This window comes from Durio zibethinus, chromosome 4 (genome assembly GCF_047325235.1).
Source record: "Durio zibethinus cultivar Kanyao isolate XHJ-2024 chromosome 4, ASM4732523v1, whole genome shotgun sequence".
NCBI classification, from domain to species: domain Eukaryota; kingdom Viridiplantae; phylum Streptophyta; class Magnoliopsida; order Malvales; family Malvaceae; genus Durio; species Durio zibethinus.
This window is the reverse complement of record NC_143165.1, coordinates 21099888-21244066: the sequence shown is the minus strand read 5'-3', so window position 1 is coordinate 21244066 and position 144179 is coordinate 21099888.

Here is a 144179-nt window from a genome sequence, read left to right as displayed (position 1 = left end):
TGGCATTGGCATGGTAGAAATATGAAGATGTGCTTGAACCCACCTACCACCCGTTCGGTCCCCGGCTTACGCATCCTGCCTATCTGGTCGGCTGAGCGCCCGCACACTCGTTTCGTGGGTTGACTTAGGCATAAGGAGTTCATCCCCAGTCTAAGCATACAGAGTTCATTCCCAATCTAAGATCGGATCAGATTGAGGGTTGCGATAGCAGGATCGACAGCACACAAGGGGGACCGAGCCGATCTCTGGCTTGTGCATTCTGTCTCTCTGACCGACTGAGTGCCTGCATGCTCATTTCATGGGTTGGCTTAGGCATACGGAGTACATTCCATGTCTAAGCCTCAGTCGGACAGAGTGTTGTGGTAGCAGGACCGACAGTGGGATCGACAGCACGCAAAGGGGGACCAGGCTGATCCCCAGCGTACGTATTATGCCTCTCTGGCCTGCCTCTCCATCTGGCTGAGCACCCACACGCTCGTTTCGTGGGTTGACTTAGGCATACGAAGTTCCTCCCCAGTCTAAGCATATAGAGTTCATTCTCAGTCTAAAATCGAACCGCACTGAGGGTTGCGACAGCAGGTTCGGTAGCACATAGGGGGGACCGAGCTGATCCCCAGCTTGCACATTCTACCTCATCGGCTGGCTAAATGCCCGTACACCCGTTTCGTGGGTTGGCTTAGGCATAGGGAGCTCATTCCTTGTCTATGCCCTAGCCAAACTGAGGGTTGTGGCAGTGCGATCGACAGCACCCAGAGGGGGATCGGGTCGATCCTCGGCTTACGCATTATGCCTCTTCAATCGGCTCGGTGCCCGCACGCTCTTTTCGTGGTTTGACTTAATCATACGGAGTTCATTCCTAGTCTAAGATCGGATCGGACCGAGGATTGTGGCAGTAGGATCGACAGCACGAAGGGGGGGATCGGGTCGATCCCCGGCTTGTGCATTCTGCCTCTCGGTCGATTGAGCGCCTGTATGCTCATTTCGTGGGTTGGCTTAGGCATACAGAGTTCATTCCATGTCTAAGCATACGGAGCTCATTCCCAATCTAAGATTTTGAGCCACGGTGCACATGTTGGGCTTGGGCATGTGTTGGTGTCACATTTTTTTCGCCCGGGGCACCATCGTCGGAGCATCATCGTAGATCCTAACCGGTGACATTGGGGGTTCCGACGATTGGGCGGCCCGGGGGGTGTGCGCACATGATGTGCGATGGGTGCTGTTACTTGGCCCTTATATTGGCCCCCTATCCCTCATCAAACCTCGAGAACTCACACCCCCTTAAAGAGCATTTGAGATTTATAGGTTTGCTGCCAGTAGTTATTAAAGTGTCTGAAATGAGGACACTTTTTTCAAACGGTCACAAAATCTTCTCCACTTCGAGTTTTTACCTAAATTGTTTTGTGCATGCCAACAAAAATACAAGGATCACCTCTACCAAATTTGGGGACAAAACTCTTTCTAAAAAAATTTTAAAAAATCCCGAACCACAAAAAGTTTCGAAAATCATGAAAAATAGAAAATGGGTCGTCTTGCTACGAAACTTCACATGAAGGCTTAGGGGACTATTGTATGATTTTACAAGCCATAGAAATGGCATTGGCATGGCAGAAATATGAAGATGTGCTTGAACCCACCTGCCACCCATTCGATCCCCGGTTTGCGCATCCTGCCTCTCTGGTCGGCTGAGCGCCCGCACGCTCGTTTTGTGGGTTGACTTAGGCATACGGAGTTCATCGCCAGTCTAAGCATACGAAGTTCATTCCTAGTCTAAGATCGGATCGGATTGAGGGTTGCGGTAGTAGGACCGGCAGTACGTATGGGGGAAAGGGTCGATCCCCGGCCTCTTCGTCCGGCTGAACGCCCACACGCTCGTTTCGTGGGTTGACTTAGGCATACAGAGTTCATCCCTAGTCTAAGCATACCGAGTTCATTCCCATTCTAAGATCAAACCAGATCGAGGGTTGCGGTAGCAGGATCAATAGCACGTAGAGGGGACCGGGCCGATCCTCGGCTTGCGCATTCTGCCTCTCCGGTTGAGTGCCCGCACGCCTGTTTCATTGGTTGGCTTAGGCATAGGGAGCTCATTCCATGCCTAAGCCCCAGCCGAACCAAGGGTTGTGGCAGCGGGACCGGTAGCAAGCAGAGGAGGATCGGGCTGATCCCTGACTTGCGCATTATGCCTCTTCGGTCGACTCAGCACCCGCACACTCGTTTCGTTGGTTGACTTATGCATATGAAGTTCATTTCCAGTCTATGATCGGACCAAACCGAGGGTTGCGAAAGTAGGATCGACAGCACGTAGGGCAGACCGGGTCGATCCCCGACTTATGCATTTTGCCTCTCCAGCCGACTGAGCGCCCGCACGCTCGTTTCGTGGGTTGGCTTAGGCATATGGAGTTAATTCCATGTCTAAGCATATGGAGCTCATTCCCAGTCTAAGATTTTGGGCCACGGTGCACATGGTGGGCTCGAGCATGTGCTGGTGCCACATTTTTTTCGCCTGGGGCACCATCGTCGGAGCATTGTCGGAGCATCACCGGAGCATCTTTGAAGAGCCTAACCGACGGCATTGGGGTTTCCGACGATTGGGGGGGCAGGGGGTGTGCACACATGATGTGCAATGGGTGCTGGCACTTGGCCCTTATATTGGTCCCCTATCCCTCATCAAACATCGAGAACTCACACCCCCTTAAAGAGCATTTGAGATTTTATAGGTTTGCTGCCAGTAGCCATTAAAGTATCTGAAATGGGGACACTTCAAGTTTTTAGCTGAATTTTTTTGTGCCTGCAAACAAAAATACAAGGATCACCTCTACGAAATTTAGGGACAAAACTCTTTCTAAAAAAATTTTAAAAAAATCCTGATCCGTAAAAAGTTTCAAAAATCGTGAAAATGGGTCGTCTTGCCACGAAACTTCACATGAAGGCTTAGGGGACCATTGTATGAATTTACAAGCCATAAAAATGGCATTGGCATGGCAGAAATATGAAGATGTGCTTGAACCCACCTACCACCCGTTCGATCCCCGATTTACGCATCCTGCCTCTCTCGTCGGATAAGCGCCCGCACGCTCGTTTCGTGGGTTGACTAAGGCATACGGAGTTCATCCCCAGTCTAAGCATACGAAGTTCATTCTCAGTCTAAGATAAGACCGAATCGAGGGTTACGGTAGCAGGATCGACAGCACGCAGAAGGGACCGGATCGATCCCCAGCTTGCATTTTTTTGCCTCTCTAGCCGGTTGAGTGCCCGTACGCTCATTTTGTGGGTTGGCTTAGGCATACGGAGTACATTCCATGTCTAAGCCTCAGTCAGACTGTGGGTTGTGGTAGCAGGATCGGTAGCGAGATCGGCAACACGCAAAGGGGGATCAGGCTGATCCCCCTTTGCGCATTATGCCTCTTTAGTCGGCCTCTCCAACCGGCTGAGCGTCCGCACGATCATTTCGTGGGTTGACTTAGGCATATGGAGTTCATCCCCAGTCTAAGCATACAGAGTTCATTCCCACTCTAAGATCAAATCGGACCGAGGGTTGCGCCAGCAGGATCGGCAGCACTTAGGGGGGATCGGATCGATCCTCGGCTTAGGCATTCTGCCTCTTCGGCCGGCTGAGTGCCTGCACGCCCGTTTCTTGGGTTGGCTTAGGCATAGAGAGCTCATTCCATGTCAAACTGAGGGTTGTGGCAGCGGGATTGTCAGCACGCAGAGGGGGACTAGGTCGATCCTCGACTTGCGCACTATGCCTTTTCGGTCGGCTCAGCGCCCGCACGCTCGTTTCGTGGGTTGACTTATGCATACGGAGTTTATTTCGAGTCTAAGAATGGACCGGATCAAGTGTTGCAGCAGCAGGATCGACAGCACACAAGGGGGACCGAGCCAATCCCTGGCTTGCACATTCTGCCTCTCCGGTCGGCTGAGCGCCCGCACGCTCGTTTTGTGGGTTGGCTTAGGCATACGGAGTACATTCCATGTCTAAGCCCCAATCGGACCGAGGTTGTGATAGCAGGATCGATAGCGAGATCGACAGCACGCAGAGGGGGATCGGGCTGATCCCTGGCTTACGCATTATGCCTCTCCGGCCGACTGATCGCCCGTACGCTCGTTTCATGGGTTGGCTTAGGCATACGGAGTACATTCCACGTCTAAGCCCTAGCCGGACCGAGGGTTGTGGCAGCAGGACCGACAGCGGGATCGACAGTATACAGAGAGGGATCGAGTTGATCCCCAGCTTGCGCATTATGCCTCTCCGACCGGCCTCTCCGGTCGGCTGAGCGCCCGCATGCTCGTTTCGTGGGTGACCTAGGCATATGTAGTTCATCCCCAGTCTAAGCATACGAGTTCATTCCCAGTCTAAGATCGGATCGGATCGAGGGTTGCGACAGTAGGATCGATGGCACGCAGGGGGGATCGGACCGATCGCCGGCTTGCGCATTCTGCCTCTTCGATCGATTGAGCACCTGCACGCCCGTTTTGTTGGTTGGCTTAGGCATACGGAGTACATTCCACGTCTAAGCCCCAGCCGGACTGAGGGTTGTGGCAGCAGGATCGACAATGGGATCGATAGCACGCAGAAGGGGACCGGGTTAATTCCCGGCTTGTGCATTATGCCTCTCCGGTCGATCTCTCCGATCGATTGAGTGCCCGCACGCTCGTTTCATGGGTTGACTTAGGCATACGGAGTTCATCCCCAGTCTAAGCACACGGAGTTCATTCCCAGTCCAAGATCAGCCGGACCGAGGGTTATGGCAATAGGATCGATAGCACGCAGGTGGGACCGGGCCGATCCTCGACTTACGCATTCTGCCTCTCCGGCTGGTTGAGTGCCCGCACGCCCGTTTCATGGGTTGGCTTAGGCATAGGGAGCTCATTCCATGTCTAAGCCCCAGTCGGACAGAGGGTTGTGGCAGCGAGACCGACAGCATGTAGAGGGGGACCGGGCTGATCCCCGGCTTGCGCATTATGCCTCTTCGGTGGGCGTAATGCCCGCACGCTCATTTCCCAGTCTAAGATCTAACCAAATCGAGGGTTGTGACAGCAGGAATGACAGCACGTAGGGGAGACCGGATCGATCCTCGGCTTGCGCATTCTGCCTCTCCAGTCGATTGAGCGCCTGCATGCTCATTTTGTGGGTTGGCTTAGGCATACGGAGTTCATTCCATGTCTAAGCACACGGAGCTCATTCCCAGTCTAAGATTTTGAGCCATGGTGCACATGCTGAGCTCGGGCATGTGCTGGTACCGCATTTTTTTCGCCCGAGGCACCATCACTGGAGCATCGCCGGAGAGCCTAACCAGCGGCATTAAGGGTTTCGGTGATTGGGGGGCTACGGGGTGTGCGCACATGATGTGCGATGGGTGCTGGTACTTGGCCCTTATATTGGCCCCCTATCCCTCATCAAACCTCGAGAACTCACACCCCCTTAAAGAGCATTTGAGATTTTATAGGTTTGCTGCCAGAAGCCATTAAAGTGTCTGAAATGGGGACACTTTTTTCAAACGGTCACAAAATCTTCTCCACTTCGAGTTTTTAGCTGAATTTTTTTGTGCATGCCAAAAAAAAATAAGACAAGGATCACCTCTACCAAGGTTGGGTAGAAAACTCTTTCAAAAAAATTTTAAAAAATCCTGAACCAGAAAAAGTTTCAAAAATCGTGAAAAATAGAAAATGGGTCGTCTTCTCACGAAACTTCACATGAAGGCTTAGGGGACCATTGTCTGAATTTACAAGCCACAAAAATGGCATTGGCATGGCAAAAATATGAAGATGTGCTTGAACCTACCTACCACCCATTCGATCTCCGGCTTGCGTATGTTGCCTCTCTGGTTGGCTGAGCGCCCGAACGTTCATTTCATGGGTTAACTTAGGCATACGGAGTTAATCCCCAGTCTAAGCATATGGAGTTCATTCCCAGTCTAAAATCAAACCGGATCGAGGGTTGCGGCAGCAGGATCGAAAGCATGCAGGGGGGACCGGGCCGATCCCCGGCTTACGCATTTTGCCTCCCCGACCGGCTGAGCGCCCGCATGCTCATTTTGTGGGTTGGCTTAGGCATACAAGTACATTCCATGTCTAAGCCTCAGCCGGACCAAGGGTTGTGGCAACAGGACCGGCAGCGAGATTGACAGCACGCAGAGGGGGACTGGGCTGATCCCTGGCTTGCGCATTATGCCTCTCCAGTGGGCTGAGCGCCCGCACGCTCATTTCATTGGTTGACTTAGGCATACGGAGTTCATCCCCAGTCTAAGCATACGGAGTTCATTCCCAGTCTAAGATCAGACCGGATCGAGGGTTGCGACAACATGTAGGGGGGACCGGGTCGATCCCCTGCTTGCGCATTCTGCCTCTCCAGTCGACTGAGCGCCCGCACGCTTGTTTCATGGGTTGGCTTAGGCATAGGGAGCTTATTCCTTGTCTAAGCCCCAACCGGATCGAGGGTTGTGGCAGCAGGACCGGTAGCACGCAGAGGGGGATCGAGCCGATCCCCGGCTTGCGCATTATGCCTCTCCGGCCGGTTCAGTGCCCGCACGCTCGTTTCATGGGTTTACTTATGCATACAGAGTTCATTCCCATTCTAAGATGAAATCGGACCGAGGGTTACGGCAGCAGGATCGATAGCACGCAGGGGGGGACCGGGTCAATCCTCGGCTTGCGTATTCTGCCTCTCCAACCAGCTGAGCGCCTGCAAACTCGTTTCGTGCGCACATGATGTGCGATGGTGCTGGTACTTGGCCTTTATATTGGCCCCCTATTCCTCATCAAACCTCGAGAACTCACACCCCCTTAAAGAGCATTTGAGATTTTAGAGGTTTGCTGCCTGTAGCCATTAAAGTGTCTGAAATGGGGACACTTTTTTCAAACGGTCACAAAATCTTCTCCACTTCGAGTTTGTAGCTGAATTTTTTTGTGCCTGGCAAAAAAAATACATTAATCACCTTTACCAAATTTGGGGACAAAAATCTTTCTAAAAAAATTTTAAAAAATCCCAAACCACAAAAAGTTTCAAAATTTGTGAAAAATAGAAAATGGGTCGTCTTGCCACGAAACTTCACATGAAGGCTTAGGGGACCATTGTATGAATTTACAAGCCATAAAAATGGCATTGGCATGGTAGAAATATGAAGATGTGCTTGAACCCACCTACCACACGTTCGATCCCCGGCTTGCGTATCCTGCCTCTCTGGTCGGTTGAGCGCCCGCATGCTCGTTTCGTGGGTTGACTTAGGCATACAGAGTTCATCCCCAGTCTAAGCATACAGAGTTCATTCCCAGTCTAAGATCGGACTGGATCGAGGGTTGCGACAGCAGGATCGACAGCATGCAGGGGGACCGAGCTGATCCCTGGCTTGCGCATTCTGCCTCTCCGGCCGACTGAGTGCCCGCATGCTCGTTTTGTGGGTTGGCTTAGGCATACAGAGTACATTCCACGTCTAAGCCCCAGTCAGACCAAGGGTTGTGGCAGTAGGATCGGCATCGAGATTGGCAGCACGCAGAGAGGGACCGGGCTGATCCCCGGCTTGCACATTATGCCTCTCCGACCGACCTCTCCGATCGGTTGAGTGCCCGCACGCTCGTTTCGTGGGTTCACTTAAGCATACGGAGTTCATTCCCAGTCTAAGATCGTACCAGATCAAGGGTTGCGACAGCATGATCGGCAGCACGCAGGGGGGACTGGGTCGATCCTTGACATGCGCATTCTGCCTTTTCGATCGATTGAGCACCCGTACGCTCGTTTCGTGGGTTGGTTTAGGCATACGGAGTACATTCCACATCTAAGCCCCAGTTGGATCGGGGGTTGTGGCAGTAGGACTAGTAGCGGGATTGACAGCACGCAAAGGGGGACTGGGCTGATCCCTGACTTGCGCATTATGCCTCTTCGGCTGGCTGAGCGCTCGCACACTCGTTTCTTAGGTTGGCTTAGGCATACGGAGTTCATCCCTTGTCTAAGTATATGGAGTTCATTCCCAGTCTAAGATTCGATCGGACCGAAGGTTGTGGCAGTAGGATCGGCAGCACGCAGGGGCACCGAGCCGATCCCCGGCTTACGCATTCTGCCTCTCTGGTCGACTGAGCGTCCGCACACCCGTTTCATGGGTTAGCTTAGGCATAGGGAGCTCATTCCATGTCTAAGCCCCAGTCGGATCGAGGGTTGTGGCAGCGGGACCGGCAGCACGCAGAGGGAGACCGGGCCGATCCCCGACTTGCGCATTAGGCCTCTTCGGTCGGCTCAGCACCCGCACGCTCGTTTCATGGGTTGAGTTATGCATACAGAGTTCATTCCTAGTCTAAGATCAGATCGAACCGAGGTTGCAACCGTAGGATCGACAGTACACAGGGGGGGACTGGGTCGATCCCCGGCTTACGCATTCTGCCTCTCCGGTCGACTGAGCGCCCGCACGCTCGTTTCATGGGTTGACTTAGGCATACGGAGTTCATTCCATGTCTAAGCATACGGAGCTCATTCCTAATCTAAGATTTTGAGCCACGGTGCACATGCTGGGCTCAGGAATGTGCTGGTGCCACATTTTTTTCGCCCAGGGCACCATCGCCGGAGCATCATCGGAGCATCGTCAGAGAGCTTAACCGGTGGCATTAGGGGTACCAACGATTGGGGAGGCCGGGGGGATGCGCACATGATGTGCGATGGGTGCTGGTACTTGGCCCTTGTATTGGCCCCCTATCCCTCATCAAACCTTGGGAACTCACACCCCCTTAAAGAGCGTTTGAGATTTTATAGGTTTGCTACCAGTCGGCATTAAAGTGTCTGAAATGGGGACACCTTTTTCAAACGGTCACAAAATCTTCTCCACTTCGATTTTTTAGCTGAATTTTTTTGTGCATGCCAAAAAAATAGAAGGATCACCTCTACCAAATTTGGGGACAAAACTCTTTCTAAAAAATTTTTAAAAAATCGAGAACCGCAAAAAGTTTTGAAAATTATGAAAAATAGAAAACAGGTCGTCTTGCCACGAAACTTCACATGAAGGCTTAGGGGACCATTGTATGAATTTACAACCCATAAAAATGGCATTGGCATGACAAAAATATGAAGATGTGCCTGAACCCACCTACCACCCGTTCGATCCCTGGCTTGCGCATCCTGCCTCTCTGGTCGACTGAACGCCCGTATGCTCATTTCATGGGTTGACTTAGGCATACAGAGTTCATCCCCAGTCTAAACATAAGGAGTTCATTCCCAGTCTAAGATCGAACCAGATCGAGGGTTGCGGTAGCAGGATCGACAGCACACAGGGGGGATCGAGCCGATCCCCGGCTTGTGCATTCTGCCTCTTCGGTTGGCTGAGCGCTTGCACTTTCGTTTCGTGCGTTGACTTGGCATACAAAGTTCATCCCCAGTCTAAGCATATGGAGTTCATTCCTAGTCTAAGATTAGACCGGATCAAGGGTTACGGTAGTAGGATCGACAGCACGCAAGAGGGACCGGACCGATCCCTGACTTGCGCATTCTGCCTCTCCGGTCGGCTGAACGCCCGCACGCTCGTTTCGTGGATTGGCTTAGGCATACGGAGTACATTCCACATCTAAGCCCCAGCCAGACCGAGGGTTGTGGCAGCAAGACCGGTAGCAGGATCGGTAGCACGTAGAGGGGGATCGAGCTAATCCCTGGCTTGCGAATTATGCCTTCCGATCGGTCTCTCTGACCGGCTGAGCACCCGCACACTCATTTCGTGGGTTGACTTAGGCATACGAAGTTCATCCCCAGTCTAAGCATACTGAGTTCATTCCCAGTCTAAGATCGGATCAGACTGAGGGTTACGACAGCCGGATCGATAGCACGTAGAGGGGATCAGGTCGATCCTTGGCTTGCGCATTCTGCCTCTTCGACTAGCTGAGCACCCGCACGCCCGTTTCGTGGGTTGGCTTAGGCATAGGGAGCTCATTCCATGTCTAAGCCCCAGCCAGACCGAGGGTTATGGTAGTGGGACCAACAGCACGCAGAGGGGGATCGGGCTGATCTTCGGCTTGCGCATTATACCTCTTCGACCAGCTCAGCGCCCGCACGATTGTTTCATGGGTTGACTTATGCATACGGAGTTCATTCCCAGTCTAAGATCGAATCGAACCGAGGGTTGCGGTAGCAGGATCGATAGCACGCAGGGGGGATCGGGTCGATCCTCGATTTGCACATTCTGCCTCTCCAGTTGGTTGAGTGCCCGCACACTTGTTTCGTGGGTTAGCTTAAGCATACGTTGTTCATTCCATGTCTAAGCATACGGAGCTCATTCTCAATGTAAAATCTTCTCCACTTCGAGTTTTTAGCTGAATTTTTTTATGCATGCCAAAAAAAATACAAGGATCACCTCTACCAAATTTGAGGACAAAACTCTTTCTAAAAAAATTTAAAAAAATCCAACCGCAAAAAGTTTCAAAAATCATGAAAAAAAAATGGGTCATCTTGCCACGAAACTTCACATGAAGGCTTAGGGGACCATTGTATGAATTTACAAGCCATAAAAATGGCATTGGCACGGTAAAAATATAAAGATGTGCTTGAACCCACCTACCACCCGTTCGATCCCCGGCTTGTGCATCCTGTCTCTCTGGTTGGCTAAGTGCCCGTGCGCTCGTTTCATGGGTTGACTTAGGCTTAAGGAGTTCATCCCCAGTCTAAGCGTACGGAGTTCATTCCCAGTTTAAGATCGGACCGAATTGAGATTATGACAGCAGGATCGACAGCACAAAGGAGGGATCGGGTCGATCCCTGGCTTGTGCATTCTGCCTCTCCGATCGGCTGAGCGCCCACACGCTCGTTTCGTGGGTTGACTTTGGCATACAGAGTTCATCCCCAATCTAACCATACGAAGTTCATTCCCAGTCTAAGATCGGACCGGATCGAGGGTTGTGACAACAGGATCGGCAGCACATAAGGGGGACCAGGCCGAGCCCCAACTTACGCATTTTGCTCTCCAACCAGGTAAGTGCCCGCACGCTCATTTCGTAGGTTGGCTTAGACATACGGAGTACATTCCACGTCTAAGCCCCAACTGGACCGAGGGTTGTGGCAGTAGGATCGGCAGCGGGATCGATAGCATGCAGAGGGGGACCAGGTTGATCCCCGACTTAAGCATTATGCCTTTCTGCTCGGCCTCTTCGACCGACTGAGTGCTCGTACGCTCGTTTCATGGGTTGAGTTAGGCCTACGAAGTTCATCCCCAGTCTAAGCATATGCAGTTCATTCCTAATCTAAGAATGAACCAGATTGAGGATTACGATAGCAGGATTGATAGCGCATAGGGGGTACCGGGCTGATCCCCGACTTACGCATTCTGCCTCTCGGTCGGTTGAGCGCCCGTATGCTCGTTTCACGGGTTGGCTTAGGCATACGGAGTATATTCCACGTCTGAGCCCCAGCTAGACCGAGGGTTGTGGTAGCTAGACCGACAACGAGATCGACAGCATGCAGATGGGGAATGGGCTGATCCCTAAGTTATGCATTATGCCTCTCCGGTCGGCCTCTCCGACCGGCTGAGCGCCCGCATGCTCGTTTTGTGGGTTGACTTAGGCATACGGAGTTCATCCCCAGTCTAAGCATACGGAGTTCATTCCAAGTCTAAGATCGAATTAGACTGAGGGTTGCGGCAGCAGGATTGATAGCACACAGGGAGGGATCGGGTCGATCCCCGGCTTGCACATTCTGCCTCTCTGACTGGCTGAGCGCCCGCACGCTCGTTTCGTGGGTTGGCTTAGGCATACAGAGTTCATTCCATGTCTAAGCATACAAAGCTCATTCCCAATCTAAGATTTTGAGCCACGATGCACATGCTGGGCTCGGGCATGTGCTGGTGCCATATTTTTTTCGCTCGCGGCAGCATCACCGGAGCATCGCCAGAGAGCCTAACCGGCGGCATTGGGGGTCCGACGACTGGGGGGGCCGGGGGGTTTGCGCACATGATGTGCGATGGGTGATGGTACTTGGCCCTTATATTGGCCTTCTATCCCTCATCAAACCTCGAGAACTCACACCCCCTTAAAGAGCATTTGACATTTTATAAGTTTGCTGCTAGTAGCCATTAAAGTGTCTGAAATGGGGACACTTTTTTCAAACGATCACAAAATCTTCTTCACTTCGAGTTTTTAGCTGAATTTTTTTGAGCATGCCACCAAAAATACAAGGATCATGTCTACCAAATTTGGGGACAAAAATCTTTCTAGAAAAATTGAAAAAAAATCCCGAACCGTAAAAAGTTTTGAAAATCGTGAAAAATAGAAAACGGGTCGTCTTGCCACCAAACTTCACATGAAGGCTTAGGGGACCATTGTATGAATTTACAAGCCATAAAAATGGCATTGGAAAGGTAGAAATATGAAGATGTGCTTGAACCCACCTACCACCTGTTTGATCCCCGGCTTGCACATCCTGCCTCTCTGGTCGGTTGAGCGCCTGTACGCACGTTTCGTGGGTTGACTTAGGCATATGGAGTTCATCCCCAGTCTAATCATACGGAGTTCATTCCTAGTCTATGATCAGACCGAATTGACGGTTGCCGTAGCAGGATCGGCAGCACGCAGGGGGGACCAGGCCAATCCCCAGCTTACGCATTCCGCCTTTCCGGTCGACTGAGCACCCGTATGCTCATTTTGTGGGTTGGCTTAGGCATACGGAGTACATTCCACGTCTAAGCCCTAGCCGCACCAAGGGTTGTGGCAGCAGGACCGATAGCGGGATCGACAGTACGCAGAAGGGGACCGGGCTAATCCCCAATGGCGCTTTATGCCTCTCCGACCGACTGAGCGCCCGCACGCTCGTTTCGTGGGTTGACTTAGGCATACGAAGTTCATTCCTAGTCTAAGATCGAATCAAATTGAGGGTTGCGGTAGCAGGATCGGCAGCACGCAGGGGGGATCAGGCCGATCCTCAGCTTGTGCATTCTGCCTGTCCGATCGGCTGAGCGCCCGCACACTTGTTTCGTGGGTTGGCTTAGGCATACAGAGTACATTCCACATCTAAGCCTCAGTCGGACCGAGGGTTGTGGCAGCAGGACTGGCAACAGGATCGACAGCACGCAGAGGGGGATCGGGCTTATCCTCGACTTGCGCATTATGCCTCTCCGACCGGCCTCTCCGGCCGACTGAGCGCCTGTACGCTCGTTTCGTGGGTTCATTCCCAGTCTAAGCATACGGGGTTCATTCCCAGTCTAAGCATACGGAGTTCATTCCCAGTCTACCAAATTTGTTGACAAAACTTTTTCTAAAAAAATTTAAAAAAATCTCGAACCGTAAAAAGTTTCAAAAATTGTGAAAAATAGAAAATGGGTTGTCTTGCCACGAAACTTCACATGAAGGCTTAGGGGGACCATTGTATGAATTTACAAGCCATAAAAATGGCATTGGCACGGCAGAAATATGAAGATGTGCTTGAACCCACCTACCACCCGTTCAATCCCCGGCTTGCGCATCCTGCCTCTCTGGTTGGCTGAGCATCCGCACGCTCATTTCATGGGTTGACTTAGGCATACAGAGTTCATTCACAGTTTAAGATCAGATTGGATCGAGTTGATTCTCGACTTGCCCATTCTACCTCTTCAGCCGACTGTGCGCCCGCACGCTCATTTCGTGGGTTGGCTTAGGAGTTCATTCCATGTCTAAGCATACGGAGCTCATTCCCAATCTAAGATTTTGAGCCACGGTGCACATGCTAGCCTTGAGCATGTCCTGGTGCCACATTTTTTTCGCTCGGGCCACCATCATCGAAGCATCGCCGGAGAGCCTAACCGACAGTATTGAGGGTTCCGGTGATTGGGGGGCTGGGGAGTGTTCGCACATGATGTGCGATGGGTGCTGGTACTTGGCCCTTATATTGGCCCCCTATCACTCATCAAACCTCAAGAACTGACACCCGCTTAAAGAGCATTTGAGATTTTATAGGTTTGCTGCCAGTAGCCATTAAAGTGTCTAAAAATGGGGACACTTTTTCAAACGGTCACAAAATCTTCTCCACTTCGATTTTTTAGCTGAATTATTTTGTGCATGCCAAAAAAAATGCAAGGATCACCTCTACCAAATTTGGGGACAAAAATCTTTCTAAAAAAATTTGAAAAAATCCCGAACCGTAAAAAGTTTCAAAAATCGTGAAAAATAGAAAACGGGTCGTCTTGCCACGAAACTTCACATGAAGGCTTAGGGGACAATTATATGAATTTACAAGCCATAAAAATGGCATTGGCATGACAAAAATATAAAGATGTGCTTGAACCCACCTACCACCCGTTCGATCCCCGGCTTGCACAACTTGCCTCTCTGGTCAACTGAGCCCCCGCACGCTCGTTTCGTGGGTTGACTTAGGCATACGGAGTTCATCCCCAGTCTAAGCATACGGAGTTCATTCCCAGTCTAAGATCAGATCAGATCGGATCGAGGGTTGCGGTTGCAGGATCGGTAGCACGCAGGGGGGATCGGGCCGATCCCCGGCTTGCGCATTCTACCTGTCCAGTCAGCTGAGCGCCCGTACGCTCATTTCGTGGGTTGGCTTAGGCATACGGAGTACATTCCACGTCTAAGCCCCAGTCGAACCGAGAGTTATGGCAGCAGGATCGACAGCGGGATTGACAGCTCATAAAGGGGGACCGAGCTTAACCCCGGCTTACGCATTATGCCTCTCCGACCGGCCTCTCTGGTCGGCTGAACGCCTGTACGCCCATTTCATGGGTTGACTTAGGCATACGAAGTTCATTCCCAGTCTAAGATTGGACCGGATCGAGGGTTGTGGTAGCAGGATCGACAGCACGTAGAGGGGACCGAGCCAATCCCCGACTTGCGCATTCTGCCTCTCCGACCAGCTGAGCGCCCGCATGCTCATTTCGTGGGTTGGCTTAGGCATACGGAGTTCATTCCACGTCTAAGCTACAACTGGATCGAGGGTTGTGGCAGTAGGACCGACAGCGGGATCGACAGCACGCAGAGGGGGATCGGGCTAATCCCCGACTTGCGCATTATGCCCCTCCGACTGGCTGAGCGCGCATATGCTCGTTTCATGGGTTGACTTAGGCATACGAAGTTCATCCCCAGTCTAAGCATACGGAGTTCATTCCCAGTCTAAGATTGGATCGGACTGAGGGTTGCGACAGTAGGATCGGTAGCACACAGGGGGGACTAGGTCGATCCCCGACTTGTGCATTCTGCCTCTCTGGTCAGCTGAGTGCCCACACGCCCGTTTCGTGGGTTGGCTTAGACGTATGGAGCTCATTCCATGTCTAAGCCCCACCCGAACCGATGGTTGTGGCAGCGGGATCGACAGCACGTAGAGGGGGATCGGGCTAATCCCCGGCTTGTGCATTATGCCTTTTCGACCAGCTCAACGCCCACACGCTCGTTTCATGGGTTGACTTATGCATACGGAGTTTATTCTAGTCTAAGATTAGACCGGATCGAGGGTTGCACCGGCAGGATTGGCAGCATGCAGGGGGGACTAGGCTGATCCCTGGCTTGCGTATTCTGCCTCTCCGGTCGGCTGAGCGCTCGCACGTTCGTTTCGTGGGTTGGCTTAGGCATACGGAGTACATTCCACGTCTAAGCCCCACTCGGACCGAGGGTTGTGGCAGCAGGACCGGTAGCGGGATCGACAGCACGTAGAGGGGGACCGGGTTGATCCTCGGCTTACGCATTATGCCTCTTCAGCCGACTGAGTGCACGCACGCTCGTTTCATGGGTTGACTTAGGCATACAGAGTTCATACCCAGTCTAAGCATACGGAGTTCATTCCCAATCTAAGATCAGACAGGATTGAGGGTTGTGGCAGCAGGATCGATAGCACGCAGGGGGGACCGGGCCGATCCCTAGCTTGCGCATTCTGCCTCTCTGGCCGACTGAGCGCTCGCACGCTCATTTCGTGGGTTGGCTTAGGCATACGGAGTACATTCCACGTCTAAGCCCCAGTCGGATCGAGGGTTGTGGCAGCAGGACCGGTAAGGGGATCGATAGCACGTAGAGGGGGATCGAACTTATCCCCGGCTTGCACATTATGCCTTTCCGACTGGCCCCTCCGGCCGACTGAGCGCCGTACGCTCATTTCATGGGTTGACTTAGGCATACGGAGTTCATCCGCAGTCTAAGAATACGAAGTTCATTCCCAGTCTAAGATTGGACTAGATCGAGGGTTGTGGTAGCAGGATCGACAGCATGTAAGGAGGACCGAGCCGATCCCTGGCTTGCGCATTCTACCTCTCCGGCCAGCTGAGCGCCCGCACGCTTGTTTCGTGGGTTGGCTTAGGCATACGGAGTACATTCCACGTCTAAGCTGTAGTCGGATCGAGGGTTGTGGTAGCAGGACTGATAGCGGGATCGGCAGCACGCAGAGAGGGATCAGGCTAATCCCCGACTTACGCATTATGCCTCTCCGGTCGGCCTCTTCGACTGGCTGAGCTCACATGTGCTCGTTTCATGGGTTGACTTAGGCATACGGAGTTCATCCCCAGTCTAAGCGTACGGAGTTTATTCCCAGTCTAAGATCAAACCAGACCGAGGGTTACGGCAGCATGCAGGGGGGACTAGGCCGATCCCCGGCTTGTGCATTCTGCCTCTCCAATCAGCTGAGTGCCCACACGCCTGTTTCATGGGACTGGGCTGATCCCCGACTTGTGCATTATGCCTTTTCGGCTAGCTCAAAGCTCGCACGCTCATTTCATGGGTTGACTTATGCATACAGAGTTCATTCCAATCTAAGATCAGATCGGATCAAGGGTTGTGATGGTAGGATCGACAGCATGCGGGGGGGACCAGGCCGATCCCAAGCTTGCATATTCTGCCTCTCTGGCCGGCTGAGCGCCCGCACACTCGTTTCGTGGGTTGGGTTAGGCATACGGAGTACATTCCACATCTAAGCCCCGGTCAGACTGAGGGTTGTGGTAGCAGGATCGGCAGCACGTAGAGGGGGACCAGGCTGATCCCCAACTTACGCATTATGCCTCTTCAGTCGGCTGAGCGCACGCACGCTTGTTTCATGGGTTGACTTAGGCATACGGAGTTCATACCCAGTCTAAGCATACGGAGTTCATTCCCAGTCTAAGATCGAACCGGATCGAGGGTTGTGGCAACAGGATCGACAGCACGCAGGGGGGATCGAGCCGAACCCCGGCTTGCGCAATATGCCTCTTCGATCGGCTTAGCGCCCGTACACTCATTTCGTGGGTTGACTTATGCATATAGAGTTCATTCCCAGTCTAAGATGAGATCAGACCAAGGGTTGTGGCAGCAGGATCGATAGCACACAGGGCGGGACCGGGTCAATCCCCAGCTTGCGCATTCTGCCTCTCCGACCGGCTGAGCGCCCGCACGCTCGTTTTATGGGTTGACTTAGGCATACGGAGTTCATCCCCAGTCTAAGCATACAAAGTTCATTCCCAGTCTAAGATCGGACCAGACTGAGGGTTGCGATGGTAGGATCAATAGCATGCGGGGGGGATCGAGCTGATCCTCGGCTTACGCATTCTGCCTCTCTGACCGGCTGAGCGCCCATACGCCCGTTTCGTTGGTTGGCTTAGGCATAGGGAGCACATTCCATGTTTAAGCCCCAACCAGACCGAGGGTTGTGACAGCGGAATCGATAGCTCGCAAAGGGGGACCGGGTCGATCCCTGGCTTGCGCATTATGCCTCTTCGACCGGTTCAGCGCCCGTACACTCGTTTTATGGGTTGACTTATGCATACGGGGTTCATTCCCAGTCTAAGCATACGGAGTTCATTCCCAATCTAAGATTAGACAGGATTGAGGGTTGTGGCAGCAAGATCGACAGTACGCAGGGGGGACCGAGTCGATCTCCAGCTTGCGAATTCTGCCTCTCCGACCGGCTGAGCGCCCGCACGCTCGTTTCGTGGGTTGGCTTAAGCATACGGAGTTCATTCCATGTCTAAGCATATGGAGCCCATTCCCAATCTAAGATTTTGAGCCACGGTGCACATGCTGGGCTCAGGCATGTGATGGTGCCGCATTTTTTTCACCCGGGGCACCATCGTCGGAGCATCACTGGAGAGCCTAACCGGCGACATTGGAGGTTCCGACGATTGGGGGGCCGGGGGTGTGCGCACATGATGTGCGATGGGTGCTGGTAGTTGGCCCTTATATTGGTCCCCTATCCCTCATCAAACCTCGAGAACTCACACCCCTTTAAAGAGCATCTGAGATTTTATAGGTTTGTTGCCAATAGCCATTAAAGTGTCTGAAATAGGGACACTTTTTTCCAACGGTCACAAAATCTTCTCCACTTTGAGTTTTTGGATGAATTTTTTGTGCATGCCAACAATTTTTTTGTGCATGCCAACAAAACCTTTTCTAAAAAAATTAAAAAAAATCCTGAACCGTAAAAAGTTTTGAAAATCGTGAAAAATAGAAAACGGGTCGTCTTGCCACGAAACTTCACATGAAGGCTTAGGGGACAATTGTATGAATTTACAAGCCATAAAAATGGCATTGGCACGACAAAAATATGAAGATGTGCTCGAACCCACCTACCACCCGTTCGATCCCCGGCTTGCACATCTTGCCTCTCTAGTCGATTGAGCCCCCGCACGCTCGTTTCGTGGGTTGACCTAGGCATACGGAGTTCATCCCCAATCTAAGCATACGAAGTTCATTCCCAGTCTAAGATCGAATCGGATCGAGGGTTGCGGTAGTAGGATCGGTAGCACACAGGGGGGATCGGATCGATCCCTGGCTTGCACATTCTACCTATCTGGTCGGCTGAGCGCCTGCACGCTCGTTTCGTGGGTTGGCTTAGGCATACAGAGTACATTCCATGTATAAGCCCCAGCCGAACTGATCCCTGGCTTGCGCATTATGCCTCTCCAGCCAGCTGAACGCCCGTACGCTCATTTCGTGTGTTGACTTAGGCATACGGAGTTCATCCCCAGTCTAAGCATACGGAGTTAATTCACAGTTTAAGATCGGATCGGATTGAAAGTTACGGTAGCAGGATCGACAGCACGCAGGGGGGACTGGGCCGATCCCTGACTTGCCCATTCTGCCTCTCTGGCCGGTTGAGTGCCCGCACGCTCGTTTCGGTGGTTGGCTTAGGCATACAAAGTACATTCGACGTCGAAGCCCCAGCCGAACTGAGGGTTGTGGCAGTAGGACCGGCAACGGGATCGACAGCATGCAGAAGGGGACCAGGCTTATCCCCGGCTTGTGCATTATGCCTCTCCGACCGACTGAGTGCCTGTACGCTCGTTTCATGGGTTGACTTAGGCATACGGAGTTCATCCCCAGTCTAAGCAACAGAGTTCATTCCCAGTCTAAGATCGGATCGGACTGAGGGTTGCGACAGTAGGATCGACAGCATGTAGGGGGGACCAAGTTGATCTCTGGCTTGTGCATTTTGCCTCTCCGATCGATTGAGCACCCGTACGCCTATTTCATGGGTTGGCTTAGGCATAGGGAGCTCATTCCATGTCTAAGCCCCAGCCGGACTGAGGGTTGTGGTAGCGGGACTGGCAGCACACAGAAGGGGACGGGCCGATCCCCGGATTGCGCATTATGCCTCTTCGGCTGGCTCAGCTCCAGCACGCTCATTTCATGCGTTGACTTATGCATACAGAGTTCATTCCCAGTCTAAGATCAGACCAGACTGAGGGTTGCGGCAGTAGGATCGACAGCACGTAACGGGGGACTGGGTCAATCCCCGGCTTGTGCATTCTGCCTCTCCGACCTGCTGAGTGCCCGCACGCTCATTTCGTGGGTTGACTTAGGCATACGGAGTTCATTCCATGTCTAAGCATACGGAGCTCATTCCCAATTTAAGATTTTGAGCCACGGTGCACATGCTTTGCTCGGGCATGTGCTGGTACCGCATTTTTTTTGCCCGAGGCACCATCGTCGGAGCATCGCCGGAGAGCCTAACTTGCGGCATTGGGGGTTCCGACGATTGAGGGGCCGGGGGGTGTGTGCACATGATGTGCGATGGGTACTGGTACTTGGCCCTTATATTGGCCGCTTATCCCTCATCAAACCTCGAGAACTCACACCCCCTTAAAGAGCATTTCAGATTTTATAGGTTTGCTGCCAATAGCCATTAAAGTGTCTGAAATGGGGGCACTATTTTCTAACGATCAGAAAAGCTTCTCCACTTCGATTTTTTAGCTGAATTTTTTTGTGCATGCCAAAAAAAATACAAGGATCACCTCTACCAAATTTCGGGACAAAACTCTTTCTAAAAAAATTTTAAAAAATCCCGAACCGTAAAAAGTTTTGAAAATCGTGAAAAATAGAAAACGGGTCGTCTTGCCATGAAACTTCACATGAAGGCTTAGGGGACCGTTGTATGAATTTGCAAGCCATAAAAATGGCATTGGCATCACAGAAATATGAAGATGTGCTTGAACCCACCCACCTCCCGTTCGATCCCCGGCTTGCGCATCCTGCCTTTCTGGTTGACTAAGCGCCCGCACGCTCGTTTCGTGGGTTGACTTTCGTATACGAAATTCATCCCCAGTCTAATCATACAGAGTTTATTCCCAGTCTAAGATCGGATCGGATCGAGGGTTGCGATAGCAGGATCGACAGCACGCAGGGGGGACCGGGTCGATCCCTGGCTTGCGCATTCTGCCTTTCCAACTGGGTAAGCGCCCGAACGCTCGTTTCGTGGGTTGGCTGAGGCATGCGGAGTACTTTCCACGTCTAAGCCCTAGCGGATCGAGGGTTGTGGCAGCAGGATCGGCAGCGGGATCGGTAGCACGCAGAGGAGGACCGTGCTGATCCCCGGCTGGAGCATTATGCCTCTCCAACCGACCTCTCCGGTCGGCTGAGCACCCGCACGCTCGTTTCATGGGTTGACTTAGGAATACGGAGTTAATCCCCAGTCTAAGCATACAAAGTTCATTCCCAGTCTAAGATCAGATCGGATCGAGGGTTACGGTAGTAGGATCGGCAGCACGCATGGGGGATCGAGCTGATCCCCGACTTGCGCATTCTGCCTCTCCGATCGACTAAGCGCCCGCATGCTCGTTTCGTGGGTTGGCTTAGGCATACGAAGTACATTCCTCGTCTAAGCCCTAGCCGAACTAAGGGTTGTGGCAGTAAGACCGACAGCGAGATCGGTAGCACACAGAGGGGGACCGGGCTAATCCCCAGCTTGCGCATTATGCCTCTCCGGGCGGCTGAATGCCCGCACGCTCGTTTTGTGGGTTGACTTAGACATACAGAGTTCATCCCCAATCTAAGATTGGACCGGATCGAGGGTTGCGACAGCAGGATCGACAGCACACAGGGAGAATCGGGCCGATCCCCGACTTGCGCATTCTGCCTCTTCGACTGGTTGAATGCCTGCACGCTCATTTCATGGGTTGGCTTAGGCATACGGAGTACATTCCACGTCTAAGCCCCAGCCGAACTAAGGGTTGTGGCAGCAAGATCGGTAGCGGGATCGGCAGCACGCAGAGGGGGATCGGGTTGATCCTTGGCTTATGCATTATGCCTCTCCGACCTGCCTCTCCAGCCGACTGAGCGCCCGCACGCTCGTTTCATGGGTTGACTTAGGCATACGGAGTTCATCCCTAGTCTAAGCATACGGAGTTCATTTCTAGTCTAAGATCAGATCAGACCAGACCGAGGGTTCCAACAGCAGGATCGACAGCACACAGGGGGGACCGAGCCGATCCCCGACTTCCGCATTCTGGCTCTCTGGCCGACTGAGCGCCTGCACGCCCGTTTCGTGGGATGGCTTAGGCATAGGGAGCTCATTGCATGTCTAAGCCCTAGCCAGACTGAGGGTTGTGGCAGCGGGACCGGCAACACACAGAGGGGGATCGGGTCGATCCCCAGCTTGCGCATTATGCCTCTTCGGTCAGCTCAACGCCCACACGCTTGTTTCGTGTGTTGGCTTAGGCATACAGAGTTCATTCCATGTCTAAGCATACGGAACTCATTCCCAATCTAAGATTTTGAGCCACGGTACACATGCTGGGCTCGGGCATGTGTTGGTGCCGCATTTTTTTTGCTCGGGGCACCATCGTCGGAGCATCGCCAGAGAGCCTAACCGGTGGCATTAGGGGTTTCGACGATTGGGGGCGCCGGGGGTGTGCACACATGATGTGCGATTGGTGCTGGTACTTGGCCCTTATATTGGCCCCCTATCCCTCATCAAACTTCGAGAACTCACACCCCCTTAAAGAGCATTTGAGATTTTATAGGTTTGCTGCCAGTAGCCATTAAAGTGTCTGAAATGGGGACACGTTTTTCAAACGATCACAAAATCTTCTCCACTTCGAGTTTTTAGCTGAATTTTTTTTTGCATGCCAAAAACAATACAAGGATCACCTCTACCAAATTTGGGGACAAAAATCTTTCTAAAAAAAGTTTAAAAAATCCCAAACTGCAAAAAGTTTTGAAAATCGTGAAAAATAGAAAACGGGTCGTCTTGCCATGAAACGTCACATGAAGACTTAAGGGACCATTGTATGAATTTACAAGCCATAAAAATGGCATTGGCAAGGCAAAAATATGAAGATGTGCTTGAACCCACCTACCACCCGTTCGATCCTCGACTTACGCATCCTGCCTCTCTGGTCGGCTGAACGCCTGTACGCTCATTTCGTGGGTTGACTTAGGCATACGAAGTTCATCACCAGCCTAAGCATATGGAGTTCATTCCCAGTCTAAGATCAGACCGGATCGAGGGTTACGATAGTAGGATCGGTAGCATGTTAGGGGGATCGGGCCGATCCTCGGCTTGCGCATTCTGCCTTTCTGGCCGGTTGAGCACCCGCACACTTGTTTCATGGGTTACCTTAGGCAGACGGAGTACATTCCACATCTAAGCCCCAGTCAGACCGAGGGTTGTGGTAGCAGGACTGACAGCGAGATCGCCAGCACGCAGAGGGGGATCGGGCTGATCCCCGGCTTGCGCATTATGCCTCTTCGACCGACCTCTCCGGCCAACTGAGCATTCGCACGCTCATTTCATGGGTTGACTTAGTCATACAGAGTTCATCCCCAATCTAAGCATACGGAGTTCATTCCCAGTCTAATATCAGATCGAATCAAGGGTTACGACAGTAGGATCAGGAGCACACAGAAGGGACCGAGTCGATCCCCGGCTTGTGCATTCTACCTCTTTGGCCAGTTGAGCGCCCACAAGCTTGTTTCATGGGTTGGCTTAGGCATACGGAGTACATTCCACATCTAAGCCCTAGTCGGACCAAGGGTTGTGGCAGCAGGACTGGCAGCGGGATCGACAGCACACAGAGGGGGACCGTGCTGATCCCTGGCTTATGCATTATGCCTATCCGACCGGCTGAGCACCTGCACGCTCGTTTCATGAGTTGACTTAGGCATACGGAGTTCACCCCCAGTCTAAGCATACAGAGTTCATTCCTAGTCTAAGATCAGACAGGACCGAGGTTTGCGGCAGCAGGATCGACAGCATGCAGGGGGAATCGGGCCGATCCTCGGCTTACACATTTTGCCTCTTCGGCCGGCTGAGCGCCCGTACGCCCGTTTCATGGGTTGGCTTAGGCATAGGGAGCTCATTCCATGTCTAAGCCCTTCCGGATCGAGGATTGTGGCAGTGGGACCGGTAGCACTCAGAGGGGGACCGAACCGATCCTCAGCTTGCGCATTATGCCTCTTCGATCGGCTCAGCACCCGCACGCTCGTTTCGTGGGTTGACTTATGCATACGGAGTTCATTCTCAGTCTAAGATCGGATCTGACCGAGGGTTGTGGCAGCAGGATCGACAGTACGTAGAGGGGATCGGGTCGATCCCCGCCTTGTGTATTTTACCTCTCCGATCGGCTGAGTGCCCGTACGCTCATTTCGTGGGTTGGCTTAGACATACGGAGTTCATTCCATGTCTAAGCATACAGAGCTCATTCCCAATCTAAGATTTTGAGCCACGGTGCACATGCTAGGCTCAAGCATGTACAGGTGCCGCATTTTTTTCGCCAGGATCACCATCACTGGAGCATCGTCAGAGAGCCTAACCAACGGCATTGAGGGTTTTACAAGCCATAAAAATGGCATTGGCACGATAGAAATATGAAGATTTGCTTGAACCCACCTACTACCCGTTCGATCCCCGACTTGCGCATCCTGCCTCTCTAGCCGGCTGAGCGCCCGCATGCTCGTTTCATGGGTTGACTTTGGCATACGAAGTTCATCCCCAGTCTAAGCATACGGAGTTCATTCCCAGTCTAAGATGGGACCAGATTGAGGGTTGCGACTGCAGGATCAGTAGAACGCAAGAGGGATCAGGCCGATCCCCGGCTTGTGCATTCTACCTCTTCGATCGATTGAGCGCCCGCACACTTGTTTCGTCGGTTGGCTTAGCATACGGAGTACATTCCATGTCTAAGCCCCAGCCAGACCGAAGGTTGTGGTAGCAGGACCGACAACGGGATCGACAGCATGTAGAGGGGGATCAAGCTGATCCCCGACTTGCGTATTATGCCTCTCTAGTCGACTGAGTGCCTACATGCTCATTTCATGGGTTGACTTAGGCATACGGAGTTCATCCCCAGTCTAACCATATAGAGTTCATTCCCAGTCTAAGATTGGATCGGATCGAGGGTTGCGACAGCAGGATCGACAGCACGCAGGGGGGGACCGAGCTAATCCTCGACTTGCACATTCTGCCTCTCCGGTCGGCTGAGTGCCCACACGCTCGTTTCGTGGGTTGGCTTAGGCATACAGAGTACATTCCACGTCTAAGCCCCAGTTGGATCGAGGGTTGTGGCAGCAGGACTGGCAGAGGGATCGGCAACACGAAGAGGGGGATCAGATTGATCCTTGGCTTGCGCATTATGCCTCTTCGATTGACCACTCCGGCCAGCTGAGCGCCCGTACGCTCGTTTCGTGGGTTGACTTAGGCATATGGAGTTCATCCCCAGTCTAAGCATACGGAGTTCATTCCCAGTCTAAGATCAGACCGGATTGAGGGTTGCGGCAGCAAGATCGGTAGCATGCAGGGGGAACCAGGCGAATCCCCGACTTGTGCATTCTGCCTCTCTGGTCGGCTGAGCACCCACACGCTCATTTTGTGGGCTGGCTTAGGCATACATAGTATATTCCATGTCTAAGCCCCAGCCGGACCGAGGGTTGCAATAGCAGGACTAGCAGCGGGATCGATAGCACATAGAGAGGGACCGGGCTGATCCCCGACTTGCGTATTATGCCTCTCCGATTGGGCTTTCCGGTCGACTGAGCGCCCACACGCTCATTTCGTGGATTGTCTTAGGCATACGGAGTTCATCCCCAGTCTAAGCATACGGAGTTCATTCCCAGTCTAAGATCAGATCGGATTGAGGGTTGCGGCAGCAGGATCAACAGCATGCAGGGGAGATCGAGCCGATCCTCGACTTACGCATTCTGCCTCTCAGGCCGGCTGAGTGCCCGTATGCTCATTTCGTGGGTTGGCTTAGGCATATGGAGTACATTCCACATCTAAGCCATAGCTGGACCGAGGGTTTTGGAGCAGGACTGGCAGTCAGATCGGTAGCACGCAGATGGGGATCGGGCTGATCCCCGGCATGGGCATTATGCCTCTCCGGCCTCTCTGGCTGGCTGAGCGCCTGCACGCTCGTTTCGTGGGTTGACTTAGGCATACGAAGTTCATCCCCAGTCTAAGCATACGGAGTCCATTCCCAGTCTAAGATCGGATCAGACCGAGGGTTGCGACAGCAGGTTCAGCAGCACGCAGGGGGGACCGGGCCGATCCCCGGCTTTCGCATTCTACCTCTCCAGCCGACTGAGCACCCGCATGCCCGTTTCGTGGGTTGGCTTAGGCATAGGGAGTTCATTCCATGTCTAAGCCCCAGCCAGACCGAGGGTTGTCATAGCGGGATCGACAGTACGTAGAGGGGGACCGGGCCGATTCCCATCTTGCATATTATGCCTCTTCGACCGGCTCAGCACCCGCACGCTCGTTTCGTGGTTTGGCTTAGGCATACGGAGTTCATTCCATGTCTAAGCATACGGAGCTCATTCCCAATCTAAGATTTTGAGCCACGGTGCACATGCTGGGCTCGGGCATGTGCTAGTGCCGCATTTTTTTCGCCTAGGGCACCATCACCGGAGCATCGTCGGAGAGCCTAACCGACGGCACTGGGGTCCAGCGATTGGGGGGGCCGGGGATTGTGCGCATATGATGTGCGATGGGTGCTGGTACTTGGCGCTTATATTGGCCCCCTATCCCTCATCAAACCTTGAGAACTCACACCCCCTTAAAGAGCATTTGAGATTTTATAGGTTTGCTGCCAGTAGCTATTAAAGTGTCTGAAATGGAGAGATTTTTTTCAAACGGTCACAAAATCTTCTCCAGTTCGAGTTTTAAGCTGAATTTTTTTATGTGAGGACAAAATTCTTTCTAAAAAAATTAAAAAAAATCTTGAACCACAAAAAGTTTTGAAAATTGTGAAAAATAGAAAACGAGTCGTCTTGCCACGAAACTTCACATGAAGGCTTAGGGGACCATTGTATGAATTTACAAGCCATAAAAATGGCATTGGCATAGCAGAAATATGAAGATTTGTTTGAACACACCTACCTCCCGTTCGATCCCTGGATTACGCATCCTGCCTCTCTGGTCAGCAGAGCGTCCGCACGCTCGTTTCGTGGGTTAACTTAGGCATACAGAGTTCATCCACAGTCTAAGCATACGGAGTTCATTCCAGTCTAAGATCGAACCAGACTGAGGGTTACGACAGCAGGATCGACAGCACGCAGGGGGGATCGGGTCGATCCCCAGCTTGCGCATTCTGCCTCTTCGGCCGGTTGAGCGCCTGCACACTTGTTTCGTGGGTTGGCTTAGGCATACGGAGTACATTCCACGTCTAAGCCCTAATCGGACCGAGGGTTGTGGTAGCAGGACCGACAACGGGATCGACAACACGCAGAGGGTGACCGAGTTGATCCCCAGCTTGTACATTATGCCTCTCTGGCTGGCCTCTTCGGCCAGCTGAGTACCCGCACGCTCGTTTCGTGGGTTGACATAGGCATACGGAGTTCATCCCCATTATAAGCTTACGGAGTTCATTCGCAGTCTATGATCGAACCGGATCGAAGGTTACGGCAGCAGGATCGGCAACACGTAGGGGGGATCGAGCCAATCCCCAGCTTGTGCATTCTACCTCTTCGGTCGACTGAGCGTCCGTACACACGTTTCATGGGTTGGCTTAGGCATACAGAGTACATTTGACATCAAGCCCTAGCCGGACCGAGGGTTGTGGTAGCAGGACCGGTAGCGGGATCGACAGCACGCAGAGAGGGACCGAGCTGATCCTCAGCTTGCGCATGATGCCTCTCCGATCGACCTCTCCAGTCGACTGAACGCCCGTGCGCTTGTTTCATGGGTTCACTTAGGCATACGGAGTTCATCCCCAGTCTAAGCATAGGAGTTCATTCCCAGTCTAAGAGCAAATCGGATCGAGGGTTGCGGCAGTAAGATTGACAGTACGGAGGGGGGACCGGGCCGATCCCTGACTTGTCATTCTACCTCTCCGGCCTGTTGAGTGCCTGAACACCCGTTTCATGGGTTGGCTTAGGTATTGGGAGCTCATTCCATGTCTAAGCCCCAGCCAGTCCAAGGGTTATGGCTGCAAGAACGGCAGCATGCAGAGGGGGACCGGGCTAATCCCTGGCTTACGCATTATACCCTTCGGCCGGCTCAGCGCCCGCACGCTCGTTTCGTGGGTTGACTTATGCATACGGAGTTCATTCCCAGTCTAAGATTTTGAGCCACGATGCACACTCGGGCATGTGCTGGTGCCACATTTTTTCACTCGGGGCACCATTGCTGGAGCATCACCGGAGCATAGCCGTAGCATCGCCGGAGAGCCTAACCGACGGCATTGGGGGTTCCTGCGATTAGAGGGGCCGGGGGGTGTGTGCACATGATGTGCGATGGGTGCTGGTACTTGGCCCTTATATTGGCCCCCTATCCCTCATCAAACCTCGAGAACTCACACCCTCTTAAAGAGTATTTGAGATTTTAGCTAAATTTTTTCAAATGGTCACAAAATCTTCTCCACTTCGAGTTTTTAGCTAAATTTTTTTGTGCATGCCAAAAAAAATACAAGGATCACCTCTACCAAATTTGGGGACAAAACTCTTTCTAAAAAAATTTCACAAAAATCTCGAACCGTAAAAAGTTTCAAAAATTGTGAAAAAAAGAAAACGTGTCGTCCTGCCACGAAACTTCACATGAAGGCTTAGGGGACCATTGTATGAATTTACAAGACATAATAATGGCATTGCCATGGCAGAAAGATGAAGATGTGCTTGAACCCACCTACCACCCGTTCGATTCTCGGCTTACGCATCTTGCCTCTCTGGTCGACTGAACGCTCGCACGCTCGTTTTGTGGGTTGACTTAGGCATATGGATTTCATCCCCAGTCTAAGCATACGGAGTTCATTCCTAGTGTAAGATTGGACCAGATCGAGGGTTGCGACAGCAAGATCGGTGGCATGCAAGGGGGACCGGGTCGATCCCCGGCTTGCGCATTCTGCCTCTCTGGTCGACTGAGCGCCCGCACGCTCATATTATGGGTTGGCTTAGGCATACGAAGAACATTCCACATCTAAGCCCCAGTTGGACCGAGGGTTATGGTAGTAGGACCAGCAGCGGGATCAGTAGCAAGCAGAGGGGGATCGATCTGATCCTTGGCTTGCACATTATGCCTTTTTGATCGGGCGGTTGAGTGCGTGCACGCTCATTTCGTGGGTTGGCTTAGGCATACGAAGTACATTCCATGTCTAAGCCCCAGCCGAACCGAGGGTTGTGGCAGCAGGACTGGCAGCCGGATCGACAGCACGCAGAGGGTAACCGGGCTGATCCCCAGCTTTCGCATTATGCCTCTCTGACCGGCCTTTCCGGTCGGCTGAGCACCCGCGCGCTCATTTTGTGGGTTGACTTAGGCATACGAAGTTCATCCCCAGTCTAAGCATACAGAGTTCATTCCTAGTCCAAGATCGAATCGGATCAAGGGTTACAGTAGTAGGATTAGTAGCACGCAGGAGGGACTGGGCCGATCCCTGGCTTGTGCATTCTACCTCTCTGGCCGGTTGAGCACCTGCACACTCGTTTCATGGGTTGGCTTAGGGATACGGAGTACATTCCATGTTTAAGCCCCAATCGGATCGAGAGTTGTGGCAGCAAGATCGGCAGTGGGATCGGCAGCGGGATCGGTAGCACGCAGAGGGGGATTGGGCTGATCCCCGGCTTACGCATTATGCCTCTTCGGTCGACTGAGCGGCCGCACGCTCCTTTCATGGGTTGACTTAGGCATACGGAGATCATCCCCAGTCGAAGCATACAGAGTTCATTCCCAGTCTAAGATCAAACTGGATCGAAGGTTGCAGCAGCAGGATCGGCAGCACGTAGGGGGGACCAAACCGATCCCCAGGTTACGTATTCTACCTCTCTGGTCTGCTGAGCGCCCGCACGACCGTTTCGTGGGTTGGCTTAGGCATAGTGAGCTCATTCCATGTCCAAGCCCCAGCCAGACCGAGGGTTGTGGCAGTGGGACTGGCAGCATGCAGAGGGGGACTGGGCCAATTATCGACTTGCGCATTATGCCTCTTCGGCCGGCTCAGCGCCCGCACGCTCATTTTGTGCGTTGACTTCTGCATACGGAGTTCATTCTCAGTCTAAGATCAGACAGGATCGAGGGTTGGGGTAGCAGGATCGACAGCATGCAGGGAGGGATTGGGTCGATCCCCGGCTTGTGCATTCTGCCTCTCCAGTCGGCTGAGTGCCCGCACGCTCGTTTCGTGGGTTGGCTTAGGCATACGGAGTTCATTCCATGTCTAAGCATACGAAGCTCATTCCCAGTCTAAGATTTTGAGCCACGATGAACATGCTGGGCTCGGGCATGTACTGGTGGCGCATTTTTTTTGCCTGGGGCACCATCATCGGAGCATCGCCGAAGAGCCTAACCGACGACATTAGGGGTTCCGACGATTGGGGGGGCCGGGTGTTGTGTGCACATGATGTGCGATGGGTGCTGATACTTGGCCCTTATATTGGCCCCCTATCCCTCATCAAACCTCAAGAACTCACACCCCCTTAAAGAGCATTTGAGATTTTATAGGTTTGCTGCCAGTAGCCATTAAAGTGTCTCAAATGGGGACACTTTTTTGAAACGGTCACAAAATCTTCTCCACTCCGAGTTTTTAGCTGAATTTTTTTGTGCATGCCAACAGAAATAGAAGGATAACGTCTACCAAATTTGGGGACAAAACTCTTTCTAAAAAAATTTAAAAAACTCCCGAACCGCAAAAAGTTTTGAGAATCGCGAAAAATAGAAAATGGGTCGTCTTGCCACGAAACTTCACATGAAGGCTTAGGGTACCATTGTATGAATTTACAAGCGATAAAAATGGCATTGGCATGGCAGAAATATGAATATGTGCTTGAACCCACCTACCCCTCATTCGATCCCTGGCTTGCGCATCCTGCCTCTCTGGTAGACTGAGCGTCCGTACGCTCGTTTCGTGGGTTGACTTAGGGATATGGAGTTCATCCCCAGTCTAAGCATATGGAGTTCATCCCCAGTCTAAGATCAGACCGGATCGAGGGTTGCGACAGCAGGATCGGTAGCGTGCAGAGGGCACCAGGTCGATCCCCGACTTGTGTATTCTACCTCTTCGACCGGCTGAGCGCCCGCATGCTCGTTTCATGGTTTGGCCTAGGCATACGGAGTACATTCCATGTCTAAGCCCTAGCTGGACCGAGGGTTGTGGCAGTAGGACTGACAGCGGGATTGGCAGCACGTAGAGGGGGACCGGACTGATCTCCGGCTTACGCATTATGCCTCTCCGATCGGCCTCTCTGGTAGGCTGAGCGCCCACACGCTCATTTCGTGGGTTGACTTAGGCATACGGAGTTCATCCCCAGTCTAAGCATACGGAGTTCATTCCCAGTTTAAGATTGGATTGGATCGAGGGTTGTGGTAGTAGGATCGACAGCACGTAAGGGGGATCGGGCTGATCCCTAGCTTGCGCATTCTACCTCTCCGATCGGCTGAGCGCCCGTACGCTCGTTTCATGGGTTGGATTAGGCATATGGAGTACATTCCACGTCTAAGGCCCAGCCGGATCGAAGGTTGTGGCAGCAGGACCGGTAGCGGGATCGACAGTACGCAGAGAGAGACCAGGCTGATCCTCGATTTATGAATTATGCCTCTCTGGCCAGCCTTTTCGACCGACTGAGTGCCCTCACGCTCGTTTCGTGGGTTGACTTAGGCATATGTAGTTCATCCCCAGTCTAAGCATACGGAGTTCATTCCCAGTCTAACATCAGATCAGACCGAGGGTTACGACAGCAGGATCGGCAGCACGCAGGGGTGACCGGGCTGATCTCGGCTTGCGCATTCAGCCTCTCCGACCGGTTGAGCACCCGCACGCCCGTTTCATGGGTTGGCTTAGGCATAGGGAGCTCATTCCATGTCTAAGCCCTAGCTGGACCAAGGGTTGTAGCAGCGGGATTGACAGCACGTAGAGAGGGACCGGGCCGATCCCTGGCTTACGCATTATGCCTCTTCGACCGACTTAGTGCCCACACGCTCGTTTCGTGGGTTGACTTATGCATATGGAGTTCATTCCCAGTCTAAGATTGAATCGAACTGAGGGTCGTGGCGACAGGATCGACAGCATGCAGGGAGGATCGGATAGATCCTTGGCTTGCACATTTTACCTCTCCGATCGACTGTACGGCCGCACGCTCGTTTCTTGGGTTGGCTTAGACATACGAAGTTAATTCCATCTCTAAGCATACGAAGTTCATTCCTAGTCTAAGATCAAACCGGATCGAGGCTTGCGATAGTAAGATTGGCAGCATGCAGAAGGGACTGAGCCGATCCCCGACTTGCACATTCTGCCTCTCTGGCACGCTGAGCACCCGAATGCTCGTTTTGTGGGTTGGCTTAGGCATACAGAGTGCATTCCACGTCTAAGCCCCAGCCGGACCGAGGGTTATGGCATCAAGATCGACAGCGGGACAGTAGCACATAGAGGGGGATCAGGTTGATCCCCGGCTTACGTATTATGCCTCTTCGATCGGTAAAGCACCCGCACGCTCATTTCGTGGGTTGACTTAGGCATACGGAGTTCACTCCTAGTCTAAGCATACGAAGTTCATTCCTAGTCTAAGATCGGATCGGATCGAGGGTTGCGGTAGTAAGATCGGCAGCATGTAGGGGGGACAGGGCCGATCCCCGACTTACGTATTCTGTCTCTCCGGCCGACTGAGCGCCCGCACGCTCGTGGGTTGGCTTAGGCATACGAAGTACATTCCACGTCTAAGCCCCAGTCGGACCAGGGGTTGTGGCAGCAGGATCAGCAGCAGGATCGACAGCACGCAGAGGGGGACCGAGCTGATCCCCGACTTGCGCATTATGCCTCTCTGGCCGGCTGAGTGCCCGTACGCTCATTTTTTTGGGTTGACTTAGGCATACGGAGTTCATTTCCAGTCTAACATAGGATCAGACCGAGGGTTGCGACAGCAGGATCAGCAGCACACAAGGGTGACTGGGCTAATCCCCAACTTGTGCATTTTGCCTCTCCGACTGGCTGAGTGCCCGCACGCCTGTTTCATGGGTTGGCTTAGGCATAAGGAGCTCATTCCATGTCTAAGCCCCATCTAGACTGAGGGTCGTGGTAGTCGGACTGGCAGCACGCAGAGGTGGATCGGGTCGGTCCTCGACTTGCGCATTATGCCTCTTCGGCCGGCTCAGCACTCGTACGCTTGTTTCGTGGGTTGACTTATACATACGGAGTTCATTCCTAGTGTAAGATCGGACTGGACCGAGGATTGTGACAGTAGGATCGACAGCACGCAGGGGGGACCAGGTCGATCCCCGGCTTGTGCATTCTACCTCTCCAGCCGGTTGAGCACCCGCACGTTCGTTTTGTGTGTTAGCTTAGGCATATAGAACTCATTCCATGTTTAAGCATACGGAGCTCATTCCCAATCTAATATTTTGAGCCACGGTGCACATGCTGGGCTTGGGCATGTGCCGGTGCCGCATTTTTTTTGCCCGGGGTACAATCGCCGGAGCATCACCAGGGAGCCTAATCGACGGCATTAGGGGTTCCGGTGATTGGGGGTGCCGAGGGGTGTGCGTACATGATGTGCGATGGGTGCTGGTACTTGGCCCTTATATTGGCCCCCTATCCCTCATCAAACCTCAAGAACTCACACCCCCTTAAAGAGCATTTGAGATTTTAGAGGTTTGCTGCCAGTAGCCAATAAAGTGTCCGAAATGGGGACTCTTTTTTCAAATGGTCACAAAATCTTCTCCACTTAGAGTTTTTAGCTGAATTGTTTTGTGCGTGCCAAAAAAAATACAAGGATCGCCTCTACCAAATTTGGGGACAAAACTCTTTCTAAAAAAATTTTAAAAAATCTTGAATAGCAAAAAGTTTCAAAAATCATGAAAAATAGAAAACGGGTCGTCTTGCCACGAAACTTCACATGAAGGCTTAGGGGACCATTGTATGAATTTACAAGCCATAAAAATGGCATTGGCATGGCAGAAATATGAAGATGTGCTTGAACTCACCTACCACCCGTTCGATCCCCAACTTGCGCATCCTGCCTCTCTGGTCGGCTGAGCGCCCGCACGCTCGTTTTGTGGGTTGACTTAGGCATACGGAGTTCATCCCCAGTCTAAGCATACGGAGTTCATTCCCAGTCTAAGATCAGATCGGATCGAGGGTTACAGCAGCAGGATCGATAGCATGCAGGGGGGATCAGGCCGATCCCCGGCTTGCGCATTCTGCCTCTCTGGCTGGCTGAGCGCCCGCACGCCTATTTTATGGGTTGGCTTAGGCATACGGAGTACATTCCACGTCTAAGCCCCAGTCGGACCGAGGGTTATGGCAGCAGGACCGGCAGCGGAATCGGCAGCACGCAAAAGGGGACTGGGCTGATCCCCGGCTTATGCATTATGCCTCTCTAACCGGCCTCTCCGGTCAGTTGAGCGCCCACACGCTCATTTCGTGGGTTGACTTAGGCATAGGAGTTCATCCCCAGTCTAAGCATACGAAGTTCATTCCTAGTCTAAGATCGACCGGATCGAGGGTTGCAGCAGCAGGATCTGCAGCACATAGGGGGGACCTGGCCGATCCCCGGCTTGTGCATTCTGCCTCTTCGGCCGGCTGAGCGCCCGCACACTCATTTTGTTGGTTGGCTTAGGCATACAGAGTACATTCCACAATCAAGCCCCAGTCGGACCAAGGGTTGTGGTAGCAGGACCGGCAGCGAGATCGGCAGCACGCAGAGGGGGACCGGGCTGATCCCTGACATGTGCATTATGCCTCTCCGGGCGGCCTCTCTGGCCGGTTGAGTGCCCGTACGCTCGTTTCGTGGGTTGACTTAGGCATACGGAGTTCATCCCTAGTCTAAGCATATGGAGTTCATTCCTAGTCTAAGATCAGACCAGACTGAGGGTTGCGGCAGCAGGATCAGCAGCATGCAGGGGGGACCGAGCCCATCCTTGAATTTTGCATTCTGCCTCTCCGGTCGGCTGAGCACCTGCACGCTAGTTTCATGGGTTGGCTTAAGCATAGGGAGCTCATTCCATGTCTAAGCCCCAGTCGGACCGAGGGTTGTGGTAGCGCGACCGACAGCACGCAGAGGGGGACACGGCTGATCCCCGACTTGCGCATTATGCCTCTTCGGCTGGCTCAGTGCCCGCACGCTCGTTTGGTGGGTTGACTTATGCATACGGAGTTCATTCTCAGTCTAAAATCAGATCAGACCGAGGGTTGTGGCAGCAGGATTGACAACACGCAGGGAAGACCGGGTCGATCCCTGGCTTGCATATTTTGCCTCTCCGACCGACTGAGCGCCACGCTCATTTCGTGGGTTGGCTTAGGCATACGGAGCTCATTCTACGTCTAAGCATACGGAGCTCATTCCCAAACAAAGATTTTGAGCCACGGTGCACATGCTGGGCTCGGGCATGTGCTGGTGCCACATTTTTGTCGCCCGGGGCACCATCGCCCAAGCATCGCCGGAGAGCCTAACCGACGGCATTGGGGGTTCCGACGATTGGGGGGACCGGGGGGTGTGCACACATGATGTGCGATGGGTGTAGGTACTTGGCCCTTATATTGGCTCCCTATCCCTCATCAAACCTTGAGAACTTACACCCCCTTAAAGAACATTTGAGATTTTATAGGTTTGCTGCCAGTAGCCATTAAAGTGTCTGAAATGGGGACATTTTTTCAAACAGTCACAAAATCCTCTCCACTTCGAGTTTTTAGCTGAATTTTTTTTTCCTGCCGACAAAAACAAAAGGATCATCTCTACCAAATTTGGGGACAAAACTCTTTCTAAAAAAATTTAAAAAAATCCCGAACCGTAAAAAGTTTCAAAAATCATGAAAAATAAAAAATGGGTCCTCTTGTCACGAAACTTCACATGAAGGCTTAGGAGACCATTGTATGAATTTACAAGCCATAAAATGGCATTGGCACGATAGAAATATGAAGATGTGCTTGAACCGACCTAGCACCCGTTCGATCCCTGACTTACGCATCCTGTCTCTCTAGTCGACTGAGTGTCTGCACGCTCATTTCGTTGGTTGACTTAGGCATACAGAGTTCATCCCCAGTCTATGCATACAGAGTTCATTCCTAGTCTAAGATCGGACTGGATCGATGGTTGCGACAGTAGGATCGGTAGCACGCAGGGGGGATCGGACCGATCCTCGGTTTGCGCATTCTGCCTCTCCGGTCGACTGAGCGCCCGCACGCTCGTTTCATGGGTTGGCTTAGGCATACGGATTACATTCCATGTCTAAGCCCTAGTCGGACTGAGGGTTGTGGTAGCAGGACCAGCAACGGGATCGGTAGCACGCAGAGGGGGGTCGGGTTGATCCCCAGCTTGCACATTATGCCTCTCCGGTCAGCCTCTATGGCCGGCTGAGCGCCCGCACGCTTGTTTCGTGGGTTGACTTAGGCATTCAGAGTTCATCCCGAGTCTAAGCATACGGAGTTCATTCCTAGTCTAAGCATGCAAAGGGGGACCGGGTCGATCCCTGACTTGCGCATTATGCCTCTTCGGTCGACTCAGTGCCCGCATGCTCATTTCGTGGTTGACTTATGCATATAGAGTTCATTCCCAGCCTAAGATCAAGCCGGATCGAGGGTTGCAATAGCAAGATCGGTGGCATGCAAGGGGGGATCGGGTCGATCCCCAACTTGCGCATTCTGCCTCTCTGGTCGGCTGAGCCCCCGTACGCTCGTTTCGTGTGTTAGCTTAGGCATACGGAGTTCATTCCATGTCTAAGCATACGGAGCTCATTCCCAGTATAAGATTTTTAGCCACGATGCACATACTGGGCTCGGGCATGTGCTGGTGCCGCATTTTTTTCACCCGGGGCACCATCGTCGGAGCATCATCGGAGAGCCTAACCGACAGCATTGGGGGTTCCGACGATTGGGGGGGCCGAGGGTGCACGCACATGATGTGCAATGGGTACTGGTACTTTGCCCTTATATTGGCCCCCTATCCATCATAAAACCTCAAGAACTCACACCCCTTTAAACAGCATTTGAGATTTTATAGGTTTGCTAGCAGTAGCCATTAAAGTATTTGAAATGGGGACACATTTTTCAAATGGTCACAAAATCTTCTCCACTTTGAGTTTTTAGCTGAATATTTTTGTGCATGCCAAAAAAAAATCAAGGATCACCTCTACCAAATTTGGGGGCAAAAATCTTTCTAAAAAAATTTTAAAAAATCCCGAACCTCAAAAATTTTTGAAAATCATGAAAAATAGAAAACGGGTCGTCTTGCCACAAAACTTCACATGAAGGCTTAGGGGACCATTGTATGAATTTACAAGCCATAAAAATGGCATTGGCATGGCAGAAATATGAATATGTGCTTGAACCTACCTACCACGCGTTCGATCCCCGGCTTGCGCATCCTGCCTCTCTGGTCGGCTGAGCGCCCACACGCTCGTTTCGTGGGTTGACTTTGGCATACAGAGTTCATCCCCAGTCTAAGCATATGAAGTTCATTTCCAGTCTAAGATCAGACCAGATCGAGGGTTGCGGTATGCCTCTCCGACTGGCTGAGCACCCGCACGCCCATTTCGTGGGTTGGCTTTGGCATAGGGAGCTCATTCCATGTCTAAGCCCTAGTCAAAATGAGGGTTGTGGCAGCGGAACCAGCAGCATGCAGAGGGGGATCGGGCCGATCCTCGACTTGCACATTCTGCCTCTTCGATCGGCTCAATGCCCGTACGCTCGTTTCGTGGGTTGACTTATGCATACGGAGTTCATTCCCAGTCTAAGATTGGATCGGATCGAGGGTTGCGGCAACAGGATCGACAGCACGCAGGAGGGACTGGGTCGATCCCCGGCTTGCGTATTCTGCCTCTCCGGTCGGCTGAGTGCCCGCATGTTCGTTTCATGGGTTGGCTTAGGCATACGGAGTTCATTCCATGTCTAAGCATACGGAGCTCATTCCCAGTCTAAGATTTTGAGCCACAGTGCACATGCTGGGCTCGGGCATGTGCTGGTGCCGCATTTTTTTCGCTCGGGGCACCATTGCCGGAGCATTGCCGGAGAGCCTAACCGACGGCATTGGGGGTTCCAGTGATTAAGGGGGCGGGGGGTGTGCGCACATGATGTGTGATGGGTGCTGGTACTTGGCCCTTATATTCACCCCCTATCCCTCATCAAACCTCAAGAACTCACACCTCCTGAGAGAGCATTTGAGATTTTATAGGTTTGCTGCTAGTAGCCATTAAAGTGTCTAAAATGGGGACACTTTTTTCAAACGATAACAAAATCTTCTCCACTTCGAGTTTTTAGCTGAATTTTTTTTGCATGCCAAAAAAAATACAAAGATCGCCTCTACCAAATTTGGGGACAAAACTCTTTCTAAAAAAATTTAAAAAAAATCTCTAACCGTAAAAAGTTTCAAAAATCATGAAAAATAGAAAACGGGTCGTCTTGCCACGAAACTTCATATGAAGGCTTAGGGGACCAATGTTTGAATTTACAAGCCATAAAAATGGCATTGGCATGGTAGAAATATGAAGATGTGCTTGAACTCACCTACCACCCGTTCGATCCCCGGCTTGCGCATCCTACCTCTTTGGTCGGCTGAGCGCCCGCACGCTCGTTTTGTGGGTTGACTTAGGCATACGGAGTTCATCCCCAGTCTAAACATATGGAGTTCATTCCCAGTCTAAGATCGGACTGGACTGAGGGCTGTAATAGTAAGATCGATAGCACGCAGGAGGGACCGAGTCGATCCTCGACTTGCGCATTCTGCCTCTCCGAACGGCTGAGCTCCCGCACGCTCGTTTCGTGGGTTGGCTTAGGCATACGGAGTACATTCCATGTCTAAACCCCAGCCGAACTGAGGGTTGTGGCAGCATGACTGGTAGCAGGATCGGTAGCACGCAGTAGGGGATTGGGCTGATCCCTGAATTGTGCATTATGCCTCTCCAACCAACCTCTCTGGCCGGCTGAGCTCCTGCACGCTTGTTTCGAGGGTTGACTTAGGCATATGGAGTTCATCCCCAGTCTAACTATACGAAGTTCATTCCCATTCTAAGATCAGATTGGATCGAGGGTTGCAGTAGCAGGATCGACAACACGTAAGAGGGATCGGGCTGATCTTCGACTTGCCCATTCTGCCTCTTCGATCGGCTGAGCACCCGAACGATTGTTTCGTGGGTTGGCTTAGGCATACGGAGTACATTCCACGTCTAAGCCCCAGTCGGATCGAGGGTTGTGGCAGCAGGACTGGCAGCGAGATCGACAGCACGCAGAGGGGGATCGGGCTGATCCCCGGCTTGGGCATTATGCCTCTCTGGCCGACCTCTTTGGCCGGCTGAGCTCCTGCACGCTCGTTTCATGGGTTTACTTAGGCATACGGAGTTCATCCCGAGTCTAAGCATACAGAGTTAATTCCCAGTCTAAGATCGGATCGGATCGAGGGATGCGACAGCAGCATCGACTTTACACATGGGGACCAGATTGATCCCCAGCTTGCGCATTCTACCTCTCCGGTCGGCTGAGCGCTCGCACGCTCATTTCATGGGTTGGCTTAGGCATACGGGTACATTCCACATCTAAGCCCCAGTCGGACCAAGGGTTGTGGTCGCAGGACCGACAGTGGGATCGGTAGCACGCAGAGGGGGATCGGGCTGATCCCTGGCTTGTGCATTATACCTCTCTAGTCGGCCTCTCCGGTCGGCTGAGCGTCTGTACGCTCGTTTCGCGGGTTGACTTAGGCATACGTAGTTCATCCCCAGTCTAAGCATATGGAGTTCATTCCCAGTCTAAGATCAGATCGGACTGAGGATTGGGGCAGTAGGATCGGTAGCACGCAGGGAGGACTGGGTCGATCCCCGGCTTGCGCATTCTGTCTCTCCGATCGGTTGACTGCCCGCACGCCCGATTTGTGGGTTGGCTTAGGCATAGGGAGCTCATTCCATGTCTCAGCCCCAACCGGACCGAGGGTTGTGGCAGTAGGACCGGCAGCATGCAGAGGGGGATTGGGCCGATCCCCGACTTATGCATTATGCCTCTTCAGCCGACTCAGTGCCCGCACGCTTGTTTCGTGGGTTGACTTATGCATACAGAGTAATTCCCCATCTAAGATTGGATCAGATCGAGGGTTACGGTAGTTGGATTGACAGCACGCAGGGAGGGATCAGGTCGATCCCCGGCTTGCACATTCTGCCTCTCCAGCCGGCTGAGCGCCCGCACGCTTGTTTCATGGGTTGGCTTAGGCATACGGAGTTCATTCCATGTCTAAGCATACAGAGTTCATTCCCAGTCTAAGATCGAACTGGATCTAGGGTTACGGCAGTAGAATCGGTAGCACGTAGGAGGGATCGGGCCGGTCCCTGGCTTGTGCATTCTGCCTCTCCGGTCGACTGAGCACCTGCACGTTCATTTCGTGGGTTGGCTTAGGCACAAGGAGCTGATTCCATGTCTAAGCCCTAGCTGGACCGAGGGTTGTGGCAGTATGTAGGGGGGACCGAGATGATCCTCGGCTTGCACATCTGTCTCTTCGACTGGCTGAGCACCTGTACGCTTGTTTCGTGGGTTGACTAAGGCATACGGAGTACATTCCACATCTAAGCCCTAGCCGGACTGAGGCTTGTGGCAGCGGGATCGGCAATGGGATTGGCAACATGCAGAAGGGGACTGGGCTAATCCCCTGCTTACGCATTATGCCTCTCCGGCTGACTGAGTGCCCGCACGCTCGTTTCATGGGTTGACTTAGGCATACGGAGTTCATTCCCAGTCTAAGATCGGACCGGATCGAGGGTTACGACAACAGGATCGGTAGCATGTAGGGGGACCGGGTCGATCCTCGGCTTGCGCATTCTACCTTTCCAGCCGGCTGAGCGCCCGTACGCTAGATTCGTGGGTTGACTTATGCATATGGAGTTCATCCCCAATCTAAGCATACGGAGTTCATTCCCAGTCTAAGATCAAACCAGACCGAGGGTTCCGGTAGTAAGATCGATAGCAAATAGGGGGGATCGGGCCGATCCCCGGCTTGCCCCTTCTGTTTCTTCGGTCGGCTGAGGGCCCGCACGCCCGTTTCATGGGTTGGCTTAGGCATAGGGAGCTCATTCCATGTCTAAGCCCCAGCTGGACCAAGGGTTGTGGCAGCGGGACCGGTAGCACGCAGAGGGGGAGCGGGCCGATCCCCAGCTTGCGCATTATGCCTCTTCGGCCGGCTCAGCGCCCGCACGTTCGTTTTGTGGGTTGACTTATGCATACGAAGTTCATTCCCAGTCTAAGATCAGACTAGACCGAGGGTTGTGGTAGTAAGATTGACAGCACGCAGGGGGGGACTGGGTCGATCCCCAGCTTGCGCATTCTGCCTCTCCGACCGGCTGAGCACCTGCACGCTCGTTTCGTGGTTTGGCTTAGCCATACGGAGTGCATTCCATGTCTAAGCATACGGAGCTCATTCCCAATCTAAGATTTTGAGCCACGGTGCACATGCTGAGCTCGAGCATGTGCTGGTGCCACATTTTTTTCACCTGGGGCACCATCGTCGGAGCATCGCCAGAGCATCGCTGGAGAGCCTAACCGACGGCATTAGGGGTTCTGGCGATTGGGGGGGCCGGGGGGTGTGCGCACATGATGTGCGATGGGTGCTAGTACTTGGTCCTTATATTGGCCCCCTATCCCTCAACAAACCTCAAGAACTCTCACCCCCTTAAAGAGCATTTGAGATTTTATAGGTTTGCTGCCAGTAGCCATTAAAGTGTCTAAAATGGGGACACTTTTTTCAAACGGTCACAAAATCTTCTCCACTTCGAGTTTTTAGCTGAATTTTTTTGTGCATGCCAAAAAAAATACAAGGATCACCTTTACCAAATAAGGGGGCAAAACTCTTTCTAAAAAAATTTAAAAAAATCCCAAACCGCAAAAAGTTTCAAAAATCGTGAAAAATAGAAAACAGATCGTCTTGCCATGAAACTTCACATGAAGGCTTAAGGGACTATTGTATGAATTTACAAGCCATAAAATTGGCATTGGCAAGGTAGAAATATGAACATGTGCTTGAACCCACCTACCGCCCGTTCGATCCCCGGCTTGTGCATCCTGCCTCTCTGGTCGGCTGAGCGCCTACACGCTCATTTTGTGGGTTGACTTAGGCATACGGAGTTCTTCCCCAGTCTAAGCATATGGAGTTCATTCCTAGTCTAAGATTAGACTGGATCGAGGGTTGCGACAGTAGGATCGACAGCACACAGGAGGGATCGGGTCGATCCCCGACTTACGCATTCTGCCTCTCCGACCGACTGAGCGCCTGCACGCTCATTTCGTGGGTTGGCTTAGGCATACAGAGTACATTCCATGTCTAAGCCCTAACCGGACCGAGGGTTGTGGCAGCAGGACCGGCAGCAGGATCAGGCTGATCCCCGGCTTGCGCATTATGCCTCTCTGACCGACTGAGCACCCGCACGCTCGTTTCGTGGGTTGACTTAGGCATACAGAGTTCATCCCCAGTCTAAGCATATGGAGTTCATTCCCAGTCTAAGATCGGACTGGATCGAGGGTTGCGACAGCAGGATCGACATGGCGCAGGGGGGACGGGGCCGAACCCCAGCTTGCGCATTCTGCCTCTCCGATCGGCTGAGCGCCCGCGCGCTCATTTCGTGGGTTGGCTTATGCATACGGAGTACATTCCACGTCGAAGCCCTAGCTGGACCAAGGGTTGTGGCAGCAGGACTGGCAGTGGGATCGACAGCATGCAGAGGGGGACCAGGCTAATCCCCAGCTTGCGCATTATGCCTCATCGGCCGGCTGAGCGCCTGCACACTCGTTTCGTGGGTTGACTTAGGCATACAGAGTTTATCCCCAGTCTAAGATTAGATCGGATCGAGGGTTACGGTAGCAGGATCGACAGCACGCAGAGGGGCTCGGGTCGATCCTCGACTTGCACATTCTGCCTCTCCGGTCGACTGGGTGCCCGCACACTCGTTTTGTGGGTTGGCTTAGGCATACGGAGTACATTCCACGTCTAAGCCCCAGTCGGATCGAGGGTTGTGACAGCAGGACCGACAGCGGGATCGGCAGCACGCAAAGGGGGACCGGGCTGATCCCTGGCTTGCGATTATGCCTCTCCAGCCGGCTGAACGTCCGCACGCTTGTTTCATAGGTTGACTTAGGCATACGGAGTTCATCCCCAGTCTAAGAATACGGAGTTCATTCCCAATCTAAGATCGGACCGGACCGAGGGTTGCGGCAGCAGAATCGACAGCACGTAGGGGGGATCGAGCCGATCCCCGGCTTGCGTATTCTGCCTTTTCGATTGGCTGAGCGCCCGCACGCCTGTTTCGTGGGTTGGCTTAGGCATAGGGAGCTCATTCCATGTCTAAGCCCCAGCTGGACCGAGGGTTGTGGCAGCGGGATCGGTAGCACGCAGAGGGGGACCGGACCGATCCCAGCTTGAGCATTATGCCTCTTCGGCTGGCTAAGCACCCGCACGCTCATTTCGTGGGTTGACTTATGCATACGGAGTTCATTCTCAGTCTAAGATCGGATCAGACCGAGGGTTGCAGCAGTAAGATCAACAGCACATAGTGGGGGACCAGGTCAATCCCCGGCTTACGCATTCTGCCTCTCCGGTTGGCTGAGCACCCGTACGCTCGTTTCGTGGGTTGGCTTAGGCATACGGAGTTCATTCCATGTCTAAGCATACGAAGCTCATTCCCAAGCTAAGATTTTGAGCCACCATGGACATGCTGGGCTCGGGCATGTGCTGGTGCCGCATTTTTTTCACCTGGGGCACCATCGTCGGAGCATCGCCAGAGAGCCTAACCGATGGCATTGGGGGTTCCGACGGTTACGGGGGCTGGGGGGTGTGCGCACATGATGTGGGATGGGTATTGGTACTTGGCCCTTATATTGGCCCCCTATCCCTCATCAAACCCCGAGAACTCTCACCCCCTTAAGGAGCATTTGAGATTTTACAGGTTTGCTGTCAGTAGCCATTAAAGTGTCTAAAATGGGGACACTTTTTTCGAACGACCAGAAAATATTCTCCACTTCAAGCTTTTAGCTGAATTTTTTTGTGCATGCCAACAAAAATACAAGGATCACCTCTACCAAATTTGGGGACAAAACTCTTTCTAAAAAAATTAAAAAACATCCTGAGCCGCACAAAGTTTTAAAAATCATGAAAAATAGAAAACGGGTCGTCTTGCCACGAAACTTCACAAGAAGGCTTAGGGGAGCATTGCATGAATTTACAAGCCATAAAAATGGCATTGGCATGGCATAAATATGAAGATATGCTTGAACCCACCTACCACCCTTTCGATCCCTGGCTTGCGCATCTTGCCTCTCTGGTCGGCTGAGCGCCCGCACACTCGTTTCGTGGGTTGACGTAGGCATATGGATTTCATCCCCAGTCTAAGCATACAGAGTTCATTCCCAGTCTAAGATCAGATCAGATCGAGGGTTGCGGTAGCAAGATCGACAGCACGCAGGGGGGACCGAGCCGATCCCTAGCTTGCGCATTCTGCCTCTCCGGCCGACTGAGCGCTTGCACGCTCATTTCGTGGGTTGGCTTATGCATACAGAGTACATTCCACGTCTAAGCCCCAGTCGGACCGAGGGTTATGGCAGTAGGACCGGCAGTGAGATCGGTAGCATGCAGAAGGGGATCGAGCTGATCCTCGGCTTACACATTATGCCTCTCCGGTGGGGCTGAGCGCCCGTACACTCATTTCGTGGGTTGACTTAGGCATACGGAGTTCATCGCCAGTCTAAGCATACGGAGTTCATTCCTCGTCTAAAATCAGACCGGATCGAGTGTTACGGTAGCAGGATCGGCAGCACGTAGAGGGGACCGGATCGATCCTCGGCTTACACATTCTATCTCTTCGGTCGGCTGAGCGCCTGCACGCTTGTTTCGTGGTTTAACTTATGCATACAGAGTTCATTCCTAGTCTAAGATCAGATCGGATCGAGGGTTGCGATAGGAGGATCGACAGTACACAGGGGGAGACCAGGTCGATCCTCGGTTTGCCCATTCTACCTCTCCGATCGACTGAGCGCTCGCACGCTCGTTTCATGGGTTGACTTAAGCATACGGAGTTCATCCCCAATCTAAACATATGGAGTTTGTTCGCAGTCGAAGATCAGATTGGATCGAGGGTTACGGTAGTAAGATCGACAGCACACAAAAGGGACCAGGCCGATGTTCGGCCTGCGCATTCTACCTCTCCAGTCGATTGAGCGCCCGCACATTCATTTTGTGGGTTGGCTTAGGCATACGGAGTACATTCCATGTCTACGCCCCAGTCGAATCGAGGGTTGTGGCAGCAGGATCGGTAACGGGTTCGACAGCACGTAAAAGGGGACCGGGTTGATCCCCGGCTTACGCGTTATGTCTCTCTGGCCGACCTCTCCAACCGGTTGAGTGCCTGCACGCTCATTTCATGGGTTTACTTAGGCATACAGAGTTCATCCCTAGTCTAAGCATACAGAGTTCATTTCCAGTCTAAGATCGGATCGGACCGAGGGTTGCAGCAGCAGGATTGGCAGCATGCTGGGGGGATCGGGCCAATTCTCGGCTTACGCATTCTGCCTCTCTGACCGACTGAGTGCCGTACGCCCATTTCATGGATTGGCTTAGGCATAGGGAGCTCATTCCATGTCTAAGCCCCAACCGGACCGAGGGTTGTGGCAACGGGATCGGCAGCACGCAAAGGGGGACTGGGTCGATCCTTGGCTTGTGCATTATGCCTCTTCGGCTGGCTCAGCACCCACAAGCTCGTTTCGTCGCTTGACTTATGCATACGGAGTTCATTCCCTGTCTAAGATCGGACCGGACCGAGGGTTGCAGCAGCAGGATCGACAGCACGCAAGGGGGACCTAGTCAATCCTCGACTTGTGCATTCTGCCTCTCCAACCGGCTGAGTGCCCGTATGCCCGTTCCGTGGGTTGGCTTAGGCATCGGGAGCTCATTCCATGTCTAAGCTCCAGCCGGACCGAGGGTTGTGGTAGCGGGACCGGTAGCACGTAGAGGGGGACCAGACCATTGTATGAATTTACAAGCCATAAAAATGGTATTGGCACGACAGAAATATGAAGATGTGCTTGAACCCCCTACCACCCATTCAATCCCCGGCTTGCGCATCCTCCCTCTCTGGTCGGTTGAGCGCCCGCACACTCGTTTCGTGGGTTGACTTAGGCATACGGAGTTCATCCCCAATCGAAGGATACGGAGTTCATTCCTAGTCTAAGATCAGACCGGATCGAGGGTTACGATAGTAGGATCAGCAGCACGTGGGGGGGACCGGGCCGATCTCCGGCTTACGCATTCTACCTCTCCAGCCGGCTGAGCGCCCGCATGCTCATTTCGTGGGTTGGCTTAGGCATACGGAGTACATTCCACATCTAAGCCACAGTCGGACCGAGGGTTGTGGTAGCAGGACCGACAGCGGGATCGGTAGCGGGATCGACAGCACGCAGAGAGGGATTGGGCTGATCCCCAGCTTGCGGATTATGCCTCTCCGGCCCGCTGAGTGCCCGCACACTCGTTTGATGGGTTGACTTAGGCATACGGAGTTCATCCCCAGTCTAAGGATACGGAGTTCATTCCTAGTCTAAGATCAGAACGAAACGAGGGTTGCGGTAGCAGGATCGACAACACGCAGGGGGGACCGGGCCGATCCTCGACTTGTGCATTCTACCTCTCCGGTATACTGAGTGCCCGCACGCTCATTTTGTGGGTTGCCTTAGGCGTACGGACATGTCTAAGCCCCAGTCGGACCGAGGGCTGTGGCAGTAGGACCGGTAGCAGGATCGACAGCACGTAGATGGGGACCGGGCTAATCACCGACATATGCATTATGCCTCTCCGATCGGCCTCTCCGGCCGACAGAGCTCTCGCACTCTCGTTTCGTGGGTTGACTTAGGCATACGGAGTTCATCCCCAGTCTAAGCATACAGAGTTCATTCCCAGTCTAAAATCAGACCGAACCGAGGATTGCGGTAGCAGGATCGACAGCACACAGGAGGGACTGAGCCGATCCCTGGCTTACGCATTCTGCCTCTCTGACCGGCTGAGCGCTTGCACGCCCGTTTAGTGGGTTACCTTAGGCATACGGAGCTCATTCCATGTCTAAGCCCCAGCTGCATCGAGGGTTGTGGCAGTGGGACCGATAGCATGCAAAGGGGGACCGAGCCGATCCCTGACTTGCGCATTATGCCTCTTCGATCGGTTCAGTGCCCGCACGCTCGTTTCGTGGGTTGACATATGCATACGGAGTTCATTCCCAGTCTGAGATCAGACCAGACCAAGGGTTGCGGCAACAAGATCGACAGCATGCAGGGGGAATCGGGTCAATCCCCGACTTGTGCATTCTGCCTCTTCGATCGGCTGAGTACCCGCACACCCATTTCGTGGGTTGGCTTAGGCATAGGGAGCTCATTCCATGTCTAAGCCCTAGACAGACCGAGGGTTGTGGCAGCGGGATCGGCAGCACACAGAGGGGATCGAGCCAATCCCCAACTTGCGCATTATGCCTCTTCGGTCGGCTCAGCGCCCGCACACTCGTTTCATGGGTTTACATATGAATATGGAGTTCATTCCCAGTTTGGGATTGGACCGGACCGAGGGTTACGATAGCAAGATCGACAGCATGCAGGAGGGACCGGGTCGATCCCCGGCTTGCGCATTCTGCCTCTCCGGTCGGCTGAGCACCCGTATGCTCGTTTCGTGGGTTGACTTAGGCATACGGAGTTCATCCCCAATCTAAGCATACAGAGTTCATTCCCAGTCTAAGATCGGATCAGACTGAGGGTTGCGACAGCAGGATCGGTAGCACGTAGCGGGGACCGGGTCGATCCTCGACTTATGCATTCTGCCTCTACGATCGACTGAGCGCCCGCACGCCCGTTTCATGGGTTGGCTTAGGCATAGTGAGCTCATTCCATGTCTAAGCCCCAGCCAGACCGAGAGTTATGGTAGCAGGACCGGTAGCATGCAGATGGGGACCGGGCTGATCCCCAGCTTGTGCATTATGCCTCTTCGGTCGGCTCAGTGACCGTATGCTCGTTTCGTGGGTTGACTTATGAATACGGAGTTCATTCCCAGTCTAAGATCAGACCAGACCAATGGTTACTGTAGCAAGATCGACAGCACGTAGGGGGGACCGGGTCGATCCCCGACTTGCGCATTCTGCCTCTCTTGTCGGCTGAGCACCCGCACGCTCGTTTCGTGGGTTGGCTTAGGCATACGGAGTTCATTCCATGTCTAAGCATACGGAGCTCATTCCCAATCTAAGATTTTGAGCCACGGTGCACATGCTGAGCTCGAGCATGTGCTGGTGCCACATTTTTTTCGCCTGGGGCACCATCGTCGGAGCATCACCGGAGTGTCACGGAGAGCCTAACCGGCGGCATTGGGGGTTCCAACGATTGGGGGGGCCGGGGGGTGTGCGCACATGATGTGCGATGGGTGCTGGTACTTGGCCCTTATATTAGCCCCCTATCCCTCATCAAACCTCGAGAACTCACACCCCCTTAAAGAGCATTTGAGATTTTATAGGTTTGCTGCCAGTAGCCATTAAAGTGTCTGAAATGGGGACACCTTTTTCAAACGGTCACAAAATCTTCTCCACTTCAATTTTTTGGCTGAATTTTTTTGTCCATGCCAACATAAATACAAGGATCAGCTTTACCCAATTTGGGGACAAAACTCTTTCCAAAAAAATTTTAAAAAATCTCGAACCGTAAAAAGTTTCAAAAATCGTGAAGAATAAAAAACGGGTCATCTGGCCATGAAACTTCACATGAAGGCTTAGGGGACCATTGTATGAATTTACAAGTCATAAAAATGGCATTGGCACAGCAGAAATATGAAGATGTGCTTGAACCCACCTAAAACCCGTTCGATCCTCGGCTTGTGCATCCTGCCTCTCTGGTCAGTTGAGCACCCGCATGCTCGTTTCTTGGGTTGACTTAGGCATATGGAGTTCATCCCCAGTCTAAGCATACGGAGTTCATTCCCAATCTAAGATCGGACCAGATCGAGGGTTGCGATAGCAGGATCGACAGTGCACAGGGGGGACTGGGTCGATCCCCAGTTTACGCATTCTGCCTCTCCGACCAGTTGAGCGCCCTCACACTCGTTTCGTGGGTTGGCTTAGGCATACGGAGTACATTCCACATCTAAGCCCCAGTTGGACCAAGGGTTGTGGTAGCAGGACCGACAGCGGGATCGACAGCACGCAAAGAGGGATTGGGCTGATCCTCGGCTTGCGCATTATGCCATTTCGACCGACCTCTCTGATCGACTGAGCTTCTGCACGCTCGTTCCGTGGATTGACTTAGGCATACGGAATTCATCCCTAGTCTAAGCATACAGAGTTCATTCCCAGTCTAAGATCAGACCGGATCGAGGGTTGCGACAGCAGGATCAGCAGCACGCAGGGAGGACCAAATCGATCCCCGGCTTACGCATTCTACCTCTCCGATCGGTTGAGCGCCCGCACGCTCGTTTCTTGGCTTGGCTTAGGCATACAGAGTACATTCCACATCTAACCCCCAATCGAACCGAGCGTTGGGGCAGCAAGACTGGCAGCGGGATCGATAGCACGTAGTGGGGACCAGGCTGATCCTCGGCTTGCGTATTATGCCTCTTCGACCGGCCTCTCCGGTCGGCTGAGCACCAGCACGCTCGTTTCATGGGTTGACTTATGTATACGGAGTCCATTCCCAATTTAAGATCGAACCGAACTGAGGGTTGCAGCAGCAGGATCGACAGCACGCATGGGAGATTGGGTCGATCCTCGGCTTATGCATTCTGCCTCTCTGATCGACTGAGCGCCCGCACACTCGTTTTGTGAGTTGGCCTAGGAATACGGAGTTCATTCCATGTCTAAGCATACGGAGCTCATTCCCAATGTAAGATTTTGAGCCACGGTGCACATGCTGGGCTCAGGCATGTGCTGGTGCAACATTTTTTTCGCCTAGGGCACCATCGTTGGAGCATCACCAGAGAGCCTAACGGGCGGCATTGGGGGTTCCAAAGATTGAGGGGACCGGGGGGTGTGCACACATGATGTGCGATGGGTGCTGGTACTTGGCCCTTATATTGGTCCCCTATCCCTCATCAAACCTCGACAAATCACACCCCCTTAAAGAGCATTTGAGATTTTATAGGTTTGCTACCAGTAGCCCTTAAAGTGTCTGAAATGGGGACACTTTTTTCAAATGGTCACAAAATCTTCTCCACTTCGAGTTTTTAGCTAATCCCCAGCTTGCTTATTATGCCTCTCCGGTCGGCCTCTCTGGCCGGCTGAGCGTCCGCACGCTCGTTTCGTGGGTTGACTTAGGCATACGGAGTTCATCCCCAGTCTAAGCATACGGAATTCATTCCCAGTCTAAGATCAAATCCGATCAAGGGTTACGACAGTAGGATCGGCAACACGCAGGGGGGATCTGAACGATCCCCGACTTGCACATTCTGCCTCTTCGATCGGTTGAGCGTCCGTACGCTTGTTTCATGGGTTGGCTTAGGCATACGGAGTACATTCCACATCTAAGCCCCAGTCGAACCGAGGCTTGTGGCAGTAGGACCGGTAGCGGGATCGGCGGCATGCAGAAGGGGATCGAGCTAATCCCCGACTTACGTATTATGCCTCTCTAGTCGGCCTCTCTGGCCTGTTGAGCATTCGTACGCTTGTTTTACGGGTTGACTTAGGCATACGGAGTTCATCCCCAATCTAAGCATACGGAGTTCATTCCCAGTCTAAGATCAGACCAGATCGAGGGTTACGGCAGCAGGATCGACAGCACGCAGGGAAGACCGGGTCGATCCCCGACTTGCCCTTTCTACCTCTCCGCCAGCTGAGCGCCCGCACGCCCGTCTAAGCCCCATCCAGACCGAGGGTTGTGGCAATGGTACCAACAGCATGCAGAGGGGGATCGGGCCAATCTCCGGCTTACGTATTATGCCTCTTCAGCCAGCTCAACGCCTGCACGCTCATTTCGTGGGTTGACTTATGCATACGGAGTTGATTCCCCATCTAAGATCAGATCAGACCAAGGGTTGCTGCAACAAGATCGACAGCATGTAGGGGGGGACGAGTCAATCCCCGGGTTACGCATTCAACCTCTCCGGCCGGTTGAGCGCCCGCACGCTCGTTTCGTGGGTTGGCTTAGGCATACAGTGTTCATTCCATGTCTAAGCATACAGAGCTCATTCCCAGTCTAAGATTTTAAGCCACAGTGCACATGCTAGGCTCAGGCATGTGCTGGTGCCATATTTTTTTCCTGGGGCACCATCGTCAGAGAGCCTAACCGATGGCATTGGGGGTTCCGTCGATTGTGGGGGCCGGGGGGTGTGCGCACATGATGTCCGATGGGTGGTGGTACTTGGCCCTTATATTGGCCCCCTGTCCCTCATCAAACCTTGAGAACTCACATCCCCTTAAAGTGCATTTGAGATTTTATAGGTTTGCTGCCAGTAGCCATTAAAGTGTCTGAAATGGGGACACCTTTTTCAAACGATCACAAAATCTTTTCCACTTTGAGTTTTTAGCTGAATTTTTTTATGCATGCCAAAAAAAATACAAGGATCACCGCTACCAAATTTGGGGAAAAATCTCTTTCTAAAAGAATTTAAAAAAATCCTGAACCGTAAAAAGTTTCAAAAATCGTGAAAAATAGAAAACGGGTCGTCTTGCCACGAAACTTCACATGAAGGCTTAGGGGACCATTGTATGAATTTAAAAGCCATAAAAATGGCATTGGCATGGCAGAAATATGAAGATGTGCTTGAACCCACCTACCACCCGTTCGATCCTCGGCTTGCGCATCCTGCCTCTCTGGTCGGCTGAACGCCCGCACACTCGTTTGGTGGGTTAACTTAGGCATACGGAGTTCATCCCTAGTCTAAGCATATGAAGTTCATTCCCAGTCTAGGATCGGACCGGATTGAGGGTTTCGGCAGCAGGATCGACAGCACGCAGAGGGGACCAGACCGATCCCCGGCTTGCGCATTCTGCCTCTCCGGCCGGTTGAGCGCCCGTACACTCGTTTCGTGGGTTGGCTTAGACATACGGAGTACATTCCTTGTCTAATCCCCAGTCGGACCGAGGGTTGTGGTAGCTGGACTGGCAACGGGATCAGCAGCACATAGAGGGGGACCGGGCTGATCCCCGACTTGCACATTATGCCTCTCTGGCCGGCCTCTCCGGCTTGCTTAGCGCCCATACGCTCGTTTCATGGGTTGACTTAGGCATACGGAGTTCATCCCCAGTCTAAGCATACAGAGTTCATTCCCAGTATAAGATCGGACTGGATCGAGGGTTGCGGCAACATGCAAGGGGGATCGAGCTGATCCTCGGCTTACGCATTCTGCCTCTCCGATCGGCTGAGCACCCGCACGCCCGTTTCATGGGTTGGCTTAGGCATAGGGAGCTCATTCCATGTCTAAGCCCCAGCCGGACTGAGGGTTGTGGCAGCGGGACCGACAGCACACAGAGGGGGACTGGGTCGATCCCCGGCTTGTGCATTATACCTCTTCAGTCGGCTCAGTTTCCGCACGCTCGTTTTGTGGGTTGGCTTAGGCATACGGAGTTCATTCCATTTCTAAGCATACGGAGCTCATTCCCAATCTAAGATTTTGATCCACGATGCACATGTTGGGCTTGAGCATGTGCTGGTACTGTATTTTTTTCACCCGGGGCACCATCGCTGGAGCATCGTCGGAGAGCCTAACCGACGGCATTCGGGTTCCGATGATTGGAGGGGGCCAGGGGGTGTGCGCACATGATGTGCGATGGGTGCTGGTACTTGGCCCTTATATTGGATCCCTATCCCTCATCAAACCTCGAGAACTCACACCCCCTTAAAGAGCATTTGAGATTTTATAGGTTTACTGCCAGTAACCATTAAAGTGTCCGAAACGGGGACACTTTTTTCAAACGGTCCCAAAATCTTCTCCACTTCGAGTTTGTAGCTGAATTTTTTTGTCCATGCCAACAAAAATTTGGGGACAAAACTCTTTCTAAAAAAAATTAAAAAACTCCCAAACCGTAAAAAGTTTCAAAAATCATGAAAAATAAAAAACAGGTGGTCTTGCCACAAAACTTTGCGTGAAGGCTTAGGGGACCATTGTATGAATTTACAAGCCAAAAAAATGGCTTTGGCACAGCAAAAATATGAAAATGAGCTTGAACCCACCTACCACCCGTTCGATCCCCGGCTTGCGCATGCTGCCTCTTTGGTCGGCTGAGCGCCCATACGCTCGTTTCGTGGGTTGACTAAGGCATACGGAGTTCATCCTCAGTCTAAGCATACGAAGTTCATTCCCAGTCTAAGATCGGATTGGATCGAGGGTTGCGGCAGCAGGATAAAAAAGACGCATGGGGGATCGGGTCAATCCCTGACTTTTGCATTCTGCCTCTCCGATCGACTGAGCACCGACATACTCGTTTCGTGGGTTGGCTTAGGCATACAGAGTACATTCCACGTCTAAGCCCCAGCCGAACCGAGGGTTGTGGCAGCAGGACTGGTAACAAGATCGACAGCATGCAGAGGGGGACCGGGCTGATCCACGGCTTGCACATTATGCCTCTCTGGCTGGCCTTTCCGGTCGGCTGAGCACCCGTACGCTCATTTCATGGGTTGACTTAGGAATACAGAGTTCATCCCCAGTCTAAGCATATGGAGTTCATTCCCAGTCTAAGATCGGATCGATTGAGGGTTGCGACAGCCGGATAGGTAGCACGTAAGGGGGACCAGGCCGATCTCCAGCTTGCGTATTCTGCCTCTCTGGCTGGCTGAGTGCCCGCACGCCTGTTTCGTGGGTTGACTTAGGCATAGGGAGCTCATTCCAAGTCTAAGCCCTAGCCAGACCGAAGCTTGGGGTAGCGAGACCGACAGCACGCAGAGGGGGACCGGGCTGATCCTCGGCTTATGCATTATGCCTCTTAGACCAGCTCAGCGCCCGCACGCTTATTTCGTGGCTTGACTTATGCATACGAAGTTCATTCCCAGTCTAAGATCAGACCGGACCGAGGGTTGCGGCAGCAGGATCGACAGCACGTAGGGGGGATGGGTCGATCCCCGACTTGCGTATTCTACCTCTCCGACCGACTGAGCGCCCGCACGCTCGTTTCATGGGTTGCCTTAGGCATATGGAGTTCATTCCATGTCTAAGTATACGGAGCTCATTCTCAGACTGAGATTTTGAGCCACGGTGCACATGCTGGGCTCGGGCATGTGCTGGTGCCACATTTTTCGGAGAGCCTAACCGACGACATTGGGGGTTCCGGCGATTGGGGGGGCCGGGGGGTGTGCGCACATGATGTGTGATGGGTGCTGGTACTTGGCCCTTATATTGGCCCCCTATCCCTCATCAAACCTCGAGAACTCACACCCCCTTAAAGAGCATTTGAGATTTTATAGGTTTGTTGCCAGTAGCCATTAAAGTGTCTGAAATGGGGACACTTTTTTCAAACGGTCACAAAATCTTCTCCACTTCGAGTTTTTAGCTGAAGTGTTTTATGCATGCCAACAAAAATACAAGGATCACGTCTACCAAATTTGGGGACAAAACTCTTTCTAAAAAAATTTAAAAAAAATCCCGAACCGCAAAAAGTTTCAAAAATCATGAAAAATAGAAAACGGGTGGTCTTGCCACGAAACTTCACATGAAGGCTTAGGGGACCATTTTATGAATTTACAAGCCATAAAAATGGCATTGGCATGGCAGAAATATGAAGCTTTGCTTGAACCCAACTACCACCCATTCGATCCCCGACATACGCATCCTGCCTCTCTTGTCGGCTGAGCGCCCGCACGCTCGTTTCATGGGTTGACTTAGGCATACGGAGTTCATCCCCAGTCTAAGCACACAGAGTTCATTCCCAGTCATAGATCAGACCAGATCGAGGGTTACGACAGCAAGATCAGTAACACGTAGGGGGGACCGGGCCGATCCCCGATTTTTGCATTCTGCCTCTCCAACCGACTGAACACCCGTACGCTCGTTTCATGGGTTGGCTTAGGCATACGGAGTACATTTCACGTCTAACCCCCAACCGGACCGAGGGTTGTGGCAACAGGACCGACAGCGGGATCGACAACACGCAGAGAGGGATCGGGCTGATCCCTGACTTACGTGTTATGCCTCTCCGACCGGCCTCTCCGGCCAGTTGAGTGCCTGCATGCTCGTTTCATGGGTTGACTTAGGCATACGGAGTTTATCTCTAGTCTAAGCATACGGAGTTCATTCCCAGTCTAAGATTGGACCGGATCGAAGGTTGCGACAGCAGGATCGACTGATCCCCGGCTTGCGCATTCTGCCTCTCCAATCGGTTGAGCGCCCGTACGCTCATTTCGTGGGTTGGCTTAGGCATAGGGAGCTCATTCCATGCCTAAGCCCCAGTCGGACCGAGGGTTGTGGCAGCGAGACCGGCAGCACGCAGAGGGGGACTAGGTCGATCCCTGGCTTGCGCATTATGCCTCTTTGGTCGGCTCAGCACCCGTACGCTCGTTTTATGGGTTGACTTATGCATACGGAGTTCATTCCTAATCTAAGATTGGACCAGACCGAGGGTTGCGACAGCAGGATCGACAGCACACAGGAGGGACCGGGTCGATCCCCGACTTGTGTATTCTGCCTCTCCGGTTGACTGAGCGCCCACACGATCGTTTCGTGGGTTGGCTTAGGCATACGGAGTTCATTCCATGTCTAAGCATACGGAGCTCATTCCCAGACTAAGATTTTGAGCCATGGTGTGCATGCTGGGCTCGGGCATGTGCTGGTGCCATATTTTTTTCGCCCGGGGCACCATCGTCGGAGCGTCGTCGGAGAGCCTAACCGACGGCATTGGGGGTTTCGGTGATTGGGGGGGCCGGGGGGTGTGCGCACATGATGTGCGATGGGTGCTGGTACTTGGCCCTTATATTGGCCCCCTATCCCTCATCAAACCTCGAGAACTCACACCTCCTTAAAGAGCATTTTAGATTTTATAGGTTTGCTGCCAGTAGCCATTAAAGTGTCTGAAATGGGGACACTTTTTTCAAACGGTAACAAAATCTTCTCCACTTCAAGTTTTTAGCTAAATTTTTTTGTGTATGCCAACAAAAATACAAGGATCAGCTTTACCAAATTTGGGGACAAAACTCTTTCCAAAAAAATTTAAAAAAATCCTGAACCGTAAAAAGTTTCAAAAATTGTGAAGAATAGAAAACGGGTCGTCTTGCCATGAAACTTCACATGAAGGCTTAGGGGACCATTGTATGAATTTACAAGCCATAAAAAAGGCATTGGCACGGCAAAAATATGAAGAGGTGCTTGAACCCACCTACCACCCGTTCGATCCTCGGCTTGTGCATCCTGTCTCTCTGGTCGGCTGAGCACCCGCACGCTCGTTTCGTGGGTTGACTTAGGCATACGGAGTACATTCCAAGTCTATGCCCCAATCGAATCGACAGCGCACAGGGGGGACTGGGCCGATCCCCGGCTTGCGCATTCTGCCTCTCCGGTCGGCTGAGCACCTGCACACTCGTTTCGTGGGTTGGCTTGGGCATACGGAGTACATTTCATGTCTAAACCCCAGCCGAACCGACAGCGGGATCGGCAGCACGCAAAGTGGGATTGGGCTGATCCTCGGCTTGCACATTATGCCTTTTCAACCGGCCTCTCCAACCGACTGAACGCCCGTACGCTCGTTTCGTGGGTTGACTTAGGCATACGGAGTTCATCCCCAGTCTAAGCATACAGAGTTCATTCCCAGCCTAAGATCGAACTAGATCAAGGGTTGCGGCAGCAGGATCGGTAGCACGCAGGGGGGACTAGGCCGATCTTCGACTTTCGTATTCTGTCTCTCCAGCCTGCTGAACGGCCGCACGTTCGTTTTGTGGCTTGGCTTAGGCATACGGAGTACATTCCACGTCTAACCCCAGCTGAACCGAGGGCCTCTTCGACCGGCCTCTCCGATCGGCTGAGCGCCTGCACGCTCATTTTGTGGGTTGACTTATGCATACGGAGTTCATTCCCAATTTAAGATCGGACCGGACTGAGGGTTGCAGCAGTAGGATCAACAGCACGTAGGGGGGACTGGGTCGATCCTCGGCTTGCGCATTTTGCCTCTTCGGCCGACTAAGCGCCCGCACGCTCATTTTGTGAGTTGGCTTAGGAATACGGAGTTCATTCCATGTCTAAGCATACGAAGCTCATTCCAAATGTAAGATTTTGAGCCATGGTGCACATGCTGGGCTCGGGCATGTGCTGGTGTAGCATTTTTTTTGCCTGGGGCACCATCGCCGGAGCATCACCGGAGAGCCTAACCGACGGCATTGGGGGTTTCGATGATTGGGGGGGCCGGGGGGTGTGCACACATGATGTACGATGGGTGCTGGTACTTGGCCCTTATATTGGGCCCCTATCCCTCATCAAACCTCGAGAACTCACACCCCCTTAAAGAGCATTTGAGATTTTATAGGTTTGCTGCCAGTAACCATTAAAGTGTCTGAAATGGGGACACTTTTTTCAAACGGTCTCAAAATCTTCTCCACTTCGAGTTTTTAGCTGAATTTTTTTGTGCATGCCAAAAAAAATATAAGGATCACCTCTACCAAATTTGGGGAAAAACTCTTTCTAAAAAAATTTTAAAAAATCCCGAACCACAAAAAGTTTTAAAAATCGTGAAAAATAGAAAATGGGTCGTCTTGCCACGAAACTTCACATGAAGGCTTAGGGGACAATTGTATGAATTTACAAGCCATAAAAATGGCATTGGCATGGCAGAAATATGAAGATGTGCTTGAACCAACCTACCACCCGTTCGATCCTCGGCTTGCGCATCCTGCCTCTCTGGTTGATTGAGCGCCCGCACGCTCGTTCCATGGGTTGACTTAGGCATACGGAGTTCATCCCCACTCTAAGCATACAGAGTTCATTCCCGGTCTAAGATCAGATCGGATCGAGGGTTATGACAGCAGGATCGGCAGCACGCAGGGGGGACCGGGTCGATCCCCGGCTTGCGCATTCTGCCTCTCCGGTTGGCTGAGCACCCGCGCGCTCATTTCGTGGGTTGGCTTAGGCATACAGAGTACATTCCATGTCTAAACCCCAGTCAGTCCGAGGGTTGTGTTAGCAGGACCGGTAGAGGGATCCACAGCACGCAGAGGGGGATCGGGCTGATCCCCTACTTACGTATTATGCCTCTCCGGCCGGTTGAATGCCCGCACGCTCGTTTCATGGGTTGACTTAGGCATACAGAGTTCATCCCCAGTCTAAGCATACGAAGTTCATTCCCAGTCTAAGATCGGACTGAACCGAGGGTTGCGACAGCAGGATTGGCAGCATGTAGGGGGGATCGGGCTGATCCTCGGCTTCCACATTCTGCCTCTCTGGCCGGCTGAGTGCCCGCACGCCCATTTCGTGGGTTGGCTTAGGCATGGGGAGCTCATTCCATGTCTAAGCCCCAGTCGGACCGAGGGTTGTGGCAGCAAGACCAGCAACACACAGAGGGGGATCGAGCCGATCCTCGAATTACGCATTATGCCTCTTCAGTCGGCTCAGCGCCCGCACGCTCATTTTCATGGGTTGACTTATGCATACGGAGTTCATTCCCAGTCTAAGATCAGACCGGACCGAGGGTTTTGGCAGCAGGATCGACAGCACGTAGGGGGGACCGGGTCAATCTCTGACTTGCGCATTCTGCCTCTCCAACCGGCTGAGCGCTTGCACACTCGTTTTGTGGGTTGGTTTAGGCATACGGAGTTTATTCCATGTCTAAGCATACGGAGCTCATTCCTAGTCTAAGATTTTGAGCCACGGTGCACATGCTGGGCTCAGGCATGTACTGGTGCTGCATTTTTTTCGCCCGGGGCACCATCGTCAGAGCATCGCCAGAGAGCCTAACCGGCGGCATTAGGGGTTCCGGCGATTGGCGGGGCCGGGGGCTATGCGCACATGATGTGCGATGGGTGCTGGTACTTGGCCCTTATATTGTCCCCTTATCCCTCATCAAACCTCGAGAACTCACACCCCCTTAAAGAGCATTTGAGATTTTATAGGTTTGCTGCCAGTAGCCATTAAAGTGTCTGAAATGGGGACACTTTCTTCAAACGGCCACAAAATCTTCTCCACTTCGAGTTTTTAGCTGAATTCTTTTGTGCATGCCAACAAAAATACAAGGATCAACTCTACCAAATTTGGGGGCAAACTCTTTCTGAAAAAGTTTTAAAAAATCTCAAACCGCAAAAAGTTTCAAAAATCATGAAAAATAGAAAACGGGTCATCTTGCCATGAAACTTCACATGAAGGCTTAGGGGACCATTGTATGAATCTACAAGCCATAAAAATGGCATTGGTAGCGCAGAAGTATGAAGATGTGCTTGAACCCACCTACCACCCGTTCGATCCTCGGCTTACGCATCCTGCCTCTCTGGTCGACTGAGCGCCCGCACGCTCGTTTCATGGGTTGACTTAGGCATATGGAGTTCATCCCCAGTCTAAGCATACAGAGTTCATTCCCAGTCTAAGATCGGACCGGATCAAGGGTTGTGACAGCAGGATCGGTAGCGCACAGAGGGTATCAAGTCGATCCCCGGCTTGCACATTCTGCCTCTCCGATCGGCTGAGCGCCCGCATGCTCATTTTGTGGGTTGGCTTAGGCATACAGATACATTCCATGTCTAAGCCCCAGTCAGACTGAGGGTTGTGTTAGCAGGACCGACAGTGCGATCGACAGCATGCAGAGGAGGATCGGGCTGATCCCCGACTTACGCACTATGCCTTTTCGATCGGCTGAGAGTCCGCACGCTCGTTTCATGGGTTGACTTAGGCATAGGAGTTTATCCCCAGTCTAAGCATACGAAGTTCATTCCTAGTCTAAGATCAGATTGAACCGAGGGTTGCGACAGCAGGATCGATAGCACGCAGGGGGGACCGGGCCGATCCCCGACTTGTGCATTTTCCCTCTCCGGTCGGCTAAGTGCCCGCACGCCCGTTTCGTGGGTTGGCTTAGGCATAGGGAGCTCATTCCATGTCTAATACCTAACCAGACCAAGGGTTGTGGCAGCGGGACCGGAAGCACGTAGAGGGGGACCCGATCGATCCCCCGCTTGCGCATTATGCCTCTTCGACCGGCTTAGCGTCCGTACGCTTATTTCGTGGGTTGACTTATGCATACGGAGTTCATTGCCAGTCTAAGATTGGACCAGACCAAGGGTTGCGGCAGCAGGATCGATAGCACGCAGGGGGGGATCGGGTCGATCCCCGGCTTGCGCATTCTGCCTCTCTAGCCGATTGAGTGCCCGCTCGCTCGTTTCGTGGGTTGGCTTAGGCATACGGAGTTCATTCCATGTGTAAGCATACGGAGCTCATTCCCAGTCTAAGATTTTGAGCCACAGTGCACACACTGGGCTTGGGCATGTGCTGCAGCCATATTTTTTTCGCCTAGGGCACCATTGTCGGAGCATCGTCGGAGAGCCTAACAGGCGGTATTGGGGTTCCAGCAATTGGGGGGGCCGGGGGGTGTGCGCACATGATGTGCGATGGGTGCTGGTACTTGGCCCTTATATTGGCCCCCTATCCCTCATGAAACCCTGAGAACTCACACCCCCTTAAAGAGCATTTGAGATTTTATAGGTTTGCTGCTAGTAGCCATAAAAGTGTTCGAAATGGGGACACTTTTTTCAAACGGTCACAAAATCTTCTCCACATCGAGTTTTAGCTAAATTTTTTTGTGCATGCCAACAAAAATACAAGGATCACCTCTACCAAATTTGGGGACAAAACTCTTTCTAAAAAAATTAAAAAAAATCTTGAACCGTAAAAAGTTTTAAAAATCGTGAAAAATAGAAAACGGGTCGTCTTGCCACGAAACTTCACATGAAGGCTTACGGGACCATTGTATGAATTTATAAGCCATAAAAATGGCATTGGCATGGGAGAAATATGAAGATGTGCTTAAACCCACCTACCACCCGTTCGATCCCCGGCTTGCGCATCCTACCTCTCTGGTCGGCTAAGCGCCCGTACGCCCATTTCGTGGGTTGACTTAGGCATACGGAGTTCATGCCCAGTCTAAGCATACAGAGTTCATTTCCAGTCTAAGATCAAACCGGATCGAGGGTTGCGGCAGCATGATCGGTAGCACGCAAGGGGGACTGGACAGGTCCCCGACTTGCGCATTCTGCCTCTCCGGCCGGTTGAGTGCCCAAACGCTCATTTTGTGGGTCGGCTTAGGCATATGGAGTACATTCCAAGTCTAAGCCCCAATCAAACCGAGGGTTGTGGCAGCAGGACCGGTAGCGGGATCGACAGCACGTAGAGGGGGACCGGGCTGATCCCTGGCTTGCGCATTATGACTCTTCGACCGGTTGAGCGCTCGTACGCTCGTTTCATGGGTTGAGTTAGGCATACGGAGTTCATCCCCAGTCTAAGCATAGGAAGTTCATTCCCAGTCTAAGATCGAACTAGACCGAGGGTTGCGATAGCAGGATCGACAGCACGTAGAGGGGACCGGGTCGATCCTCGGCTTGCACATTCTGCCTCTTCAACCGGTTGAGCACCCACACGCTCGTTTCGTGGGTTGGCTTAGGCATAGGGAGCTCATTCCATGTCTAAGACCCAGTCGAATCGAGGGTTGTGGTAACGGGATCGACAGTACGTAGAGGGGGACTGGGCTGATCCTTGGCTTACGCATTATGCCTCTTCGACCAGCTCAGCACCCGCACGCTCGTTTCGTAGGTTGGCTTATGCATACAGAGTTCATTCCCAGTCTAAGAACGGACCGGATCGAGGGCTGTGACCATAAGATCGACAGCATGTAGGGGGGACAGGGTCGATCCCCGACTTGCGCATTCTGCTTTTTCGACCGGCTGAGCGCTCTCATGCTCGTTTCGTGGGTTAGCTTAGGCATACAGAGTTCATTCCATGTCTAAGCATACGGAGCTAATTTCTAGTCTAAGATTTTGGGGCACGGTGCACATGCTGGGCTCAAGCATGTGCTGGTGCCGCATTTTTTTCACTCGGGGCACCATCACCAGAGCATTGCCAGAGAGCCTAACCGACAGCATTGGGGGTTCCAGTGATTGGGGGGGCCAGGGGGTGTGCGCACATGATGTGCGATGGGTGCTGGCACTTGGCCCTTATATTGGCCCCCTATCACTCATCAAACCTCGAGAACTCACACCCCCTTAAAGAGCGTTTGAGATTTTATAGGTTTGCTGGTAGTAGCCATTAAAGTGTCTGAAATGGGGACACTTTTTTCAAACGATCACAAAACCTTTTCCACTTCGAGTTTTTAGCTGAATTTTTTTATGCATGCCAAAAAAATACAAGGATAAATTCTACCAAATTTGTTGACAAAACTCTTTCTAAAAAAATTTTAAAAAATCCCGAACCGTAAAAATGGGTGGTCTTGCCACGAAACTTCACATGAAGGCTTAGGGGACCATTGTATGAATTTACATGCCATAACAATGGCATTGGCACGACAGAAATATGAAGATGTGCTTGAACCCACCTACCACCCGTTCGATCCCCGGCTTGCGCATCCTGCCGCACTGGTCGGCTGAGCGTTCGCACGCTCGTTCGTGGGTTGACTTAGGCATTCAGAGTTCATTCACAATCTAAGCATACGAAGTTCATTCCCAGTCTAAGATCAGACAGGATCGAGGGTTACGGTAGCAGGATCGGCAGCACGTAGAGGGGACAGGGCCGATCCTCGGCTTACGCATTCTGTCTCCCCGGTGGACTGAGCACCCGCACGCCCGTTTCATGGGTTGGCTTAGGTATAGGGAGCTCATTCCATGTCTAAGCCCCAGCCGGACCGAGGGTTGTGGCAGCGAGATAGGCAGCACGCAGAGGGGGACCAGGCTGATCCCCAGCTTGCGCATTATGCCTCTTCGACTGGCTCAGCGCCCGCACGTTCGTTTCGTGGGTTGACTTATGCATACGAAGTTTATTCCCAGTGTAAGATCGGATCGAAATGATGGTTGCGGCAGCAGGATCGACAGCACGAAGGGGGGGGACCGGGTAGATCCTCGACTTGTGCATTCTGCCTCTCCGGTCGGCTGAGCGCCAGTACGCTAGTTTCGTGGGTTGGCTTAGAAATATGGAGTTCATTCCATGTCTAAGTATACAGAGATAATTCCCAGTCTAAGATTTTAACCCACGGTGCACATGCTGGGCTCGGGCATGTACTGGCGCCGTATTTTTTTTCGCTCGGGGCACTATCACCAGAGCATTGTCGGAGAGCCTAACCGGCGGCATTGGGGGTTCCGACGATTGGGGGGGTCGGGGGGTGTGCGCACATGATGTGCGATGGGTGCTGGTACTTGGCCCTTATATTGGTCCCCTATCCCTCATCAAACCTCGAGAACTCACACCCTCTTAAAGAGCATTTGAGATTTTATAGGTTTGCTGCCAGTAGCCATTAAAGTGTCTGAAATGGGGACACTTTTTTCAAACGATCACAAAATCTTCTCCACTTCGAGTATTTAGCTGAAGTTTTTTGTGCATGCCAACAAAAATACAAGGATCACCTCTACCAAATTTGTGGATAAAACTCTTTCTAAGAAAATTTAAAAAAATCTCGAACCGTAAAAGTTTCAAAAATTGTGAAAAATAGAAAACAGGTCATCTTGCCACGAAACTTCACAAGAAGGCTTAGGGGACGATTGTATGAATTTACAAGCCATAAAAATGGCATTGGCATGGCAGAAATATGAAGTTGTGCCTGAACCCACCTACCACCCATTCGATCCCCGGCTTGCGCATCCTCTCTCTCTGGTCGACTGAGCGCCCGCACGCTTGTATCATGGGTTGACTTAGGCATACGGAGTTCATCCCCAGTCTAAGCATACGGGGTTCATTCCCAGTCTAAGATCAGACCAGATCAAGGGTTGCGGGAGCAGGATCGGCAGCATGCAAGGAGGATCGGGCTGATCCCCAGTTTATGCATTCTGCCTCTCCGGCTGTGCCCGCACGCTCATTTCATGGGTTGGCTTAGGCATACGGTGTACATTCCATGTCTAAGCCCCAATCGGACTGAGGGTTGTGGCAGCAAGACCGACAGCGAGATCGACAGCACGTAGAGAGGGACAGGGCTGATCCTCGGCTTGTGCATTATGCCTCTCCAGCCGGCCTCTCTGACCGGTTGAGCGCCCGTACGCTCGTTTCGGGGGTTGACTTAGGCATACGGAGTTCATCCCCAGTGTAAGCATACGAAGTTTGTTCCCCGTCTAAGATCGAACCAGATCAAGGGTTGCGATAGCAGGATCGACAGCACGCAAGGAGGATCGGGCTGATCCCTGGCTTGCACATTCTGCCTCTTCGATCGACTGAGCACCCGCATGCTCATTCCGTGGGTTGGCTTAGGCATATGAAGTACATTCCACATCTAAGCCCCAGCCGGACCGAAGGTTGTGTCAGCAGGGCCGTCAGCGGGATCGACAGCATGCAGAGGGGGACCGGGTTGATCCCCAGCTTGCGCATTATGCCTCTTCGGTTGGCCTCTCTGGCCAGCTGAGCGCCCGCACGATCGTTTCATGGGTTGACTTAGGCATACGAAGTTCATCCCCAGTCTAAGCATACGGAGTTCATTCCCAGTCTAAGATCGAACCGGATCAAGGGTTACGGTAGCAGGATCGATGGCACGTAGGGGGGACCGAGCCGATCCCTAGCTTGCGCATTCTGCCTCTTCGGCCGATTGAGTACCCGCATGCTCGTTTCATGGGTTGGCTTAGGTATACGGAGTACATTCCACGTTAAAGCCCTAGCCGGACCGAGGGTTATGGCAGCAGGACTGGCAGTGGGATGACAGCACACAGAGGGGGATCGGACTGATCCCCAGCTTGCGTATTATGCGTCTACGGCCAGCTGAGCGTCTGCACGCTCGTTTCGTGGGTTGACTTAGGCATACGGAGTTCATCCCCAGTCTAAGCATATGGAGTCCACTCCTAGTCTAAGATCGGACCGGATCGAGGGTTACGACAGTAAGATCGACAGCACGCTGGGGGGATCGGGTTGATCCCCGGCTTGCGCATTCTACCTCTCCGGCCAGCTGAGCGTCCGTATGCCCGTTTCGTGTTTTGGCTTAGGCTTAGGGAGCTAATTCCATGTCTAAGCCCCAGTCGGAATGAAGGTTATGGCAGCGGGACCGATACCATGCAGAAGGGGACCGAGTTGATCCCCGGCTTTCGTATTATGCCTCTTCGATCGGCTTAGCGCCTGCACGCTCATTTCGTGGGTTGACTTATGCATACGGAGTTCATTCTCAGTCTAAGATCAGACCAGACCAAGGGTTGCGATAGTAGGATCGGCAGCATGCAAGGGGGACCGAGCCGATCCCCGACTTGTACATTCTACCTCTATGGTCGACTGAGCACCCGCATGCACGTTTTGTGGGTTGACTTAGGCATACGGAGTTCATCCCCAGTCTAAGCATATGGAGTTCATTCCCAGTCTAAGAGCCAACCGGATCGAGGGTTGCGACAGTAGGATCGACAGCACGCGGGGGGGATCGGGCCGATCCCCGACTTGCGCATTCTGCCTCTCTGGTCGGCTAAACGCCCGAACACTGGTTTCGTAGGTTGGCTTAGGCATACGGAGTACATTCACGTCTAAGCCCAAGTCAGATCGAGGGTTGTGGCAGCAGGATCGGCAGCACGCAGAGAGGGACCGGGCTGATGCCTGCACCCTCGTTTTGTGGGTTGACTTAGGCATATGGAGTTCATCCCCAGTCTAAGCATACAGAGTTCATTCCTAGTCTAAGATCGGATCAGGCTAAGGGTTGTGGCAGTAGGATCAACAGCACATAGGGGGGACCGGGGCGATCCTCGGCTTGCGCATTCTGCCTCTCCGGTCGGCTGAGCACCCGCACGCCCGTTTCATGGGTTGGCTTAGGTATAGGGAGCTCATTCCATGTCTAAGCCCCAGCCGGACCGAGGGTTATGCTAGTGGGACCGGAAGCACGCAGAAGGGGATCGGGCCGATCCTCGACTTGCATATTATGCCTCTTTGATCGGTTCAGTGCCCGCACGCTCGTTTCGTGGGTTGACTTCTGCATATGGAGTTCATTCCCAGTCTAAGATCGGACTGGACCGAGGGTTGCGGCAGTAGGATCGACAGCATGCAGGGGGGAGTGGGTCGATCCCCGGCTTGCGCATTTTGCCTCTCCGGCCGGCTGAGCGCCCACACCCTTTGTTTCGTGGGTTGGCTTAGGCATACGGTGTTCATTCCATGTCCAAGCATACGGAGCTCATTCCCAATCTAAGATTTTGAGCCACGGTGCACATGCTGGGCTCGGGCGTGTGCTGGTGTCACATTTTTTTTGCCCGGGGCACCATCGTCGAAGCATCATCGAAGCATCGCCCGAGAGCCTAACCGACGGCATTGAGGGTTTCAGTGATTGGGAGGCCGGGGGTGTGCGCACATGATGTGCGTTGGGTGCTGGTACTTGGCCCTTATATTGGCCCCCTATCCCTCATCAAACCTCAAGAACTCACACCCCCTTAAAGAGCATTTGAGATTTTATAGGTTTGCTGCGAGTAGCCATTAAAGTGTCTGAAATGGGGACACTTTTTTCAAATGGTCACAAAATCTTCTCCACTTCGAGTTATTAGCTGAATTTTTTTTTGCATGCTAACAAAAATACAAGGATCACCTCTACCAATTTTGGGGACAAAAATCTTTCTAAAAAATTTAAAAAATCCTCGAACCGCAAAAAGTTTCAAAAATCAAGAAAAATAGAAAACGGGTCGTCTTGCAACGAAACTTCACATGAAGGCTTAGGGGACGATTGTATGAATTTACAAGCCATAAAAATGGCATTGGCATGGCAGAAATATGAAGATGTGCTTGAACCCACCTACCACCCGTTCGATCCCCGACTTGTGCATCCTGCCTCTCTAATCGGCTGAGCGCCCGCACGCTCGTTTGATGCGTTGACTTAGGCATACAGAGTTCATCCCTAGTCTAAGCATACGAAGTTCATTCCCAGTCTAAGATCGAACTGGATCGAGGCTTGCGACAGTAGGATCGACAGCACGCAAGGGGGACCGGGCCGATCTTCGGCTTATGTATTCTGCCTCTTCGGCCGACTGAACGTCCACACGCTCATTTCATGGGTTGGCTGAGGCATACGTAGTACATTCCATGTCTAAGCCCTAGCCGGATTGAGGGTTGTGGTAGCAAGACCGACAGCGGGATCGACAGCACACAGAGGGGGACCGGTCTGATCCCCGGTTGGTTGAGCATCCCCACGCTTGTTTCATGGGTTGACTTAGGCATACGGAATTCATCCCTAGTCTAAGCATACGGAGTTCATTCCTAGTCTAAGATCAGACCGAATCGAGGGTTGCGGTAGCAGGATCTATAACATGCATGGGGGACTGAGCTGATCCCCGACTTGCGCATTCTACGTCTCCAGCCGACTGAGCGCCCGCACGCTCATTTCGTGGGTTGGCTTAGGCATACGGAGTACATTCCACGTCTAAGCCCCAACCGGACTGAGGGTTGTGGTAGCAGGATCGGCAGCGGCATCGGCAGCACGCAGAGGGGGATCAGGCTGATCCCCAGCTTGCGCATTATGCCTCTCCGACTGGCTGAGCGCCCGCGCGCTCGTTTCGTGGGTTGACTTAGGCATACGGAGTTCATCCCAGTCTAAGCATACAGAGTTCATTCACAGTCTAAGATCAGACCGGACCGAGGGTTGCGGCAGCAGGATCGATAGCACGAAGGGGGGATCGGGTCGATCCCCGACTTACGCATTCTGCCTCTCCGACCGGCTAAGCGCCCGCACGCCCGTTTCGTGGGTTGGCTTAGGCATAGGGAGCTCATTCCATGTCTAAGCCCCAGTCTGACCCAGGGTTGTGGCAACGGCGCTGGCAGCACGCAGAAGGGGACCTGGCCGATCCTCGGGTTGGGCATTATGCCTCTTCGATCGGCTCAGTGCCCACACGTTCATGTTATGGGTTGACTTATGCATACAAAGTTCATTTCCAGTCTAAGATCAGATTGGATCGAGGGTTGCAACAGCAGGATCGACAGCACATAAGGGGGACCAAATCGATCCTCGGCTTGCGCATTCTGCCTCTCCGACCGGCTGAGCGCCCGCACGCTCGTTTCGTGGGTCGCTTAGGCATACAGAGTTCATTCCATGTCTAAACATATGGAGCTCATTCCCAATCTAAGATTTTGAGCCATGGTGCACATGTTGGGCTTGGGCATGTGCTGGTGACACCTTTTTTTCGCCCGGGGCACCATCACCGGAGCATCGTTGGAGCATCGCCGAAGAGCCTAACCGGCGGCATTGGGGTTCTGACGATTGGGGGGGCCGGGGGTGTGCGCACATGATGTGGGATTGGTGCTAGAACTTGGCCCTTATATTGGCCCCCTATCCCTCATCAAACCTCGAGAACTCACACCCCCTTAAAGAGCATTTGAGATTTTATAGGTTTGCTGCCAGTAGCCATTAAAGTGTCTGAAATGGGGACACTTTTTTCAAACGGTCACAAAATTTTCTCCACTTTGAGTTTTTCGCTGAATTTTTTTGTGCATGCTAAAAAAAATACAAGGATCACCTCTACCAAATTTGGGGACAAAAATCTTTCTAAAAAAATTTTAAAAAATTCCCGAACCGCAAAAAGTTTCAAAAATTGTCAAAAATAGAAAACGGGTCGTCTTGCCATGAAACTTCACATGAAGGCTTAGGGGACCATTGTATGAATTTACAAGCCATAAAAATGGAATTGGCATGGCAGAAATATGAAGATGTGCTTGAACCCACCTACCACCCGTTCGATCCCCGGCTTGCGCATCCTGCCTTTTTGGTTGACTGAGAGCCTGCACGCTCATTTCGTAGGTTGACTTAGGCATACGGAGTTCATCCCCAGTTTAAGTATACGGAGTTCATTCTCAGTCTAAGATTAAACTGGATCGAGGGTTGCAGCAACAGGATCGACAGCACGTAGGGGGGACCGGGTCGATCCCCGACTTGCGTATTCTGCCTCTCCGACCGATGAACGCCTGTACGCTCTTTTCCTGGGTTGGCTTAGGCATGCAGAGTACATTCCACATCTAAGCCCCAGTCAGACCGAGGGTTATACATTCCACATCTAAGCCCCAGTCGGACCGAGGGCTATGGCAGTAGGACCGGTAGCGGGATCGACAACAAGCAGAGAGGGACTGGGCTCATCCTCGGCTTACGCATTATGCCTCTCCAGCCTGGCTCTCTGACTGGCTGAGTGCCCATACGCTCGTTTCATGGGTTGAATTAGGCATACAGAGTTCATCCCCAGTCTAAGCATACAGAGTTCATTCCCAGTCCAAGATCGGACCGGATCAAGGGTTGCGACAGTAAGATCGGTAGCATGCAGGAGGGACCGAACTGATCTCCGACTTGCACATTCTGCCTCTTCGACCGGCTGAGCACCCACACGCTCATTTCGTGGGCTGGCTTAGGCATACGGAGTACATTCCACATCTAAACCCCAGTCAGACCGAGGGATGTGGCAGCAGGACCGACAGTGGGATCGACAGCATGCAGGGGGGGACAAGGCTAATCCCCGGCTTACGTATTATGCCTCTCCGGTCGGCCTCTCCTGCCGGCTGAGCGCCCGCACGCTCGTTTCGTGGGTTGACTTAGGCATACGGAGTTCATCCCTAGTCTAAGCATACAGAGTTCACTCCCAGTCTAAGATTGGACTAGACAGAGGTTTGTGACAGCAGGATCAACAGCATGCAAGCGGGATCGGGTCGATACCCAACTTACGCATTCTGCCTCTCCGGCCGACTGAGCACCCCCACGCCCGTTTCATGGGTTGGCTTAGGCATAGGGAGCTCATTCCATGTCTAAGCCCCAGCCAAACCGAGGGTTGTGGCAGCAGGATCGGTAGCACACAGAGAGGGATCGGGCCAATCCCTGGCTTGCGCATTATGCCTCTTCAGTCGGCTCAGCGCCCGCACACTCCTTTCATGGGTTGACTTATACATACGGAGTTCATTCCAGTTTAAGATCAGACCGAACCAAGGGTTGCAACAGCAAGATCAACAGCACACAGGGTGGGATCGGGTCGATCCCCGGCTTGCGCATCTGCCTCTCCGACTGGTTGAGCGCCCGCACGCTCATTTCATGGGTTGGCTTAGGCATACGGAGTTCATTCCATGTCTAAGCATACGGAGCTCATTCCCAATCTAAGATTTTGAGCCACGGTGAACCTGCTGGGCTTGGGCATGTGCTGGTTCCGCATTTTTTTTCCCAGGGCACCATTGCCAGAGCATCGCCAGAGAGCATAACTGGCGGCATTGGGGGTTCCGGCGATTGGGGGGGCTAGGGGGTGTGCGCACTTGATGTGCGATGGGTGCTGGCACTTGGCCCTTATATTGGGGCCCCATCCCTCATCAAACCTCGAGAAGTCACACCCCCTTAAAGAGCATTTGAGAGTTTATAGGTTTGCTGCCAGTAGCCATTAAAGTATCTGAAATGGGGACACTTTTTTCAAACGGTCACAAAATCTTCTCCACTTCGAGTTTTTAGCTGAATTTTTTTATGCATGCCAATAAAAATACAAGGATCACCTCTACCAAATTTGGGGACAAAACTCTTTCTGAAAAAATTTAGAAAAATCCCGAACCGCAAAAAGTTTCAAAAATCATGAAAAATAGAAAACGGGCCGTCTTGCCATGAAACTTCACATGAAGGCTTAGGGGACCATTGTATGAATTTACAAGCCATAAAAATGCCATTGGCATGGCAAAAATATGAAGATGTGCTTGAACCCACCTATCACCCGTTCGATCCTTGGCTTTTGCATCCTGCCTTTCTGTTCGGCTGAGTGCCCGCACGCTCGTTTCGTGGGTTGACTTAGGCATACGGAGTTCATTCCCAGTCTAAGATCAGACTGGATTGAGGGTTGCGATAGTAGGATCGGTAGCACGCAGGGGGGACCGAGTCGATCCCCGACTTGCGTATTCTGCCTCACTGATCGACTGAGCGCCCGCACGCTCGTTTCATGGGTTGGCTTAGGCATGCAGAGTACATTCCAAGTCTAAGCCCCAGCCGGGCTGAGGGTTGTGGCAGCAGGACCGACAGCGGAATCGACAGCACGCAGAGGGTGACCAGGCTGATCCTCGGTTTACGCATTATACCTCTCCGGTCGATTGAGCACCCGCACGCTCGTTTGGTGGGTTGACTTAGGCATACGAAGTTCATCCCCAGTCTAAGCATACGGAGTTCATTCCCAGTCTAAGATCGGACCGGACTGAGGGTTGTGACAGCAGGATCGACAGAACACATGGGGGATCGAGCCGATCCCCGGCTTGTGCATTCTGCCTCTCCGGTCGGCTGAGCACCTGCACGCCTTTTTCGTGGGTTGGCTTAGGCATAAGGAGCTCATTCTATGTCTAAGCCCCAGTCGGACCGAGGGTTGTGGTAACGGGACCGACAGCACACAGAGGGGGACCGGGTTGATCCCCGGCTTGCGCATTATGCCTCTTCAGCCGGCTCAGCACCCACACGCTCGTTTCATGGGTTGACTTATGCATACAGAGTTCATTCCCAGTCTAAGAGTGGATCGGACCAAGGGTTGCGGCAGTAAGATCGACAACACATAGGGGAGGATCGGGTCGATCCCCGCTTGCGTATTCTACCTCTCCGACCGGCTGAGCACCCGTACACTCGTTTTGTGGGTTGGCTTAGGCATACAAAGTTCATTCCATGTCTAAGCATACGGGGCTCATTCCCAATCTAAGATTTTGAGCCACGGTGCACATGCTGGGCTCGAGCATTACGGGCGTGCGGGCGCTCAACCGGTCGAAAAGGCAGAATGCATAAGCCGAGGATCGGCCTGATCCCCTCTGTGTGCTACCGATTCTACTGCCGCAACCCTTGGTCCTGTCTGATCTTAGACTGGGAATGAACTTAGAATGCTTAGACGGGGGATGAACTCCGTACGCCTAAGTCAACCCACGAAACGAGCGTGCGGGCGCGCAGTCGGCATAAGAGGTCAGCCGGAAAGGAATAATGTGCAAGTCGGGGATCAGCCCATCCCCCTCTGCGTGCTATCGATCTCACTGTTGGTCCTGTTGCCACAACCCTCAGTCCGGCAGGGGCTTAGACGTGGAATGTACTCCGTATGCCTAAGCTAACCCACGAAAAGAGCGTGCGGGTGCTCAGTCGACCGGAGAGGCAGAATGCGTAAGCCGGGGATCGACCCGGTCCCCTCTGCGTGCTACCGATCCGGCTGCCGCAACCCTCGATCCGGTCTGATCTTTGACTGGGAATGAACTCCGTATGCTTAGACTGGGGATGAACTTCGTATGCCTAAGTCAACTCACGAAACGAGCGTGTGTGCACATGATGGGCGATGGGTGCTGGTACTTGGCCCTTATATTGGCCCCCTATCCCTCATCAAACCTCGAGAACTGACACCCCCTTAAAGAGCATTTGAATTTTATAGGTTTGCTGCCAGTAGCCATTTAAGTATCTGAAATGGGGACATTTTTTTCAAACGTTCACAAAATCTTCTCCACTTCGAGTTTTTAGCTGAATTTTTTGGTGCATGCCAAAAAAAATACAAGGATCACCTCTACCAAATTTGGGAGCAAAACTCTTTCTAAAAAAATTAAAAAAAATCCCAAACCGTAAAAAGTTTTAAAAATCATGAAAAATAGAAAACGGGTCGTCCTGCCATGAAACTTCACATGAAGGCTTAGGGGACCATTGTATGAATTTACAAGCCATAAAAATGGCATTGGCATGGCAAAAATATGAAGATGCGCTTGAACCCACCTACCACCCGTTCGATCTCCGACTTGCGCATCTTGCCTCTCTGGTCGGTTGAGCGCCCTCACGCTCGTTTTGTTGGTTGACTTAGGCATACGGAGTTCATCCCTAGTATAAGCATATGGAGTTCATTCCCAGTCTAAGATCCGACCGGATCGAGGGTTACGACAGCACGCAAGGGGGATCAGGCTGATCCCCGGCTTGTGCATTCTACCTCTTCGGCCGGCTGAGCGCCCGCACGCTCGTTTCGTGGGTTGGCTTAGGCATACAAAGTACATTCCATGTCTAAGCCTCAACCGGACTAGGGTTGTGGCAGCAGGACCGGTAGCGGGATTGGCAACACGTAGAGGGGGATCGGGCTGATCCCCGACTTGTGCATTATGCTTCTCTAGCTGACTGAGCGCTCGTACACTCGTTTCGTGGGTTGACTTAGGCATACAGAGTTCATCCACAGTTTAAGCATAAGGAGTTCATTCCTAGTCTAAGATCAGATCGGATCGAGGGTTACGACAGCAGGATCGGCATCACGTAGGGGGGATCGGGTCGATCCCCGGCTTGTGCATTCTACCTTTTCAACCGGCTAAGCGCCCGCACGCCCGTTTCATGGGTTGGCTTAGGCATAGGGAGCTCATTCCATGTCTAAGCCCCAGCCAGACCAAGGGTTGCGATACCGGGACCGACAGCAAGCAGAGGGGGACCGGGTCGATCCTTGGCTTGTGCATTATGCCTCTACGGTCGGCTCAGTGCCCGTACGCTCATTTCGTGGGTTGACTTATGCATACGGAGTTCATCTCCAGTCTAAGATCGAATCGGACTGAGGGATGCGGCAGCAGGATCGACAGCACGCAGGGGGGAACTGGGTCGATCCCTGGCTGACCGTCCGCACGCTCGTTTCGTGGGTTGGCTTAGGCATACAGAGTTCATTCCATGTCTAAGCATACGGAGCTCATTCCCAGTCTAAGATTTTAAGCCACCGTGCAAATACTAGGCTCGAGCATGTGCTGTGCTGTATTTTTTTCGCCCGGGGCACCATCGTCGGAGCATCATCGGAGAGCCTAACCGGCGGCATTGGGGATTTCGACGATTGGGAGGGCCGGGGGTGTGCGCACATGATGTGCGATGGGTGCTGATACTTGGCCCTTATATTGGCCCCCTATCCCTCATCAAATCTCGAGAACTCACACCCCCTTAAAGAGCATTTGAGATTTTATAGGTTTGCTGCCAGTAGCCATTAAAGTGTCTGAAATGGGGACACTTTTTTCAAACGGTCACAAAATCTTCTCCACTTCGAGTTTTTAGCTGAATATTTTTGGGCATGCCAACAAAAATACAAGGATCACCTCTACCAAATTTAGGGACAAAACTCTTACTAAAAAAATTTAGAAAAATCTCGAACCGTAAAAAGTTTTAAAAATCGTGAAAAATAGAAAACGGGTCGTCTTGCCACAAAACTTCACATGAAGGCTTAGCAGAACAATGTATGAATTTACAAGCCATAAAAATGGCATTGGCATGGGAGAAATATGAAGATGCGCTTGAACTTACCTACCACTCTTTCAATCCCTGACTTGAGCATCCTGCCTCTCTGGTCGACTGAGCATCCGCACGCTCGTTTCGTGGGTTGACTAAGGCATACAAAGTTCATCCCCAGTCTAAGCATAGGAAGTTCATTCCCAGTCTAAGTTCAGACCGGATCGAGGGTTGTGGCAGCAGGATCGGTAGCACGTAAGGGGGATGGGGTCGATCCTCGACTTTTGCATTTTGCCTCTCAGGTTGACTGAGTGGCTGTACGCTCGTTTCATGGTTTGGCTTAGGAATACAGAGTACATTCCATGTCTAAGCCCCAGTCGGACTGAGGGTTGTGGCAGTAGGACTGGTAGCGGGATCAGCAGCACGCAAAGGGGGATCACGCTGATCCCCGATTACGCGTTATGCCTCTCCGGCCGGCTGAACACCCGCACGCTCATTTTGTGGGTTGACTTAGGCATACGGAGTTCATCCCCAATCTAAGCATACGGAGTTCATTCCCAGTCTAAGATCGGCCCGGACCGAGGGTTGCGGTAGCAAGATCGGTAGCACGTAGGGGGGACCAGGCCAATCCCTGGTTTGCGCATTCTGCCTCGCCGGCTGGCTGAGCGTCCGCACGCTCGTTTTGTGGGTTGGCTTCAGCATAGGGAGCTCATTCCATGTCTAAGCCCCAGTCGGACCGAAGGTTGTGGCAGCGGGACCGGCCACACGCAGAGGGGGACCGGACCGATCCCTGGCTTGCGCATTCTGCCTCTTCAGTCGGCTCAACGCCCGTACGCTTGTTTCATGGGTTGACTTTTGCATACGAAGTTCATTCCCAGTCTAAGATCGGATTGAATCGAGGGTTTTGGCAGCAAGATCGATATCACACAGGGGGGATCGGGTCGATCCTCGTCTTGCACATTCTGCCTCTCCGGTCGACTGAGTGCCCACACGCTCATTTCGTGGGTTGGCTTAGGCATACAGAGTTCATTCCATGTAAGCATACAGAGATCATTCCCAGTCTAAGATTTTGAGCCACAGTGCATATGCTGGGCTTGGGCATGTGCTGGTGCCACATTTTTTTTGCTCGGGGCACCATCGTCAGAGCATCATCGGAGAGCCTAACTGGCGGAATTGGGGATTCCGGCGATTGGGGGGGCCAGGGGGTGTGCACAAATGATGTGCGATGGGTGCTGGTACTTGGCCCTTATATTGGCCCCCTATCCCTCATCAAACCTCGAGAACTCACACCCCTTTAAAGAGCATTTGAGATTTTATAGGTTTGCTGCAAGTAGCCATTGAAGTGTCTAAAATGGGGACACTTTTTTCAAACGGTAACAAAATCTTCTCCACTTTGAGTTTTTAGCTGAATTTTTTTGTGCACGCCAAAAAAAATACAAGGACCACCTCTACCAAATTTGGGGACAAAACTCTTTCTAAAAAAATTTAAAAAAATCCCGAACCAGAAAAAGTTTCAAAAATCATGAAAAATAGAAAACGGGTCGTCTTGCCACGAAACTTCACATGAAGGCTTAGGGGACCATTGTCTGAATTTACAAGCCATAAAAATGGCGTTGGCATGGAATAAATATGAAGATGTGCTTGAACCCACCTACCACCCGTTCGATCCCCGGCTTACGCATCCTGCCTCTCTGGTCGGCTGAGCGCCCGCATGCTCGTTTCGTGGGTTGACTTAGGCATACAGAGTTCATCCCTAGTCTAAGCATATGGAGTTCATTCCCAGTCTAAGATCGAATCGGATAGAGGGTTGCGACAGCAGGATCGACAGCACGTAAGAGGGATCGGGCCGATCCCCGGCTTGTGCATTCTACCTCTTCGGTTGGCTGAGTGTCCGCACGCTCGTTTCATGGGTTGGCTTAGGCATACGGAGTACATTCCATGTCTAAGCCCTAGCCGATCCGAGGGTTGTGGCAGCAGGATCAACAATGGGATCGACAGCACGCAGAGAGGGATCCGACTGATCTCTGGCTTACGCATTATGCCTCTCCGATCGGCCTTTCCGGTCGGTTGAGTGCCAACACGCTCATTTCGTGGGTTGACTTAAGCATACAGAGTTCATCCCCAGTCTAAGCAGACGGAGCTCATTCCCAGTCTAAGATCAGACCGAACCAAGGGTTGCGGCAACAGGATCAGTAGCACGCAAGGGGGACCGGATTGATCCCCGGCTTGTGCATTCTACCTCTCCAACTGGCTGAGCACCCGTACGCCCGTGTCGTGGGTTGGCTTAGGCATAGGGAGCTCATTCCATGTCTAAGCCCTAGGCAGACCGAGGGTTGTGGCAACGGGACCGATAGCACATAGAAGGGGATCGGGCAAATCCCTGGCTTGCGTATTATGCCTCTTCGGCCGGCTCAACACCCGTATGCTCATTTCATGGGTTGACTTATGCATACGAAGTTCATTCTTAGTTTAAGATCGGACCAGACTGAGGGTTTAAGCAGCAGGATCGATAGCACGCAGGGGGGGACCGGGTCGATCCTCGGCTGGCGCATTTTACCTCTCCAGTCGACTGAGCCCTCGCACGCTCGTTTCGTGGGTTGGCTTAGGCATACGGAGTTCATTCCATGTCTAAGCATACGGAGCTCATTCCTAGTGTAAGATTTTGAGCCACGGTGCACATGCTGGGCTCGGGCATGTGCTGGTGCTGCATTTTTTTTGCCTGAGGCACAATCATCGGAGCATCGTCAGAGAGCCAACAAAAATACAAGGATCACCTCTACCAAATTTGGGAGCAAAACTCTTTCTAAAAAAATTAAAAAAAATCCCAAACCGTAAAAAGTTTCGAAAATGATGAAAAATAGATAACGGGTCATCTTGCCACGAAACTTCACATGAAGGCTTAGGGGACCATTGTATGAATTTACAAGCCATAAAAATGGCATTGGCATGGCAGAAATATGAAGATGTGCTTGAACCCACCTACCACCCATTCGATCCCTGGCTTCCGCATCCTGCATCTCTGGTCGGTTGAGCACCGACACGCTTGTCTCACGGGTTGACTTAGGCATATAGAGTTCATCCTCAGTCTAAGATCGAACCAGATCGAGGGTTACGGTAGCACGCAAGGGGGACCGGGCCGATCCTTGGCTTGCGCATTATGCCTCTTCGGCTAGCTCAGCGCCCGCACGCTCGTTTCATGGGTTGACTTATGCATACGGAGTTCATTCCTAGTCTGAGATCAGACCAGACTGAGGGTTGCAGTAGTAGGATCGACAACACGCAAGGGGGGACCAGGTCGATCCTGGACTTGCGCATTTTGCATCTCCGATCGGCTGAGCGACCACACGCTCGTTTCGTGGGTTAGCTTAGGCATACGGAGTTCATTCCTTGTCTAAGCATACAGAGCTCATTCCCAGTCTAAGATTTTAAGCCACGGTGCACATGCTAGGCTCGAACATGTGCTGGTGCCGCCGGAGCATCGTCGGAGAGCCTAATCGATGGCATTGAGGGTTTTGAAGATTGAGGGGTCGGGGGGTGTGCACACATGATGTGCGATGGGTGCTGGTACTTGGCGCTTATATTGGCCCCCTATCCCTCATCAAACCTCGAGAACTCACACTCCCTTAAAGAGCATTTCAGATTTTATAGGTTTGCTGCCAGTAGCCATTAAAGTGTCTGAAATGGGGACACTTTTTTCAAACGGTCACAAAATCTTCTCCAGTTTGAGTTTTTCGCTGAATTGTTTTGTGCATACCAACAAAAATACAAGGATCACCTCTACCAAATTAGGGGACAAAACTCTCTAAAAAAATTTAAAAAAATCTCGAACCGTAAAAAGTTTCAAAAATGTGAAAAATAGAAAATGGGTCGTCTTGCCCCAAAACTTCACATGAAGGCTTAGGGGACCATGATATGAATTTACAAGCCATAAAAATGGCATTGGCATGGCAGAAATATAAAGATGTGCTTGAACCCACCTACCACCTATTCGATCCCCGGCTTGCGCATCCTGTCTGTCTGGTCGGTTGAGCGCTTGCACGCTCGTTTCATGGGTTGACTTAGGCATACGGAGTTCATCCCCAGTCTAAGCATACAGAGTTCATTCCCAGTCTAAGATCGGACCAGAACGAGGGTTGCGACAGCAGGATCAACAGCACGCAGGGGGGATCGAGCCGATCCCAGGCTTGTGCATTCTGCCTCTCCGGCCAGCTGAGCGCCCGCACGCTCGTTTTATGGGTTGGCTTAGGCATACGGAGTACATTCCATGTCTAAGCCCCAGCCGGATCGAAGGTTATGGCAGTGGGATCGGCAGCAAACAAAGAGGGATCGCGCTGATCCCCGACTTGTGCATTATGTCTCTTCGACCGGCTCAGCGTCCGCACGCTCGTTTCATGGGTTGACTTAGGCATACGGAGTTCATCCCTAGTCTAAGCATACGGAGTTCATTCCCAGTCTAAGATTAGACCAGACCAAGAGTTACGATAGCAAAATCGACAGCACGCAAGGGGAACCGGGCCAATCCCCATCTTGCGCATTCTACCCGGCTGAGCGCCCACACGCTCGTTTCATGGGTTGGCTTAGGCATACGGAGTTCATTCCATGTCTAAGCATACGGAGCTCATTCCCAATCTAAGATTTTGAGCCACAGTGCAAATGCTGGGCTCGGGAATGTGCTGGTGCCGCATTTTTTTCACCCGAGGCACCATTGTCAGACCATCACTAGAGAGCCTAACCAGCGGCATTGGGGGTTTCGATGATTGGGGCGTCGGGGGGTGTGCCCTCATGATGTGCGATGGGTGCTCATACTTGGCCCTTATATTAGCCCCCTATCCCTTATCAAACCTCAAGAACTCACACCCCCTTAAAGAGCATTTGAGATTTTATAGGTTTGCTGCCAGTAGCCATTAAAGTGTCTGAAATGGGGACACTTTTTTCGAACGATCACAAAATCTTCTCCACTTTGAGTTTTTAGCTGAATTTTTTTGTACGTGCCAATAAAAATACAAGGATCATCTCTACCAAATTTGGGGACAAAACTCTTCCTAAAAAAATTTAAAAAGATCCCGAACCGTAAAAAGTTTCAAAAATCGTGAGAAATAGAAAACGGGTCATCTTGTCACGAAACTTCACATGAAGGCTAAGGGGACCATTGTATGAATTTACAAGCCATAAAAATGGCATTGGCATGGCAGAAATATGAAGATGTGCTTGAACCCACCTACCACCCGTTCCATCCTTGGCTTGCGCATACTGCCTCTCTGTCGATTGAGCGCCCGCACGCTCGTTTCATGGGTTGACTTAGGCATACGGAGTTGATCCCCAATCTAAGCATACGGAGTTCATTCCAAGTCTAAGATCAGACCGGATCGAGAGTTGCGACAGTAGGATCGGCAGCACGCAGGGGGGACCGAACTGATCCTCGACTTACGCATTCTGCCTCTCCGACCGGCTGAGCACCCACGCGCTCATTTAATGGGTTGGCTTAGGCATACGAAGTACATTCCATGTCTAAGCCCCAGCCGAACCGAAGGTTGTGGTAGCAAGACCGACAGCGGGATCAGCAGCACGCAGAGGGGGACTGGACTGATACTCGGCTTGTACATTATGCCTTTTCGACCGGCCTCTTCGATCGGTTGAGCGTCCGCACGCTTGTTTTATGGGTTGACTTAGGCATACGGAGTTCATCCCAAGTCTAAGCATACGGAGTTCATTCCCAATCTAAGATCGGATCGGATTGAAGGTTGCGGTAGCAAGATCGACAACACGCAGGGGGGACCAGGCCGATCCCCGACTTGCGCATTCTGCCTCTCCGGTCAGCTGAGCACCCGCATGCCCATTTCGTGGGTTTGCTTAGGCATAGGGAGCTCATTCCATGTTTAAGCCTCAGCTAGACCGAGGGTTATGGCAACGGGACCAGCAGCACGTAGAAGGGGACCGAGTCGATCCCCGTCTTGCACATTATGCCTGCACGCTCATTTCGTGGGTTGCCTTAGGCATACGGAGTACATTCCACGTCTAAGCCCCAGCCAGACTGAGGGTTGTGGTAGTAGGACCAACAGCAGGATCGACAGGACACAAAGGGGGATCGAGCTGATCCTCGGCTTGCGATTATGCCTTTTCGACCGACCTCTCCAGCCGGCTGAGCGCCCGCACGCTCGTTTCGTGGGTTGACTTAGGCATACGGAGTTCATCCACAATCTAAGCATACGGAGTTCATTCCCAGTCTAAGATTGGATCGGACCGAGGGTTACGGCAGCAGGATCGGCAGCACGCAGGGGGGACCGAGCCGATCCTCGGCTTTCGCATTCTGCCTCTCCGGTTGGCTGAGCGTTCGCACTTCCATTTCGTGGGTTGGCTTAGGCATAGGGAGCTCATTCCATGTCTAAGCCATAGTTAGACCGAGGGTTGTGGCAGCGAGATTAGCAGCACGCAGAGGGGAACTGAGCTGATCCTCGGCTTGCGCATTATGCCTCTCCGACCGGCCTCTTCAGCTGGCTGAGCGCTCGTACGCCCGTTTCATTGGTTGACTTAGGCTTACGGAGTTCATTCCCAGTCTAAGATCAGACCGGACCGAGGGTTGTGACAGCAGGATGGACAGCACGTAGGGAGGGACCAGGTCGATCCTCGGCTTACGCGTTCTGCCTCTCCGATCGACTGAGCGCCCGTACGCTCGTTTCATGGGTTGGCTTAGGCATACGGAGTTCATTCCATGTCTAAGCATACGGAGCTCATTCTAGTCTAAGATTTTGAGCCATGGTGCACATGCTGGGCTCGAGCATGTGCTGGTGCCACATTTTTTTTGCCCGGGGCACCATCGTCGGAGCATCGCCGGAGAGCCTAACCGGCGGCATTGGGGGTTCCGGCGATTGGGGGGGCCGGGGGGTGTGCGCACATGATGTGTGATGGGTGCTCGTACTTGGCCCTTATATTGGCCCCCTATCCCTCATCAAACCTCAAGAACTCACACCCCCTTAAAGAGCATTTGAGATTTTATAGGTTTGCTGCCAGTAGCCATTAAAGTGTCTGAAATAGGGACACCTTTTTCAAACAGTCACAAAATCTTCTCCACTTCGAATTTTTAGCTGAATTTTTTTGCGCATGCAAAAAAAATACAAGGATCACCTCTACCTAATTTGGGGACAAAACTCTTTCTAAAAAAATTTAAAAAAATCCTGAACTGTAAAAAGTTTTAAAAATCATGAAAAATAGAAAACGGGTCGTCTTGCCACGAAACTTCACATGAAGGCTTAGGGGACCATTGTATGAATTCACAAGCCATAAAAATGGCATTGGCATGGTAGAAATATGAAGATGTGCTTGACCCCACCTACCACCCGTTCGATTCCCAGCTTGCGCATCCTGCCTCTCTAGCTGACTGAGCGCCCGCACGCTCGTTTCGTGGCTTGACTTAGGCATACGGAGTTCATCCCCTGTCTAAGCATACAGAGTTCATTCCCAATCTAAGATCAAACAGGATCGAGGGTTGCGATAGCAGGATCAACAGCACGCAGAGGGGACCGAACCGATCTCCGGCTTACGCATTCTGCCTCTCCGACATGCTAAGTGCCCGCACGCTCGTTTCGTGGGTTAGCTTAGGCATACGGAGTATATTCCATGTCTAAGCCCCAGTTGGACCGAGGGTTATGGTAGCAGGATCGGCAGCGGGATCGACAGGACATAGAGGGGGACCGAGCTGATCCCCGGCTTGCGCATTATGCCTCTTCGGTCGACTCAGCGCCCGCACGCTCATTTCGTGGGTTGACTTATGCATACGGAGTTCATTCCCAGTCAAAAATTAGATCGAACAGAGGGTTATGGTAGTAGGATCGACAGCACGCAGGGGGATCGGGTCGATCCCCAGCTTGCACATTCTACCTCTCCGGTTGGCTGAACGCTTGCATACTCGTTTCGTGGGTTGGCTTAGGCATACGGAGTTCATTCCATGTCTAAGCATACGGATCTCATTCCCAGTCTAGGATTTTGAGCCACGGTGCACATGCTGGGCTCGAGCATGTGCTGGTGCCGCATTTTTTTCGCCCGGGGCACCATCACCAGAGCATCGCCGGAGAGCCTAACCGATGGCATTGAGGGGGTCGGAGGGTGTGCGCACATGATGGGCGATGGGTGCTGGCACTTGGCCCTTATATTGGCCCCCTATCCCTCTTCAAATCTGGAGAACTCACACGCCCTTAAAAGAACATTTGAGATTTTATAGGTTTGCTGCCAGTAGCCATTAAAGTGTCTGAAATAGGGACACTTTTTTCAAACGGTCACAAAATATTTTCCCCTTCGAGTTTTTAGCTGAATTTTTTTGTGCATCCAACAAAAATACAAGGATCACCTCTACCAAATTTTGGGAGAAAACTCTTTCTAAAAAAATTAAAAAAAATCCTGAACCATAAAAAGTTTTAAAAATCGTGAAAAATAGAAAACAGGGCATCTTGCCACGAAACTTCACATGAAGGCTTAGGGGACCATTGTATGAATTTACAAGCCATAAAAATGGCATTGGCATGGCAGAAATATGAATGTGTGCTTGAACCCACCTACCACCCGTTCGATCCCCGGCTTGCGCATCCTACCTCTCTGGTCGGCTGAGCGCCCGCACGCTTGTTTTGTAGGTTGACTTAGGTATACGGAGTTCATCCCCAGTCTAAGCATACGGAGTTCATCATAGTCTAAGATCGAACCGGATCGAGGGTTGCGATAGCAGGATCGGTAGCACATAGGGGGGACCCGACCGATCCCCGGCTTGCGCATTCTGCCTCTCCGGCTGGCTGAGCGCCCGCACACTCATTTCGTGGGTTGGCTTAGGCATACATAGTACATTTCATGTTTAAGCCCCAGCCGAACCAAGGATTGTGGTAGCAGGACCGGCAACGAAATCGACAGCACGCAGAGGGAGACCGGGCTGATCCCTGGCTTGCGCATTATACCTCTCCGGTCGGCCTCTCCGACCGACTGAGCGCTCGTACGCTCGTTTTGTGGGTTGACTTAGGCATACGGACTTTATCGCCAGTCTAAGCATACGGAGTTCATTCCCAATCTAAGATCGGATTGGATCGAGGGTTGCGACAGCAGGATCGACAGCACGTAGGGGGGACCGGGCCGATCCCCGGCTTGCACATTCTGCCTCTTCGGCTGGCTGAGCACCTGCACGCCTGTTTTGTGGGTTGGCTTAGGCATAGAGAGCTCATTCCATGTCTAAGCCCCAGCTGGACCGAGGGTTGTGGCAGCAGGATCGGTAGCACGTAGAGGGGGACCGGGCTAATCCCCGGCTTGTGCATTATGCCTCTTCAGCCGTCTTAGCGCCCGCACACTCGTTTCGTGGGTTGGCTTATGCATACGGAGTTCATTCCCAGTCTAAGATCGGATCGGAATGAGGGCTGCAACAGTAGGATCGACAGCATGAAGGGGGGACTGGGTCGATCCCTAACTTGCACATTCTGTCTTTCCGGCCGGCTGAGCGCCCGCACGCTCAATTCGTGGGTTAGCTTAGGCATAAGTAGTTCATTCCATATCTAAACATACAGAGCTAATTCCCAGTCTAAGATTTTGAGCAACGGTGCACATGCTGGGCTCGGGCAGGTGCTGGTACCGAATTTTTTTCACCGGGGGCACCATCACCAGAGCATCGTCGGAGAGCCTAACCGACGACATTGGGGGTTCCAGCGATTGGGGGGGCCAGGGGGTGTGCGCACATGATGTGCGATGGGTGCTCATACTTGGCCCTTAAATTGGCCCCCTATCCCTCATCAAACCTCGAGAACTCACACCCCCTTAAAGATCGTTTGAGATTCTATAGGTTTGCTACCAATAGCCACTAAAGTGTCTGAAATGGGGACACTTTTTTCAAACGGTCACAAAATCTTTTCCACTTCAAGTTTTTAGCTGAAGTTTTTTATGCATACCAACAAAAATACAAGGATCAATTCTACCAAATTTGGGGACAAAACTTTTCCTGAAAAAATTTTAAAAAATCTCGAACCGTAAAAAGTTTCAAAAATCATGAAAAATAGAAAATGGGTCGTCTTGCCATGAAACTTCACATGAAGGCTTAGGGGACCATTGTATGAATTTACAAGCCATAAAAATGGCATTGGCATGGCAAAAATATGAAGATGTGCTTGAACCCACTTACCACCCGTTCGATCCTCGACTTATGCATCCTGCCTCTCTGGTAGACTGAGTGCCCGCATGCTCGTTTCGTGTGTTGACTTAGGCATACAGGTTCACCCCCAGTCTAAGCATACGAATTTCATTCCTAGTCTAAGATCGGACCGGATCGAGGGTTGCAGCAGAAGGATCGATAGAACACAAGGGGATCGGATCGATCTCTGACTTACGCATTCTGCCTTTCTGGTCGACTGAGCACCTGCACGCTCGTTTCGTGGGTTAGCTTAGGCATACGGAGTACATTCCATGTCTAAGCCCCAGTCGAACCGAGGGTTGTGACAGCAAGACTGGCAGCGGGATCGTCAGCACGCAGAAGGGGACAGGGCTGATCCCCGACTTGCGCATTATGCCTCTCCGACCGGCTGAGCGCCTGCATGCTCATTTCGTGGGTTGACTTAGGCATACGGGGGTCTAAGCATACAGAGTTCATTCCCAGTCTAAGATTGAATCGGATCGAAGGTTGCGACAACAGGATCGGTAGCACACAGGGGGTACCGGGCCGATCCACAGCTTGCGCATTCTACCTCTTCGGTCGATTGAGCACCCGCACGATTGTTTCGTGGGTTGGCTTAGGTATACGGAGTACATTCCATGTCTAAACCCCAATCGGACTGAGAGTTGTGGCAGTAGGACCGACCGCGGGATCGACAGCACGTAGAGAGGGATCGAGCTGATCTTCGACTTACGCATTATGCCTCTCCGACCGATTGAGCGCCTGCACACTCGTTTCATGGGTTGGCTTAGGCATACGGAGTACATTCCACGTCTAAGCCCCAACCAGACCGAGAGTTGTGGCAGCAGGATCGACAGCGGGATCGACAGCAGGTAATGGGGACCGGGTTGATCCCCGGCTTGCGCATTATGCCTCTCTGACTGAGCGCCCGTGCTCTCGTTCCATGGGTTGACTTGGGCATACGGAGTTCATCCCCAGTCTAAGCATACGGAGTTCATTCCCAGTCTAAGATCAGAACGAATCGAGTGTTGTGACAGCAGGATCGGCAGCACGCAGGGGGGATCGAGCTAATCCCCAGCTTGTGTATTCTACCTCTCCAACCGGCTGAGTGCCTGCACACTCGTTTCATGGGTTGCCTTAGGCATACGGAGTACATTCCACTTCTAAGCCCCAATTGGATCGAGGGTTGTGGTAACAGGACCGACAGCAGGATCAACAGCACGCAGAGGGGGACTAGGCTGATCCTCGGCTTATGCATTAGGCCTATCTGGCCGACTGAGCGCCCGCACGCTCGTTTCTTGGGTTGACTTAGGCATACGGAGTTCATCCCCAGTCTAAGCATATGGAGTTCATTCCCAGTCTAAGATCAGACCAGACCGAGGGTTGTGATAACAGGATCGACAGCACACAGGGGGGACTGGGTTGATCCTCGGCTTGCGCATTCTACCTTTTCGACTGGCTGAGCGCCCGTACGCCCGTTTCATGGGTTGGCTTAGGCATAGGGAGCTCATTCCATGTCTAAGCCTAGCTGGACCGAGGGTTGTGGTAGCAAGACCGGCAGCGAGATCGACAGCACGAAGAGGGGGAGATCAGACCGGATCGAAGGTTGTAGCAGTAGGATCGACAGCACGCAGGGGAGACCAGGCCGATCCCCGGCTTGCACATTCTACCTCTCCGACCGGTTGAGCGCCCGCATGCCCGTTTCGTGGGTTGGCTTAGGCATACGAAGTTCATCCCCAGTCTAAGCATACGGAGTTCATTCCCAGTCTAAGATCGGACCGAATCAAGGGTTGCGGCAGCAGGATCGGCAGCACGCAGAGGGGGATCGGTTTAATCCTCAACTGGTGCATTATGCCTCTTCGGTCGGCCTCTCCGACTGGCTGAGCTACCACACGCTCGTTTCATGGGTTGACTTAGGCATACAGAGTTCATCCTCGGTCTAAGCATATGGAGTTCATTCCCAGTCTAAGATCAGATTGGATCGAGGGTTGCGGTAGCAGGATCGGTAGCATGCAGGGGGGACCGAACCGATACCCGACTTTCGCAGTCTACCTCTCTGGCCGACTAAGTGCCCGTACGCTCGTGTCGTGGGTTGGCTTAGGCATACGGAGTACATTCCACGTCTAAGCCCCAACCGGACTGAGGGTTGTAACAGTAGGACCGATAACAGGATCGGCAGCATGCAGAAGAGGAGACCAGACCGGACCGAAAGTTGGGGTAGTAGGATCAACAGCACGTAGGGGAGACCAGGCCAATCCCCAACTTGCACATTCTGCCTCTCCGATCGGTTAAGCGCCTGCATGCCCGTTTCGTAGGTTGGCTAAGGCATACGGAGTTCATCCCCAGTCTAAGCATACGGAGTTCATTCCCAGTCTAAGATCAGACCGAATCGAGGGTTGCGGTAGCAGGATCGACAGCACGTAGAGGGGGATCGATTTGATCCCCGGCTGGTGCATTAGGCCTCTCCAGTCAGCCTCTCCGGTTGGTTGAGTGCCCACACGCTCGTTTCGTGGGTTGACTTAGGCATACGAAGTTCATCCCCACTCTATGCATATGGAGTTCATTCCCAGTCTAAGATCAGACCAGACCGAGGGTTGCGGCAGTAGGATTGATAGCACGCAGGGGGGACCGGGTCGATCCCCGGCTTGCACATTCTGCCTTTCCAGCCGACTGAGTGCCTGCACGCTCGTTTCGTGGGTTGGCTTAGGCATACGGAGTTCATTCCATGTCTAAGCATACAGAGCTCATTCCCGATCTAAGATTTTGAGCCACGGTGCACATGCTGGGCTCGAGCATGTGCTGGTGTCGCATTTTTTTTGCTCGGGGCACCATCGCCGGAGCATTGTCGGAGAGCCTAACTGGTGGCATTGAGGGTTCCGGCAATTGGGGGCTCGGGGGGTGTGCGCACATGATGTGCGATGGGTGCTAGTACTTGGCCCTTATATTAGCCCCCTATACCTCATCAAACCTCAAGAACTCACACTCCCTTAGAGAGCATTTGAGATTTTATAGGTTTGCTACCAGTAGCCATTAAAGTGTCTGAAATTGGGACATTTTTTTCAAACGGTCACAAAATGTTCTCCACTTCGATTTTTTAGCTGAATTTGTTTGTGCATGCCAACAAAAATACAAGGATCACCTCTACCAAATTTGGGGACAAAACGCTTTCTAAAAAAATTTTAAAAAATCTCGAACCATAAAAAGTTTCAAAAATCATGAAAAATAGAAAACGGGTCGTCTTGCCATGAAACTTCACATGAAGGCCTAGGGGACCAATGTATGAATTTACAAGCCATAAAAATGGCATTGGCATGGAAGAAATGTGAAGATGTGCTTGAACCCACCTACAACCCGTTCGATCCCCGGCTTGCGCATCCTGCCTCTCTTGTCGGCTGAGCGCCCGTACGCTCGTTTCATGGGTTGACTTAGGCATACGGAGTTCATCTCCAGTCTAAGCATATGGAGTTCATTCCCAGTCTAAGATCAGATCGAATCGAGGGTTACGACTACAGGATCGGCAGTATGCAGGAGGAACCGGGTCGATCATCGGCTTGGACATTCTGCCTCTCCGATCGGCTGAGCGCCCGCACACTCATTTCGTGGGTTGGCTTAGGCATATGGAGTACATTCGATGTCTAAGCCCCAGCCGGACTGAGGGTTGTGGCAGCAGTACCGGCAGCGGGATTGGTAGCACACAGAGGGGGATCAGGCTGATCCTCGACTTGGGCATTATGCCTCTTCGGTTGGCCTCTCCAACCGACTGAGCACCCACACGCTCATTTTGTGGGTTGACTTAACCGATCCTTGGCTTGCGCATTATGCCTCTTCAGCAGCTCAATGGCCGCACGCTCGTTTCTTGGGTTGACTTATGCATACGAAGTTCATTCCCAGTCTAAGATTGGACTGGACCGAGGGTTGCGCAGCAGGATCTACAGCACGCAGGGTGGACCGGGTCGATCCCAGACTTGCGCATTCTGCCTCTCCGATCGGCTAAGCACCCGCCCGCTCGTTTTGTGGGTTGGCTTAGGCATATAGAGTTCATTCCATGTCTACGCATACGGAGCTCATTACCAATCTATGACTTTGAGCCACGGTGCACATGCTGGGCTCAGGCATGTGCTGGTGCCACTTTTTTTCGCCCGAGGCACCATCGTTGGAGCATCGTCGGAGAGCCTAATCGACGGCATTGGGGTTTTCGATGATTGGGGGGGCCGGGGGGTGTGCGCACATGATGTGTAATGGGTGGCTGTACTTGGCCCTTATATTGGCCCCCTATCCCTCATCAAACCTCGAGAACTCACACACCCTTAAAAAGCATTTGAGATTTTATAGGTTTGCTGCCAGTAGCCATTAAAGTGTCTGAAATGGGGACGCTTTTTTCAAACGATCACAAAATCTTCTCCACTTCGATTTTTTAGCTGAATTTTTTTATGCAAGCCAAAAAAAATACAAGGATCATCACTACCAAATTTGGGGACAAAACTCTTTCTAAAAAGATTTTAAAATATCCCAAACCACAAAAGGTTTCAAAAATCGTGAAAAATAGAAAACGGGTCGTCTTGCCACGAAACTTCACATGAAGGCTTAGGGGACCATTGTATGAATTTACAAGCCATAAAAATGACAGTGGCATGGCAGAAATATGAAGATGTGCTCGAACCCACCTATCACCCGTTCGATCCCCGACTTACGCATCCTGCCTTATTGGTCGGCTGAGCGCCCGCATGCTCGTTTCGTGTGTTGACTTAGGCATACGGAGTTCATCCCCAGTCTAAGCATACAGAGTTCATTCCCAGTCTAAGATCGAACAGGATCAATGGTTGCGGTAGGAGGATAGGTAGCACGCTGGGGGGACCGGGCTGATCCCTGACTTATGCATTCTGTCTGTTCGACTTGCGCATTACGCCTCTCCGGCCGGCTGATCGCCCGTACGCTCGTTTCATGGGTTGACTTAGGCGTACGGAGTTCATCCCTAGTTTAAACATACGGAGTTCATTCCCAGTCTAAGATCGGATCGGATCTAGGGTTACGGCAGCAAGATTTACAACATACAGGGGGGACCAGACCGATCCCAGGCTTGTGCATTCTACCTGTCCGATCGGTTGAACGCCCGCACGCTCGTTTTGTGGGTTGGCTTAGGCATACGGCGTACATTCCACGTCTATGCCCTAGCCGAACCGAGGGTTATGATAGTAGGACCGACAGCGGGATCGGTAGCACGTAGAGAGGGGTCGGGTTGATCCTCGGCTAGCGTATTATGCCTCTCTGGCAGGCCTTTTCGACCATCTGAGCACCCGTACGCTCGTTTCATGGGTTGACTTAGGCATACGGAGCTCCTCCCTAGTCTAACCATACAGGGTTCATTCCAAGTCTAAGATCAGGCTGGACCGAGGGTTACGGCATCAGGATCGCAGCACGCAATTGGGACCAGGCCGATCCTCGGCTTGTGCATTTTGCCTCTCCGGCAGGCTGAGTGCCCGCACACCCGTTTCGTGGGTTGGCTTAGGCATAGGGAGCTCATTCCATGTCAAAGCCCCAGCCGAACCGAGGGTTGTGGTAGCAGGACCGGCAGCACGCAGAGGGGGACTAGGTCGAACCTCGGCTTGTGCATTATGCCTCTTTGGTCGGCTCAACGCCCGCACGCTCGTTTCGTGGGTTGACTTATGCATACGGAGTTCATTACCAGTCTAAGATCAGACCGGATCGAGGGATCTGGCAATAGGATCGACTGCACGCAGGGGGGGAGCGGGTCGATCCTCGGCTTCTGCATTCTACCTCTCCAGTCGGTTGAGCGCCCACACGCTCGTTTCGTGTGTTGGCTTAGGCATACGGAGTTCATTCCATGCCTAAGCATATGGAGCTCATTCCCAATCTGAGATTTTGAGCCACGGTGCACATGCTGGGCTTGGACATGTGCTGGTGCCGCATTTTTTTCACCCGGGGCACCATCGTATGAGAGCCTAACCGGCGACGTTGAGAGTTCTGACGATTGGCAGGGCTGGGGGGTATGCGCACATGATGTGCAATGGGTGCTGGTACTTGGCCCTTATATTGGCCCCCTATCCCTCATCAAGCCTCGAGAACTCACACCCCCTTAAAGAGCATTTGAGATTTTATAGGTTTGCTGCCAGTAGCCATTAAAGTGTCTGAAATGGGGACACTTTTTTCAAACAGTCACAAAATCTTCTGCACTTTGGGTTTTTAGCTGAATTGTTTTGTGCATGCCAACAAAAATACAAGGATCACCTCTACCAAATTTGGGGATAAAACTTTTTCTAAACAAATCATGAAAAATAGAAAACAGGTCGTCTTGCCACGAAACTTCACATGATGGCTTGGGGGACCATTTTATGAATTTACAAGCCATAAAAATGGCATTGGCATGGCAGAAATATGAAGATGTGCTTGAACCCACCTACCACCCGTTCGATCCCCGATTTACGCATCCTGCCTCTCTAGTCGGTTGAGCGCCCGCACGCTCGTTTCATGGGTTGACTTAGGCATACAGAGCTCATCCCTAGTCTAAGCATACGGAGTTCATTCCCAGTCTAAGATCAGACCGGATCGAGGGTTGCGACAATAGGATCGACAGCACACAGAGGGGGCCAAGCCGATCCCCAGCTTGCACATTTTGCCTCTCCGATCGATTGAGCGCCCGTACGTTTGTTACGTGGATTGGCTTAGGCATACAGAGTACATTCCATGTCTATGCCCCAGTAGGACCGGGGGCTGTGCACACATGATGTGCGATGGGTGCTGGTACTTGGCCCTTATATTGGCCCCCTATCCCTTATCAAACCTCGAGAACTCACACCCCCTCAAAGAGCATTTAAGATTTTATAGGTTTGCTGCCAATAGCCATTAAAGTGTCTGAAATGGGGGCACTTTTTTCAAATGGTCACAAAATCTTCTCCACTTCGAGTTTCATGGTTTGACTTAGGCATACGGAGTTCATCCCCAGTCTAAGCATACGGAGTTCATTCCCAGTCTAAGATTGGATCGGATCGAGGGTTGCGGCAGCAAGATCGGTAGCACCCTGGGGGGATCGGGTCGATCCCCGGCTTGCCCATTCTGCCTCTCCGGCCGACTGAGCGCCCGCACGCCCGTTTCATGGGTTGGCTTAGGCATAGGGAGCTCATTCCATGTCTAAGCCCTAGTCGGACCGAGGGTTATGGCAGCGGGACCGGCAGCACGCAGAGGGGGACCGAGCCAGTACCTGGCTTGCGCATTATGCCTATTCGACCGGCTCAGCACCCGTACGCTCGTTCTGTGGGTTGGCTTAGCCATACGAAGTTCATTCCATGTCTAAGAATACGGAGCTCATTCCCAATCTAAGATTTTGAGCCACGGTGCACATGCTGGGCTCGGCCATGTGCTGGTGCCCCATTTTTTTTGCTCGGGGCACCATCGCCGGAGCATCGTCGGAGAGCTTAGCCGACGGCATTAGGGGTTTCGACGATTAGGAGGCCGGGGGGTGTGCGCACATGATGTGCGATTGGTGCTGGTACTTGGCCCTTATATTGGCCCCCTATCCCTCATCAAACCTCGAGAACTCACACCCCCTTAAAGAGCATTTGAGATTTTATAGGTTTGCTGCCAGTAGCCATTAAAGTGTCTGAAATGGGAACACTTTTTTCAAACGGTCACAAAATCTTCTCCACTTCGAGTTTTTAGCTGAATTTTTTTTTGCATGCCAAAAAAAATTCAAGGATCAGCTCTACCAAATTTGGGGACAAAACTCTTTCTAAAAAAATTTTAAAAAATCCCAAACTATAAAAAAGTTAAAAAATCATGAAAAATAGAAAACGGGTCGTCTTGCCATGAAACTTCACATGAAGGCTTAGGGGACCATTGTATGAATTTACAAGCCATAAAAATGGCATTAGAATGGCAGAAATATGAAGATGTGCTTGAACCCACCTACCTCCCGTTCGATCCCCGACATGCGCATCCTGCCTCCCTGGTCGGCTGATCGCCCATACACTCGTTTCGTGAGTTGACTTAAGCATACGGAGTTCGTCCCCAGTCTAAGCATATGGAGTTCATTCCCAGTCTAAGATCGGATCGGATCGAGGGTTGCGACAGTAGGATCAGCAGCACGCAGAGGGGACCGGGCCGATCCCCGGCTTGCGCATTTTGCCTCTCCGGTCGGCTAAGCACCCGCACGCTCGTTTCGTGGGTTGGCTTAGGCATACAGAGTATATTCCACGTCTAAGCCCCAATCGGATCGAGGGTTGTGGCAGCAGGATCGATAGCAGTTGAGGGGTACCGAGCTGATCCCTGACTTACGCATTATGTCTTTTCAGTCGGCCTCTCTAGCTGACTAAGCGCCCGCACGCTCGTTTAATGGGTTGACTTAGGCATACGGAGTTCATCCTCAGTCTAAGCATACGGAGTTCATTTCTAGTGTAAGATCGGACTAGATTAAGGGTTGCGGCAGCAAGATCGGCAGCACGCAGGGGGGACCAGGCCGATCCCCGACTTGCGTATTCTGCCTCTCCAGCTGGCTGAGCACCCGCACGCTCATTTCGTGGGTTGCCTTAGGCATACGAAGTACATTCCTCATCTAAGCCCCAGCCGGACCGAGGGTTGTGGTAGCAGGACCGACAGTGGGATCAGTAGCACGCAGAAGGGGATCGGGCTGATCCTCGGCTTACGCATTATGCCTCTCCGACCGACTGGGCCCCCGCACGCTAGTTTCGTGGGTTGACTTAGGCATACGGAGTTCATCCCCAGTCTAAGCATACGGAGTTCATTCCCAGTCTAAGATCGAACCAGGTCGAGGGTTGCGATAGCAGCATCGGCAGCACATAGGGGGGCCAAGCCGATCCCCGACTTGCGCATTTTGCCTCTCCGGCCGGCTGAGCGCCCGCACGCCCATTTCGTGGGATGGCTTAGGCATAGGGAGCTCATTCCATGTCTAAGCCCCAGCCGGATCGAGGGTTGTGGCAGCAGGACCAGCAGCACGTAGAGGGGGACCGGGCCGATCCCCGGCTTGCGCATTATGCCTCTTCGGTCGGCTCCGCGCCCACACGTTCATATTGTGGGTTGACTTATGCATACGGAGTTTATTCCCAGTCTAAGATCAGACTGGACAGAGGGTTACGGCAACAGGATGAACAGCATACAGGGAGGATCGATTCGATCCCCGACTTGCACATTCTGCCTCTTCGGTCGACTGAGCGCCTGCACGCTCGTTTCGTGGGTTGGCTTAGGCATACGGAGTTCATTCCACGTCTAAGCCTATAGAGCTCATTCCCAATCTAAGATTTTGGGCCACAGTGCACATGCTGGGCTCAGGCATGTGCTGGTGTCGCATTTTTTTCGCCCGGGGCACCATCGTCAGAGCATGCCTGGAGAGCCTAACCGGCGACATTGGGGGTTCCGGCAATTGGGGGGCCAGGGGGTGTGCGCACATGATGTGCAATAGGTGCTGGTACTTGGCCCTTATATTGGCCCCCTATCCCTCATCAAACCTTGAGAACTCACACCCCCTTAAAGAGCATTTGAGATTTTATAGGTTTGCTGCCAGTAGCCATTAAAGTGTCTGCATCAAACCTTGAGAACTCACACCCCCTTAAAGAGCATTTGAGATTTTATAGGTTTGCTGCCAGTAGCCATTAAAGTGTCTGAAATGGGGACACTTTTTTGAAACGGTCCCAAAATCTTCTCCACTTCGAGTTTTTTGCTGAATTTTTTGGTGCATGCCAAAAAAAATACAAGAATCATCTCTACCAAATTTGGGGACAAAACTCTCTCTAAAAAAATTTTAAAAAATCTTGAACTGTAAAAAGTTTCCAAAATCGTGAAAAATAGAAAACAGGTCGTCTTTCCACGAAACTTCACATGAACGCTTAGGGGACCATTGTATGAATTTACAAGCCATAAAAATTGCATTGGCATGGCAGAAATATGAAGATGTGCTTGAACCCACCTACCACCCGTTCGATCCCCGGCTTGCGCATCCTGCCTCTCTGGTCGGCTGAGCGCCCGCACGCTCGTTTCTTAGGTTGACTTAGGCATACGGAGTTCATCCCCAGTCTAAGCATACAGAGTTCATTCCCAGTATAAGATCAACCCAGATCGAGGGTTGCGACAGCAGGACCGGCAGCACGTAGGGGGGACCAACTCGATCTCTGGCTTACGCAATTTGCCTCTCCGGCCGACTGAGCGCCCGCACGCTCATTTCGTGGGTTGGCTTAGGCATACGGAGTACATTCCACATCTAGGCCCCAATCAGACCGAGGGTTGTGGTAGCAGGATCGACAGCACTTAGCGGGGACCGGGCCGATCCCCGACTTACTCATTCTGCCTCTCCGACCGGCTGAGCACCCGCATGCTCGTTTCATGGGTTGGCTTAGCCATACGGAGTACATTCCATGTCTAAGCCCCAGTCAGATCGAGGGTTATGGCAGCAGGACCGACAGCGGGATCGATAGCACGTAGAGGAAGACCGGACTGATCCCTGGCTTGTGCATTTTGCCTCTCCGATCGGCCTCTCCGACCGGCTGAGCGCCCGCACGATCGTTTTATGGGTTGACTTAGGCAATCGGAGTTCATCCCCAGTCTAAGCATACGAAATTCATTCCCAGTCTAAGATCGGATCGGATCGAGGGTTACGGTAGCAAGATCGGTAACACGCAGGGGGGACCGAGCCGATCCTCGGCTTGCACATTCTGCCTCTCCGGCCGACTGAGCACCCACACACCCGTTTCGTGGGTTGGCTTAGGCATAGGGAGCTCATTCCATGTCTAAGCCCTATGTCTGAAATGGGGACACTTTTTTCAAACGGTCACAAAATCTTCTTCACATCAAGTTTTTAGCTGAATTTTTTTGTGCATGCCAACAAAAATACAAGGATCACCTTTAATAAATTTGGGGACAAAACTCTTTCTAAAAAAATTTAAAAAAAGCCCGAACCGCAAAAAGTTTCAAAAATCGTGAAAAATAGAAAACGGGTCGTCTTGCCATGAAACTTCACATGAAGGCTTACAAGCCATAAAAATGGCATTGGCATGGCAGAAATATGAAGATGTGCTTGAACCCACCTACCACATGTTCGATCCTCGGCTTACGCATCCTGCCTCTCTTGTCGACTGAGCGCCCGTACGCTCGTTTCGTGGGTTGACTTAGGCATACGGAGTTCATCTCCAGCCTAAGCATATGAAGTTCATTCCCAGTCTAAGATCAGATCGGATCAAGGGTTGCGGCTACAGGATCGACAGTATGTAGGAGGAATCGGGTCGATCCTCGGCTTGCGCATTCTGCCTCTTCGATCGGCTAAGCGCCCGCACACTCATTTCATGGGTTGGCTTAGACATACGGAGTACATTCGATGTCTAAGCCCTAGCCGGATTGAGGGTTGTGGCAGTAGTACCGGTAGCAGGATTGGCAGCACATAGAAGGGGATCAGGCTGATCCTCGGCTTGGGCATTATGCCTCTTCGGTTGGCCTCTCCGATCGATTAAGCACCCGCACGCTCGTTTTGTGAGTTGACTTAGCTAGACGGAGTTCATCCCTAGTCTAAGCATACGGAGTTCATTCCCAGTCTAAGATAAAACTGGACCGAGGATTGCGGCAGCAGGATCGACAGCACGCGGGGGGGATCGAGCCGATCCCTAGATTGTGTATTCTGCCTCTCCGATGGGCTGAGCGCCCGCATGCCCGTTTCATGGGGTGGCTTAGGCATTGGGAGCTCATTCCATGTCTAAGCCCTAGCCAGACCAAGGGTTGTTGTGGCGGGACCGGCACCATGCAGAGGGGGACTGGGCCGATCCCCAGCTTACGCATTATGCCTCTTCGACTAGCTCAGCGCCCGCACGCTCGTTTCGTGGGTTGACTTATGCATAGGGAGTTCATTCCCAGTCTAAGATCGGATCAGATCGAGGGTTACGACAGCAGGATCGACAGCACGTAGGGGGGATCAGGTTAATCCCTGGCTTGCACATTCTGCCTCTCCGGCCGGCTAAGCACCCGCACGCTCGTTTCGTGGGTTGGCTTAGGCATACGGAGTTCATTCCATGTCTAAGCATACGGAGCTCACTTCTAATCTAAGATTTTGAGTCACGGTGCACATGCTGGGCTCAGCCATGTGCTGCTGCCACATTTTTTCTCGCCCGGGGCACCATCGCCGGAGCATCGTCGAAGAGCCTAACCGACGACGTTGGGGGTTCCGGCGATTGGGGGGGCCGGGGGTGTGCGCACATGATGTGCGATGGGTGCTGGTACTTGGCCCTTATATTGGCCCCCTATCCCTCATCAAACCTCGAGAACTCACACCCCCTTAAAGAGCATTTGAGATTTTATAGGTTTGCTGCCAGTAGCCATTAAAGTGTCTGAAAATGGGGACACTTTTTTCAAACGTCACAAAATCTTCTCCACTTCGAGTTTTTAGCTGAATTTTTTTGTGCATGCCAACAAAAATACAAGGATCACCTCTACCAAATTTGGGGACAAAAATCTCGCTAAAAAAATTTAAAAAAATCCCGAACTGTAAAAAGTTTCAAAAATCGTGAAAAATAGAAAACAGGTCGTCTTTCCATGAAACTTCACAAGAAGGCTTAGGGGACCATTTTATGAATTTACAAGCCATAAAAATTGCATTGGCATGGCAGAAATATGAAGATGTGCTTGAACCCACCTACCACCCGTTCGACCCCAGCTTGCGCATCCCGCCTCTTTGGTCGGCTGAGCGCCCACACGCTCGTTTCGTGCGTTGACTTAGGCATAGAGAGTTCATCCCTAGTCTAAGCATACGTAGTTCATTCCCAGTCTAAGATTAGATCGAGTCGAGGGTTGTGACAGCAGGATCGGCCTCACGTAAGGGGGCAGGGTCGATCCTCGGCTTGCGCATTCTACCTCTCCGACTGGTTGAGCACCTGCACGCTCATTTTGTGGGTTGCCTTAGGCATACAGAGTACATTCTACATCTGAGCCCCAGCCAGACCGAGGGTTGTGGTAGCAGGATCAACAGCACGTAGGGGGGACTGGGCCGATCCCTGACCTGCGCATTTTGCCTCTCCAGTCGGTTGTGTGCCCGCACTCTCGTTTCGTGGGTTGGCTTAGGCATACGAAGTACATTCCATGACTAAGCCCCAGCCAGATCGAGGGTTGTGGTAGCAAGATTGGCAGGAGGATCGACAGCACACAGAGGGGGACTGGGCTAATCCCCGGCTTGCGCATTATGCCTCTCCGACCGACCTCTCCAGTCGATTGAGCGCCCGCACGCTCATTTCATGGGTTGACTTAGGCATACGGTGTTCATTTTCAGTCTAAGTATACGGAGTTCATTCCCAATCTAAGATCAGACCAGATCGAAGGTTGCGACAGCAGGATCGACAGCACACAGAGGGGACCAGGTTGATCCTCGGCTTGCGCATTCTACCTCTCCGACTGGCTGAGCACCCGCACGCTCGTTTCATGGGTTGGCTTAGCTATACGGAGTACATTCCTCTTCTAAGCCCAGTCGAACCGAGGGTTGTGGTAGCAGGACCGGTATGGGATCGGTAGCACGTAGAGGTGGATCGGGCTGATCCCCGACTTACACGTTATGCCTCTCCGATCGGACTCTTCGACCGACTGAGCACCCGTACGCTCATTTTGTGGGTTGACTTAGGCATACGGAGTTCATTCCCTGTCTAAGCATACGGAGTTCATTACCAGTCTAAGATCAGACCGGATCGAAGGTTGCGGTAACAGGATTGACAGCACGCAGGAGGGATCGGGTCGATCCCCGGCTTGCGCATTCTGCCTCTCTAGTCGGCTGAGCACCCGTACGCTCGTTTCATGGGTTGGCTTAGGCATACGAAGTATATTCCACGTCTAAGCCCCAGTCAGATCGAGGATTATGGCAACAGGACAGGCAGTGGGATCGACAGCACGCAGAGAGGGACCGGTTGATCCCCAGCTTACGCATTATGCCTCTCCGATCAGCCTCTCGCAACGGTGGATCGGGCTGATCCCCGACTTGCACGTTATGCCTCTCCGATAGGACTCTTCGACCGACTGAGCACCCGCACGCTCATTTTATGGGTTGACTTAGGCATACGGAGTTCATTCCCTGTCTAAGCATACGGAGTTCATTACCAGTCTAAGATCAGACCAGATCGAAGGTTGTGACAGCAGGATTGACAGCACGCAGGAAGGATCGGGTCGATCCCCGGCTTGCGCATTCTGCCTCTCTAGTCGACTGAGCACCCGTACGCTCGTTTCATGGGTTGGCTTAGGCATACGGAGTATATTCCACGTCTAAGCCCCAGTCAAACCGAGGATTGTGGCAACAGGACTGGCAGTGGGATCGACAGCACGCAGAGGGGGATCGATTGATCCCCAGCTTACGCATTATGCCTCTCCGATCAGCCTCTCCAACAGGCTGAGCACCCGCACGCTCGTTTCATGGGTTGACTTAGGCATACGGAGTTCATCCCCAGTCTAAGCATACGGAGTTCATCCCCAGTCTAAGCATACAGAGTTCATTCCCAGTCTAAGATCGGATCGGATCGAGGGTTGCGACAGTAGAATCAATAGCATGCAGGGGGGATCGGGTCGATCCCTGGCTTACACATTTTGCCTCTCCATTCGGTTGAACGCCCGCACACTTGTTTCGTGGGTTGGTTTAGGCATATGGAGTACATTCCATGTCTAAGCCCCAGCCTGACCGAGGGTTGTGGTAGTAGGACTGGCAGTGGGATCGACAGCATGCAGAGAGGGATCGAGCTGATCCTCGACTTATGCATTATGCCTTTCCGGCCAGCCTCTCGGGCTGGCTAAGCACTCGCACACTCGTTTCGTGGGTTGACTTAGGCATACGGAGTTCATCCCCAGTCTAAGCATACAGAGTTCATTCCCAGTCAAAGATCAAACCGGATTGAGGGTTTCGACAGTAGGATCGATAGCATGTAAGGGGGACCGGGTCGATCGCCGGCTTGCGCATTCTGCCTCTCCGGCTGGCTGAGCGCCCGCACGCTTGTTTCATGGGTTGGCTTAGGCGTAAGGAGCTCATTCTATGTCTAAGCCTCAGCCAGACCGAGGGTTGTGGTAGTCAGATCGGTAGCACGTAGAGGGGGATCAGGCCGATCCTTGGCTTGCACATTATGCCTCTTTGGTTGGCTTAGCGCCCGTATCCTCATTTCGTGGGTTGACTTATGCATACAGAGTTCATTCCCAATCTAAGATCGGATCGGACCGAGGGTTGTGGTAGCAGGATGACAGCACTCAGGGGGGGGACCGGGTCGATCCTCGACTTGCTCATTCTGTCTTTTCAACCGGCTGAGCGCTCGCATGCTCGTTTCGTGGGTTGGCTTAGGCATACGGAGTTTATTCCATGTCTAAGCATACGGAGCTCATTCCCAATGTAAGATTTTGAGCCATGGTGCACATGCTGGGCTCGGGCATGTGCTGGTGCAGCATTTTGTTCGCCCAGGGCACCATTGTCGGAGCATCGCCGGACAGCCTAACCGACGACATTGGGGGTTTTGGTGATTGGGGGGCCGGCGGGTATGCGCAGATGATGTGCGATGGGTGCTGGTACTTGGCCCTTATATTGGCCCCCTATCGCTCATCAAACCTCGAGAACTCACACCCCCTTAAAGAGCATTTGAGATTTTATAGGTTTGCTGCCAGTAGCCATTAAAGTGTCTGAAATGGGGACACTTTTTTCAAACGTCACAAAATCTTCTACACTTCAAATTTTTAGCTGAATTTCTTTGTGCATGCCAACAAAAATACAAGGATCACCTCTACCAAATTTGTTGACAAAAATCTTTCTAAAAAAATTTTAAAAAATCTCGAACTACAAAAAGTTTTAAAAATCATGAAAAATAGAAAACGGGTCGTCTTGCCACGAAACTTCACATGAAGGGTTAGGGGACCATTGTATGAATTTACAAGCCATAAAAATGGCATTGGCATGGCAGAAATATGAAGATGTGCTTGGACCCACCTACCACCCGCTCGATCCCCGGCTTGCGCATCCTGCCTCTCTGGTCAGCTGAGCCCCCGGACGCTCGTTCCATGGGTTGACTTAGGCATACAGAGTTCATCCCCAGTCTAAGCATACGAAGTTCATTCCCAGTCTAAGATTTTGAGCCACGGTGCACATGCTAGGCTCGGGCATGTGTTGGTGCTGCATTTTTTTCGCCCGAGGCACCATCGTCGGAGCATCGTCGGAGCATCGCTGGAGAGCCTAACCGGTGGCATTGGGGGTTCCAGCGATTGGGGAGGCCGGGGGATGTGCGCACATGATGTGCGATGGGTGCTGGTACTTGGCCCTTATATTGGCCCCCTATCCCTCATCAAACCTCGAGCACTCACACCCACTTAAAGAGCATTTGAGATTTTCTAGGTTTTCTGCCAGTAGCCATTAAAGTGTCTGAAATTGGGACACTTTTTTTGAAACGGTCACAAAATATTCTCCACTTCGAGTTTTTAGCTGAGTTTTTTTGTGCGTGCCAAAAAAAATACAAGGATCACCTCTACCAAATTTGGGGACAAAACACTTTCTAAAAAAATTTTAAAAAATCCCGAACCGCAAGAAGTTTCAAAAATCTTGAAAACTAGAAAACGGCTCGTCTTGCCGTGAAACTTCACATGAAGGCTTAGGGGACCATGGCAGAAATATTAAGATGTGCTTTAACCCACCTACCACCCCTTCGATCCCCAGCTTGTACATCCTGCCTCTCTGGTCGGCTGAACGCCCGCACACTCTTTTTGTGGGTTGACTTAGGCATACAGAGTTCATCGTATGTCTAAGCATATAGAGTTCATTCCCAGTCTAAGAGTGAACCGGACCGAGGGTTGCGACAGCAAGATCGACAGCACGCAGAGGGGACTGAGTCGATCCCCAGCTTGCGCATTTTGCCTCTCTAGCTGACTGACCGTACGCTCATTTCGTGGGTTGGCCTAGGCATACGGAGTACATTCCATGTCTAAGCCCCAGCCAGACCGAGGGTTGTGGCAATAGGACCGATAACGGGATCGACAGCATGCAAAAGGGGACTGGGCTGATCCTCGGCTTGCGTATTATGCCTCTCCGATCAGCTGAACGCCCACACGCTCGTTTCGTGGGTTGACTTAGGCATACGGAGTTCATCCTCAGTCTAAGCATATGGAGTTCATTTCCAGTGTAAGATCAGACCAGACCGAGGGTTGCGGTAGCAAGATCGGTAGCACATAAGGGGGACCGAACCGATCCTCGGCTTGCACATTCTGCCACTTTGGTCGACTGAGAGCCCGAACGCTCATTTCGTGGGTTAGCCTAGGCATACGGAGTACATTCCTTGTCTAAGCCACAGCCGAACTGAGGGTTGTGGCAGCAGGACTGGCAGTGGGATCGACAGCATGCAGAGGGGGATCGGGCTGATCCTCGGCTTACGCATGATGCCTCTTCGGTCGGCTTCTTCGATCGACTGAGCACTCGCATGCTCGTTTCGTGGGTTGACTTAGGCATACGAAGTTCATCCCCAGTCTAAGCATATGGAGTTCATTCCCAGTCTAAAATCAGACGGAGGTTTACAATAGTAGGATCGGTAGCATGCAAAGGGGACCGAGCTGATCCCCGACTTGCGCATTCTGCCTCTTCGGCCGGTTGAGCGCCTGCATGCCAGTTTCATGGGTTGGCTTAGGCATAGGGAGTTCATTCCATGTCTAAGCCCCAACTGGATTGAGGGTTATGGCAGCGGGACTGGCAGCACATAGAGGGGGACCGGGTCGATCCCTGGCTTGCGCATTATGCCAAAAATCTAAGATCGAATCGGATCAAGGGTTGCGGCAGCAGGATCGACAGCACGTAGGGGGGATCGGGTTGATCCTTGGCTTACGCATTCTGCCTCTCCGGCCGGCTAAGCACCCGCACGCTCGTTTCGTGGGTTGGCTTAGGCATATGGAGTTCATTCCATGTCTAAGCATACAGACTTCATTCCCAGTCTAAAATTTTGAGCCACGGTGCACATGCTGGGCTCGAGCATGTGCTGGTGCCGCATTCTTTTCGCCCGGGGCTCCATCACCGGAGCATCAATGGAGAGCCTAACCGGTGGCATTGGGGATTTCGGCGATTGGGGGGGCCGGGGGGTGTGTGCACATGATGTGTGATGGGTGCTGGTACTTGGCCCTTATATTAGTCCCCTATCCTTCATCAAACCTCGAGAACTCAAACCCCCTTAAAGAGCATTTCAGATTTTATAGGTTTGCTGCCAGTAGCCATTAAAGTGTCTGAAATGGGGACACTTTTTTCAAACGGTCACAAAATCTTCTCCATTTCTAGTTTTTAGCTGAATTTTTTTATGCATGCCAACAAAAATACAAGGATCACCTCTACCAAATTTTGGGACAAAACTCTTTCTAAAAAAATTTTAAAAAATCTTGAACCGCAAAAAGTTTTGAAAAGTAGAAAATGGGTCGTCTTGCCACGAAACTTCACATGAAGGCTTAGGGGACCAGTGTATGAATTTACGAGCCATAAAAATGGCATTGGCATGGTAGAAATATGAAGATGTGCTTGAACCCACCTACCACCCGTTCGATCCCTGGCTTGCGCATCCTGCCTCTCTAGTCGGCTGAGCGCCCAGACGCTCGTTTTGTGGGTTGACTTAGGCATACGGAGTTCATCCCCAGTCTAAGCATACAGAGTTCATTCCCAGTCTAAGCTTAGACCGGACCGAGGGTTGTGGCAGCAGGATCGATAGCACGCAAGGGCGGACCGGGTGGATCCCCGGCTTGCGTATTCTGCCTCTCTGGCCGACTGAGCACCCGCACGCTCATTTCGTGGGTTAGGTTAGGCATACGGAGTTCATTCCATGTTTAAGCATACTGAGTTCATTCCCAGTCTAAGATTTTGAGCCACGATGCACATGCTGGGCTCAGGCATGTGCTGGTACCACATTTTTTTCGCCCGGGGCACCATCGTCGGAGCATCGTCGGAGAGCCTAAACGGCGGCATTGGGGGTTTGGACGATTGGGGGGCCGGGGGGTGTGCGCACATGATGTGCAGTGGGTGCTGGTACTTGGCCCTTATCTTGGCCTTCTATCCCTCATCAAACCTTGAGAACTCACACCCCCTTAAAGAGCATTTGAGATTTTATAGGTTTGCTGCCAGTAGCCATTAAAGTGTCTGAAATAGGGACACTTTTATCAAACGATCACAAAATCTTCTCTACTTCGAGTTTTTAGCTGAATTGTTTTGTGAATGCCAACAAAAATACAAGGATCACCTCTACCAAATTTGTTGACAAAACTCTTTCTAAAAAAATTTTAAAAAATTCCGAACCGCAAAAAGTTTTGAAAATCATGAAAAATAGAAAACGGGTCATCTTGCCACGAAACTTCACATGAAGGCTTAGGGGACCATTGTATGAATTTCCAAGCCATAAAAATGGCATTGGCACGGCAGATATATGAAGATGTGCTTGAACCCACCTACCACCCGTTCGACCCCCGACTTGAGTATCCTGCCTCTCTGGTCGGATTAGCACCCGCATGCTCATTTCGTGGGTTGACTTTGGCATATGGAGTTCATCCCCAATCTAAGCATACAGAGTTCATTCCCAGTCTAAGATCAGATTGGATCGAGGGTTGCGACAGCAGGATCGGCAGCACGCAGGGGGGACCGGACTGATCCCCAGCTTGCGCATTCTACCTCTCTGGCTGGCTGACTGCCCACATGCTCGTTTTGTGGCTTGGCCTAGGCATACAGAGTACATTCCATGTCTAAGCCCCAGTCAGACCGAGGGTTGTGGTAGCAGGACCGACAACGGGATCGACAGCTCGCAGAGGGGGACCGATCTGATCCCCGGCTTGCGTATATGTCTCTCTGGCCGACCTCTCCGGCCGGCTGAGCGCCCTTACGCTCATTTCATGGGTTGACTTAGGCATACGAAGTTCATCCCCAGTCTAAGCATACGTAGTTCATTCTCAGTCTAAGATCGGACTAGACCGAGGGTTGCGGCAGCAGGATCGGCAGCACGCAGGGGGGATCGGGCCGATCCCTGGCTTGCGCATTCTGGCTCTTCGATCGACTGAGCGCCCACACGCCCGTTTCATGGGTTGGCTTAGGCATAGGGAGTTCATTCCATGTTTAAGCCCCAGCCTGATCGAGGGTTGTGGTAGCGGCATCGGCAGCACACAGAGGGGGACTAGGCCGATCCCCGACTTGCGCATTATGCCTCTTCGGCCGACTCAACGTCGTACGCTCGTTTCGTGGGTTGACTTATGCATACGGAGTTCATTCCCAGTCTAAGATCAGATCGGACAGAGGGTTGCAGTAGCAGGATCGACAACACATAGGGGGGATCGGGTCAATCCTCGGTTTACGTATTCTGCCTCTCTGGCCGGCTGAGCAGCCGTACGTTCGTTTCGTGGGTTGGCTTAGGCATACGGAGTTCATTTCCAATCTAAGATTTTGAGCAACGATGAACATACTGGGCTCGAGCATGTGCTGGTGTCGTATTTTTTTCGCCCGGAGCACCAATGGTCGGAGCATCGCCAGAGAGCCTAACCGGCGGCATTGCGCGTTCCGATGATTAGGGGGCCGGGGGTGTGCGCACATGATGTGCAATGGGTGTTGATACTTGGCCCTTATATTGGTCCCCTATCCCTCATCAAACCTCATGAACTCATACCCCCTTAAAGAGCATTTGAGATTTTATAGGTTTGCTGCCAGTAGCCATTAAAGTGTCTGAAATGGGGACACTTTGTTCAAATGGTCACAAAATCTTCTCCACTTCGAGTTCTTAGCTGAATTTTTTTGTGCATGCCAACAAAAATACAAGGATCACCTCTACCTAATTTGGGACAAAAATCTTTCTAAAAAAATTTTAAAAAATCCCGAACCGCAAAAAATTTCAAAAATCATGAAAAATAGAAAACGGGTCGTCTTGCCACGAAACTTCACATGAAGGCTTAGGGGACCATTGTATGAATTTACAAGCCATAAAAATGGCATTGGCATGGCAGAAATATGAAGATGTGCTTGAACCCACCTACCACCCGTTCGATCCTCCCAGGCTTGCGCATCCTGCCTCTCTGGTCGGCTGAGTACCCACATGCTCGGTTCGTGGGTTGACCTAGGCATACGAAGTTCATTCCCAGTCTAAGATCAGACCAGATTGAGGGTTACGATAGTAGGATCGATAGCACGCAGGGGGGACCGGTCCGATCCTCGACTTACGCATTCTGCCTCTCCGATCAATTGAGCACCCGCACGCTTGTTTCATCGATTGGCTTAGGCATACGGAGTACATTCCATGTCTAAGCCCCAGTCGAACCGAGGGTTGTGGTAGCAAGACCAGTAGCGTGATCGATAGCACGCAGAGGGAGAACGGGCTGATCCCCGGCTTGCGCATTATACCTCTCTGGCCGACCTTTCTGGTCGGTTGAGCGCCCGCACGCTCGTTTCGTGGGTTGACTTAGGCATTCGAAGTTCATCCCCAATCTAAGAATATGGAGTTCATTCCCAGTCTAAGATCGGATCGATCCGAGGGTTGCGACAGCAGGATCGACAGCACGTAAGGGGGACCGAGCCGATCCTCGGCTTACGCATTCTGCCTCTCTGGCCGATTGAATGCCCACACGTCCGTTTCATGGGTTGGCTTAGGCATAGGGAGTTCATTCCATGTCTAAGCCCCAGCGGGACCAAGGGCTATGGCAACGAGACCGGCAGCAAGCAAAGGGGGATCGGGTCGATCCTCGGCTTACGCATTATACCTCTTCGGCCGGCTCAGCGCCCGCATGCTCATTTCTAGGTTGACTTATGCATACGTAGTTCATTCCCAGTCTAAGATCAGACCGAACCGAGGGTTGTGGCAGTAGGATCGACAGCACACAGGAGGGATTGAGCCGATCCTCGGTTTTCACATTCTGCCTCTCCGATCGTCTGAGCCCCCGTACATCCGTTTCATGGGTTGGCTTAGGCATAGGGAGTTCATTCCATGTCTAAGCCCTAGCTGGACCGAAGGTTGTGGTAGTAGGACCGGCAGCACATAAAGGGTGATCGAGCTGATCCTCGGCTTGCGCATTATGTCTCTTCGGTTGGCTCAGCACCCGCACGCTCGTTTCGTGGGTTGACTTATGCATACAGAGTTCATTCCTAGTCTAAGATCTGATCAGACCAGACCGAGGGTTGCAGTAGCAGGATCGACAACACACAAGGGGGACTGGGTCGATCCTTGACTTGTGCACTCTGCCTCTTCGGTCGACTGAACCCCCGCACGCTCATTTCGTGGGTTGGCTCAGTCATACGGAGTTCATTCCATTTTTAAGCATATGGAGTTCATTCCCAGTCTAAGATTTTGAGCCACGGTGCACATGCTGGGCTCGAGCATGTGCTAGTGCCGCATTTTTTTCACCCGGGGCATGGTAGAAATATTAAGATGTGCTTGAACCCACCTACCACCTATTCGATCCCTAGCTTGTGCATCCCGCCTCTCTGGTTGGCTGAGCGCCCACACGTTCGTTTCGTGGGTTGACCTAGGCATATGGAGTTCATCCTCAGTCTAAGCATACGGAGTTCATTCCCAGTCTAAGATCGGACTGTATCGAGAGTTACGACAGCAGGATTGGTAGCACGTAAGGGGGACCTGATCGATCCCCGACTTGTGCATTCTGCCTCTCCGATCGACTGAGCGCCTGCACGTTCGTTTCATGGGTTGGCTTAGGCATACGGAGTATATTCCATGTCTAAGCCCCAATCGGATCGAGGGTTGTGGTAGTAGGATCGATAGCGGGATCGACAGCATGTAGAGAGGGATCAGGCTGATCCTCGGCTTGTGCATTATGCCTCTTCGATCGACTTCTCCGGTCGGTTGAGCGCCCGCACGCTCGTTTTATGGGTTAACTTAGGCATACGGAGTTCATTCCCAGTCTAAGCATCGGACCAAGCCAAGGGTTACAGTAGCAGGATCGACAGCACATAGGGGGGATCAGGTCGATCCTCGACTTATGCATTCTACCTTTCCGGCTGGCTGAGCGCCCGCACGCTCGTTTCGTGGGTTGGCTTAGGCATACGGAGTTCATTCCATGTCTAAGCATATGGAGTTCATTCCCAGTCTAAGATTTTGAGCCACGGTGCACATGCTATGCTCGGTTATGTGCTGGTGTCGCATTTTTTTTGCCCAGGGCACCATCACCGGATCATCGTCGGAGCATCACCGGAGAGCCTAACCGACGGCATTGGGGGTTCCGACGATTGGGGTGTCGGGGGGTGTGCGCACATGATGTGCGATGGGTGCTGGTACTTGGCCCTTATATTGGCCCCCTATCCCTCATCAAACATCGAGAACTCACACCCTCTTAAAGAGCATTTGAGATTTTATAGGTTTGCTGCAAGTAGCCACTAAAGTGTCTAAAATGGGGACACTTTTTTCAAACGGTCACAAAATCTTCCCCACTTCGAGTTTTTAGCTGAATTTTTTTAAGCATGCCAAAAAAAATACAAGGATCACCTCTACTAAATTTGGGGACAAAACTCTTTCTAAAAAAATTTTAAAAAATCCTGAACCGTAAAAAGTTTCAAAAATCATGAAAAATAAAAAATGGGTCGTCTTGCCATGAAACTTCACATGAAGGCTTAGGGGACCATTGTACGAATTTACAAGCCATAAAAATTCCATTGGCATGATAGAAATATGAAGATGTGCTTGAACCCACCTACCACCCGTTCGATCCTCGGCTTGCGCATCCTGCCTCTCTGGTGGGCTGAGTGCCCGCACGTTCGTTTCATGGGTTGACTTAGGTATACGGAGTTCATCCCCAGTCTAAGCATACGGAGTTCATTCCCAGTCTAAGATCAGACCGGATCGAGGGTTGCGACAGTAGGATCGACAACATGCAAGGGGGACCGGACCGATCACCGGCTTGCGCATTCTACCTCTCTGGTCGGCTGAGCGCCCGCATGCTCATTTCGTGGGTTGGTTTAGGCATACGAAGTACATTTCATGTCTAAGCCCCAGTCGAAATGAGGGTTGTCACAGTAAGACCTGCAGCAGGATCAGCAGCATGTAGAGGGGGACCGGGCTGATCCTCGACTTACGCATTACGCCTCTCTGACTGGCCTCTTCGACCGACTGAGCTCCCACACGCTCATTTCATGGGTTGACTTAGGCATATCGAGTTCATCCCCAGTTTAAGCATACAGAGTTCATTCCCAGTCTAACATCGGACCGGATCGAGGGTTACGGCAGCAGGATCGGCAGCACGTAAGAGGGATCAGGCCGATCCTCGACTTACGCATTCTGCCTCTCTGTTCGGCTGAGCGCCCGCACGCCTATTTCATGGGTTGGCTTAGGCATAGGGATTTCATTCCATGTCTAAGCCCCAGTCAGACCGAGGGTTGTGGCAGCGGGACTGACAGCACATAGAGGGGGACCGGGCCAATCCCTAGCTTGTGCATTATGCCTCTTCGGTCGGCTTAGCGCCCGCATGCTAGTTTCGTGGGTTGACTTATGCATACGGAGTTTATTCCCAGTCTAAGATCAGATCGGACCTAGGGTTGCAGTAGTAGGATCGACAGCACGCAAGAAGGGATCAGGTCGATCCCCGACTTGTGCATTCTACCTCTCCGGTCGGCTGACCGCCCGCACGCTCGTTTCGTGGGTTGGCTTAGGCATACGGAGTTCATTCCATGTCTAAGCATATGGAGTTCATTCCCAGTCTAAGATTTGAGCCATGGTGCACATACTGGGCTCGAGCACGTGCTGGTGCCGAATTTTTTTCGCCCGAGGCACCATCGTCGGAGCATCACCGGAGAGCCTAACAGGCGACATTAGGGATTCCGACGATTGAGAGGGCCGGGGGGTGTGCGCACATGATGTGCGATGGGTGCTGGTACTTGGCCCTTATATTGGCCCCCTGTTCCTCATCAAACCTCGAGAACTCACACCCTTTAAAGAGCATTTGAGATTTTATAGGTTTGCTGCCAGTAGCCATTAAAAGGTTTGAAATGGAGACGCTTTTTTCAAACGGTCACAAAATCTTCTCCACTTCTACTTTTTAGCTGAATTTTTTTTTTTTGCATGTGAAAAAAAATACAAGGATCACCTCTACGAAATTTGGGGACAAAACTCTTTCTAAAAAAATTTTAAAAAATCCCGAACTACAAAAAGTTTCAAAAATCATGAAAAATAGAAAACGGGTCGTCTTGCCACGAAACTTCACATGAAGGCTTAAGGGACCATTGTATGAATTTACAAGCCATAAAAATGGCATTGGCATGGCAGAAATATGAAGATGTTCTTGAACCCACCTACCACCCGTTCGATTCCCGGCTTGCGCATCCTACCTCTCTGGTCGGCTGAGCGCTCGCACGCTTGTTTCGTGGGTTGACTTAGGCATATGGAGTTCATCCCCAGTCTAAGCATACAGAGTTCATTCCTAGCCTAAGATCAGACCGGATCGAGGTTTGCGGCAGTAGGATCGATAGCACACAGGGGGGATCGGGCCGATCGTCGGCTTGCGTATTCTGCCTCTCCAACTGGTTGAGTGCTCGCACGCTTGTTTCGTGGGTTGGCTTAGGTATACGGAGTACTTTCCATGTCTAAGCCCGGCTGGATCGAGGGTTGTGGCAGCAGGACCGGCAGCACGCAGAGGGGGACCGAGCTGATCCCCGGTGTCATAACGTCTAGATCCGAGGATCTATCACTGGACATTAACTTTTAGGAGTCACCACCAATCTTTTTTATTTAGGTACGATTGGCCACCTAAGGAATCTGTCCTTTCATGGAATACTTAAGTTTAAGGGTCCCTAAAAGAATAGGTTCAGGTCTACTAACCAGAACAGGGTTTGGGAGTTCGGTTACGTGTGAGGAAGGTTATAACACCCTCACAACGCCCATCAAAAGATGGTACCAGCTTAAATTTGTGTTATCCAATGAGCCTTAAAATTTTACCAAGTAATTAATTATTGGAAATTATTCTCAATTGACTCTAATACTTTTAGCAGAAAATTGAGAAATTTCCCTTACCTCAGGAGTATGCAAGAAAACTACTATTTCACTTACAGAGGCTCCATCGTCGGATTATTTAAAGAAAAATCAAAATCAAAATAAAAATAAAAAAGAAGAAAATAAGGATTTTTCTTGTGCAGGGAAAATTGATACTTTCAACTTTTCCCTAAAAAATATTTTTTTGAAACTTTAATTTCGAGGAAAATTGATACTTTCAACTTTTCCCCAAAAATTGATTTTTTGGAAATTTATTTTTAAGGAAAATTGATACTTTCAACTTTTCCTCAAAAATTGATTTTTTTTGAAAATTTATTTTTAAGAAAAAAAAATTACTTTCAACTTTTCCTCGAAAGTATTTTTTTTTGAAAATTTATTTAAGGAAAATTGATACTTTCAACTTTTCCCCAAAAATATTTTTTTGGAAACTTTTATTTTCAAGGAAAATTTATTCTTTCAACTTTTCCTCAAAAATATTTTTTTGAAAATTTATTTTTAAGGAAAATTGATACTTTCAACTTTTCCCCAAAAATATTTTTTGGAAACTTTTATTTTCAAGGAAAATTGATACTTTCAACTTTTCCTCAAAAATTGATTTTTTTGGAAACTTTTATTTTCAAGGAAAATTTATACTTTCAACTTTTCCTCAAAAATATTTTTTTGAAAATTTATTTTTAAGGAAAATTGATACTTTCAACTTTTCCCCAAAAATATTTTTTGGAAACTTTTATTTTCAAGGAAAATTGATACTTTCAACTTTTCCTCAAAAATTGATTTTTTTGAAAATTTATTTTTAAGGAAAATTGATACTTTCAACTTTTTCCCAAAGATATTTTTTGGAAATTTTGATTTTCAAGAAAAATTGATACTTTCAACTTTTCCTCAAAAATATTTTTTTTATTTTTATTTAAAGAAAATAGAATAATAAAACAAAATAAAAGTGAAAATAGATAAAAAAAATTAAAAAAAAGAAAAGTAAAACAAAAATAAAAATAAAATAAAGATAAAAGAATATTAAATAAACCTATCTAATAAATAAAAAGAATAAAAATAAATAAAATATATAAATAAACAAATAAATAAATAAATTCAAAAAAAAAAAACCTAGAGCGGCTCGGAATACGGCTCAGCTCAGCTCGACTCAAGGAAGAGAAACGGCTCGAGGAAGTGGCTCGGGACGTCGGGACGTCGGGACGTCGGCTCGGCTCGACTCACAGCTCGGGGCGGCAAAACACGTGCGGGTCAGGAAGCGGGTCGACGCTCGGGTCGGGTCGGATCTCGGCAAAACGCGCGGATCCTCTGGGTCACTTAAGGTAAAAATGACGTTGTTTTGAGAGGGTATATAAGGCTATTTCCTTCGTTTTTCGACAAAAAGCTTCTCCCCTCTCTCTCTCTTCCTTCTTTTTTCTCTCGCTTCTCTCTAAAAAAGGCCGAAGAACTCCGGTTGAATATTCACCGGATTCTGGAATCTTTCGCTAGAATCTGGGTTTTTCGTCAAAAGTTCGTCGAAAAAGTTGGTCAGTTTTTGGGATCCTTCATCGAAAACTGGGCAGCTGGCCGAAAACTTCAAACTTTACCGAAATTTGCACCGAAAAATTTAACTTTCGTCAAAAAATTCAATCGAAATCTGAAATTTTCCAGAAATTCTCAGAAAAAAAATCTCCAAAAATCTCCAAAAAATTTTTGCTAATTCCTAGAACACTTCTAAACCTTTTCTTAGCTTTCTATAATTTTCTATCCACCATTTTTCTCTCAATCAGTAGCTTTTGCTCATTGTTTTTCTGTGTTTTGCTTCTGTGTTCTGTACCTATTTATAGGGATTGATCAGAAGAGTTTCTGATCAATCCCTACTCCTTTTTGGATGGGGATTCAATCTTTGAATCTAATCTGGACTCTAATTGAATCCCCATTCTTGATAGGATTCTTCAACAGAATTCAATCTTAGTCCCAAAAAAAAAGGAAAAAAAAATCTTATAAATGAAAAAAACTAGATAAACGAAAAAAGAGAAAAAAAATAACAGATAATTAAAAATAATAATAAGATAAATAAAAAATACTACAAGATAAATAAAAAAATAATAAATAAATTATAATAATAAATATATAACTAGATAAATAAAATACATATATAGCTATTAACAGAGAAAAAAAAATAAATAAAGATATACATATATTAATACATAGTAATAATAAATACATAAAATACAAAAGAAAAAAATAAAATAAAAATAAAAATAAAAACCAAATTGGGCTTACCCATTTGGACCAGGCCCAATTGATCCGGGCCTGGACCAAATTGGGTGTCTACAGCTGCTCCTCTTTGCACATTTTCTGTGAAACAGAAATTACGCAAAGACATAGACACCCAATCAAGACTCAACTCAACATTTTCATTTTTTGTTTTTTTTTTTTTACCAAAGCTCCTCTAAGCAGAGGCTCAACAACTTTGAGAAACATAAATGGCTCCTCTAATAAGAGGCTTAACGACTTTGGAAAATAAATTGCTCCTCTAAACAGAGGCACCACGACTTTGGAAAAATAAATTACTCCTCTAAACAGAGGCACCACGACTTTGGAAAGTAAATTGCTCCTCTAAATAGAGGCACCACGACTTTGAGAAAGTAAATTGCTCCTCGACAATCATGTCCAAAGGAGTTGAAAGTTGTGTTTGAAGGAATTTCAAGAGATTATGCCCAAAGGTCTTATAAATTAACCCTGATACCAAAAGACATCCTATTTCAAGGATTAGGAACTTACCTGACAAGTTTCTTTTCAAATTTGCAAAATATCTTCATATCTATCTTCTCTATGTGGGATGTTGGAACACCCCTGCTTCTTGAATTTGTACACTATACTTTCCTGAAAGTAGTGTATGCTATGCAATGCATATGAATTTCAATGAATGCTATGTAAATGTTGGCCAATTAATTCCTATTCAATGTATGGTACTCAAGTTTCTCAAGCTGTTTTTTCTTAGGCATCAAGCCTTTTGATTCTTCAAAGATCCAATTACACTACTCTTTTAAGATCAAACCAGTGTAGCTCTTAATTGTCTCTTCCATTCGCATTCTTCTTGTAAGAAATCTCTTCCTAGATTCAATATCCTAATCAAGAGCTGAACATCTCGATTCTGCCTTTGTCACTCTTGACTTACTCAATGTAATGTAAAAATCTTTTCATGTTGTTATTTATTCATCAATCATTATTTCAAACTCAAAAAATAAGAATGCATTTGTACATTTCTTCCATGGTGGATATTAGAAAGAAAGGAATACGAATGGTTGAGAAACAATCATCAGAAAAAGACACAAAGAATGAAATAGAATGTCTTTTATTAACAAAATGTTGGCAAACTTTGGCCAAGGGAGAATTACAAGGATAGGTATGGGGACAAAGTCCAAAATGAACAATCAGATAATCATGATAACATATCTCAAAGTTTTTTCTGAAAACCCAACCCACTGATGTATTTAACAACTTGGAACTCTTTCGAATTTGCTAGCCTCCATGTCCGCAGACTTTTAAATTCGATGCTGTATTCTCCTTATCTAAGCTGCCTTTTCAGGTTTTCAACTTAGACAAACCCCCTATGACTCAAACTACCCTTTTAGGGTTTTCGCCTTGAGTCTTCCTTTTTCATTCACTTTTTTTCATTTTTTCATTTTTTTATTTTTTTTCATTTTTTCATTTTCTTCAAGCATAGTATTTCTTCACAGCATCAAAATTTATAGGATGGGGTAAATCATTTTCATCCATCTCAGTCAGTATCAGCGTTCCACCCGAAAAAGCTCGTTTCACCACATACGGCCTTTCCCAATTCGAAGTCCATTTTCCTCTACTATTGTGCTGGATTGGGAGAATTCTTTTCAAGACCAACTCTCATTTTTGAAAGCAACGGGGCTGAATTTTTTTATCATGAGCCCTCATCATTCTTCTTTAATATAGCTGACCATGGCACAGTACAGTCAATCTCTTTTCTTCTATGAAATTTAACTGCTCATAACATTCTCGAATCCATTCAGCTTTTTCTAACTCAACTTCTTTTAAAACTCTCAAAGAGGGGATCTCTACTTCTACTGGTAGTACAGCTTCCATCCTATAAACCAAAGAAAATGGAGTTGCCCTAATAGAGGTGCGAACTGATGTTCGATATGCATGCAATGCAAATGGCAACTTCTCATGCCAATCTTTGTAAGTCTCGATCATTTTCTCCAAAATCCTCTTTATGTTCTTATTGGCCGCCTCAACTGCCCCATTCATTTTCAGACGGTATAGTGCCGAGTTATGATGCCTGATCTTGTATTGAGTACATATTTCTTGCATTATCTTACTATTTAGATTCTTGGCATTGTCTGAAATAATTCTCTCCGAAAGTCCATATCTACAGATGATTTCTTTCTTTATGAACTTGCAAACCACAGAGCGTGTCACACTTGCATATGATGCTGCCTTTACCCATTTTGTGAAGTAATATATCATCACAAAAATGAATCTGTGCCCGTTAGAAGCCTTTGGGGTGATTGGACCAATGACATCCATGCCCCACATTGAGAATGGCCATGGTGGTGCCATAACATGTAAAGCAGATGTCAAAGCATGGATCTTATCAGCATATATCTGGCATTTATGGCATTTATGAGCATAATCAATGCAATCATTCTCCATCGTCAACCAATAATATCCTGCTCTCATGATCTGTCTTACCATCATATGTCCACTAGTATGTGCCCCACATATTCCATCATGCACCTCTTCAATGATTTTTTTTCGCTGCAATCTTATTTACGCACTTCAATAATACTTGATCCTTGCTTCTTTTGTACAGGACATCCCCATCCAGGAAAAAGCTTATAGCCAATCTTCGGATGACCCTTTTATCATTTTTTATTGTTTGAACTGGGTATTGCTGATCCTTAATATACTGTAGGATATCATAATACCAGGGCTTTCCATCTTCTTCTTCCTCTACATTAGAGCAATAAGCTGGTATATCTTTAACATCTAACTTGATGGGCTAAATGTCGATATTATCATTAATTCGAATCATTGCAGCCAGAGTAACCAATGCGTCAGCAATCGAATTCTCTTCTCGAGGTAAGTGGTCAAACTGGATATCTTCAAATTATTTTGTCAACTCTAGAATATACTTATGATATGGAACGAGTTTTGAATCTCTCGTCTCTTATTCTCTTTTCAACTGATATGTAACTAGAGCTGAGTCTCCAAATACTTTTAGTACCTTCACTCTTTTATCTATAGCAGCTTGTAAACCCATGACACATGCTTCATATTCAGCGATGTTATTTGTGCAATTGAAATTTAACCTTGCTGTTATAGGACAGTATTATTCTTCTGAAAAAATCAAAATTGCCCCAATTCCATGCCCCAAGGCATTAGCAGCTCCATCAAAGTACATTCTCCAACATTTTTCTCCATGCTCCCTTTCCTCCAATTGGGAAATAGTCATTAAGTCTTCATCAGGGAATTTCAGCTTCATTGGCTCATACTCTTCAGTAGCACGATCTGTAAGAAATTCTACTATAGTGCCCCCTTTTATTGCTTTTTAGCTCACGTATATAATATCATATTCTGAGAGCATTACTTGCCATCTAGCAATTCTTCCAGACAAAGAAGGCTTCTCGAAGATATACTTAATGGGATCCAGTTTCGCTATGAGCCATATAGTATGATAGAGCATATACTGTCTGAGTCTTTTGGCAGTCCACGCTAATGCACAACACATTTTCTCCAATGAAGAATACTTGGATTCATATTCCGTGAACTTTTTACTCAAATAGTAAATAGCTCTCTCCTTTCGGCTAACCTCGTTTTGCTATCTCAACACACATCCCATTGAATTTTTATATACAGTTAAGTATAAGATTAAAGGTTTCCCTGGAATAGGTGGCACCAATACTAGAGGGTTCGATAAATATTGCTTAATTTTATCAAACGCCTCTTGACATTCTTCATTCCATTTTCCAGGATTATCTTTATGGAGAAGCTTAAATATGGGATCACATTTGTAAGTAAGCTGAGAGATAAATCGAGAAATGTAATTCAATCTCCCCAAAAAACCTCGAACTTCTTTTGGTGTGCTGGGAGGTGACAGATTTTGAATAGCCCGTATCTTATCGGGATCGAGTTCAATTCCTCTTTCACTGACCACAAAGCCTAGCAACTTCTCTGATTTTACCCTAAAGGTGCACTTAGCTGGGTTTAATTTGAGCTAAAATTTTTTCAATCTCTCAAATAACTTTCTGAGGCTAGTGACATGATCTTCATCGTCACAAGACTTTGCAATCATATCATCTACATACACCTCAATCTCTTTGTGCATCATGTCATGGATGAGTGTTACCATGGCCCTTTGATATGTTGCCCCAGCATCCTTTAACCCAAAAAGCTTGACTTTGTAGCAAAAGGTTCTCTACATGGTCACAAAAGTACTCTTTTCCATATCATCTACAACCATTTTTATCTAATTATACCCCGAGAAACCATCCATAAAAGAGAAAATTGAATGCTTAGCCATGTTATATACCAGTGTATCAATATGAGGCAAAGGAAAGTTATCCTTTAGGCTAGCCTTATTCAAGTCTCGATAGTCTACACACATTCGTACTTTTCCATCTTTCTTAGGAACTGGGACTATATTGGCTACCCATTCTGGATACTTAGCCACTTGTAGAAAACCTGCATCAAATTGTTTCTTCACCTCTTCTTTAATCTTTAGTAGCATTTTAGGCTTCATCCGTCTCATTTTTTGCTAAACTGACTTACATTCTGGCTTTAAGGGCAATCTATGCTCCATTATCTCTGTGCTTAGCCCTGGCATATCCTGGTAAGACCAAGCAAATATATCTACAAATTCTCAAAGTAGGTTTGCCAATCGTTGCCTATCTCCTGATGAAAGTGAAGTGCCCATTCTAACCTCTTTCTTATTCTCTTCATTTCTCAGATTCACTAAGTCCACTACCTCCTGATGAGGCTCAATTGGCTTATTTTCTTGTTCAATCATCCTCATTAAGTCTAGAGGCATAACATCAGAATTCTCTTTATTGTCAAGTTTATCAGTGTTAATTGAATTCTCAAAGCTAACCTCTTGATTGTTATCATGATTATTTTCATGTTCATTTAAAGATCTGAAATTGAATGAAATGGGATATATTGGCAAAATGTGCTTGGAAAGATGGAAATATGAAGACACAAGAAGAAATGAATGAAAATGCATCCTTCTTATTTTTTATTAGAAATAATAAAAGACAAATGGCCCAAACAAAAAGATCACCCCAATGCCTTAGGCAATAGCTATTGAGATGTTACAATTACATTGCATCAAAATCAAAAGTCAAAGGCATCTCGATGGCACTCCAATTATTGAGCTCAAAATCTGACGGACAAAGGCGAACCCACTCCTCTTGATTAAGCCCCACTTCATCTTCAATAGCATTAATGGCTAACTAGGTAAAAGCATCTTCCACCCTTTTTCTTGTATCTGGGTACATGAATCCTCCAGGTCTGAAGGTTTCATATAAGTGTGGGATAAACATCAGTCTTGCTGTCTTTCTTGATGGTCTTCTTTTGACTTCCCATTCTGCCATCTCATAGCCTAGGCCTACCCTATCGCTATTGTCTATTATTGTCGGAGGTTTTTTTATTCCCTACAAGTTTTTGCCTAGCCCAAGTCCTGGATACCAGCCCTTATTGATGACTTGGCTCACCACTATCTTTGAAAAAGGCTGATTTTGAAATCTTTCACCTACAGAATTGACCAATTCAAAAGATCGATAGGAGCATTCCAATGCTTCTTCGACAGCCTCTACATATAAAGTGTTCAATGGTTGGGTCACTAGCATATCTTTCTTTCTAACTACCACTACTAATTGACCTTTTACATTGAACTTGATCTTCTGGTGCAAAGTAGAGGGCACAACTCCTGCCATGTGAATCCATGGTCTTCCTAACAAATAGCTGTAGGATAGAGAGATATCCATCACTTGAAACTTTACCTTGAAAGTGCATGGCCCAATTTGTAAGGGCATCTCAATATCCCTCAAGACTTCTCTTCTGGTCCCATCAAAGGCTTTCATAATCATCTGACTGTCTTTCATATGAGAGTAATCAATGGGTAGCCTTGCCAAAGTTGACATAGGCATGACATTGATGGCAGAGCCATTATCAATAAGGACTTTGGCTATAATATGGCTCTTACACTTGACTGTGATATGCAGAGCCTTGGCATTTCCTTTTCCCTCCAAAAGAATCTCATCATCACTGAATGAAATGTGATTTGGCATGACTAGATTTCCAGCCAAGTGGTTCACATATTCAACAGATATGTTATGTGCCACATATGCCTGATTTAACAATTTCAGTAGGGCATTTCGGTATGGCTTTGAGTTCAGCAACAGTGATAATAATGAGATTCGAGCTGGCAGTTTATTCAATTATTCCATAACTAAATACTCTTTATGTTTTACCAGCTTCAGGAATTCACAAACCTCTCTTTCTGATACTGGTTTTGGATGATCTTTCTCAGGTTCTATCTCAGGATTATTTTGTCTTTCTCCTTCTTTAGCTTTCTCCCTTCTAGCCTTCTCTAGCATTTTTGGAGTGTAACATCTTCCACTTCAAGTAATGCCTCCTACACGAGTTATATTGGAAGCATTGGCTTTAGAGACCTCTTCTTCCTACCCCTGAACTACAGTGTCACAACCATATCTCCAGGGTACGACTTTATCATCCTTGTACAGAAAAAGAGTCAAAACTTTAAAAGTTATCGACCTGGGGAAGAGTTTGTCTATGATTGATTTCAGTTTGTTCCCACACTGAATTGTCACTGGTTTTGAAAATAGCTTTACAGGCCTATCAGTCATGTACACCTCAACATTTTTCAAGTCTTCTCTTTCTTCATAGACCTCCATCTGATGTGAATCCAAGAGTTTTTGCACCTCTTGGTGAAACTGCTCACAGGTCTCAATGGAATGGCCTATTGCCCCATTATGATACTTACAACTAGTACCAGCTATATATGCTTCATGATAGCTGTGTGAACTTACCAGTTGTATCATGTTTGCTCTCCGTAAAACATCGAACAATTGGCTAAGAGGTGTCCTAATATCTACCACTTCTTTTTTCACATGGTGCTCCTATTCTTCACCTATAGCATTCACATTATGATTCGATAAAGGATTGCCACTAACATTCAGCGCAGTCACCCCTTCGGTATCAAAGCAAATCATCCCATCCTTGATCAACCATTGCACTTTATGTTTCAGGGTGGTGCAATTTTCAGAAGAGTGACCAATAATCCCATAATAGTAGTCATAGTGGGCTGTGGGATCGTACCATTTAGGGTAAAGTGGCTTGAGGGGTTCCAATTTACTTGGAGCAATCAAATGACTGTTGTAGAGCTCCTTATATAATTCTGAATAGGTCATTGGAATTGGGTCAAAAATAGGTTTCTCACGAGTAGTTCATTGCTCTCGTGAACCACCAATGGGGTTAGTTGGGTGATTTTGAGGTCTTGGGTTAGGCTGAGTGTTAGGACTGTACATGGTATTTTGAGGTCTATGAAGGGTTTGATATGTTTGAGGGTATGGTGATTGTGTAAATGGTTGGTATGGGTGAAAGGAAGTATTATTTATAGTAGGGTAATATGGCAGATATTTTGATGGTGAGTATGGTGAATAGCCTCCAAATTGCTGTCTATCAAAGCTCACAGGCTGAGCTTCAGTTTTTTCTTCTTTAGGACTCTCTCGCTATATGCTTTATTTCCTTCTAGCTTACCATTCTTGATGGCACTCTTAAGAATTTCTCCCGAAATTACCATATCAACAATGTTTTTCATTGCATTCCCTATCATCTTTTCATAATAAGGAGGTTTTAAAGTGCTAACAAATAGCACTGTAGTCTCTTTCTCTGTCAGAGGAGGTTGTACCTGAGAAGAAACATCCTTCCACCTCTGGGCATACTCTTTAAAATACTCGTTTTCCTTTTTCTCCAAATTTTGTAAAGATAAACGATCAGGAGCCAAATCGATAATATGTCGATATTGACCGATGAAGTCATGTGCCATATCACTCCAAGAGCGAATGCGAGTTCTGTCCTGCTGAACATACCATCTGGTCGTAGAGCCAGTAAGACTATCCTGAATGACATGCATTAGTAGTTTTTCATCATGAGCATGAGCTGCCATCTTCCGACAGTACATTATGATGTGAGTTTTGGGGCATTTTGTACCGTCATATTTTTCAAATTTTGGTACTTTAAACTTATGGGGAATAACCACATCAGGGACTAGGCAGAGCCCAGCAGCACCAACTGACCCATAAAAGCTAAACCCTTCCACAACTCATAGTTTTTGCTCTAACATACTAATCTTGGAGCTTTCCTGAACTTCCACTCTTATATTTTCTTTCTCCTTCTCTTTTAAATCATCTAGATCAGGAATTGGTTCTGCTATCTTTTCAGTGAAGACAAGATTTACATAGCTATTATACTATCTTGGGTTGGAGGCTGATGGCATTCTAGGATATGTTGGATATGCGAAGTGTTGTGGCAGGACCTCTTGAGTAGATTGGGCTTGAGATGGGCCAAAGCCTGGAGGATATAAAAGGTCAGCCACTTCTTGCAATGGGGGAACTTGTTGGCTTCTGTTTTCTTCAACTCTTTTTCCTTTATTCATGTTATTAAGAGCCTTCAGAATCTTGTTTAGCTCACTTTCAATCTTCTCCTGTGCTTTTTCTATCTTTTCAAATCTATGAGAATTTTCTTGCTCCATTTGTCTTGCTCTGGATCTTGTGTTGTATCGATGGGCAGGTTTCTCGCTAGATGGAGCTATTCTGGAACCTTGAGTACCATATCTTAGAATTAGTAAATTTGCATGACTATCACATGGTTACTTTTTTAAGTGTAATGAATGAAAATGCAATGAATGAAAAATGCATGTATGCAAAGAACATTTGCCTTAGAAACGGTATTCAACTAAAAGATTTCATTTATTCTAAAAAAAAAAAACTTTTATCTACATTGAGTTTATCATCCTAGAACTATAGCCATAAAATTGTTTGATCTGTCCATACTGGGCCTTGGCTTCTTCTATGAAGTTCAACAGACGCTGTCCATGTTCTCCTACTGGGGTCACCACTTGTCTTAATGCCTTTGCCTCTTCCACCATCTCTCTTGCCTTACATACCCCTTTATGGATTTGGGTTGTTAAGTGCTCAATGTATTTCTGCCTTCTTAAATTCTCTCTTTTACCACACCAGACTTGGTATGATAATTCTCTATGTTCTCTAACCAATGCAGCAATATGGTCCCCTTATTCATCCAACTTTTGACTTAGCCTGCTCAAATAACTATTTAGCATGTTAATTTCTGCCTGTGCTTCGATAATTTCTTCTTCCAATTCGGCATACTCTTGCTTCAATCTTGTATTTTCCTCAGTCAGCTCGACAATGGTTATCTTTTTGGCTCTTTCTCTCACACATAACCTTTTATGCTCCTGGTGTAACTTTGCTAGATCTTCAATAGCTGTATCACGTTCTCTAGCAATCTTGTGAACTTTAACTTCATAACTTTTGGTTCACCTTTCCACTGGGCTTTTTCTTCTTGAAGCTTCTGAATCTCTTGCTTTAACTTGCTTTTTTCAGACTCAAATTCTTTTGTTGCCAGCTCTAACTCTGATGATGTCTCTTCAAGTTTTTCTTCTGTTGGTGGTTGAGAGATTTCATAAGTGAATACCATTTCTTGTTTTCTCTTTGTTCTCCAAACCAAGTACCCTGGGGTGACTTTTTCAGTGAACGGTCCAGGACTCACTCTTTGGGGATTTGTCCATGCTTTAATCATCTCATTCAGCCTCTGAAATGCTTTAGGCTCACTGTAAGAGAAATCTAACTGATGAAGCCCATAAGTCATAGGAATAAATTGTTCTCCCCCAAATTGCCTTCTCACTAGGAGTGGAGCATAATTCGTCACTCCCCATAAACCCAAAAGTGGGACCACTATACTATCCCCACATTGGTATAACATAGGCTCACGATTCATCCATGGGGCCAACCATCTCACCTTGGCGTTTTCCAACTTTTGTAAGAAAGTTATCCATTCTTGTTTAGACTTCTGTTTGACCACCCACTTTCACAGAATTCCTTGATCGAAAAATGATTACGGATATAAAGCTTCGAGAAAGCACCATTTCTTTGTTCAAAATGGCTTTTCATCCATAAGTATAATAACTGTATGCATCCTATGAAGCGCCCTCCATTCTGACGATAATAACTCAAAGATCTGATAGTCTCTGCTAATATTACCATTGAAAGATTACAGCCATTGATCACACTTTCAAAAAAATCAACCACCGCTATCTCAATATACCCCAAAACCTTTGGAAAAATCACCAGTCCATATATGGCCAAGGCAAATATATGTAACCCCCGTTCTTCATTGGCATGTTGCATCAGAAACTCATGAAAGAACTTCCAAGGTAGGCAAACTTGTTCTTGTTTCTTCTTTGTATGAGAATCCACAATTTCCTTGTCTATCCCCATGAGTTGAGCGAGACTTTTACGAAATCTTTACTTATGTTTTTTGACATATATCTTGTCAGGAGTTTTGAGGTGTAGACCCAACAAAACCGAGTATTCTTCGATGGTGGGAGTCATATTAGCTTCATTAAAGATGAAACACTTGTATGCAGGATCCCAAAATTGTGCTGCAGCTCTGATTAGTTGATCATCAACAACTACTGCTTGAAGGTGTGTTATATGCCCATGTTTCTGACAAAATTGCTCTTGTCTTGAAGGACTCATCTTCTTCAAGATATCAACCAAATCCTCTAAATTGTTCTGTTTGAGGAGGATAGATGTTTCTTGAGACAGAGTAGAATCATACCCAATTGGCAAGCAATCTCCCATCTTCAGTTGAATCTTTTCTAATTGGGCCCTTACTTCATTGGGTGTCCCACAGGGTGCTAATACTGATGAAGAACAAACTAAGCGTTCATTGGCGTCCATGAAAAAAAATTTGTTGAAGACCGTTTTTCAAGCAAATGTTCTTTATGCAACTTTATGATATGTGTATGAACCAATGCAAAAGAATAAGAAAAAGGTTAGTATACCCAAAAAAAGAATAAATAACTAAGTAAATTTAAATATCACACAAAGTAAAAGGGATGAATCCTATGCTTTTGGTCAATTCTAAAAGGGAAGAGTGATGGCTCTATCTATAGGTTAGGTGCTCTTAAGGTTCACTATATGCGGTTTTAAGGTCAAAGTCTAAAGGTCCTAAAATTGTTCCTTACATCCTTGTCCATCACAGACTAGTAAGGCACCCTAATCCTCACCTATTATAGGCTACAAGCGAAAAAGGTTCAATTTGAGTGGGAATATTTCGCTAGCCACTGCGGAGGCATTAGACCTCACGAAAGCAATAGGTACTTTACTCCCTCCTAGAGGGACGGAGCTCGAGTGTAGAGCTCAAGTTATGTATATGCATATGAATGACATAATCAACAAGGTAAATAAACATGAATGAATAATAACACATATATACAAAAAGGTTCAATTTTATTAGGCTTTTGGATAACACAAATTATTTGCTGGCCTGACTCTCAAAGTCCCCAGCGGAGTCGTCAAGCTGTCATAATGTCTAGATCCGAGGATCTATCGCTAGACATTGACTTTTAGGAGTCGCCACCAATCTTTTTTATCTAGGTGCGATTGGCCACCTAAGGAATCTGTCCTTTCAGGGAACACCTAAGTTTAAGGGTCCCTAAAAGAATAGGTTCAGGTCTACTAACCAGAACAGGGTTCGAGAGTTCGGTTACGTGTGAGGAAGGTTATAGCACCCTCACAACGCCCATCAAAAGATGGTACCAGCTTAAAATTATGTTATCCAATGAGCCCTAAAATTTTACCAAGTAATTAATTATTGGAAATTATTCTCAATTGACTCTAATACTTTTAGCAAAAAATTAAGAAAATTCCCTCACCTTAGGAGTATGCAAGAAAACTACTGTTTCGCTTGCAAAGGCTCCATCGTCGGATTATTTAAAGAAAAATAAAAATCAAAATAAAAATAAAAAAGAAGAAAAGAAGGATTTTTCTTGTGCAGGGAAAATTGATACTTTCAACTTTTCCCTAAAAAATAGTTTTTTGAAACTTTAATTTCGAGGAAAATTGATACTTTCAACTTTTCCTCGAAAATATTTTTTGGAAAACTTTTATTTTAAAGGAAAATTGACACTTTCAACTTTTCCTCGAAAATATTTTTTTTTGAAAATTTATTAAAGGAAAATTGATACTTTCGACTTTTCCCCAAAAATATTTTTTTTGAAAATTTATTTTTAAGGAAAATTGATACTTTCAACTTTTCCCCAAAAAGTTTTTTGGAAACTTTGATTTTCAAGGAAAATTGATACTTTCAACTTTTCCTTAAAAATTGATTTTTTTGAAAATTTATTTTTAAGGAAAATTGATACTTTCAACTTTTCCCCAAAAATATTTTTTGGAAACTTTGATTTTCAAGGAAAATTGATACTTTCAACTTTTCCTCAAAAATATTTTTTTATTTTTATTTAAAGAAAATAGAATAATAAAATAAAATAAAAGTGAAAATAGATAAAAAAATACAAAAAAGAAAAGTAAAACAAAAATAAAAATAAAATAAAGATAAAAGAATATTAAATAAACCTAATCTAATAAATAAAAAGAATAAAAATAAATAAACAAAATAAATAAACAAATAAATAAATAAATTCAAAAAAAAAACCTGGAGCGACTCGGAATATGGCTCGGCTCGGCTCGGCTCATGGAAGAGAAACGACTCGGGATGTCGGCTCGGCTCGGGTCACGGCTCAGGGAGGCAAAACACGCGCGGGTCAAGAAGCGGGTCGACGCTCGGGTCCGGTCGAATCTGGGTAAAACGCGCGGATCCTTTGGGTCACTTAAGGCAAAAACGACATCGTTTTGAGAGGGTATATAAGGCTATTTCCATCGTTTTTCGATAGAAAGCTTCTCCCCTCTCTCTCTCTCTTCCTTCCCTTTTCTCTCGCTTCTCTCTAAAAAGATCGAAGAACTTCGGTTGAATATTCACCGGATTCTAGAATTTTTCACCAGAATCTGGGTTTTTCACCGGAAGTTCACCAAAAAGGTTGGTCGATTTTTGGGATCCTTCACCGAAAACTGGGCAGCTGGTCGAAAACTTCAAACTTTTTCGAAATTTGTGTCAAAAAATTCAACTTTCGTCAAAAAATTCAATCGAAATCTGGAATTTTCCAGAAATTCCTAGAAAAAAAAATCTCCAAAAATCTCCAAAAAATTTTTGCTAATTCCCAGAACACTTCTAAACCTTTTCTTAGCTTTCTATAATTTTCTATCCGCCATTTTTTTCTTAATCAGTAGCTTTTGCTCACTATTTTTCTGTGTTTTGCTTCTGTGTTTTGTACCTATTTATAGGGATTGATCAGAAGAGTTTTTGATCAATCCCTACTCCTTTTTGGATGGGGATTCAATCTTTGAATCCAATCTGGACTCTAATTGAATCCCCATTCTCGGTAGGATTCTTCAACAGAATTCAATCTCAGTCCAAAAAAAAGGAAAAAAAGAAATCTGATAAATGAAAAAAACCAGATAAATGAAAAAAGAGAAAAAAAAATAACAGATAATTAAAAATAATAATAAGATAAATCAAAAATACTACAAGATAAATAAAAAATAATAAATAAATTATAATAATAAATATATAACTAGATAAAAAAAATACATATATAGATATTAACAGAGAAAAAAAATAAATAAAGATATACATATATTAATACATAGTAATAATAAATACATAATAAATACATAAAATACTAAAGAAAAAAAATAAAATAAAAATAAAAATACAAAATAAAAACCAAATTGGGCTTACCCATTTGGACCAGGCCCAATTGATCCGGGCCTAGACCAAATTGGGTGTCTACACCCGCCTTGCGCATTATGCCTCTCCGGTCGGCCTTTCTGGCCGGTTGAGCACCCGCACGCTTGTTTCGTGGGTTGACTTAGGCAAATAGAGTTCATCCCCAGTCTAAGCATACAGAGTTCATTCCCAGTCTAAGATCGGACCGAATCGAGGGTTGCGGCAGCAGAATCGATAGCATGTAGGGGGGACCGGGCCGATCCCTGGCTTGTGCATTCTACCTCTTCGATCGGCTGAGCGCCCGCACGCCCATTTCATGGGTTGGCTTTAGCATAGGGAGTTCATTCCATGTCTAAGCCTCAGCCGGACCGAGGGTGGTGGCAACGGGACCGCCAACACGCAGAGGGGAACGGGCCGATCCCCGGCTTGCGTATTATGCCTCTTCAGCCGGCTTAGCGACCGTACGCTCATTTCGTGGGTTGACTTATGCATACAGAGTTCATTCTCAGTCTAAGATCAAACCAGACCGAGGGTTGCGACAATAGGATCGACAGCACGCAAGGGGGACCGGGTCATCCCCGGCTTGCGCATTCTGCCTCTCCGACCGACTGAATGCCCGCACGCTCTTTTCGTGGGTTGGCTTGGGCATACGGAGTTCATTCCATGTCTAACCATACGGAGTTCATTTCCAGTCTAAGATTTTGAGCCACGGTGCACATGCTGGGCTCGGGCATGTGCTGGTGCCACATTTTTTTCGCCCGGGGCACCATCGTCGGAGAGCCTAACCGACGGCATTAAGGGTTCCGACGATTGGGGGGGCTGGGGGGTGTGCGCAAATGATGTGCGATGGGTGCTGGTACTTGGCCCTTATACTGGCCCCCCATCCCTCATCAAACCTCGAGAACTCACACCCCCTTAAAGAGCATTTGAGATTTTATAGGTTCGCTGCCAATAACCATTAAAGTGTCTGAAATGGGGACACTTTTTTCAAACGATCACAAAATCTTCTCCACTTTGAGTTTTTAGCTGAACTTTTTTGTGCATGCCAAAAAAATACAAGGATCACCTCTACCAAATTTGGGGATAAAACTCTTTCTAAAAAAATTTTAAAAAATCCCGAAACGCAAAAAGTTTCTAAAATCGTGAAAAATAGAAACGGGTCGTCTTGCCACGAAACTTCACATTAGGCTTAGGGGACCATTGTATGAATTTACAAGCCATAAAAATGGCATTGGCAAGGCAGAAATGAAGATGTGCTTGAACCCACCTACCACCCGTTCAATCCCCGACTTGCGCATCCTTCCTCTCTAGTCGACTGAGCGTCCGTACGCTCGTTTCGTGTGTTGACTTAGGCATACGAAGTTCATCCCCAGTCTAAGCATACGGAGTTCATTCCCAGTCTAAGATCAAATCGGATCGAGGGTTGGGGCAGCAGGATTGATAGCATGCAAGGGGGATCGGGCCGATCCTTGGCTTATGCATTCTGCCTCTCCGGCCAGCTGAGCGCCCGCACGCTTGTTTCATGGGTTGGCTTAGGCATACGGAGTACATTCCATGTCTAAGCTCCAGTCGGACCGAGGGTTGTGGCAGCAGGACCGGCAGCGGGATTGGCAGCATGCAGAAGGGGATCGAACTGATCCTCGACTTACGTGTTATGCCTCTTTGGCCGATTGAGCGCCCGTACGCTCGTTTCATGGGTTGACTTAGGCATACGAAGTTCATCCCCAGTCTAAGCATACGGAGTTCATTCCCACTCTAAGATCAGACCGACCGACGGTTACGGTAGTAGGATCAACAGCACGCAGGGGGGACCAATCCCCAGCTTGCGCATTCTACCTCTCTGACCGACTGAGTGCCCGCATGCTTATATCGTGGGTTGGCTTAGGCATAGAGAGTTCATTCCATGTCTAAGGCCCAGTCAGACCGAGGGTTGTGGCAGCGGGACCGACAGCACGCAGAGGGGGATCGGGCTGATCCCCGACTTGCACATTATGCCTCTTCGGTTGGCTCAGCACCCACACTCTCGTTTCATGGGTTGACTTACGCATACGAAGTTCATTCCTAGTCTAAGATCGGACCGGACTGGCTGAGCGCCCGCACGCTCATTTCATGGGTTGGCTTAGGTATACGGAGTTTATTCCATGTCTAAGCATATGGAGTTCATTCCTAGTCTAAGATTTTGAGCCACGGTGCACATTCTGGGCTTGGATATGTGTCGATACCCATTTTTTTCACCCGGGTCACCATCGTCGGAGCATGCCGAAAAGCCTAACCAACGGCATTACGGGTTTCGACGATTGGGGGGTCGGGGGGTGTTCGCACATGATGTGCGATGGGTACTGGTACTTGGCCCTTATATTGGCCCCCTATCCCTCATCAAACCTCGAGAACTCACACCCCCTTAAAGAGCATTTGAGATTTTATAGGTTTGCTGCCGTAGCTATTAAAGTGTCTGAAATGGGGACACTTTTTTCAAACGGTCACAAAATCTTCTCCACTTTGAGTTTTTACCTGAATTTTTTTGTGCATGGCAAAAAAAATACAAGGATCAGCTCTACCAAATTTGGGGACAAAACTCTTTCTAAAAAAATTTTAAAAAATCTTGAATCGTAAAAAGTTTCAAAAATTATGAAAAATAGAAAATGAGTCGTCTTGCCACGAAACTTCACATGAAGGCTTACGGGACCATTGTATGAATTTACAAGCCATAAAAATGGCATTGGAATGGCAAAAATATGAAGATGTGTTTGAAACCACCTATCACCCCTTCGATCCCCGGCTTGCGCATCCTGCCTCTCTGGTCGGCTAAGCACCCGCACGCTCGTTTCGTGGGTTGATTTAGGCATATAGAGTTCAACCCCAGTCGAAGCATACGGAGTACATTCTCAGTCTAAGATCAGATCGGATCGAAGGTTGCGGTAGCAAGATCGACAGGATTCAAGGGGGACCGGTTCGATCCCCGGCTTGCACATTTTGCCTCTCCGACCGGCTGAGCACCTGCACGCTCATTTCATGGGTTGGCTTAGGCATACAGAGTACATTCCATGTCTAAGCCCCAGTCGAACCGAGGGTTGTGGCAGCAAGACCGGCAGTGGGATCGATAGCATGCAGAGGAGGACCGGGCTGATCCCCGGCTTACTTATTATGCTTCTTCGACCGGCCTCTTCGATCGGCTGAGCACCCGTACGCACGTTTCGTGGGTTGACTTAAGCATACGGAGTTCATCCCCCGTCTAAGCATACGGAGTTCATTCCTAGTCTAAAATCGGACCGGACCGAGGGTTGCGGCAACAGGATCGGTAGCACGCAGGGGGACCAGGCCGATCCCTGGCTTACGCATTCTGTCTCTCCGACTGGTCGAGCGCCTGTACGTCCGTGTCGTGGGTTGGCTTAGGCATGGCGAGTTCATTCCATGTCTAAGCCCTAGCCAGACCGAGGGTTGTGGCAGCGGGACCGGTAGCACGTAGAGGGGGATCTGGTCGATCCCCAGCTTGCGCATTATGCCTCTTCGGTCACCTCGACGCCCGCACGCTCGTTTCATAGGTTGACTTATGCATACAGAGTTCATTCCCAGTTTGAGATCAGACCAGATCGCGGGTTACGGTAGTAGGATCAACAGCACGCAGGGGGATCGGGTCGATCCTCGGCTTGCGTATTCTGCCTCTCAGGCCGACTGAGCGCCCGCACGCTCGTTTCGTGGGTTGGCTTTGGCATACGGAGTTCATTCCATGTCTAAGCATACGGAGTTCATTCTCAGTATAAGATTTTGAGTCACGGTGTAGATGCTGGGCTCGGCCATATGCTGGTGCCGTATTTTTTTTGCCCGGGGTACCATCGTTGGAGCATCGCCGCAGAGCCTAACCGGTGGCATTAAGGGTTTCGACGATTGGGGGGCCCGAGGGTGTGCGCACATGATGTACGATGGGTGCTGGTACTTGGCCCTTATATTGGCCCCCTATCCCTCATCAAACCTGGAGAACTCACACCCACTTAAAGAGCATTTGAGATTTTATAGGTTTGCCGCCAGTAGCAATTAAAGCGTCTGAAATGGGGACACTTCTTTCAAATAGTCAAAAAATCTTCTCCTTTTTGAGTTTTTACCTGAATGTTTTTGTACATGCCAAAAAAAATACAAGGATCACCTCTACCAAATTTGGGAACAAAACTCTTTCTAAAAAAATTTTAAAAAATCTCGAACCGTAAAAAGTTTCAGAAATCGTGAAAAATAGAAAACGGGTCGTCATGCCACGAAACTTCACATGAAGGCTTAGGGGACCATTGTATGAATTTACAAGCCATAAAAATGGCATTGGCATGGCAGAAATATGAAGATGTGCTTGAACCCACCTACCACCCGTTCGATCCCCGACTTGCGCATCCTACCTCTCTGGTCGGTTGAGCGCCAGCACGCTAGTTTCGTGGGTTGACTTAGGCATATAGAGTTCATCTCCAGTCTAAGCATATGGAGTTCATTCCCAGTCTAAGACCGAACCGGATAGAGGGTTGCGACAGCAGGATCGGTAGTAGGTAGGAGGGATCGGGTCGATCCCCGGCTTGCGCAATCTGCCTCTCCGACCGACTGAGTGCCCGTATGCCCGTTTCATGGGTTGGCTTAGGCATACGGAGTACATTCCATGTCTAAGCCCCAACCAGACCGAGGGTTGTGGTAGCGGGATCAGTAGCACACAGAAGGGGATCGGGTCGATCCCCGGCTTGTGCATTATGCCACTCCGGTCGGTTGAACGCCCGCACGCTTGATTTGTGGGTTCGCTTAGGCATATGGAGTTCATCCCCAGTCTAAGCATACAGAGTTCATTCCCAGTCTAAGATCGGACCGAACTGAGGGTTGCAACAGTAGGATCGACAGCACGCAGGGGGGCCGGGCCGATCCCCGGCTTGCGCATTCTGCCTCTCCGATCGGTTGAGCGCCCGTACACCTGTTTCATGGGTTGGCTTAGGCATAACGAGTTCATTCCATGTCTAAGCCCCAGCCGGACCGAGGGTTGTGGCAGCGGGACCGGTAGCACACAGAGGGGGATCGGGTCGTCCCCAGCTTGCGCATTATGCCTCTTCGGTCGGCTCGACGCTCGCACGCTCATTTCATGGATTGACTTATGCATACAGAGTTCATTCCCAGTCTAAGATCGGACCGAACCGAGGGTTACGGCAACAAGATCGACAGCACACAGGAGGGATCGGGTCGATCCCCGACTTGCGTATTCTGCCTCTCAGGCCGACTGAGCGCCCGTACGCTCATTTCGTGGGTTGGCTTTGGCATACGGAGTTCATTCCATATCTAAGCATACGGTGTTCATTCCCAGTATAAGATTTTGAGCCACAGTGTAGATGCTGGGCTCGGGCATATGCTGGTGCTACATTTTTTTTATCGGGGTACCATCACCCGAGCATCGCCGGAGAGCCTAACCGGTGACATTGGGGGTTCCGACGATTGGGGGGGCCGGGGGGTGTGCGCACATGATGTGCGATGGGTGCTGGTACTTGCCCTTATATTGGCCCCCTATCCCTCATCAAACCTCGAGAACTCACACCCCTTTAAAGAGCATTTGAGATTTTATAGGTTTGCTGCCAGTTGCCATTAAAGTGTTTGAAATGGGGATACTTTTTTCAAACGGTCAGAAAATCTTCTCCACTTTTAGTTTTTAGCTGAATTTTTTTGTGCATGCCAGCAAAAATACAAGGATCACCTCTACCAAATTTAGGGACAAAACTCTTTCTAAAAAAATTTTAAAAATCCTGAATCATAAAAAGTTTTGAAAATTGAGAAAAATAGAAAATGGGTCGTCTTGCTCCGAAACTTCACATGAAGGCTTAAGGGACCATTGTATGAATTTAGAAGCCATAAAAATGGCATTGGGATGGCAGAAATATGAAGATGTGCTTGAATCCACCTACCACCCGTTTGATCCCCGGCTTACGCATCCTGCCTCTCTGGATGACTGAGCGCCCGCACGCTCGTTTTGTGGGTTGACTTACGCATACGGAGTTCATCCCCAATCTAAGCATGCAAAGTTCATTCCCAGTCTAAGATTGGACCGGACCGAAGGTTCCGGCAGCAGGATCGACAGCACGCAGGGGGGACCAGGTCGATCCCCGGCTTGCGCATTCTACCTCTCTAGCTGGCTGAGCACCTGCACGCTCGTTTCATGGGTTGGCTTAGGCATACGGAGTACATTCCATGTCTAAGCCCTAGCCGTACCGAGCGTTGAGGCAGTAAGATCGGCAGCGGGATCGGTAGCACGCAGAGGGGGACCAGGCTGATCCTCGACTTGCCCATTATGCCTCTCTAGCTGACCTTTTCGGCCGACTGAGCGCCCGCACGCTCGTTTCGTGGGTTGACTTAGGCAGACGAAGTTCATCCCCAGTCTAAGCATACGGAGTTCATTCCCAGTCAAGATCAAATTGGATCGAGGGTTGTGATAGCAGGATCAACAGCACGCAGGGGGGATCGGGTCGATACCCGGCTTACACATTCTGCCTCTCTGGCCGGCTGAGTGCCCGCATGCCCGTTTCATGGGTTGGCTTAGGCATAGAGAGTTCATTCCATGTCTAAGCCCTAGCCAGACCAAGGGTTGTGGTAGCAGGACTGGCAACACGTAGAGGGGGCCCAGGTCGATCCCCGGCTTGCGCATTATACCTCTTCGGTCAGCTCAGTGCCCGCACGCTTGTTTCATGGGTTGACTTATGCATACGGAGTTCATTCCCAGTCTAAGATCAGATCGGACCAAGAGTTACGACAGCAGGATTGACAGGGGGGAACTGGGTCGATCCCCGGCTGCCTCTCCGATCGATTGAGCGCCCGTACGTTCGTTTCGTGGGTGGCTTAGGCATACAGAGTTCATTCCATGCCTAAGCATATAGAGTTCATTCCCAGTCTAAGATTTTGACCCTCGGTGCACATGCTGGGCTCAGGCATGTGCTGATGCCACATTTTTTTTACCCAAGGCACCATCGCCCGAGCATCATCGGAGAGCCTAACCAGCGGTATTGGGGGTTTCGACGATTGGGGGGGCCGGGGGGTGCGCACATGATGTGCGATTGGTGTTGGTACTTGGCCCTTATATTGGCCCCCTATCCCTCATCAAACCTCGAAAACTCACACCCCCTTAAAGAGCATTTTAGATTTTAGAGGTTTGCTGCCAGTAGCCATTAAAGTGTCTGAAATGGGGACACTTTTTTCAAACGGTCACAAAATCTTCTCCACTTCGAGTTTTTAGCTGATTTTTTGTGCATGCCAACAAAAATACAAGGATCACCTCTACCAAATTTGGGGACAAAACTCTTTCTAAAAAAATTTAAAAAAATCTCGGACCATAAAAAGTTTTAAAAATCGTGGAAAAGAGAAAACGGGTCGTCTTGGCATGAAACTTCACATGAAGGCTTAGGGGACCATTGTATGAATTTACAAGCCATAAAAATGGCATTGGCATGGCAAAAATATGAAGATGTGTTTGAACCCACCTACTATCCGTTCGATCCCCGGCTTGCTCATCCTGCCTCTCTGGTCGATTGAGTGCCCGTACGCTCGTTTCGTGGGTTGACTTAGCCATACGGAGTTCATCCACAGTCTAAGCATACGGAGTTCATTCCTAGTCTAAGATCGGATCGGATCGAGGGTTGCAACAGCAGGATCGACAGCACGCAGGGGGGACCGAGTCGATCCCCGGCTTGCGCATTCTGCCTCTCCGGTCGGCTGAGCGCCCGCACGCTCATTTCGTGGGTTGGCTTAGGCATACAAAGTACATTCCATGTCTAAGCCCCAGCCAGACCCAGGGTTGTGGCAGCAGGACCAGCAGTGGGATCGGCAGCACGCAGAGGGGGACCGAGCTGATCCCCGGCTTGCGCATTATGCCTCTCCAATCGACAGAGTGCCCGTACGCTCATTTCATGGGTTGACTTAGGCATACGAAGTTCATCCCCAGTCTAAGCATAAAGAGTTCATTGCCAGTCTAAGATCGAACAGGATCAAGGGTTGCGACAGCAGGATCAGCAGCACACAGGGGGGACCGGGTCGATCCCCGGCTTGCGCATTCTGCCTCTCCGATCGACTGAGCGCCCGCACGCTCATTTCAGGGGTTGGCTTGGGCATAGGGAGTTCATTCCATGTCTAAGCCCCAATCGGATTGAGGGTTGTGGTAGCGGGACCGGTAGCACGCAGAGGAGGATCGGGTCGATCCCCCGGCTTGCGCATTATGCCTCTTCGGTCGGCTCAGCGCCCGCACGCTCCTTTTATGGATTGACTTATGCATATGGAGTTCATTCCCAGTCTAAGATTAGATCGGACCGAGGGTTGCAGCAGTAGGATCAACAGCACGCAGGGTGGACCGGGTTGATCCCCGGCTTGCGCATTCTGCCTCTCCGATCGACTGAGCGCCCGCACGCTCGTTTCGTGGGTTGGCTTAGGCATACGGAGTTCATTCCATGTCTAATCATACGAAGTTCATTCCCAGTCTAAGATTTTGAGCCACAGTGCACATGCTGGGCTCAAGCATGTACTGGTGCCGCATTTTTTTCTCCCGGGGCACCATCGTCAGAGCATCGCCAGATAGACTAACCGGTGGCATTGGGGGTTCCGACATTGGGGAGCCGGGGGGTGTGCACACATGATGTGCGATGGGTGCTGGTATTTGGCCCTTATATTGGCCCCCTATCCCTCATCAAACCTCGAGAACTCACACCCCCTCAAAGAGCATTTGAGATTTTATAGGTTTGTTGCCAGTAGCCATTAAAGTGCCTAAAATGGAGACACTTTTTCCAAACGATCACAAAATATTCTCCACTTCGAGTTTTTAGCTGAATTTTTTTGTGCATGCCATAAAAAATACAGGGATCACCTCTACAAAATTTGGGGACAAAACTCTTTCTAAAAAAATATTAAAAAATCCCCAACCGTAAAAAGTTTCAAAAATCATGAAAAATAGAAAACGGGTTGCCTTGCCATAAAACTTCACATGAAGGCTTAGGGGACCATTGTATGAATTTACAAGCCATTAAAATGGCATTGGCATGGCAGAAATATGAAGATGTGCTTTAACCCACCTACCACCCGTTCGATCCCCAGCTTACGCATCCTACCTCTCTGGTCGGCTGAGTGCCCGCACGCTCATTTCATGGGTTGACTTAGGCATACGGAGTTCATCCTCAGTCTAAGCATACGGAGTTTATTCCCATTCTAAGATCAGATCGGATCGAGGGTTGCGGTAGTAGGATCGACAGCACGAATAGGGGATCAGGTTGATCCTCGGCTTACGCATTCTGCCTCTCCGATCGGTTGAGCACCCGCACACTCGTTTCTTAGGTTGGCTTAGGCATACGGAGTACATTCCATGTCTAAGCCCTAGCCGGACTGAGGTTTGTGGCAGCAGGACCGATAGCGGGATCGACAGCACGTAGAGGGGGACCGGGCTAATCCCTGGCTTGCGCATTATGCCTCTCCGGACGGTTGAGCGTCCGTACACTCGTTTTATGGGTTGACTTAGGCATACGGAGTTCATCCCCAGTCTAAGCATACGGAGTTCATTCCCAGTCTAAGATTGGACTGGACCGAGGGTTGCGGCAGCAGGATCGGCAGCACGTAAGGGGGACCGAGCCGATCCCTGGCTTGTGCATTCTACCTCTCCGGTCGGCTGAGCGGCCGCACGCCCGTTTCATGGGTGGCTTAGGCTTAGGGAGTTCATTCCATGTCTAAGCCCCAGCCGGACCAAGGGTTGTGGCAGCAGGACCGGCAGCACACAGAAGGCGATCGGGCCGATCCCCCGCTTGCACATTATGCCTCTTCAGCTGGCTCAGCACCCGCACGCTCGTTTCGCGGGTTGACTTATGCATACGAAGTTCATTCCCAGTCTAAGATCAGACCAGATCGAGGGTTGCGGTAGCAGGATCAATAGCACATAGGGGGGACCGGGTCGATCCCCGACTTGCACATTCTGCCTCTCTAGCCGACTGAGCACCCGCACGCTCGTTTCGTGGGTTAGCTTAGGCATACAAAGTTCATTCCATGTCTAAGCATACGAAGTTCATTCTCAGTCTAAGATTTTGAGCCACGGAGCACATGTTGGGCTCCCGCAAGTGCTGGTGCCGCATTTTTTTCGCCCGAGGCACCATCGTCGGAGCATCGTTGGAGAGCCTAACCGGTGGCATTGGGGGTTCCGGCGATTGAGGGGGCCGAGGGGTGTGCGCACATGATGTGCGATGGGTGCTGGTACTTGGCCCTTATATTGGCCCCTTATCCCTCATCAAACCCCGAGAACTCACACCCCCTTAAAGAGCATTTGAGATTTTATAGGTTTGCTGCTAGTAGCCATTAAAGTTGCTGAAATGGGGACACTTTTTTCAAACAGTCACAAAATCTTCTCCACTTTGAGTTTTTAGCTGAATTTTTTTGTGCATGCCAACAAAATACAAGGATCACCTCTACCAAATTTGGGGACAAAACTCTTTCTAAAAAAATTTTAAAAAATCTCGAACCGTGAAAAGTTTCAAAAATCGAGAAAAATAGAAAACAGGTAGTCTTGCCATGAAACTTCACATGAAGGCTTAAGGGACCATTGCATGAATTTACAAGCCATAAAAATGGCATTGGCATGGCAAAATATGCAGATGTACTTTAACCCACCTACCACCCGTTCGATCCCCGGCTTGCGTATCCTGTCTCTCTGGTCGGCTGAGCGCCCGCACGCTCATTTCGTGGGTTGACTTAAGCATACGGAGTTCATCCCCAGTCTAAGCATACAAAGTTCATTCCCAGTCTAAGATCGGATCGGATCGAGGTTTACGGCAGCAAGATCGGTAGCACACAGGGGGGATCAGGTCGATCCCCGACTTACGCATTCTGCCTCTCCGACCGGTTGAGTGCCCGCACGCTCGTTTCGTGGGTTGGCTTAGGCATACGGAGTACATTCCATGTCTAAGCCCCAGCCGAACAGAGGGTTGAGGTAGCAGGAATGGCAACGGGATTGACAGCACGTAGAGGGGGACCGGGCTGATCCCCGGCTTACGCATTATGCCTCTCCGGTCGACCCAGCACCCGCACGCTCATTTCATCGGTTGACTTATGCATACGGAGTTCATTCCTAGTCTAAAATCGGATCAGACTGAGGGTTGCAACAGCAAGATCGACACGCAAGGGGGATCAGGTCGATCCCCGGCTTGCGCATTCTGCCTCTCCGGTCGGCTGAGCACCTGCACGCTCGTTTCATGGGTTGGCTTAGGTATACGGAGTTCATTCCATGTCTAAGCATACGAAGTTCATTCCCAGTCTAAGATTTTGAGCCACGGTGCACATGCCGGGCTCTGGCATGTGCTAGTGCCACATTTTTTTGGCCCAGGGCACCATCACCGGAGCATCGCCAGAGAGCCTAATCGACAGTATTGGGGGTTTCGATGATTGGGGGGGTCAAAGGGTGTGCGCACATGATGTGTGATGGGTGCTGGTTCTTGGCCCTTATATTGGTCCCCTATCCCTCATCAAACCTCGAGAACTCACACCCCTTAAAGAGCATTTGAGATTTTATAGGTTTGCTGCCAGTAGCCATTGAAGTGTTTGAAATGGGGACACTTTTTTCAAACGGTCACAAAATCTTCTCCACTTTGAGTTTTTAACTGAATTTTTTTATGCATACCAATAAAAATACGAGGATCATCTCTACTAAATTTGGGGGCAGAACGCTTTCTAAAAAAATTTTCAAAAATCCCAAGCACAAAAAATTTTGAAAATCGTGAAAAATAGAAAACGGGTCATCTTGCCACGAAACTTCACATGAAGGCTTAAGGGACCATTGTATGAATTTACAAGCCATAAAAATGGCATTGGCATGGAAGAAATATGAAGATGTACTTGAACCAACCTACCACCCGTTCGATCCCCGGCTTGCACATCCTGTCTCTTTGGTCGGCTGAATGCCCGCACGCTCGTTTCATGGGTTGACTTAGACATATGGAGTTCATCCCCAGTCTAAGCATACAAAGTTCATTCCTAGTCTGAGATCAGACCGGACCGAGGGTTGCGACAACAGGATCGACAGCACGTAGGGGGACCGGGCCGATCCACGGCTTGCGTATTCTACCTCTCCGGCCGGTTGAGTGCCCGCACGCTCGTTTCGTGGGTTGGCTTAGGCATATGGAGTACATTCCATGTCTAAGCCCCAGCCAGACCGAGGGTTGTGGCAGTAGGACTGGCAGCGGGGTCGGCAGCATGCAGAGGGGGATCGGTTTGCGCATTATGCCTCTCCGACCGACCTCACTGACCGACTGAGCACCCGTACACTTGTTTCGTGGGTTGACTTAGGCACACGAAGTTCATTTCCAGTCTAAGATCAGACTGGACCGAGGGTTGCGGCCAGTTCATTATGCCTCTTCGGCTAGCTCAGTGCCCGCACGCTCATTTCATGGGTTGACTTATGCATACGAATTTCATTCCCAGTCTAAGATCGGACTGGACTGAGGGTTATGGTAGCAGGATCGACAGCATGTAGAGGGGGACCGAGTCGATCCCCGACTTGCGCATTCTGCCTCTCCGATCAGCTGAGCGCCCGCACGCTCATTTCTTGAGTTGGCTTAGGCATACGGAGTTCATTCCATGTCTAAGCATCCGGAGTTCATTCCCAGTCTAAGATTTTGAGCCACGGTGCACATACTGGGCTCAGGCATGTGCTGGTGCTGCATTTTTTTGCCCGGGGCACCATCGCCCGAGCATCGCCGGAGCGTCGTCGAAGAGCCTAACTGGCGGTATTGGGGGTTCCGACGATTGGGGGGGCTGAGGGTGTGCGCACATGATGTGCGATGGGTGCTGGTACTTGGCCCTTATATTGGCCCCCTATCCCTCATCAAACCTCGAGAACTCACACCCCCTTAAAGAGCATTTGAGATTTTATAGGTTTGCTGCCAGTAGCCATTAAAGTGTTTGAAATGGGGACACTTTTTTCAAACGGTCACAAAATCTTCTCCACTTCGATTTTTTAGCTGAATTTGTTTGTGCTTGCCAAAAAAAAATGCAAGGATCACCTCTACCAAATTTGGGGACAAAACTCTTTGTAAAAAAATTTTAAAAAATCTCGAACCGTAAAAAGTTTTGAAAATCGTGAAAAATAAAAAATGGGTCGTCTTGCCACGAAACTTCACATGAAGGCTTAGGGGACCATTGTATGAATTTATAAGCCATAAAAATGGCATTGGCATGGTAGTAATATGAAGATGTGCTTGAACCGACATACCACCCGTTCAATCCTCGACTTACACATCTTGCCTCTCTGGTCGGTTAAGCGCCCGTATGCTCGTTTTGTGGGTTGACTTAGGCATACGGAGTTCATCCCCAGTCTAAGCATACGGAGTTAATTCCCAGTCTAAGATTAAAACAGACCGAGGGTTACGGCAGCAAGATCGACAGCACCCAGTGGGGATCGGGCCGATCCACGGCTTGCGCATTCTGCCTCTTCGGTCGATTGAGCGCCCGCACGCTCGTTTCATGGGTTGGCTTAGGCATACGGAGTACATTCCATGTCTAAGCCCCAGCCGGACAAAGTGTTGTGGCAGTAGGACCGGCCACGGGATCGATCATAAGCAGAGTGGGATCGGGCTGATCCCCGACGTGCGCATTATGCCTCTCCGGCCGGCTGAGCACCCGCGCGCTCGTTTTGTGGGTTGACTTAGGCATAGGGAGTTCATCCCCAGTCTAAGCATACGGAGTTCATTCCCAGTCTAAGATCAGATCGGACCGAGTGTTACGACAACAGGATCGGTAGCACGCACGGGGGATCGGACTGATCCTTGAGTTACGCATTCTGCCTCTTCGGCCGACTGAGCACCCGTACGCCCGTTTCGTGGGTTGGCTTAGGCATAGGGAGTTCATTCCCAATCTAAGATCGGACCAAACCGAGGGTTGCATCAGCAGGATCGGTAGCATGTAAGAGGGATCGGGTCGATCCCCGGGTTGCGCATTCTACCTCTCCGATCGACTGAGTGCCCGTATGCCCGTTTCGTATGTTGGCTTAGGCATAGGGAGTTCATTCCATGTCTAAGCCCTAGTCGGACCGAGGGTTGTGGTAGCGGGACTGGCAGTACGCAGAGGGGGATCGGGCCGATCCTCGGCTTGCGCATTATGCCTCTTCGGCCAGTTCAACGCCCGCACGCTCGTTTTGTGGGTTCACTTATGCCTACGGAGTTCATTCCCAGTCTAAGATTGGACCGGACCGATGGTTGCGGCAGCACAATCGACAGCACGCAGGGGGGATCGGATCGATTCCTAGCTTGTGCATTCTGCCTCTCCGGCCGACTCAGCACCTGCACGTTCATTTCGTGGGTTGGCTTAGGCATACGGAGTTCATTCCTTGTCTAAGCAAACGGAGTTCATTCCTAGTCTAAGATTTTGAGCCACGATGCACATGCTGGGCTCAGGCATGTGCTGGTGCCACATTTTTTTTGCCCAGGGCACCATCGTCGGAGCATCGCCGGAGAGCCTAACCAGCGGTATTGGGGGTTTCGGTGATTAGGGGGGCCGGGGGGTGTGCACACATGATGTACGATGGGTGCTGGTACTTGGCCCTTATATTGGCCTCCTATCCATCATCAAACCTTGAGAACTCACACCCCCTTAAAGAGCATTTGAGATTTTATAGGGTTGCTGCCAATAGCCATTAAAGTGTCTGAAATGGGGACACTTTTTTCAAATGGTCACAAAATCTTCTCCACTTCCAGTTTTTAGCTGAATTTTTTGGGCATGCCAACAAAAATACAAGGATCACCTCTACCAAATTTGGGGACAAAACTCTTTCTGAAATAATTTTAAAAAATCCCCAACCGTAAAAACTTTTGAAAATCATGAAAAATAGAAAATGGGTCGTCTTGCCACGAAACTTCACATGAAGGCTTAGGGGACCATTGTACAAATTTACAAGCCATAAAAATGGCATTGGCATGGCAGAAATATGAAGATGTGCTTGAACCCACCTACCACCCGTTCGATCCCCGGCTTGCGCATCCTGCCTCTCTGGTCGACTGAGCGCCCTCACGCTTGTTTCATGGGTTGACTTAGGCATACGAAGTTCATCCCCAGTCTAAGCATACAGAGTTAATTGCCAGTCTAAGATCGAACAGGACCGAGGGTTGCGATAGCAGGATCGACAGCATGCAGGGGGGATCGGGTCGATCCTCGGCTTGCGCATTCTGCCTCTCCGGTCGGCTGAGCGCCCGCACGCCCATTTCATGGGTTAGCTTGGGCATAGGGAGTTCTTTCCATGTCTATGCCCCAACTGGACCGAGGGATGTGGCAACGGGATCGACAGCACGCAGAGGGGGATCGGACTAATCCCCAGCTTGCGCATTATGCCTCTTCGGTCGGCTCAGCGCCCACATGCTTGTTTCGTGGGTTGACTTATGCATACGGAGTTCATTCCTAGTGTAAGAACAGACCGGACTGAGGGTTGCGAAGGGAGGATTGACAGCACACAGGGGGGGATCGGGTCGATCCCCAGCTTGCTCATTCTGCCTCTCCGACCGACTGAGCGCCCGCACGCTCATTTGATGGGTTGGCTTAGGCATACGGAGTTCATTCCCAGTCTAAGATTTTGAGCCACGGTGCACATGCTGGGCTCGGGCATGTGCTGGTACCGCATTTTTTTTGCCTGGAGCACCATCGTCGGAGCATTGCCGGAGAGCCTAACCGACGGCATTGGGGGTTCCGACGATTGGGGGGGTCGGGGGGTGTGCGCACATGATGTGCGATAGGTGCTGGTACTTGGCCCTTATATTGGCCCCCTATCCCTCATCAAACCTTGAGAACTCACACCCCCTTAAAGAGCATTTGAGATTTTATAGGTTTCTGCCAGTAGCCATTAAAGTGTCTGAAATGGGGACACTTTTTTCAAATGGTCACAAAATCTTCTCCACTTCTAGTTTTTAGCTGAATTTTATTGTGCATGCCAACAAAAATACAAGGATCACCTCTATCGAATTTGGGGACAAAACTCTTTCTAAAAAAATTTTAAAAAAAATCTCAAACTATAAAAAGTTTTAAAAATCATGAAAAATAGAATACGGGTCATCTTGCCACAAAACTTCACATGAAGGCTTAGGGGACCATTGTATGAATTTACAAGCCATAAAAATGGCATTGGCATGGCAGAAAAATGAAGATGTGTTTGAACCCACCTACCACCCATTCGATCCCCGGCTTACGCATCCTGCCTCTCTGGTCAGTTGAACACCCGCACGCTTGTTTCCTGGGTTGACTTAGGCATACAGAGTTCATCCCCAGTCCAAGTGTACAGAGTTCATTCCCAGTCTAAGATCAGACCGGATCGAGGGTTGAGACAGTAGGATCGATAGCACGTAGAAGGGATCGGGCCGATCCTCAGCTTGCGCATTCTACCTCTCCGACCGACTGAGCGCCCGCACCCCCATTTCGTGGGTTGGCTTAGGCATAGGGAGTTCATTCCATGTCTAAGCCCCAGTCGGACCAAGGGTTGTGGTAGCGGGACTGGCAGCACGCTGAGGGGGATCGGGCCGATCCCCGACTTTTGCATTATGCCTCTTTGGTCAACTCAGCGTCCGCACGCTCGTTTCATGGGTTGACTTATGCATACAGAGTTCATTCCCATTCTAAGATCGGACAGCACACAGGGGGGACCAAGTTGATCCCCAGCTTACGCTTTCTGCCTCTCGGTCGACTGAGGGCCTGCACGCTTATTTCATGGGTTGGCTTAGGCATACGAAGTTCATTCCATGTCTAAGGATACGAAGTTCATTCCATGTCTAAGGATACGGAGTTCATTCCCAGTCAAGATTTTGAGCCACGGTGCACATACTGGGCTCGGGCAAGTGCTGGTGTCACATTTTTTTTGCTCGGGGCACCATCGCCGGAGCATCGTTGGAGAGCCTAATCAATGGCATTATGCGTTCCGGCGATTGGGAGGGCTGGGGGGTGTGCGCACATGATGTGTGATGGGTGCTGGTACTAGGCCCTTATATTGGCCCCCTATCCCTCATCAAACCTCGAGAACTCACACCCCCTTAAAGAGCATTTGAGATTTTATAGGTTTGCTGTCAGTAGCCATTAAAGTGTCTGAAAGGGAACACTTTTTTCAAACGGTCACAAAATCTTCTCCACTTCTAGTTTTTAGCTGAATGTTTTTGTGCATGCCAACAAAAATACAAGGATCACCTCTACCAAATTTGGGGACAAAACTCTTTCTAAAAGAATTTAAAAAAATCTCAAACAGCAAAAAGTTTTGAAAATCGTGAAAAATAGAAAACGGGTCGTCTTGCCACGAAACTTCACATGAAGGCTTAGGGGACCATTGTATGAATTTACAAGACATAAAAATGGCATTGGCATGGCAGAAATATGAAGATGTGCTTGAACCCACCTAACACCCGTTCGATCCCCGACTTGCGCATCCTGCCTCTCTGGTCGGTTGAGCGCCCGCACGCTCGTTTCATGGGTTGACTTAGGCATACGGAGTTCATCCCCTATCTAAGCATACGGAGTTCATTTCCAGTCTGAAATCAGACCAGATCAAAGGTTGTGGCAGCAGGATCAGTAGCACGCAAGGGGGACCAGGTCAATCCTCGGCTTGCGCATTTGCCTCTCCGGTTGGTTTAGTGCCCGCACGCTCGTTTCATGGGTTGGCTTAGGCATACGAAGTACATTCCATGTCTAAGCCCCAGCCGGACCGAGGGTTGTGGCAGCAGGATCGACAGCACACAGAGGGGGACCTAGCTGATCCCTGATGCCATAACATCTAGATCCAAGGATCTATCGCTAGACATTGACTTTTAGGAGTCGCCACCAATCTTTTTTATCTAGGTGTGATTGGCCACCTAAGGAATCTATCCTTTCAAGGAACACCTAAGTTTAAGGGTCCCTAAAAGAATAGGTTCAAGTCTACTAACCAGAACAGGGTTCGGGAGTTCGGTTACGTGTGAGCAAGGTTATAGTACCCTCACAGCGCCCATCAAAAGATGGTACCAACTTAAATTTATGTTATCCAATGAGCCTTAAAATTTTACCAAGTAATTAATTATTGGAAATTATTCTCAATTGACTCTAATACTTTTAGCAGAAAATTGAGAAAATTCCCTCACCTCAAGAGTATGCAAGAAAACTATTGTTTCGCTTGCAGAGACTCCATCGTCAGATTATTCAAAGAAAAATCAAAATCAAAATAAAAATAAAAAAGAAGAAAAGAAGGATTTTTCTTGTGTAAAGAAAATTGATACTTTCAACTTTTCCCTAAAAAATATTTTTTTAAGAACTTTAATTTCGAGGAAAATTGATACTTTCAACTTTTCCTCAAAATTTGATTTTTTTCAAAATTTATTTTTAAGGAAAATTGATACTTGATACTTTCAACTTTTCCCCAAAAATATTTTTTGGAAACTTTTATTTTCAAGGAAAATTGATAATTTCAACTTTTCCTCAAAAATTGATTTTTTTTGAAATTTTATTTTTAAGGAAAATTGATACTTTCAACTTTTCCCCAAAAATATTTTTTGGAAAACTTTTATTTTCAAAG